Genomic DNA, 137,978 nt, shown 5'->3' on the forward strand with positions numbered 1-137,978 from the left:
AAACAATTTGGCAGTTGCTTTAAAAAAAAAAAAACTCAACACGCAACTACCATACGACCCAGCAATGCACCCTGGGAATTTATCCCCGAGAAATAGAAACTTATGTTCACACAAAAACTTGTACATGATAGTTCATAGCAGCTCTTTTGGTAACGGCCAAAACCTGGAAATCACCCAGATTCCCTTTGATAGGTGCAGACTCAAACAAACCGGGGTAATCCATAATCCATACTGTGCAATACTATAAGGGGGTAAAAAGGGAGCTGATTACCGATAAGCACAATCTGGATGGATCGCCATATAATTACGCTGAGTGAAAACCAATCCCAAAAGGCTTCATACCGTATAATTCCACTTACATAACATTCTTGAAATGACAAAACTATTGAAGAACAGTTTAGAGGTTGCCAGAGGTTAGGAAGGGGGTGGGGCAGGAGGAGCGTTGGTATGGGTATAAAAAGACAACATGAGGGACCCTTGTGACAATGGAGATGTGCTGTATCTTGACTGAACCAGTGACAACACCCTAGCTGTGTCATTGTACTAGTTTTGCAAAATGTTACCACTAGAGGAATCTAGAGAAATGATACCCAGGATCTGTCTTCTTCCTTTTTTTTTTTTTTAATATTTTATTTATTTATTTGAAAGAGAGACAGAGAAAGAGAGAGAGAACATGAGCAAGGTGAGGGGCAGAGGGAGAAGCAGACTCCCTGCTGAGCAGGGAGCCTAATGTGGGGCTCTATCCTGGGACTCCGGGATCATGACCTGAGCCGAAGGCAGATGCTTAACTGACTGAGCCACCCAGGAGTCCTGTCTTATTTCTTACAACTGCTTATGAATCTATAATGATCTCAAAATAAAAAGTTTAATATTAAAAAGTATATATAATAGCAAAGGGCTGAGAATAGCCAAGACTTTCTTAAAGAAAATAACAAATATAGGTGAAGATGCAGGAGTCCGTGACCTGAGGACAATCTTTGGAAAACAGTTCGGCTTAAAATCAAACGTACTTGGTTCTATACCTCAATACATCTACTCGATACATATCTTGGAAAAACTTCTCCCAGGTGCATCAGGAAGCACATAAAGAATGTTCATGGCAGCATTCGTAGTAGCACAAAGAAAACTCTGGGCATTTTCCAATGTTCATTTCCTGGTTTAGTAATGTATGATGGCAATGGAAGACGGTATCATTGTGAATCTAAAATTATTTTAAATTAAAAAAATTTTTTATCTGGACACATTTTACTAGAAATGATACAAAAACTGGAGCATACACTCCAATGTTCACAAAATAGCAGTGAAAACGAAAGAACTGCTACTATATGCATCAACAGACATACCTAAGAACATAATGTTAAGGAAAATGCAAGTCATAAGAGAGACTATACAGTTTGATACCTTACATAAAGTCAAAAGACACAAACAAAACAAAGTATTGTTGAAGGACACATCCAAATGCAATAAAACCCAAAGAAAAACCAGAGTTGTGCATCTCTGCCTTGAGGAGGGTGGAAGGGAAAAGGATGCAGGGGAAGGAAACAATCAGAGGCCTCAAAAGTATTGTAGCGTTTGGTTTCTCCAGCTGGGTGGAGGGTCAATGGGCATTCATAACGATATGTTTTCTTTACAACTTACATATACATCATACATATGCAATAAAAAGCTTTACCTAATTAAAAAGATAAAGGAACTATAAAGATGCTATGTGGAAGAAACTCATTCTGGTAGGGTTGCCCAACCGAGTGCCATAGTGGGCACATCCCACAATTTTTTATCACCTGGAGAAAGCCTGTCTCCTCTGGGGCAGGTTAAGGACAAGACCCCAAATAAGGGTAGATAAGCAATGACAAAAGATGGAGAAGGAGGACATGGAGCAGAGCAGACTTGGACTTGGACTTCCAAAGCACGATGACCATAATCTGGGAACAGCACTGGTATCAGCTCCAGGTACATGAGCCAATCTGTCTCGCTGTGCTTAAAGTAGGTGGAGCTGGGCTTCTGTCACTTGAATTGGAAGAATCCCGACAGAGTCCCATAGGCATCCTGGCCCATAGTCAGCCCAGCTGGGTCTGACTTTGAGGCTTCTAGGTGCGCAGAGGAGCCTATCCCTTCACTTCTGCTGTACCACCTTGTGTGTGGAGGACCAGGTGATGAGAGAAGGTATAGGATGCACCCAGGCTTACCTAAATGATGGTGCTTTTTCTGTCATATTTCAACGGCTTTGTCTTGACACTGACAATGTCCTCAGCACAGGATGAGAGGGTGCCGGAAGACAGCACCAGGTGGCAACTTGACTGTAACTCCTCTGGAATTTCAGTGGAGAGACCACTCAGAGGGAGGAAGAGGCAGCGTGGGAGTCTCCTCTCCTTCTAGAGCTTCCTTCAGCCCCATGCTGGATGCAGTCTCCCGAGAGAGCAAGAACCCCAGAGCAGAAGGAGAGTGGGAGTTTAGAGGGTGCCCCTGAGCCCGATGCCAGGCACAGTGGGGTAGATATCCCAGAGTGCTGGCCTACAATCCCTGGGGCTCCAAACCAAGGGTGACTCTGAGAAATAGAACAGTTGTTTTGATTTGCGTTCTAGACATTCACTCAAACATTCAACAGCTATTTCTTAAGTTCTCAGGTCCTTGAGATCCTGTAGCGGAGCTTCAACAACTGCTGTCATGGAACTCACTTTCTAATTTTCAAACAAACAATGAGAGAGGGACTGTAGGGAAACAAACCAGGAAGACAGACAGGGAGATACCCCATCGAGCCATGTAAGTCAGAAAGAGGATAGCCAATGTCCTTTGGTAATTTCTGGGGGTTGAGCTTGCTTCTCACTCTTCTCTGTCTCTCTGTGTATGCACACACACGTACACACACTGCTTATTCCCAAATAAATAAATGTTCTTTGAACCGCTGTAAAGGAAACAATGTGGCAGTAGGACAGTAAGAGGCCGCTTTGTGAAACCTCCCTTACCCGGAATGCCTTACCTTCGGGCTGTCCTGGGAGTGCTTCTAACACTTGGGCTCCTGGCTCTCACCCACTCACAACTTGTCCCATGTGCCTCAGTGGGCCAGGGGAATACAGAGGGGAATGGGAAGCAACCCCCTTGTCCTCTGGGAAATCATTGTCAAGATACAACTAATTGCCAAGGCAAGCAGTGGCCTTGTCAGCCTGGTGGCCCCAGAGTCAAGAACTCCAGAGCACTGTCCAGAGCCCGCCAGGCTGATATTCCGGTTTCATTGCTCCTTCTCTCCCATGGGACAGCAGAATTAGGGTTAAATTATCTGGAGGAGCGGTTGGCTTGAGATTGGTTCGACTCTTCTAGTCCTCCTTTCCTGCTGACCAGGTCTGAGGGGACATTTATGACCCCACAGAGGAGCCCAGAGGAGGGAACTGGACCTAGAGAAGAGAGGGTGGGCTAGAGGCCACAAGGGGTCACAGTCAATCCAGTCTACCCTCACATGGTTCACCACACCCTTGTTCTCCCCCAACCTCCCTTCCTCTCCGTCTTTTCAGAGGGCCATGCATCAGGCGTCGCGGGAGGTGGAGGAAGGGACTGGCATCTAGGTTTTAAAAGACCAGAAGCAAATGTCCCCTGACAATTTCGTGTCATTTTTCTGGATTCAAAGGAGGGGTAGAGTTAGAGTAGGGAAGACAGACGTAGAGGGGCAACGAGAGACGGCCCCATCCGGGGGTCTCTCGGAGGCCCGGCCACGCGGTTCTCTCCCGCCGAGTACGGGTTCCGGGGGCGCGGGCGAACGCCCCCAGCCCCGCAGCGGCGCGGGCCCCGCATGACATCAGAGGCTGGGGAGCGCGCAGAGCGCAGGCGCCGGCCGAGGAGGGAGACGGGAGGGGGCAGCGGCGCGCGGCTCGGGAGAGCGCTCCTCCGCCCCGCGCGCCGTCCCTGCGCCCCGCTCCGCCCGCGCCTCTGCGCGCCGCGCCTCGGGCGTCCAGAGCGCGCCCCTCGCGCCGCAGCGAGCGCCGCCCGCAGCAGCCCAGCCCCAACCTTCTCCTCCTCCTCCTCCGCCACCGCCGCCGGACACGCAGCCGCAGGCCGGGGCCGGGACGCAGCTGGGGAGTCAGGGACGCGCGCAGTCAGCCCTTCCCCCTCCGGCTCCCGCACCGCCGGCAGCCTCCCCTCGCCCTCCTCCTCCCTCCCTGCTCCCTCGCTTCTCCTCCTCCTCCTGCACCGCCCGGCTGCCAGCACCATGTCCGCAGGGGGAGATTTTGGGAACCCACTGAGAAAATTCAAGTTGGTGTTCCTGGGGGAACAGAGCGGTAAGTACCCCGCTTATTCTCTTGGCTTGGCGCCGAGTCGACCCCCGCCGCACATCATCCGCCCCGTTGGGGCCCCGGCCCCGGCTCGGAAAGGCCCCTCCAAACCCGGGCGGAGGGGAGGGACGGGGATGTGAGAGCCGGGGCCGGCTCGGGTGGAGCCCGGCCGGGGTGGGGCCCTGAGGAGGGATGGAGGGGGCGCTGGGCCCAAGGTGGGGGTGAGGGTGGGAGGTGGGGTGCGGGGCTAGAGCTGCGGGGCCGGCGCCGCGCGGCGGNGGCTCGCCGGCTCGCTCGCAATGCGGCACCGGCTGCGGGCGCCCGCGCAGGTGGCCAGGCGCCGGTGGGGGCCGGGGAAGGACGGGCGCCCCTCTTCGGAGAACGAGGCGGGGCCGGCGTCTGGCCGGAGGGCTCCCTGCGGACCCTGCCGGGACCCATGTTTAATGACGGGCACGTCCAGGCCCCGGAGCAGAGGACCGCGGGGGAAGGCCGACACCTGTCTCCTGTGGAAAGAGCGAGCGCAGGCTGTGGGGGAACGGGGCGCCTACCTCCCCTGGCCTATGTCCGACCGGGCCCGGAAGGTTCTCGACGCTGCGCTGTGCCAGCGTGTGTGAGCGTCCCTCGGGCTTAGGGTCTGGGCGAGGACCCCGAGGGTTCCCCGGTGCGGGGCAGATTTGGGGGTTGGTACAGGGCACCTCGCACCAAGAGGCGGCGAAGCCTGGCGCTGGGCAGAGAAAGGACCAGGCGACACGCCCTGCCTGGCTTCCCAGCACCCCTCCTGAGAGCGTTGACGGCAGAGGAGTCTTCCCACCCCCACCTCCCAGCTCACCACCGGTCTTGGGGGAGGGGAGGTCACCGTGGCAGCCGGCCAGGGGCGGGGGGAGGGGGAAACGAACGGCTTCCCTGCCGCCCAGCAGCCTCCATGGGGAAAGCATCTCTGAAACCCGGGTTGGCCCCAAGGTGGGAGGACCGGATTGAAGAGCTTGGACCCCTCTGACACCTGTAGGAAGGAGTGGTTCTCAGAGCATCCCTCCAGAAGCCACTCACCTGGGGCTGCAGAGAGACCAGCTGGGCCTTGCCCAGCTCACCTCAGGAGGAAGATGGGCGCTGGGGACAGAATCCCCAGCTCTAGCTCTGCAGACCAGTCCAGTTCACCTGGTTGGTGCCTGTTTGTACAAGGGGCCAAGACACAGGCAACCTTAGGAGGACCTCATAGGCTCAGGGCACAATGCTACCCTGGTGTGGGTACCATTGGGTTGTGAAGGTCACACGGCAGTCTCCTGTGTTGCTGCTCATTACCTGGGATGGACGGTTTAGAGAAGGATGTCAGGCTGGGCATTGCAGAACAAGATCAACTCAGCCAGACAGCCCTGTGTCCTGGACTCTGAGTTTCTGATCTTAATAGAGTCCACATTCAGAGCTCACTATTTCCCATGCCTGAAGGGATTTCAGGAGTCTTCACATCCCAGTGCTAATCTTACCTGGCCTGGAACCTTGGGCGAGGAGTCTGATCAGGCAGCCTGGGAGTTGAATTCCTACCTGTTTCCTTGAGCAGATTTCCAGACCTCTCTGAGCCTCAGTTTCTGTCTCTGTGAAATGGTTGCTTGAGGTTCTCTTACTCCTTCATGTTTCCGCAGTGCCTCTCAAAGGGCCTTGGCCCTGGGAGGTTCTCAAGAAACATTTGTTTATTCCAAGACTGAACATGCTTCAGTAAAGCACCAGGGCTTTGATGAGAATATCTCTTGTGAGTTTGAGTGAAAACTCTGGACTCCCTCAGAATCTTTAATGGGCTGAGGCCCCTGAGGAGCCGCGCCAACCCCCTTTGTTCCTCAGTCACAGAAATGAGAGCTTAAGGCCTCAAAGGTAGAGCTCCCATCCTGCATGTGTAGTTAGAAGTCTGAGCGCCAGGGATGGGGAGGACTTGTGGAGAGTTGCCAGCACTTCTGGGGCTGGAACCCACATCTCCTGTTCCCAATCGTTAACGTGTCATTGGGAATTAAGATGACCTTGAATCAGGGAAATGAAGAATTAGGGAGCCTTCCTGAGTTGAGGTGAGGATTGCCACTCTATGGGCAGACTTGTGGCTACATTGGGTGACCTGGTGGGAATGCTGGGCTATTTGGGTTGGGGGCAGGGTTTGTGGGCCCTTGGAACACAAGTCATCAGTGGGATTGGCTATTGGACACTCTGGTCCCTTTTGGCTGGGAGCCCTAGGGCCCTGAGAAGCCTCCTTCCACTTGAGTGTGTAGTGGGTTATATACCTTGTATTCTACATGGCTTTTGGTGTCCCCGAGCTGGGTGGGGGACATATGCATCCCTGAGCCTGGGGGGATGGGGGAACTGCCTTCGTAGACACTGCTTCTGTCTTGCCTGCACACAAATTTTGTGTGTGTTGGTCCTTTGCGTCACTGCAGTCTGTGCAGTGCAGGGAGCCCCTGAGGTCTGGCCCTCCCTCTATGCTGGCTCTCCCTCCCTATGTGACCTCGGAGGTCCCTCACCTTCTGTGCCTGGGACACTTGGGCCAGCTGAGCTTGACGGAGCCCTCTAGAGCGGCATGGGTCTGCCTATATGAGCTGACTCGCCTGGATAGAAGCCAGGGGAAGGGGCTGGAGGGATGTGGCTTCTCTTGTTTCCTGTGCCTGCTATAGTGGTGGCATCTCCCTAGGCCAGTGGGTGAAGACAGCTGATTCCAAAAAGGAGTACCTGACCTGGAGCCCAATGATAGGAACACCCTGAAACAGATAATCCCAGGAGGGCATCAAGCCTTCAAAGATACCAGGACCTGGTTTGTGTGCGAAGCCCTTAAGGAACCACTCTAGAGAGAACACCTCTAGCCTGTGAGAAGTTCCCCCTCCTGGCAGCAGAATGACTGCTGCCCCCGAGACCATGGAATACAGGCTGGCTATGTCAGTTTGGGAGGGGGTGGGATTATGGAGAGGACTGTGGGCCCAGAATGAGGGGACTCTTTACAATAGGAAATCTGTGCAGTCCTGCTGGTGTTCAGATGGCTCTCGCTGTGCCTGCTGGCCATGCTCTTGTGCTGATGGCAGTGGTGGGTGAGGCACACTGGTCCCAACGGCGACACTTGATGACATCCAGAGAAGACAGGCATGAGCTGGTGTCAGAGGAAGGAGAGGAGGACGCCTGGGGGACACACGCCTTCCTCTGAATTTCTGACGGTGGGGGGTTAGGCTTCCCTCAGTGCATCTGGGTGTGTCCTGGGGACTAGGGATGTGGATAGGCCTGTCAGGTGTTCGGGCCCCTTCTGATTTCCCTTCCCTGAGACTCCTCCAGCCAAATCAGGAAGATTGAGGGACCACCACAAGTTCCATCTGCTTTCCCAGGCTGAGACCACAGGACAGCATCTCCCTCTGTCCTGCGTCTTCTCTGTCCTGTCCCCGACAGTTGTGTTGCTGGAGGTGCCATCACAGTGCGCACAATGTGCATGGCGTCCCCAGAGTTGTGCAGCACAGTGACTCTGCGCACAGCTGCCTTTGGCCATTTCCTCATTTGTTCACTCATCCCTCTCTCCCTCCCTCACGTCCCTCTCTCCCTCCCTCCTTCCAGCATCCATTTATGCTTTTAGTCAGGTCTTTGAGTGTATCCCTGCCTCATAGGACTATGGTCCACTGGGGAGTTCAGACATTTGTGGCTCTAATTACGGTAAAGGTCTATGCACGCTACGACGAGAAGAGCTGCTGTGAAAGCACATAGCGGGGCGTCCCACCCACCTTCGTGGGCAGGTGTCAGAGATGGCTTCTAAGGCTTCAGAGCAGGAGATGCTTCTGTAGGCAGCTGGCTGGTACTCCTTTGGTGGGCTGAGTGCAGGGAGTAGGTCTTGCAAGGGGCCTACCCTCTCCAGGGAGCTTTGTCTGTTCTTTTCTCTGCTCTGGAGAAAAAAGGGGGGGGGGTGAGGAACAGGAGGATGAGGGTGTCTGTCTTGCTAGTGCTGAGAAGGGGTTTTCCCCCACTGTCATCTCATTCCTCCAGGTTAAGGAGTGGTCAGTCCCCCCCTCCCCACAGCCCAGAGGGCTCCCCGTGCCCCACCCAAGGCCTGGCCCGTCCTGGCGCAGCCTGACCGCTGCCATCCCACCACACACCACACATAACCCACCACAGGCCTTTGCTGGCCTGACCGTTGTACCTGAGGCCCACCCCAGAAATCTGCTCCCTCCCACCTCCCAGACCCGCTCTCTGGGAGCTGGGCTGGGCACTCATCATGGCATAGCCTTGGTTTCTTTCTGAGCATTTTTACAAAACTATCACATGCTGCCCCATGACCTCTGTGTTGTCTCAGTCACTCTGGATTTTTAAATAGCTTTTTCAGATACAAAACCTCTTAACTGAATTTTAAGCCCCCTGAGAGGACCAGGTCTTAGCTCCTTTCCCCTCTTCCCATCTGCAGGGGTTTGTGCTCATTAAATATCTGCATTTAAAAATGATGAGATTACCCTCGCTGTGTGATAGGTGCTGATAGTCGGTCAGTAGATTAAAAGTGAGGGGAGTCAAAGCAGCTTTGAAACAGGATTCTTCATCCTGACAACTGCTGCTTTCTGAAGCCTGGAGATCTTTACCAGCAACACTGAAGAATCTATCACTGAGGGTTGGAGCATTTAGCCTTGGTCGTGCCCCATCCACAGTTCATCTCACAAAAGCTGAACTTCTCAGGGTACCCCCATCCCCACCACCCTCTCTAAAGAAATAAGAGAGAGCAACAGGCCACCAGAGGTGGGAAGCAAGCAACGCACCCAAACCAGATGTCGCCAGAGCTCACTTGGAGATCTGGGGTAAATCACCAAGTTGTTCTGTGCCTTACCTTCTTGGTCCTGTCTTCTCTCCTTCCAATTTTTTCCCTCCCTTCCTCAGTGGCTGGAATGATGGGGGGAACCTTGGGTGTTGGGTATGGGCCCAGAATATTGGCTTTGTTTCTTGAGAGGGGTGTGCATGAGGTGAGAAAGAGTCAGATGATACCCCAAGATGAGAATTAACCTGTACTGGGCGTAAGACAAGCCTGGCACGATGCTGAGGGTCAGAGACAAGAGAACGAACCAAGAAAGAAAAATGAGACTGTTGGCATATGTTCTGCGTCTGCAGATGTAATAGTCCCACCCTGGGCACGATCTGATTATCCTTATCACTTGCAGCCCCCACATTAAAATGAATCCCATTAAAATACAGCAAAACAACCGCATCATCCTTTTGTTACTTATAACATCCCTAAAGTCAGCCCACAAATACTTACCCTTACAGGTGTTACCCTGACCTTGCAGACTCGCCTGGGGCAGACCTGAGAGTGGTACCATCTGTGTCTGTCCAGGCTACAGCGTCTCTTCGTCCTCTGCCCTCTGTGTCTGCCACTGTTGCTGAATGAATGAACCATTGAATGCGCAGGGCTGTTTGGTCTCAGTGTAAGTCACTTAGAGAAATTGTTGGGGAGAACCACTGATCAAGGTGAGAAAAGATTAGGGTGAACAGCAAAATCCATAGACATCCAGGGTGGACTGCTGGAAAAACTGTGGGGCATTTTCTCAACTGTTTGTCTGTCCTCCTTTTCCATAGCCAGGGTAGAGAAGATGGAGGAGGTTGCCAGGGAGGAGTACCAGACATACCCTGAGATGGGCAGCTTCGGTTAGAGCCAAATAGACAGGCACCAGGAAATGGGGACCCAGGCAGAGTCTCTGCTTCATGAGACAGGGAAGGAGAGGATAAAGATTCGTAACGCCTATGGACTCCTCGGAGAAGTTCCTTACTGTATCTCAGGGCTTGAAACTTCCAATTTTCCTTTTTATTTCCATAACTATTGCCCTAGACTAAGTGGGATCTCTTTAAAAAGTAAATGTTCACTGCTGTGAGTACTTTGTTGTTTTAGTGAAGTGATTTATTTTTAGTAAAAAAGCATATTTATCCTCGTCTCTTGGTAACAAAACCAGTGGGGACCCAGGTGACTCAGCCATGTGTCCTGGGCCAGGCATCACCTGTTCCCAGGTGGGGTCTACCCAAGGGATAGGCCAGGGTCCAGGAGAAAACAGATGATACCCTGCTCCTAAGGGCAGAAGAGAGCCTTAAAAGCCAAGGTTACTTCCAAGAAATGTACTGGAAGACTGGCAGCCTGATGCCCCAGCTGGTGCTGTGGGTAATGAGCCAGGGAGAGAGGAAGACTTGAGTTGTGTGCATTCTGTGCTAGAGACCACAGCTTTCTTCCAGGACCTGGATGGACAGTTGGCGAAGGGGCATGATGCCTTGGTGGGATTTCCCCAGAGAAAGGGGCTTCCCCAGAGTATTGGGTTAGCTAGGTCACCCAGTTTCCCCTGTGGCTGGAGATGAGGTGAGGGCAAGGCACAGAGACTGGGGACGAGCTGGGACTTTTTTCTGAGGAAGTGGGGAGCTGGTGGAGGGTCCTAAGCTGGGGAGTATCTCAGTCACATCTACACCTAGGAAGGATTCTTCATTCTATGGGCTTGGAGAGGATGATGGTTGGGGAGGTGTACAGAACAAGTCTGCCTTTCCTGTGAAATGGAGCTGACCCTCCCAGGTTTCTGTGTTCTTCCTCCAGTTAACCTCAGGTGGCATTTAGAAATACCTGCTATGCCCTAGGCTCCACAGGGCACTTTCTCCCTAGCATCTTGTGATAGATGTGAAATCCTCCCTGTTTTGCAGGTCATGAGACAGAGGCTCAGGGAGAGCTGGTCATGGCCACGGACTCACTAGTGTGAGTGCTAGTGCGAGTGCTAGTGTGAGTGCTAGTGTGGCAGCACTGAATTTGAACCCGGATCCCTATGAGAAACACATAGTGATCTGTTGGACCTCATGCTTAAAGGCAGGTTCAGACCCTTTTGTGGGGAAAAGAGGACAGAGGAACACGGAGGCCCTACAGACTCGAAGTCTGCTGTAAATGTCTGCTGGGGAATTATGTGCCAAGCTCCTTGCTGATGATGAGCCAGTGGGTCACAGCATGGGGGGGGGATGGGAAAAGGCCTTTGATTCCCCTGGGCTGGTGAGGGGACAGGGGGATTGCGCTAAGAAGCAAGCAGGGTCTCAGTGTGGGAGTCTACTGGAGCTGGATTGCATATCAAACACTCCATTATGCTCTGGGGTAACCCTTCTCCTGGTCTTATCCTCCCTTCAGGCCTGGAGATATCAGGGCCCTGGAGACCCTGATTCTGTTCGGGGTCAGCCGCCAGCAGCCTCTGTGGTTGGATAAGCTCCAGCCATTCTCTGGCTTTCTCGATATATCCTCGGAGGCTGCTGAGCTGGGTGAGCACTTAGGCCAGTGGAGCTCTAACTCTGGTCCTGTAGTTCAGCACCGGCTCAGGGTATGATGCCAAGCCAACAACACTCCCAGGCTGGAGATGACACTGCTGGCTAGAGAGGTCAGAGGGACTGCAGAGATGAAGGCATGCAATCAGGGCCTCTGCTGTCTCCCCCAGAACTTCCCTGGCCAGGCCCAGTGCAGGGTCCTCTCCAGCCTGCTCCCTCTCCTCCTGGGAGGCATTCTTGGCCCTCCTCCCTGGTGTGCCTCCAGGGCGCGCTGTGGCTCATCTCTTCTGATGATGTGTTTGACTCAGGTTGCCAGGCAGTGGGGATGGGGCTGTTCTGCCCTTCCTGGGGCATGCGGTTTTCTATACAGAGAGGACCTTTGATGGGGACAGCAGAACCGGGGACAGCTCCCAGGTTTTTCCGACTCCAGGACACTTCTTTCTGCAGCCAGGTGGGTGGGTGGTAAGCAGGGAGGGCTGGGAAAGGGCTAGCACCACGTGGGTATGCAGTATCCCCACCAGACCAGCCCCAGCTCCTGCTCCAGCCCCATCACTTACTCAGTGTTCCTGAGCCCTACACTTCCACCCCAGCCCTGCTCCTTACTCTCTGGGTGGTGCTGGGGTATAACAGGGCCACCCCAGCTCATTTTCCTCACCAGACAGCAGGGTAATCCTTACCTTGTTGGGGATGCATGAAGATCAAATACATCAATACATGATGCATGGTAAATGCTCAAGTGATTGGTAATTTTGTTCACGAAAGAGTGGCAGCAGTCCCCCCTTTTGTAGACGAATGAGGGAGGAAGAATTAGGGGTGGAGGTTTTGAGACTCACTGATGGATCATTTTCGTAGTGAGCTGCAGAGCCCACATTCTTGTGATCTGATGAGTGGAGCTGCATACCCATTTTATAGATGAAGAAAGTGTGTCTCTGGGAGGGGAAGGCTTTTGCACAGATTGCAGGACTCAGACCTGTTACTGCTGAGCTGGGGAGAACTCCCAGGCCTCAGACTCCCTAGTTGGCATTTTTCCACTGCCCATGCCGGCAGGAAGTGGGACAGATTCACCCAGCCTTGCTCTGCTGGGCCCCCACAGCTGCTCACAGGAAGAACACCTCATCCCCATAACTTCCTCAAGGACAAGGAGCACAGCCTGGGTAGACGACAGGGGCAGAGGATTTGCCATGTTGTGTTTACAACAGTAGTTGGTGAGGGAGGCAGGTGATAAATCTCAGCCAGTGGCAACATGACCATTAAGCACACAAACAAGGCTCTGGGCATGGTCTGCTGGGGGGCAGGGGGTTGTCAGGGAAGGCTTCCCAGAGGAGGTTTTGCACAGTGAACAGGAATTCATAGGCACACAAGGGAGGCATCTTGAGCAGAGGGCCCAACTATGCCAAGGCTAGGGGGCTGGGAGGGGCTTGGAGCTTCTAGGGAATTTGGCACAATTCAGGGTGGCTGGACTCTGGCATAGGTGTGGGGGGCGAGGTGGTGAGCATGGTTAGAAAAAGTATTGAGCCTGGGGAAGTGAGCAGGGTCAGGCCCCAGAGAACCTTGCTTCCACACACAGGGTCTGGGTCTTCCTGCAGGCAATGCAGACACACTGGGGAGGGGGGCTTGACCAAGGAGGGACATGTTCATGGATTAGAAGACAAAGGTGGAGTATGACCTGATTGGAGGCAAGAGATGCGGGCAGCCTGAACCAGGCCAAGCAGGGAATACTCAGAGAATGGAGTATAGAGGAGGGTGCGTGAACCTGTGCTTCCTTCCAGCTCTGAGATTTAGGCTTCTGGGCATATAGATTTTCCTGGTTCTTTATAGGGTGAGAACTCCAGGATAATGAAGGGTTGTAGGGGAGGGGCTCTTGTCCTTCTCTACAAGGCTACACTGTACTTGGATGTACCAAAACCAGCCACCTTGATCTCCCCTGTCCTTCCTGCCTCCACAATGCCCTGGGTCCCCTGAATGGCTTCTGTCCTGCCAAAGGGGTGCTCCAGGACTGCTAGCATCCCTTCCATACTCTTCCCCTCTGCCACCTGCTCAGGACAGGATGTACCACTTGGCGTGAAGTTGGTTATTAGATGTCTGCACCCCCAACCCCCTGATTATTGGGTGTGTGAGCTCCCTCTGCCCCCCAGTCATTGAGTATGTGAGCTCTCCTGGCTCTTTGGTCATTGGGTATGAAGCTCCCAGGCCCTCCAGTCACTGGGTGTGTGAGCTCCTTCTGCCCCCTGGTCATTGGGTTTGCGAGCTCCCCTGGCCCTTTATGTAGCCTTTTATTACTCCCTCCCTTGCTGGGCTCCTCTTCCAGCTGAGGCTTGACCCACCATCTTTGCTTTCTCCCATGGATTCCCTTGCTCTCCTTTGCTGAATTCTAGCTCCCCAACAAGCTTAGGGGTCCCTGAGAACTTGAGGGAGGTCAGCATTGTATAAGGGAGAGCCCCACTCCCTGGCATGGAGACAAAAACCCAATCTCAAGCTGTCTGGCTACACAAAAAGTGAAGGGCAAGAACCAGGGAGCCAGAGTAGAGGCAGGGGACTAACCAGAGAGCGTGGCCTGTTCGGGTCAATTGGTGCAGTCCCCTGCCCATGATGCAGCTCATGGTCTATTCTCAAGGACTGAAGCCTCACCCTGCAAAGCCCTGGTGACCTCTGCTCCCTGTCCTTCTTGTCTTCTGCCCAGGGAGTGCCCGTGGAAGTTACTAAGCACCACCTGGGTATGCCTTTGTGAGTGTGGCTGGTGAGTGAAGAATATCCTAATTATTAGTAATCAAGCACGTTTCAGTCACTGCCCGTGGCCTCTGGGAGCCGTGGCAGATTAATTGCCTATGAGGTCAGGATGGGTAAGGAGACCTGTTCACTTGCGTGGTGCTCGGCAGAGGTGTCTCCCCTGCCTGGAGTTGCTGGCCTGGAGATAAATGGGCCCAGAAGCTAGCCACAAGCAGCTCAATGCACCTCTGACCATTTGAACCCCCTCTGTTCCCTCCTCATTGCCCCAACCCCTGGGGCAGAGGCAGGACCAAGAGACCTATCCCACGTTCAGGACTGGAGAGCTACAGCTGTGCCCTTTGCATGAGAGACAGGTCCCTCTGGGGATGGTGTGTTAATTCAGAGAGACATGGAGAAAATGTTCTGTTCTGACCCTGTGGATCAGCAGGGAGTAAACACTCTGCAGACTGAAGAGAGTAGAGCGAAGCATTTCGAACAAGAGTTTCTTGTTTGTTTCCCCATCCAATGAAGGGAGAAGGCTAGGAGGAAAGAATGGAGAAGGGAGAGCCATGGAAGCATTGAGACGGAGGAGGGAGGCACTCCCCCAGACATAGACCGACCTAGGTGTGCCAGTCACGGCTCCTGGAGCAGCACTGAGGCCTTGGGAGAACCAGGGTGGTTTGCTGTTCTAGGTGGTGGTGCCCTCCATCCCAGGTTCTGTCCAAACAGAATGAAAGGCTAGAGGTTCCCACGGAGGTATTGATGTGTACTGGGCACAGGAGTGAGGGGACCTGTTCTGTGTTTGGGTCGAGGACGAGGTGAGGAGCGGGGACTGCTGCTGTGGAGTGCTGATGACTCGAGTGAGGCGGAGCAGGGGTAGAGAGAAGGGCTCTTACCTTGTCCTGGAGGGTGAGAGAGGATGTTCAACAGCAGCCCTACCCCGGTGCTGGGCTTTGAGCAGCACACTCAGCTTTGCCCTTCCCTCTCTGAGGGGGTCGGCTCTGCCCCACTGGGACCCTGCAGTTCCCAGATTGGGCAGCTGTGAGCAGGGTCAAGTCTTGGGACCAGGAGATCTTTGTTTAGTTCTGCACTTCTCTGCTCTCGGAGGAGAGCATCTCTGAGAACGGTTCCTTTTTAGGGAGAAAAAAAGCCCCCCCCCCACCAAATTAGCCAGATTTTTAGAATATTAACAGATCCTACCTGTAGCACCAGGATCCAGAAGTTCTCTGATTCCAATTCATTAAGACCCCCTTCCCTCTTCCACAACCAGCCAAAGTGCCACCAGCTGCTGTCCAGATCAGAGTCAGAAATGCAGGCCTGAAAAAGGGACCAGCTGACCACCCACCTTGATTCTCTCCCAGCTACATCAGAAGAGGACAGAATCCCACGTTTGGGGTCAGAACCCAGCTCCCTCCTGCCTCCATCGTGCAGCAGAAGGGCTACTCTGAGCCACCATTCTGGTCTGGATAGCGTCGGCTCGTCCATCCACCTTGGCTTGGGAGAGCTGGATGTGGTGTGTGAGAACCATGCAGAGCAGTGTGCAAATGCACGGTGCAGTGGCCACAACAGGGGTCCAGCCTTCCTCCTCCCCCCACCAAGCCTCTGTCCAGGCTGGCTGCTAGCTTCTGTCTGAAGGCAGAGAGGCCGGTGGGGTTCTGTTGCAGGCGACCAGCTACGTCTCTGCTGTGGGAGAGGAAGCAGAGGCTGAGTGAGGAGTAGACGTGGTGTCTCTTAGGAACTTGTGAACGTGCGATAGTGTGTCGCAGGCGACCTCAGGTGACCCCAAGTGAGTCATGCCCTTGCATAGCCCCTCTCCTCGAGTGCGCATGGAAACTGAGGCTTGCTTCTACCCAGTATGGAGTGGCAGAGGTGATGGGGGTCCCTCCCATGGTTGTTCCTATAGAAGATTCCTCTTGCTGGCCTTGAAGAAGCAAGCTGCCATGTGTGAGAGGGCCTGTGAGGGGTCATGTGGCGTGGAACTGTGGGTGGGTCTCTAGGAGATAAGAGCAGCCTCTGGCCGGCAACCCCAACAAAATGGGGGCCTCAGCCCTCTAGCCACAAGGAACTGAGTTCTGTCAACAATCACAGGACCTTGGAAGAGCTTGGACCCGAAGCCCTAGAAAAGTGTTGATACTATGCTGATACCATGATTGCAGCTTTGTAAGACCCTGAGCAGAGGACCCACAGAAGCCATGCCCAGACTCCTGTCCACAGAAACTATGAGATAATCAGTGGGTATTGTTTTAAGACACTAAGGTTGTGGTGTTTGTTACCCAACAACCAATAACTAATACAGATGGGGTGAAGACTGTCCAGGAAGAAAAGAGTTTAGAGATGCCCTTGTTTTGCAGACAAGGATTTGGAGCATCCAGGGTGGGACCAGGGCCTGCTCCAGGTTCAGCAGCTGGCTGGGACCACCCACAGCAGGAGTGAGGGAGGCCCCTGGGAGTGGGGCCCTGGTTCTTGCTCTGCCGTTGCTTGCTTCTTGCAGCCTGGAACAAACCGTCCTGCTCCCTGGACCTCCGGTTTCCCCATCGCATGCTGGGTCATGTCACGTGTCAGGGCTGGATCAGACTTTCTCTAGCTGCCTTCTTGCCATGACTTGGTATTTTGCAGCCACTCTGATCTGTAAGCCTTCTGAGAGCCAGGCTTTAGCACCTTAGAGCAGTTTACTCTCTGCTGCTCCTTGGCACTTCCTTTGTTGCATGTGTCCACTGGGACTTCAGAGGGCAGGATCTCCTTGTCCTGAGCGTACTTCTGCAAGCCCTACGGGCTCAGAGAAACCTTGGAAGTGGAGATCTGGCTGTGAACCAGGAGAGATACCGTGTGATTCTGGGCAAGTGGCCCCTCTTCTCTGACCTCACATCTCAGTTCAGTGAGGGGCTTGGGCAAGATTAACTCTAGAGTCCTCGATGGCTCATGGCACTTCTGGTACAGCTTTTGAGAGGGCTTCTTCGGGAACCAGAGCTTGTAGGATGGGAACTGGATGACCCTGGCTACCATCTCCTTTGTCCTGGTACCCAGGCATCCAAGTCCACAGGGCAAACCTCCGTTTTGACTCAGCTCACTCCCTCCAGCCTGGCCCTCGGGTCACCCCCGTGCCCGGTCAGCAGTTGTCCCTAGTTCACAAGCGCTGGAGACACAGTGTTCCTCCCTCGCTACTGGGTGGTCCTGTGCCCACACCCAGGCCCAGGGTTCTGGAGATTAGAGCACCTTCTCTACCCCATCTCTCAACTTCACCAGGAAGGCCATCCCTGCTCTCCGAGTGAACCCTGAGCAGGTGACCTTGAGTCCCTCACGAAAGCTTCTTTCTGTTGACTGAGGGGGGAGATCTGCATATCCATTCTTCCCTCCCCAGCTGGCTCTAGGGTGCAGGGGCTGGGATTGTGCCCGTTCCCTCCTTGTCAAAGCAGCAAGGTGAGCAGCAGTGAGCGGCTGGGTGAGGGTGTACACAGGAGAGGAGGAGGAGCTGGGCCAGGAGGAGTGCCAAGAACAGTTCCCTGTGCTGGTGGAGACCTCAGAGACAGCAACCATGGATGTCAGCTCAGAGTCCTCTGAGGGGGTTGGGCATCTGGGAAGGTGCCCTGCCTACATTAGCCTGCAATCTGGACACCACCTTCCATCTCCTGAGCGAGCTTGCTCTCTTGGCCAGACCATGGCAGTGCCCCCATGGATGCGGGCTGTGGGTCCTGTGTCTGACTGGACCTCAGCTAACAACCTGGAAAACATAAGCCATGCCTCTCAGCTCTGCCTGCTCGTTCTCACTGCCCCACTCTTCTCTCCCTGTTAGTGGGGCTTTTACCGTCGGTGGCACCAGCCGTTTGCTCCGGGAGGAAGGGATAAACATGAGCACAAAGACGACTTTGCCAAACTCTGTGCTGTGGTTGGGCCACGAGTTCCTATCAGTTCAATAAACTATCAAATTGCATTAACGCCAGCCTCGTCAGAAGATCAGCTGGTGTGGGAATTTAGCATGTGCTCCCTCCTTCTCTCAGACAAACATACATATCTTTGCTATGAATTAATTTTTCACAGCACCCATGCAGCTACTCAGGCATGTGGACATGACTGGCCTGTGTACGGTCTGAATGGAGTTGAACCGAGCCTCGGACCATTCTGCCCACCTTAGTCTTGCTACCCAGGGAAGCCATGCCAGAGGGTAGCTGTGTGTGCTGTGGGTGGGGGCTCCTGTTCTGAGTAGGGAGTAGAGGGTGGCTAGTCCTCAAAGCTAGCAGGTGCTGGTGCTGGTGCTGCTGTTGGGACCTGGAGGGGAGAATCTGCACCCTTTTTGAAGCTGACAGGAGTGTTTGAGATGACTCCGTGAGGCAGAGAAGGTCTAGACAGTAGGAGCACCAGTTGTGGTTGGGACGAGCTCTGCAGTCCACACAAGCTGTGTGGTCAGGTCTCAAGTGGTTGTCAAGAAAGTCCTGCAGGTGCTGTCTTGACCCGATTCTTAGTTTCACAGCTAAGACACCAGGAGGATCAGGGAGTTCCCACACACATTAGGGCTCTGGTGCCTGCTGGATTGAGCATGCGTGTGTGTGTGTGTGTGTGTGTGTGTGTGTGTGTGTGTGTGTGTGTCTGTGTGTGTATTTGCATGCATCTCCGTGCACGTGCACACATGGTGGCTACACATGGGCTCTGCCCACTGAGCTGATGTCTCCAGGCTTGCTCAGTCAGTCTCCTGGCCCATGATTAGAAGGGCTCATAGCAGCTTCCTGGTGCCGAAGTAGGTCCTGGTTTTCTGTAAAAGACTAAGTGATGCCAAGTACAGTTATATTCTGGTTTCTTAGGAAAACTTCATGTTGACCAGAATGTTTAACAAATCAGAACAAGCCATTTCCTGAATGTGCCAGGAATCTGAGAGACATGGATATGTGCACATATGTGCATAATTTTTAAAAATCACCATATTTCTTTTTTCATTTAACTTTTTATTTTGGCATAATTTTAGGTCTTTAGAAAAGTTGCAAGAATAGTACAAAGACTTCCCATGTGCTTTTCACCCAGAATGTTAAGTTTTCACTGCTCTCGTAGAATTTATAATATGAGAGATGAGGGTAGGCATTTCTACCTACATTGTACATATGAGGAAGCTGAGTCTCAGAGAGGTTAGTAACTAACCTAAGATCACACAGCAAATAAATGACAGAGCCAGGATTCAAATCCTGATCTGTCAGACTTCAAGTGCATGTACTATGTGGGATGTAAGCATGAGAGCAGGTGTCCTACTCCTCTGCCCAAAGAACTTAACTTTGTTGTGTTACAGGTCTGCTAGCAGAAATTGTTTTGGCGTTTGATTCCTTTTTCTCACCTTCATTTTAAAAAGATTTTTGCTGGGTATGGAATTCTGTGTTGATAATATTTTTCTTTCAGTACTTCAAAAATGTCGCTTCATTTTCTTCTGGTGTGTGGTTTTTGACAAGATAACAAAAATTTTTTTCTTCCATGTTTTCTTTAGGTCTGTGTTCAGCATATTGTTATTTTTGTTTACAAAGTCAGTGATCTTTTAAAGATTTTTATTTTTTAAAAGATTTTATTTTTAACTACTCTCTACACCCATCCTGGGGCTCAAACTCACAAATCTGAGATTAAAAGTCACATGCTCCACCAACAGAGCCTGCCAGGTGCCTCAAAGATTTTTAAATAATATGACAGAAATATTACATATTTAACTATATATTAACTATTCCTTGTGTTCGTCATTCTTTTGTGTAGACCCACATTTCCGTCTGGTGTCATTTGACTTTCTCCTGGAGGACTTCCTTTAACATTTCTCATTGTGAGGGCCTGTAGGTGATGAAATCTGTCAGTGTTTGAATGTTTGAAAAAAATCTTTATTTCATCTTTGGTTTTGACAGATGTTAGATAATATATATCTGAAAGTTACAGAGTTTTAATTTAATAGGTTTTTCTCTTTCAGTACTGTACAGATATTGCTCCATTGTCTTCCTGCTTGCATTGTTTCTGAGGAGAAATTGCTGTCTTCTTATCTTTTTTTCTATGTACATAATGTGTCTTTTTTCTCTCACTACCTTTATGATTTTCTCTTTATCACTGATTCTGTGCAAATGGGTTATGATGTGCCTTGATGTGGTTTCTTTTATGTTTCCTTTGCCTGGGATTCATTGAACTTTTTGGATCTGTGTGTTTATAGTTTTCCTCAAATTTCAAATATTTTCAGTATAATTATTTCTTCAAATATTTTTCTCTGTCACTACTCCCCCACAACCATTCCTTCGAGGACCTTAATTACATATATATTAGTCTACTTGACATCATTCCACAGCTCACTGGGATTCTAATCATTTATTTCTATCCTTTTTTGTCTTTGTTTCATTTTAGATATCACTGTGTCTTCAAATTCGTTGATCCGTTCTTCTGCACTTAATCTGGGATTAATCTCTTGTTAATCCCATCTAGTGTATTTTTAAATATCATTACCTCTAGAATTTTGATTTGTGTTTTTTTAATGTCTTCTACATGTCTGTTTAACTTTTGAACATAGGAAAATGGAGTTATAAAAATTTTCTAACGTTTTTGCTGATTCTAACATTTGTGTCAGATTGGGCCCGGTTTTGATTAATTGGTTTTTTCTTCCTCATTAGAGATCTATTTTATTGGTTCTTTGGATGCCTAGACATTTTTATTGGGTGTTAGACATTGTGAGTTTTGCCATGGTATGTACTGGATAGTTTTTGTATTCCTATAAGCATTCTCACAATTTGTTAGCTGGGACTGGAGTGGTGCTCAGTCTGAGACTAATTATCGCCCACTATTGAGGTATTCTTTGTTATGCCTGGTAATTTTTTATTGTTGGGTGTTAGACATTGTGTTTTGCCATGGTGTGTATTGGATAGTTTTTGTATTCTTATACATATTCCTAAGATTTGTTAGCTGGGACTGCAGTGGTTCATACCAGAGTGGGGCTAATTATTTCCCACTTCTGAGGCACAGCCCAGTGTCCTGTAAATGATGAGGCTTCCCACTCTGGCTGGTAGGAACAGGCACTATCCCCAGGGCTGCGTGGATGCCAGGCAATTTCCTTTAATCCATTTGGGTGGTTCTTTCCCCACCCTTGAGTAGTTTCCTTACACACATTTGCTGATCCATCCTCGGCTGAAGACTGAGGATGTTCTGGAATTCTCTTTCTCTGCATCTCCCTTCTCGCCAGCACTCTGTCCTGTTAACTCTAGTTGCCTTGTTTTCTCTGGACTCTCAGTGCTATCTCCTCTACTCAGGGAGTCTGCCTGGCTCCATCCTTCCTGTGCTATGGCATGAAATGTTCTCAGAGCAAAAATTTGAGGGCAGTTGTGGGGTTCACGTCATTTGTTTTGTGTCTCTCAGGTTTTACTGTCCTTCATTGCAGGGTCTTGGAAATCATTGTTTCATATATGTCATCTGTCTTTTTGTTGTTTCAAGTGAGAGGATAAATCTGGTCCCTGTTATTCCATCTTGACCAGAAGCTGAAGTCCTGAGCCCTTGGTTTTTCATTTAATCATTTATTTGTAGGAATCACTGGTTTGGACTCATGACTGTGAACAGTGACTTGGGCAGGTGGTGGTGTTGGGGCTGGTAGCGTCCTTGCTTTTCATCAGTGATGTTCATCCAGTTGATTATATTAACATGTAAATTTAACTGGCCACATGATTTCTGCCCTCCAGACTCTTTTCAAGAACTTTGTTGTCCAGATCTTATAAAAATCTTAGTATTAACAACTAGTTTGGTTTATCTCATGAATACTGTGAATCTTACAATTGGTCATGATTTTTGTTTGCTTTTGTCTTTTTGGTTTTGGAGATTTTCTTTTTTTTTTCTTCTTTCTTTTCTTTCTTTCTTTTCTTTTCTTTCTTCTCTTTCTTTTCTTTTCTTTTTCTTTTCTTTTCTTTTCTTTTCTTTTCTTTTTTTCTTTTCTTTTCTTTTCTTCTTTCTCTTTCTTTTTTTGTTTTGTTTGGCTTTGACTGCCAGGGAGCTCAGGTAATTTCTTAGTCTGATGTCTGGGGCTGGGTAAGATGTTATAAGATGTATTTCTGTAAACAAACTCTTTACTCCAGTCTTCTCTTTTTAGCTTACTTATCTTTTCCCTTATAACCCTCTCCAAATTCTCAATTGCAAGCAAGAGACATCTGCTCTTACTATCCAGCTGATTTGAGCAGAGCAGACAATGAATGTGAGAAGTGATTGGGAAGTTTGGAGTCTCTGGGAGGTTCAGAGAACCAGGCCTAGAGCAGCAGTCTGAATCACACCAGGACTGATCCAGGAGGAGGCACGATTCCTGTGCTGGGTACTGACAAGAGCGGATGCTGAAACCCACATCAGGGCTGCCTCTATATGCAGAACCCAGAAGGAGTCCCCCCGCCCCCGCCCCGGGGGATTCATGTTGGCCATTTCTGGTGGAGTCTCATGTGAGGCTCCAATGGGAGAGCAAAGTCATGTGCCTACAACATGGCTGCAAGAAAGGCTCCTATACTGGCTTTGTTCCTCCTCAAACATAAAAGGGGTATTCAAAAGGATCGGGAGGCTATTCAGTATTGTTTTTGATATGTAACTACTGTATCCTGATATTTTTTTAAGCAGTTATATTTTCAAAAGTAACCAATAACTCTTTTGGAGGAAAAAGGGGGAGGGAGGGGTTAAGCCAGGCTATCACGTAAGTGCAAGCACTTCTTGTACACGGCAGTCACATGCCTCTCTCTCCATGCCAGTGCCCCCTCCCCAGCTCCAGTGCCCCGCAGCCCTCTCTCCAGAGCAGACAGAGCCCACTTTCTCAGGGCTCCAGACCAGCTGGGGGCAGCATGGGGATAGGATGAAACATTTGAAGGTTGGCAGAACCCAAGGGTCAGAGGGAAAGGAGCCCATGTTGGTGCTTTCGTCAAGCTGTATTTCAGGCTTGGTAAGCATTTGTCACCAGCTCCAAGGTAGTAGCAGGCCTTTAAGACCATCTAGCCCAACCTCATTGGAATAATGACCTCTTAGCCTAGTGAATGGCAGAGCTGAGATGTATGTTGGTAGGGGGCCAAGGGAGGGGATGACACCCCATGCCCCTGACTCAGAGTAGGCTTTCCTAGGATCACTGGGCTTGTACAAAGGAGATAGGGATGGGTGGAGGACAGTGGGGAAGCGAGACGGTCAGGAATAGGTCAGGTTCCCAACTGGAGGAGGAGAAAGGGCCTCAGCCAAGCCAGCCCCAACCGCTGTCCTGCCGACCCCTCCCCTCTCACTCCCTTCTCCCTCCTCTGTTCTGTCTTCCCTTGGTCGTTCAGTGAGGCCCAGGTGGCTGAGCAGCCTCTGTCAGAGGGAATTAACACACTTAATTAAAGTGTCCAATGAAGAGCTTTGCATATTTTTTAATTACTGTCTGAGTCTGTTGGGGGATGGTTTGAAATGGGATTTTTCACATTTCCTCATTTAGCCTACAGTGAGCCAGCTGGCCCCTCAGGGCTCTTGTGGGAGCTGACAAAGCCCTGGTCTGGAGCTGCCTTTCTGAACATGGGGTGGTAGGGTGGGTGTGGAGTGGGGAGCCTGGCCCCTAGCCCTCCAGGCTTGTCAACCTTGCAGGGAGGTTACAGCAGGCTTTTCTGTTTTGTGAAAACAGCACAAAAGGAAATGAGGGTCAGACAGAAGTAGCTGGTATCTCACTGGTTCCTCTCATCACTGTAGGACCCAGGGGCTGTGCACCCCATGGTCAGGCCAGAAGGGGGGACTTTGTGGGCATGGGGGTGCCAGGGAACAGTGGAGTCCTCTCCCCAGGCCCCTGCAGAGTAGGAACACTGGCCCAGGATGGCCTGATCTCCTTCTGAGCTGCGGGGCAAGGACTGAGCCCTTTAGCAGGCAGGCCCTCCCCAGCACTCATACAGCTTTTCTCACTTGTGTTCTGGAAACTGAGCCGATGGAATACCTGAGTCACCTGGGCCCAACCTAGGAACGGATTATTGGCCTCAGCTGTGGGGAAGCAGATTCGCCTTTTCAGTCCCAAGGGCCGCCTTCTGACAGCTATAGACATTCTCTAACCTGGGCCTGGCTGTGGGCCAAGGATGCAGGGACCCTTTCCCTGGCATGTGGATTGCTCTCCTAAAAACACAGGTATCAAAGAGGTGGGCAGCCTGCCAGTGTGGCCTAGAAATGGCAGGTGGTTCTTCTAGGTCTTTCCTGCCTCCTACTCTGGGCCTAACTCTGTGGCCCCAAGGAAGACCAGACTGAACCCCACTGTCCAGCAGCATCCCATAGCTGATGTGGGTGGTAAATGTGAATGTGTGGCCTAGAAAAGATTATGGGCCAAGATTCTGGCTTAAGTCAGCGAGAGGGCTATGCTGTGGGCAGTTCATGCTCTGCTAGGTCTTGCCAGACCTTCCACAAAGTCTCCAGCTAATTTCTTGTGCTCTCCCTCATGTTCTGCCCCATTTCTGGCCCTCACAGAAATCTCCCCACCACACCCACACCTGCCATGGAGATGACAACAGGGTGGAGAGGGGTCCTTCATGGAGGGAGATAGTATTAGAGCAAGAGTCTGGGGGCTCAGGGCCCACTCAGCTGTCATCCTGTGGCCTGGGCACAAGCCAAGCCCAGGCGCCCTCGTAGCTACTGACCCCAAGGTCCTGGGAGGGTTTCGCTTCACGTGGCAGCCATGGAGAAGTGTGGGTGACAGCTGTATGCAGAGGATACCTCGTCCTCACATCACCAGCTCCATCCAGTCCCTCCCCTGGGGACACCGTTCCTCCTGATGTCCCGTCCCCACCAATTAAGACCCAGCCCAAATGGCCACCTTCTCAGGAGACCCCTGCAGTTCTCCAACCGAGTGGCCTTTTCTTCTGGTGGGCTCTCAACCGTCCCTCCCCAGTTGCTTGGCACTTTAGGAATCTGCACCTGAATAGCTCCCCCACTGAAGCAGGGCTGTGGGGGGGAGCAGAGGGGTACCTGCTTTCTCGCTGGGAATTCTGTGCCCAGCATGGGCCTGGCACAGAGTAAGCTGCCAGTGGGTGTTTGTTGAGTGGGTAGAGAGGCCTCTGCAGGCTACCTAGAAGCCACCCAAATGTACAAAAATCTACTTACTGGGACCTGGCCCTGAGATGGGGACTGGGGCCTATGGGAGGCTGGTGGAGTGAGGTCCAGGTGGGTGCTGGTAGCTGACTGTGAAGGGCTGGCATTCAGTCCACATTGCACTGGTGGAATTTCCAGGGTGTATGGGACTGAGCTCATCGGACAGGTTTACAAAACACGTGGGTCAGTAGCACACACTCGGGTAAGAAAATAACTATTTTATGATAATGACAATAATGAAAAATAAGCTTAGATTCTCAGCTCATGAGATTGAAAAATTATTACTAATCATTTTTTTAGTGGCTTTCTTTCTGAATTTAGTGCTGCCATTTGTGCTTTGGCCTGACAATTTTAAAAGCTTTTGTGGGTGACCTGAATTCAGGTGACTTTACTTACTTGGTGCTGGCTCCTCATCGAGTTTACTTAGGCATAAGGAATGGCTCCATCATCTGCTAGTCACAAAGCCGGGCGACAGGGAGGTGTCCTGGGCTCTCCTCCGCATCTGACCAGTCATGGAGTCCTGCTATCCCTAGCTCTGTTTCTCCCCAGCCCCACTCCCCCTGCTTCCACTGAGATCTGCTGTCTCTCCCTGGACTGCCTCCCCTAATCTGTAAGCCATTCTGCCCAAAGTGCTGTAAGTTTTCTTCCTAAAGCACAGATCTGTTGCTCTGGTTATGTCATGCATATCACAAACACCCCAAACAGTGGCATAGGACGATGTGAATATTTACTTTGCTCAGGAATCTGTATGGTTTGGGCAGATTCTGGCAGGGAAGGTGTGTTTCCGTGTCACTGGGCATCGGCTGATGGCTCCAAGGCTGGGGGCTGGAGTCATTGGAAGGCTGCCTTACCCACAGGTCGGCTGCTGGTGGGGGCCTCCATCTCTTGCCAGGTGGGTGTGTCTGTGTGGTCCTCCCTCACGTAGGCTGCCTTGGGCTTCCTCACAGCATGGCGGCTGGGTTGGAGGGGCAGCTTCCAGAGTATGAGGGAGCAGAAGCACTCCAGACAGAGGCTGTGCTGCCTTTCCTAACCCAGCCTTGAGAGTCACAGTGCCATTTCTGCCATAGTCACAGGCCCGCCCAGGTTCGCCCCTAGACAGAGTATCAGTGGCACTTTGTAAAAAGAGCATGGGGCTGGGGAATATTGGGTGGGCCATCATGTTATGATGAAGTTATGAATGGCCACACCTGTTCCCACCACCTCTCTACTTAAGACCCCTCAGAAGCTGCCGCCACCCTTGAGAGAGAATCCATGCTCCTTGGTGTATTCCCTGCCCTTCTGGCCTTGCTTCTCCTCTCTACCTTCCTTTCCTTCCTTCCCTCCACAACTGGCCCTGGAGATGGATTTTGGTCTAAATCAACCCACTGGCCACAAGGAGCTGCCTTGAGCAGTGTTTGTCACTTACACCTCTCTTTACACATTGGTCGGGCTTCATTTTCCCCGAGACAAAACTCAGATGTGGAGACCTCCCATTGTATCCTCCATGGTTCCTGGACACATTTCTGCACCCCCTGGCCTATCGCCTCCTGTCCCTTGTCACGAGCTTTGTGTCTCTGCCTCTGTGCCTTTCCTCACACTGTTCCCTCCACCTGGAACACCCATTCTCCCTCACCTTCACCCTCCCACAGTTCGGCGACTGCCCTGCCTCCTCCTTGTGGCCTTCACGGCTGCCCAGCCACCTGGGCCTCTGCCTTTTGTGATCTCTCACTTTGCTGCTGGTCAAGCCTTTCCATAAATGAGCACGACGGTGTGCATGGGGCATGGACAATGGCGTCAGATCTGGGTTTATACGCCAGCTCCAATGCCTACCAGCTCTGTGACCTTGCTGACAATAACTAACTCATTGGATCGTGATGACGATTCAATGAGGGAACCTAAGTTAAGCACCACCTTTCTTGTCTGGCACTGAGTAGAAGCCCGGTAAGAGAGTCCGTCTTCTTTGTAAAGACTCCTGGCAAATGCTCAGTAATGAATTTTCTCACCCTCATTTGGTTGAAAGAGGAAAAATGCATCTCCCTGCTTAATCATGCGGGACTAAACTACCAGAAGATACTGCTGAGCCGTGAGCAGAGAGAAGAGCTCAGTAACGATATGCCTGCTTATTGAATATAATCCTGCCAGCGGAGCTGAATCTTTGTCCTCAGAAACAGCTCTGCATTGCTGCAGTGGTGTCCGAGAGCTGCTGTTCCAAGGCATGTGGGACAGTGTGACCTTGAGCACAGAGCTGCAGGGGGAGGACGGCTCCCAGAGGCGGCAGGAGCTGGTCGAATGCACGATGCCGCTGCCCCTCTCGGGCCTCCCCCACTTTGGCGCAGTGGTAGTGCCCAGTCAGGTGATGGCTGCAGCTGTCCTGCCACCCTTCACGGTGAGCCTGAGAGAGCAGGATGCCGAGGAGGCGGGCGGTGCCAGCCCTCCGTTTGCGGGTTCCCAATCCTCCCACCCAGGGCAGTCGTAGAGGCTCTGAGCCACATTATCCTGGCAGCTGCTGACAGAGTATGGGTGGTTGGGGAAGCTCCAAGGCAGGGAAGAGGGTGGGCTTCTGCCCTGAGAAATGAGAAAGGCCCGGAGGAACAGTAAGAAATTATTCCCTTCTGCAGCAAATGAGTAATAAACCCATCATTCAGTCTAGGCTTCAGGTGGGGTGCTGGGCCCCAGGTGTTCAAGCCCACTCACCCTCACATGTTGAGCCCCCCCTTGTGCCTCTCACTTCCCAGTTTCTGACCTTCCAGATTGGGTCAAGCGTGGCCCCAGCGGGGAAAAGCCCCCTACCTCTGTCTGGTCCCAAGGAAATGGAGCCTTGTCTTGCTGGGGCCATTTCCAGAATCTATGACGTCCATAGTGGTGGTGGCAATGACCTGGCAGAATCCTGAGACCCAGGGTGATCCCAAGATGCTGAGGGGGAGAGGAGCTTGTGCACTGGCGAGGCCACCCCAGCCTGGCCCCACTCAGTCTGGCCCTGGGCAAAGAGCTGTCAACTCATTTCCCGTTGTATAAAATGAGGATAATGTGAGCACCTGCTTCAGAGTTGAGGCCTAAACCGTGTTAAGAACTTAGCGTGGGGTTGCTGCAAGCACAGAATTCTGACCAGCTTCCAGTGGGGAGGGGTCTCATGGCTTCTGCTCACTGCTGTCAGGTAAATCTCTGCCTGGCACCCCTGGCACATGCCCGGAGCACACTCTGTAAACACAGCAGTCACATGCTGCCCATCGTGGTTATTGTGGGAAGGCGCAGGAAATACTGGCAGGGCTCCACATCTGAAAGTTCCTTCTGCACAGCCCCAGTGAGCAGCTTGTTGTCTCAGGACCTTCCTCTACCTTGCAGTCACCCTGTGAGCCACCGCTCGCCCACTGCCAGTGGTGGTTGTCTCGAGATGGGGTGACTTGGCGTTCGAAGCCCTTGTGGGGATTTCTAAGTTCTCAGACACTCCACGGACCTCCTGCTTCTCTCGTTACTTTCTGTGATTCCACGGTCTCTCCTCCCTGCCTGCTCAGCTGCCCCAGGGAAGAACCCGGTGCAGGAAGAGAACTGGTGTCATCCTTCCTTCTCCCCGTCCTGCTCCTGATGCTCGCTCCCCTCCCCCAAGATCCGAGATGTGGTGTGTCACCACCTGGGGAAATTGCTAGTGGGCCCTGCGATCCCCCTCTTCCCGAGGAGATGGTAACTTTCCACTGTCTCTTAGAAAAGGAGGATGCTGTGTTCTCTTGATTTTTGTCTGCTTCTTGCTCCGGGTTGCACTCTGTGGTCCCCTTAGCACTTTGCAGCCAGGACTTTCCGTGCGGGGAAACCTCCATTCCTCACCCTCATGTGAAAGTTAAGGGGAGATTTAAAGCAATTGAAAAGCATTTGACAGATTAATACCTTTCGGTTTCCAACTTAGATTAGAAGAGATCATGGATATGTTACTGCTCATCCCAGAGATGTTCGGAATAGAAATGTGGCTCTTGTGACGCCAGCTGGTATATGACCCGGCACTACCACCCAGAGCTGGCATCAGACCCCCCCTTTAAGGGTGTGGCCCTGATGAGACTGCCCCCCACTTCAGATGCCATCTGCAAGTGGGCTCCCCAAGGACACTACACATCTGACCAACTGGCCGCAAATTCAGGGGTTCTCGTGACCCTCTTCAGGTTCTATAATTTACCAGAACATCTCAGAGAACTCCAGAAAGTGTTCTACTTATGATTATTGTTTGATTATAAAGAATGCAAATCAGAAACAGCCAAATGAAGAGACATATGATGGGCAAGGTCAAGCCAGTGGTCGTGGTAGTGGTTTTTTTAATCTGATATTCTGGAAATTGTCTCAGTATCTCAGTTACCTGCTGCCTCCTTCCACTTTTAAGCATTTCCTATGTACCTGGCACTTCTATTTAATTCTTACCACTGCTTTCTGAAGTCTTTGATGTTATTGTACCCATTTTAAAATGAGGAACTGAGGTCCAGAGGAGCGGTGGCCACCTCACAATGACACAGCTAAACACGACCCCAGCCAGGATTTGAATCCCGCGTATCACTTTTAGGTGAAAGCTGGGGCCATCTACATTTGCCGCAGTCTGTCAAATGTGCCTTCCGTCTAGAAGACAATTGCATTTCCCTTAGAAATGTTGGCTGTTGGAAGATGGTTGCATGTGTCTTATATGGTATATAAGGCTTCAAAATTGGCAAAAGACCCTTCCCAAAGGAGCCAAGTTGGGTTGCCCTGCTCAATCCAGGCAGTGACCAGCCACCACACCAGGCCCAGCCTGTGGACATCCCATCCAAGAATGAGGGAGAGGCAGGATGGAGAGCCTTCAGGTGCTGACTCTTGCTTTCCCTGCCAGCATTGTCTTTCTCCAGCAGCCCAGAGCAGGAGGGGGTCTGAGCCAAGCTCAGTTGGGCTAGTCCCCCTCCGAGCCTCCCAGGCCCATGACAGAGACTTGATGAAACAGTGTAGAGAAGCAGTCCATGCTGGGCCTGACTCAACAGATGTTCCTTTGTCACCCTTCCTCCCCTCCCAGATAATGAGAGGTGCTGGAGTAGGCATTTCCGCCAATGCCAAGCCCCAGGGGACCTGCACAGGGTTAGGTCAGAAGCCAGGTCTCGCAGTTTGGCAAATTAGCAGCAGTTGTGGAATTCCCAAGAGCCTACCTGGTTTCTCTCAGCCATGCCCGTAGTTCTTGTTTGGGGGTGTTATTGCCTCTTAGAGGGCATTGCAAATGTGGGAGGGGGGTCCTGAGTTGACTCAGGGCTCAGGGATCCTGCCAGCATTTACCTGGCAAGGTCCAAGGATGTTAAACATCCTGTGAGGAGCTGGACCATCAGGCCTACAGTACAAAAAATAGTTGTGCCCTTGGGAGACATTAGGGGATAGCTCATTTACTTCCACTACCCCCAGTTCCTTGGAAAGCCACCCTCCTTTCTAGTCCTCAGGCTGAGTGAATGGGGGAAAAAAAGAGCATGCCTCCATCCCAGCCTGTGGCCAATGGCAGGGACGTATTTCCAGGTGATCATGGGCCCAAGCGAGAGGAGCATCTCGTCTTGCACCAACTTGCTCTGATTCTTCATATATGGTCCTTGCCTTACTAGGGCTCTTGGGGGTCAAAGAAGACCTGGGTGTGGGTGGTGAGAATTCCTGGGACAGGGGAGGCCTCCTGCTTGGTGCTGGCAAGAACTCTCCTACAGCCCACCCAGTGGAGGCTTTGCCACCACACCTCGAGGTCCCTGTCCAGGGGTCTGCCTCCTGCTTCCGTTTCCGCATTTCATCTTTTCCTCTAGGCTTTTTTGGTTCCTTATCTGTTTGCTTCACATGATATGTGTTTAGAGGAGTCTAGTGTACCTGCCCCAGCTAAACGCCTCTCTTCTTGTTTTGCAGTCGGGAAGACGTCTCTGATCACACGATTCATGTACGACAGCTTCGACAACACGTACCAGGTGAGATCCTGGGTGCCCCTGCCTCCCCCACCAGCTGGGATGGCCACCTAGAGACCAGGCTGGCCTCTCCCCAGGGCTCGCTCATGCTGGACGAGAGCGCGATGGTCCTGGGGCCCCTGGGGGTCTGTTTTGCATCGGAAGAGCTTCCCATCTGTGCACTGGCCCCAGCCCAGTAAAGACTCAGGGCCCTTTTGAAAATCCAAACCTTGATAAAGGAAACACTTTCAAGAGGATAATTTGAAAAACAGAGGGAAGACACATTTCAGTCTCAGTTCTCTTGCTCCCCATGGGCAGGTCTAAACCATCATAGTGTTTGGTTACTTGGAGTGTCATCATGTAGAGGAGAATGGATAGGCAAGATGTAAAATGAGGCAGATGGAAACCAGAGCAGTAAGAGAACTCGCTACTCAAGCATGGTTATGTTTGCTGGACCCTAACACACAGGTGCATGCATGCACGTGAACGCGCACAGTTGCTGAAGCACTTCCTTCCCGGAGAGGCTGGTTGGTTGTCATGGGCTTGCAGTGCTGTGTGAGGACAGGAGGCTGGACAGAGTGCCCTTTGGCTCCTGGCTCTCAAAAGTGGTCTGGGGCCAACCAGTGGCCCACAGGTGGCTCCAGGAGGCCCAGAGACTGAGTTCCTGGGAGTCAGTAACATTGCACTCTCCTGGCATTACTGGTGAGTCAAGAGGATTGTGCAGATGAAGTGAATTTCCCTTGCAACTATAGCTTTTTGTGAAAGGTACCAAACTGAATCATTCCAACTATTTTTAAGAAAAAAGAGATACTTTCTTCCTTAACAAAGAGACAATCATTTTTCTAATCCAGTGTGTTCTGTAAGATACTGGTTCCAAGAGATGTTAGCTGGTGTTACTCGAGAAGAAAAGGTAGGGACGAAGGTTCAGTGCTTATACAGATTTAGGGAACACCGGTAAACAAAAGTCAATCGACTTTTCTATTGCAGGACTTCTCAAGGCTTTTACTACGTCAATACATAGTTTTGATTTGCTGAAGGAGGGATATAGTGTGCAGGATCTCCCAGATGTGTTTGATCATGGAATCCTTTTGTTTCCGAGTCCTCAGAGGACATGTATTTATAGCACAAACCAGGGTCTGCTGTGCTAAGAGGTCCCTCCACGTCCCTGGACATAGAGGATGCGGAGCACAGCTCAGTGCAGATTACAGTCCTGTGTCTGCTCTTTAGTCTGTCTCCCTCAGGACGTCATCTTTGCCTCAAATACACTCTGCCTCCTCGAATTCCCGGCTTTTCCTCTGCTGTGTCTGAAATACCAGATAACTAACAGCCTTGGGAAGAGTTGACTGAGGGTAAGAATGTGCGGCTCTGGGAGGGGCCCTGAGTTCTCTGCACAACCCTCGGCACTGGCTTTAGAATGCCCGTCTTGGCCACAGTTAGTCTTCATTGTGTTCTCTCCAGGCCAGGGCTTCCCAGAGGCCTCCCCATAAGGGAGTTCTGCCACATCAGTCTTCCTTTGAGATTACAGTTCTAACAGACTTCAGTTCTGAAGTCTGACTGGGTGTGCATTTATTTGTGTGTATGTGTGTTTATATGTGAATGACCTGGTAGATATTATTTTGATTATTGATTTTTAAAAACTACTAAGTTATTTATAATGCCTCTCGTTGGTATCCCATTGAAAACAATGGGACTCTTGGCTGGCTACTCTTTTTGGAGGTAGGTAGCAGCAGATATGGCCCCAGGGCCTTTGCAGTGACCAGTGATTCTCATTGGCATGGATCAAGGCCTCAACTCCCCCCCATGTCCTTTGAGTTTCCCAGAATCTCCTCCTACTTCCATCTCCAGTGTCCTCTCCTATTGCCTGCTGCTTGCCCTGCATCCTGTGGTCCTGCAGGCCTCTCCACTCACTGGTCCCCACACGGACGACAGTCATGCCTCCGCACTTTGGCTCATAGTGTCACCTCTCCTGGAATGACCTTCCCTCTCCACTTCTCTGCTGTGAAAAAATTCTTTTGACTCATGAAGAGTCAGAGCACTTGTTTGCTCTGCATGTGGGGCCCTCCCTCTTCTCTACTACGGCCCCCTCTGCCCTAGCATGTTGTCCTCGGGTCTCCTTTAGTCTCCCATTTCCATAGGAACTCCTGTGCGCTCGGCTCCTTGGATGGGCTCTGCGTTTGGCTGAGGCCAGGACCCCTCAGATCTGCCACTGTGTTCGTAGGCCCAGCACAGGGCCTAGCCGTCACTGGTGTCGAGTGCCTACTGGTACCAGAGTGGCTTGGAGAGGTACTCTCTGCCTTGGTTTTTGGACCCCAGCAGACCGAGAGGCCACAGGGGCCAGATGTCTTGGTGAGGAGAGAAAGCCCAAAGGGAAGCGCGACCTTCTCCACTCTGGGCTTTTTTGACTTTGTTATTGCAGCAGATAGAATTTCTTTCCCAATGTTCTTTAAAATGGTAATTAGGCTGGGAGGCCAGGGATCCAATTCTGTGCATACACAGGCCATTTTAATGAACTCTCTGGAGGAAGAGAGGGGGAAATGGTATTGTTTATTTTGTTTTTCTTAAGACAGTGGCAGAGACATTTGGGAAGTAGACAAGATCCCCAAGGGCTCTGGGGAGTCTTCCTGGTTGTTCTTGGTCACTCCCCACCAACCCCCTCAAAAATCCTCTCCATCAGCCAGGAGAGCCCCTCACTGCCCCATTAGCTGAGACACTCAGTTCCCAGGACAGAATCACCCCTCCCTCTCTCCTATCCTTTGTATGCCTCTGGCTCTGTCTCTCATCCCCCGTGTTCCTCAATCACTCGTTCTGACCACAGATGTTTGTCAGGTGCCTTCTCTGTGTCTGGAGGGACAGTGGGAGACAGTGACCTGGCTGCAGAATCTGGTGCTGCCCTCAGCCGGGGCATGGAGAGCAAGGGGGTTCAACCTCATCCTGGGTGGCAGTGCGTGAGCCCTTCCTCAGTCTGGGGCTGGACAAGCCCGAGGCCCTGAGGGGCTGGCATGAGGACTTGTGAGGCCCAGGGGCCTGCAAAGCTGGGTTTCCTTATCCCACCTCTCAGAGGGTTCTTGTCTGCCTGGCAGACCACTGGGAGCTGCCACCTTGTCAGCTGGCGGGCCTCAGGAGACCAGGTCCCCTGCCACCTTCTGACTGGCACGGCCCCTGCTCCACACACGTGCACCTTGTTCTCCTCTTGACACATTTGCTAACCAGCCTCTCACCACCCCTCCCGTCACCCCATCTAAACCACTCACCTGAAGAAGCCAAAAATCAAGAATTACAGCCTGGTGAGATTAACGTCTGCAATAATTCTCTTGTATAAAATCCTAACTAAAAAATTGCTTTCAAAAGTTCCTATAGAAGACACCTTCTGGTACCTGCACTGTGGTGAGACTTGACCCTCTGTGTGGGCTCAATGAAACACACCTGCAGGTCTGGGCCTTGGGCCACCGGTTGGAAACCTGCACTAGCGCCATGATGGGAGGTTCCATGCCTCTGCGGGTGGCCACTGGGAGGAGAGGCCAGGATTTGGAAGCAGCACTCTCCTGGGGTTTCTCATGGGTCCCTCAGGGACTCTCTGTCTTGGCTGTATATTAGCATCACCTACGGGGGCGATGGCCCGGAGATCCAGAGACTGTATCAGGCAGGAGCATTTCTTAAATCTCTGAGGTGATTGAGATGAATTTCTAGCCTAGGCCAGAGCCAGCGGCCCGTACATCTCCCACCACGGCACAAGTTAGGAGACCACTGACCTAAGAGGCGGCTCCCGGGCTAGGGCCCCGACCTGCTGGAGCTTACTCAGCTGCTCCAGGACCACAGGACCAGTTCTGAAGGACTGGGAGGCTTTGCCCGTGCTGGGTCACTCTGGGGATCCCATGGAGCCTCTGGGAAAGGAACAGAACAGCTGTGTCTGCTGTGCCTCCACAGGCTGAGGGGTGGGCTGAGGAGCTCTCAGCCCCTCAGCAATCTGCACTGTCATTGCCGGCCTCTCTGCCCCGAGGCTTTCCTCTCACCTCTGGGCTCTGGATTTGTTTCCCAGGGCTGCCATAGCAAATGACCACAAACTGAGTAGTTTTAAACAACAGAATTTAGTTTCTCACTGTTCTGGAGGCCAGAAGTCTAGAACCAAGGTGGGGCAGAGCCACACTCCCTCTGAAGGTTCTGGGAGAAAAATCCTTCCTTGCGCCTCCCCCCAGTGTCGGGCAGCTGCAGGCCTCAGCCCCTTGTTGTGAGGCTGCGAAGCTCCGGTCTCTGCCTCTGTCTTCACGTGGCCTTCTCCTTCTGGGCCTCTGTGTGTCCTCTCCTCTTAAAGGGACACCACTCACTAGATTTAGGGACCTACCCTAAATGCAGGATGATTTTTCATCTTGAGATTCTTAACTGATTACTGATTCTTAACTGATTCTTAACTGATCTGATCTTAACTGATCTACAAAGATTCCCACGTATTTCCAAATAAGGTCACATTCTGAGGTTCCAGGTGGACATGAATTTGGGGTGGGACATTCTTCAACCCACTACGGCAACTCCCAGTCTGATCCCCTTGGGGCCCAGACCTTCTGGCTTGGGCCTCAGCACCATCTGGAGCTTCAGACAAGGCAGGGATCAGTGGCTGTTCTAATGGGCACAGAAGGTTTCCGGGAGGGGAGCATGGGACAATTTCACTGTAGCTGTGCTGGAGGGAGGAATGATTACGTGCTGAAGGAGAAGGCTTTGTGGAAGTCCACAGTGTAATGATCCAGCACTGAGTGAGTGTGTGTGTGTGTGTGTGTGTGTGTGTGTGTGTGTGTGGTGGGGAGGGGAGGGGTCTGCCTATCGCAGTGGAGGGAAGAGTGGGGTCTTTGGATGGATTATTGGCAGGGTGCATGTTGGTGTTCATGGGACTTACACGCTTTTGATTTTATTGGTACTTCGCTCCTTTCTTCATTAAATATATATATATGAAATTATATTTTACAGCTGTTGTTAAAAGAACGTATAATCCAGACTAGATTATTTTACGTTTATTATTATGTTCATTTGTCTCTTGATTTTAAAAGAAATTAAAAGTTAAACAATATTTTTATGGTCCCCTAAAAGTACCCTGGGCCCTAGGCTCTAAGCGTGCCCTGCCTCATGAATATACGGGCCCAGATGGTTGGGACTGTGGAAGGTCCTAGAAGCTCAGAGGGGCTTGGGCTCGTGAGGCAGGAAACAGAGAGCTATTGAGGGTTCCTACTATGGGCACTGATGCAATCAAAGATTTCAGAGTTTGTAGGAGACAGATGTGGAGCACTGGGCTGGGACAGGGGAGACAATTGCAGGCGGGGGGTCACACAGACCTGGATGCAGCTATGTGGGACCGGGCGGGGCAGGGCAGGGTGGAGTGTGGCTGAGCAGTTATGCAGGGCCGAGTGGGAGGTGAGTGAGGGGCCTGGGCCAAAGACAGAGACACCACAGGGCAGTAAAAGGGATGAGTGACCAGAGAGGGTCTGTGGGATGCGGAAGAGGGAGGGGCCGGAGTGGGCCCTAGGTTTCTATCCAGACACTGTGGAAGACCATCTGTGCCATCAACACAAAGAAACAACGAAGAGTCGAGTGGGAAGGAATGATGGAACAGCCAAGGGAAGGTGTTTGAAAATGACTGGTATGTGGGGCGGGCCCTCGAGTGGTTGCACAGAAGCTGGATTCCCGAAGCCCTAAGAACTGATGAGTCCTGTGGGTTGGAGTGTAGAAAGGAGGGGGCGGACCAGACGGAGAGGCCTCTCTCCACAGAATCTAAGATGCCGCCCGTCCACATGTCGTGTTCAGGTACCTGCCTGGCACCTGGGGGAGACAGGGACAGTCTGCCCTGGTGGAGGTGGTCAGAGTGGGGTCACACACCAAGGACAAGGATGCAGCACGTTCCCTTTTACCTCAGCTCTTTCTTTCGCCTTAGAAATGATGCCGCATGCAGAGGAGGCCTGGGGCCAGATCCCAGGTCTGTCACTTAGCTCAGAGACCCTGGACCAGCATCCTGCTTTCTTAGTATTGCATTCTCTTTTAACTTAGAAATTATTTCAATAGGATTTAACCCCTATATCACCTAGACCAGTTGCCTCAAACTTTAGCAGTAAGAATGTGGTTAATTTGTATTTCGACCATAGCTCACATCGATCTTAAAGTCTAGATGATGGAAAATCATAGGCCAAAAATACCGTTGACATAGATGTGCGTTACACAATACAACATAGGAAAGTAGAACAGAACAAAAAATCGCAGACAGCAGGAGCAACTCTCCCTCCAGCTAGGTTGATAGGGACGAGATGCCTCTAACCAAGTGTCTGGCTAGGGGCTCAGGGGCCTCCCCACCATCCCTGTGTTCACACCGGGCAAAGGGTGCTGCTGTGCTTCTGGCAGAACGCGGACCTCGAGTCCTCACTGAACTCTAGCAACAGGACGATTTTATTATGTTCGTAGAGTGGAGTTCCAGCTTCACAAACATTAAGTTCTGTGGTCAAAATGTGAGGCGACAGTCTTATACAATAAAGTCTCCCTGAATGCCAGGCAGCTTGGCTAGATGACCCTGCTCTCAGAGACCCACTGGGGTCCCACCAGTCACCCACGTACTCCGTCTGGAAATGATGTGGTTCTGGACGGAGGGCTCACCTGCCCTTGCTCTGACATCTTGTCTTTCCCTCCCTCCTCTCCTCTGCCCTTTCTCTCTCTCTTTGGTTAAGCATATTACAGATTAGGAATGTACTAGGAGGTGACTCCTAGTACAGAAAGCTGACTCATGGTGGCAGGTACAAGCAGTCCTGGTGGGACTTGAGGTGGCACAGCTGCGCAATCATGCTGTCGGTCCCTGGGCTCTCACTCTCACTCTGTTCCTCCTTCTGGTGTGTGGGTTCTCGTCTGCATGCATGCAGGCTGGCTGTTGCTGCTCCAGATATCACCTCTGCACTCAGGGCAGAAAAAGAAAGCAAGAGCTTCCCTGGAATGCTCTCCCTCTCCACCAGACTGCAGCTTATGTCTTATTGGCCAGAATTGGGTCACCCGATCACCCTTAGCCTCTGGAGAGGCTGGGAAAGCAGAAGGTCACTTTGACCATCTTTAGGCAAGCAAGGGAGTAGGAGGTGGCCGGTGGGTATTGGGTGAGTCCACCAGTAGCAGCTGCTACGTTTTGTAAGTTAAAGGGACTCATGATGCAGTTCTCTGCCCCAGATGTCAGTAGTCTGTCCTGTTCACGTTGTAGGTGACCCTTAGATAGCTCTTAGACACCCTCCAAAGTCTACCACTTGGAGCATCTTTTCACCCTGTTAAGGAGAGGGCTTTTGTGCTTGGTCCGTTTCGTGGCCCTCTAGGAAGCCTCCGAGGGAGTGTCAGGCCACATATCCCTGTGCATCTGTGTGGCTTTTGAAGGGATTGACAGATTTTGATGAAATTGAATCCCTTATTTAAAGTCAGAAGGTACATACTGTTTGGTTTACCTTTCAGACCACAGGAGATAAAACAGCAATTGATTGAAGTACTTAAATTGGGTGGTGACGGGCACAAGCCACTTTCTAGTGAGAGGAAAGTGGCCCTGGGACTGCGTAGACTTGGAGGCTGAAATGGCTGAAGGAAGCCAGGTACCTGTGCCGTGGCCTCCCGAGTCAGCGTCCCCTCCCCCAGAGCACAGAGCTGAGCTGTTGGCAAGGACAGACCCTGCCCAGCGTGTTTTCCAGAGGCCGCCGCCTCCTTCCTCCACAGCGCCCACTTGCCAGTCTGAATCCTGAAGTTTTGCCAGCCTCGTTTGCATGCTAATTTGCATGGCTCTAACCTATACGTCATCTGCCAGTGCAGAGCACAAACAGCAGCTTCATTGTCGAGGGCTTGTCATGCCCAGCTGCTTTCTGCCACTCATGGATGCTTCCCCAGCCATGGGCCAGGGTCTGGCCACAGCTAGAAAAAGACACACATACACTCCTTTTCATGATTTCTCTTCCTGAGAAGAGTCTTGAGTCAATTTATGCAAATCACCATGCAGATTTCCACTGCAGACTGTATTACTGTGTCTTGTCAGAATGTGGATGCAAAATTACTTTTCGTAATAAATGCACATAGCAAAAAAGATTCCAACAAGTGCCTCAGGAAACCTGTCTTTTCTTGGGGATCCACTGGGCCGATGGCTGTCTTGTGCAGAGGGAGGCGTGTCATGGACCGTCATTCTGCGCTCTGTGTCTGAGCTCTTGTTGACACTGTATAATACCACCTTCAGAAGAAGGGGAATGTAGACATGGCTAGGAAGTTGGTGTTTGTTAAGATTTCTCATATTTTGTATAAAATGAAAAGCCTGCCATTTTTCATAAGCAGTGCCGTTTGTAAGCATGATATTAAAGAAATAAATAGTGGCGTGCAGAGTGCAGCCCAGCCTCCTGGGAGGGGCAGTGGGCAGCACAGCTGAGGAGTGGAGGGGAGGATCATGGGGATCTTGGACTGGCAGGAAAGCCTGCTGCTCCTGTGTCTTGATATCCCCTTTGCATTGCTGTGGCATAGTTACCAGCAAGACTAATTTATTTAGAAGAAGAAGTGAAGTACAGAGAATGAATACTTTGACTTGGATTCCATGACAAACTAGAAGAGGGATGTGGTTTCCTTTAGAACCCAGTCAGCTTTTCCTGAAGCCCTGGGAACACTAGTTTATTAATAAGGGATATTAACAGGGATTATAAGCACAAAGTTTCCTAGAGCAAGGAAGCTTGGGAAATGTTGGGTTCCATGTAATTTTTCGTGTTTCTTTGGTGCAGGACTTCTCAGAGCCTTTACTGCACCAATGTGTGTTATGGCTCTCCATTAGGAGCTAGAATATGCAGCCTTTCTCAGAAACACTTGATTACGGTTTACCTTTGTCCTGTAGGTCGCTGCATGGGCATGTATTTCCCATAGCCAGTCTGAGAAACGTGGGAGGGTCTTTTGTGCAGCGGGTTTCTCCATCTTCTCTCAGATACCCTCTAGTCAGTTGGTCAGTCCTCATTTTTGTATATGCAGAGTACCTATGTGTAGTCTAACTCATGTGATCTGCAGTCCTTGAAGGAGGCTGTGATTGTCCCCATTTTAGAGAGGAGAAGCTCCCAATGCAATGTTCTTCCAAGCCCCTCACAGAATACTCAGACCCTGCCAAAGCATTGGCCGAGGTCACTGAAAACAGCACATGATCCCGCCCAGGTCCGTTTGGTGAAGGTGGGGCACTCTGCAGCAGCATCTTCTGAAACTGGCCTTGGTCAGCCCAGGGAGGTGTTGAAGGAAGCCTACGGCTGCTGGCAGAGACCTGCCCTTTCCCTCTCTCCAAGAACCTATGAGGTCTCCTGGTCACCTCAGCCTCTGGGTCTCCTGGCAGCACCAAGGCTGTGGGCATATCATGGATCTCGGCTTTACCTTCACAGCAGAAGTGACTCTGCCCCCACACTCACCCACACAAGCATAACACACCCATTTCCTACCCACATACACATACTCGTACATGCAAATGAGTATGTAGTTGCATGCACACGTGTGTGTGTCCGCTTGCCCATGGGTCTACCCACACATACTCACACACATTCCCATCAACACACATGCACCCCTGTGTGAGGCGTGCTGGCCTTCAAGACCGAGTGTGGGTTGTGGCAGCTAAGAGGGAATCACTGAGGTTTCTGCCTGGCTGGCTAATTGTTCTTTTTGCTTGGTGTCCCCCTGTCATCCTGTCAGATAATTTCTGTTGATCTGTTTTCACATCTGCTGTTCCATCTCCCATGTGCTGTCAAGCTTATCAGTGATTTTAAAATTTCAGATATTTATTTTTCAGTTCTAAGTTTGTATTTGATTCTCTTTTATAGTTTCTCTGCTGAGATTTTTTTTTTAAATCTGTGCCTTGGTAATGAGCGTATTTCTCTATATATTTGAGCATTATCACATCAGCTACTTTAAACTACTTGCTACCTTCAGTACCTGGGTCACCTCAACGTTGGTCTCTGCCTATTCTCTTTTTTCTTGAATACGGTGTGCACTTCATATACTGAGTAAATCAAGATTTATCCTACACATCGTGATAAGACTGGGGTTTCTGTTTGTTCCTTTGGAAGAGTATTGGTTGGATCCAGCTTCTCCCTTCTCTTCCCTGTGGTAGGCAGCAAGGTAAAGTTTTATCAGACTTGTTTGCCTTGTTTTGTTTTCAGTTTTAGGTAGGCTGCTTCGGGTCTGCTTGGGTCGGTCAGAGATTTGAGCAGCTTTCAGATGCAGAATTTGGAGTGCCCTCTCTGGGGCTTTCTCATGTTCAAGATTTCCTGCGTTTTCTGGCTGTTGTGGTAGCTTTAGGATCTGACTTGTTTCTCAAATAGCAAGACTGTGGGTTTCTTGCCAAATTTTAGCAACCCCTGAGCTCCAGCCAGGGCTGCCCTTCAGTGAGCGAGCAATCATAAAAACAGGAACTTCGCCCAGGGCTGTTCCCTTTTTTTAAGTTGGCTCCCCTCCAGTTTCTACCTGCTTTTGGTCCCTTTGCAGTGCCTTCAGATAGTTGTTTGCTGTATTCTGGTCAGGGTTTATAATAGCAATCTGCAAGAGGGTTGGTCTGATAAGAGCTCTGCCGTGTGGGAAATCAGAACTCTCCCATTCCCTCCGTCTGGGCTTTACTCCCCACATTTCCCATCCTGCGCTACACCCCCATTTTCACCTGCTGGAAAGTTAGTATTCACTCGAGGACTTGCATAGTTCCCTCATCTTGCCTCAGGAAATCAGAAGCAGAGTCCCCCTTTTCTTAGAGTCCTTCTCACTACACTGGCCCTTTCCATCCATCAAGGACCACAATTCTGTGTGCTAATCTTAGCTCCTCTGCAAAGTTGGAAGTTCAAGGCTGAATTTGAAACTCCGAATAGGCATTAACCATGTGGAAGAGCATTCCAGGGGAGGAAACAGCTCCTCATGGGCCGGGATGAGGGCTCGTTCTGCTCTGGGACTAATACGTAGTAGGCATTTGAGGATGAGAAAGCGAGTGAGTATTACTTGCTGTGTTTGCCAGAAAGGAGCTGCCCAGGGCCTGAGAGAGACAGGCTCCAGCTGGCAGTGGTGTGGGGCCAACTGCTTGTGCCTTGTGTCTGGGAAAATAAATGATGCCAAGGAGCTAGAAATTTCCTGGTAACCAAGGCCCAGCCAAGGCCATCTTAAAAGTTCTTGTTTTTGCTCAGTCCTTTCAGAGCCGACTTTTGTTGTCCTTGTTAAAATGCAAATGAAGTTCCTCTTAAGTGGGCTCTGCTGAGCTATTATGGCTAATGACCAAAAGAGTCTGACACTAGGAAGCCAGACAGGATGTGACCCCCATGCAAACCCAATGACAGCTTCAGGGCACAGTGACAGCTTCAGAAATGAAGGGATTTCAGGAAGCAGGAGGAGTACAGCCAAGCAGTCAAAAGCAGAGGCTTTGCTGTAAGGGAGACCTATGTTCAAATTCTGCTTCTGCCACACAGGTCACCTGTGTGACATTGTTTCGGAGTGAGCCTTGGTTTCCTCATGAATAGTACCTTCCACATACATGGGCATCTCGCTCTGTCTCTCACCCCAGGTAGGGAATCTGCCCCGCCTTCTGGATCCTGCAGCCTCCTCAGGCTGATTACAGCACAAGCACAGAGTCTAGGCAGTTGTTTGCAAAACTTCACTGCACACGTGAATTATCTGTAGGCTTATCTGGAATTCTGGTTCCGGACTGACACCCCAGAGATTGTGCCTCTGTGTGTCTGGCTGGGACCTGGCATCTGCGTGCTTAGCAAGCTCCTGATGTGTCTCTGAAGCAGGTGGGCCATGAACTACATGTTGAGAATCGCTGAATCACTGGCCAGTAGGAGATACCAAGGCAGGAGATCTTCCCAGTTTCACACAGAAACTGTTAAATGAGGGGCCCTGAAGCCATCCTGAGGGCTCGGAAAATGACTTGCAGAACATGACTTGCAGAGGAGCTGAATCTGAATGGGTTTTAACCATGTGGAAGAACATTCTAAGGAGGGAACAGCATTAGACAAGGCACAGAAACACAAAGTGACTTGTATGGGGTGGGGGGGGTCTTGACCAGAGCATTATTACTACAGTTTAAAGTAAAAGCTGGACATGAGAGAAGTGAGACCAGAGGAAGTGAAGGGCAGGCCCTGAATGGTTTGTAGACCGAGTGAAGCGTTTAGGCTATTTCCTAGGCACAGTGGGGGAGTGAAATGATCAGATTTATGTTTTAGAAATGAGGCTGGATGAAAGGCTAGTTATAAGGGGAGAGCCTGAGGGCAGAGAGACCAGTCAGGAAGCTGTTGAGATTATTCAGATAAAAGAAGTTGGAGGTCTGAACAGGGGCGGTGCTGGTAGGGATGCTAAGAATGGAGGGGTGAAATGCCCCGGGGGCAAAGTCATCAGCTCAGTGATTCTCCTGATGTGAGGGAGTGGATGAGAGAGCAGGCAAAGAGCAGGGACTTGGGAGGGCTTCCAGAGGCTTGGGCACCTAGGGTGGTGGAGGTGCCATTCATGGAGGGAGGAAAATAGAGGCAGGTTTGGAGGGAGATGATAGGCTCTGTGTGAGATACACTGTGTCTAGTGAGATGTCTAGTAAACAGTCGGATACCTGGACCTGGGGTTCAGGACAGAGGTAAGGCCTGCAATGTAGATTGGACAGCCATCAGTATATCCTACTTGAAGCTGTGAGACTAATGAGGTCCCCTGACACAGGGCAGGGAACACCAAGCAACATTTTAGGAACAGAGAAAGGAAGACGTTCCTGTAAGAGATCAATGAGGAACAGCAGTTAGAGAGGCAGGTAAGCTGGAAACAAGTAGCGTCATGAAAAGCAAAGGAAGGAACGGTGTCCAGGAAGAGGATTGGTCATGAGGGTCAAGTGCACCAAGAAGAGCTTGGCCTAAGAGTGTTCTTACAGTTTGGAGATGAAATGCCTCCTGATGACCATAGCAAGAGCAGCTTCGGTGGGCAGAGGACAGAAACCAGACCACCCTAGTCAAGCAGCAGGTGGGAGGGGAGGAAGTGGAGACTGGGTTTGGGGTCCTTTTCCAGTAAGCATACCATTTGAAGAGAGGTGAGAGCTTGCCAGATATCTAGAGAGCCACTTAGTGACAGGGACATGAAAATACTGAGAATGATTCTTGGACAAAGGAAAGAGTGAGTGGAGCATGGAAGATTGAAAATATAGAAAGGAGATGGCTGACAGAGCATCATCTGGGAGGAGGGGGCCAGGAACAAGGGGACCTGCAGGGAGAGGCTTGCTTCCAGGAGGAGCAAACACTCAGAGGCTTGAGGGATGTGGGGATAAGGCTGGACACTTGTAGACAACCTTGAAAATACCCTTTTCAGTCTAGGCTCTGCCACTTCCAGCTGTTGACCATGGGCAAGTCACTTAGCACCTCTTACACTCGGGTTTCTTAGCAATGGCATACACATATTAAAGAACACAGCTCATAACAGAGGTTATCAGGAGTACATGAAGTAAGGCATGTCAAGCGCTCTGCACGATAGCAGGCAAAGGCTGAGTACTCGGATGTTTCATCATCATTACTGTGCTTACCCCTGTTGTTGTATTAGAGGTAAATGCAAGGAATTGAAGTGCTTTATACCTAATGTTGAAAAGTAAGATTTGAGGCCATCTTCTCAGAGGGAGCCACACTGAGGACCGAAGAACAGGGAAGAATGTTATGAACTGTTGCTGATATGGATGGAAGTTAGGAGGTGATCAAGGACAAGTCACATGTTTTTATATTTACCCATAGATTTGCCATTTGTGGTGCTCTTCTATTCCTTCTTTAAAGATGCGTATTTCCATATGTAACGTTTCCCTTTAGCCTAAAGCATTTCTTATAATTAGGGCCCACTGGTGACAGATTATCACAGCTTTCCCTTATCTGAAAATGTTTTGCCTTCATTTCTGAACAAAAGTTGCACTGGTTGTGAAATTCTAGGCTGACATGATGGTGGTGGTGATGCTGTTTCTTTTGGAACTTGAAAAATGCTTTTCCACTGTCTTCTGTCTTCCATTGTTTCTGATGAGAAATCAGCCATCATTCTTGTCATGATTCCCTTGTATATAATGTGTCTTTCTGTTTTCTGGAGGCTGTCAAGGTTTTCTCTGTATCTTTGGTTTCAGCAATGTGACTATGACATGCCCAGGTGTGGTTTTCTTTGTATTTATTGTGTTTTAGGTTCACTGAGCTTCTTGGTACCATGGGTTGATGTTTCTAAACAATTGGAAAATATTTTAGCTATTGTTTTTTCAAAAATCGCTTTGCTGATTCTGTCTACTCTCTTTACGAGACACCAGTTGCATGTCTAGTGATCACTTGATATTGTCCTTGCGGTTCTGGAGACTGTGTTCATTTTTATTGTATCTTTTTTCCTCTCTGTGTTCCAGTTTGAACAATTTATTTCAGCCTCTCTTCAAGTTCACTAACTTTTCTTCTGCAGTGTACTAGCTGCTGTTACATAAATCCTGTGCATTTTTATTTCAGGTATTGTATTTCGTAGTGTTGAGATTTTCAGTTTTTGTTTTCAGAATTTCCATGTATCTCTTGAAATTCATCATTCATCTTTTCCTTTGTATTTTTAACGTACATATAACAATTATTTTGAAGTCTTCCTCTGCTAACCCAGCATCTGGTTCATTTGGGGATCTGTTTCCTTGATTATGGCTTGAATTTTCTCCTCCTTCACATGTCTAAACCTTTTTTCTTTAATTGTGTAATGGACATTGTGAAAACAGGCATACCTTGGAGATACTGCAGCTTTGGTTCTAGACCATGGCAGTAAAGTTGCATATTGTGACAAAATGAAACAAATGAACTTTTTGGTTTCCCAGTGCATATAAAAGTTATGTTTATACCACATTATAGTCTACTAAGCATATAATAACATTATGACTAAAAAAATAATGTACATTCCTTAATTTAAAGAACTTTATTGTTATAAAATGCTAACCATCATCTGAGCTTTCAACAAGTTGTAATCATTTTGCTGGTGGAGGGTCTTGCCTCAATATTGGTGGCTGCTGACTGATCAGGATGGTGATCGCTGAAGGTTGGGGTGGCTCTTAAAATAACACAACATGAAGTTTGTCACAACAATCAACTCTTTCACAAACAATTTCTCTGTAGCATGTGATGCTGTTTGATAGCATTTTACCCGCAGTAGAACTTCTTTGAAAAATTGTATTCAGTGCTCTCCAACCCTGATGCTGCTTTATCAATAAGTTTATGTGATATTCTCATTGTCACTTCAACAATTTTCACAACATCTTCACCAAGAATAGATGCCATCTTAAGAAACCCCTTTCATTGCTCATCCATAAGAAGCAAACCCTCACCCATTTAAGTTTTATCATGAGATTGCAGCAAATCAGACCCATCTTCAGGCTTCACTTCTAGATCTCTTACTATTTCCACCACATCTGCAGTTAATTTCCTCCACTGAAGTCTAAAACCCTTCAGAGTCATCCATGAATGCTGTAATCAACTTCCAAACTCTTGTTAATGTTTATATTTTGACCTCTTCCCATGAATCACAAATGTTCTTAATAGCATCTAGAATGGTGAATACTTTCCAGAAGGTTTCAATTTATTTTGCCCAGATCCATCAGACGAATCACTATGGCAGCTATGCCCTTACAAAATGTATTTCTTAAATAATAAGACTTAAAAGTCAGAATTACAACTTGATCCATGGGCTGCAGGATGGATGTTATGTTAGCAAGCACAAAAACAACATTAATCTCATTGTGCATCTCTATCAGAGGTCTTGGATGACTGGGTGCATTGTTAACCAGCAATAATATTTTGAAAGGAATCCTTTTTGCTGAGCAGTAGGTCTCAACAGTGGGCCTAAAATATTCAGTAAACCATGTTGTGAATGGATGTGCTGTCTTCCAAGTCTTATTGTTCCATTTATAGAGCACAAGCAGAGTAGATTTAGCATAATTCTTTAGGACCCTAGGATTTTGGAATGGTAAATGAGCACTGGCTTCAACTTAAAGTGACTGTCTGCACTGGCCCCTAACAAGAGAGTCAGCCTGTCTTTTGGAGCTTTGAAGCCAGACATTGACTTATCCTCTCTAGCTATGAAAGTCCTAGGGCACCTAGGTGGCTTAGTGGGTTAAGCATCTGCCTTCATCTCAGGTCATGATTTCAGGGTCCTGGGATCAAGCCCCACATTGGGCTCCCTACTCAGTGGGGAGCCTGCTTCTCCCTCTCTGCCCCTCCCCACTGCTCATGCTTGCTCTCTCTCTTTCAAATGAATGAATGAATCTATCAATCAGTAGCTAGCTAGCTATGAAAGTCCTAGATGGCATCTTCTTCCAGTAGAAGGCTGTTTTCATCTACAATGAAAATCTGCTGTTTAGGGCAGCCACCTTCATTAGTTATCTTAGCTCCATCTTCTGGCTCACTTGCTGTGGCTTCTATGTCAGCACTCACTGCTTCACCTTGCCCTTTGATGTTATGGAGACGGCTTCTTCCCGTAAACCTCATGAGCCCACCTCTGCTGGCTTCAGACTCTTCTTCTGCAGCTTCCTCACCTCTCAGCCTTCATGGAATTGAAGAGAGTCAGGGCCTTGCTCTGGACTAGGCTATGGCTTAAGGGAATATTGTGGCTGGTTTGATCTCCTATTCAGAAACCACAATGCTTTCTCCATATCAGCAGTAAGCCTGTTTCATTTTCTTATTGCCCAGGTGTTCAGGGGAGCAGCACATTTAATTTCCTTCAAGAACTTTTCCTTTGTGTTCACAACTTGGCTAACCATGTGGTGCAAGAGGTCTACCTTTCAGCCTATCTTAGCTTTCGACATCCTTCCTCACTAAGCTTCGTCATTTCTAGTTTTTGATTTAAAGTGAGAGATGTGTAACTCTTCCTTTCACATGAACAGTTAGAGGCCATTTTGGGTTATTAATTGGCCTGATTTCCATATTGCTGTGTCTCAGGGAATAGGGAGGCCTGAGCAGAGGGAGAGATGGGAGAATGGCCAGTTGGCGGAATAGTCAGAATACACACAACATTTATCAGTTCACTGTCTTATATGGGTGCGGTTCATGGCACTCCAAAACAATAATAATAGTAACACCAAAGATCACCATAAAAAATAATAATAATGAAAATTTTGAAATATGAGAATTATCAAAATGTGACACAAAGACACAAAGTGAGCAAATGCTGTTGGAAAAATGGCCCCAACAGACTTGCTCTACACAGAGTTCCCACAGACCTTCAATTTGTGAGAAACAGTTATCTGCAAAGTACAATGAAGTGAAGCATGGTAAAATGAGCTGTGCCTGTAATAAGTTGTAGAGATTCTTGGATTCTGTTACCTTCCTCTGAAGAGTGTTGAATTTTATTTTAATAGGCAATTAAATTATGGACAGCTAATCTTTTTGGGGGGACAAGGGCAAGGATTACTTACCATGTTTAAATTTTGTTAAGATAGTTCACTTTGAGTTTTTCCCTCAATCTTCCGGTGTAACCCTCAGTCCTGAGATGATACCCTTCCTCTCAAAGCCAGCCCTTCTGGGTTTCCCGTGGAAAGCCTGGGGTGTTTACCAAGTCCTTATAACTTATAGGACTAGGAAGTTACCTCGGTAAAAAATTGGTTAAATGTCAGATCTCACTTCGTTCTCTTTCCTTCCTTCAGAGGTTGTAACCCCTCTATTTTCTGCTGGCTTTTGATCATTCTTCAGTGCTTAACAATTATTTCTTGTATTTTTCCATAGTTTATAATAGTTATCTGTAGGAGGGTTAGTTTGATTGAAACTACTCAGCCATTATTGGAAACTAAACATAGGAATATATTTTTGGGCAGAGCTGATGGTTCAGCCATTCCCAGGGACGATGCCTGTGCTGTGGCAAGAATCTGTACAGCCATGGGGAGGTCTGCTGTAGTTCAGTGGCCTAGCTTGGCGGGGACAGTATGGTCCAGTTAAGGAACCAGCTGTTTCTCTGATCTGGAAGGAAGCATGAAAGTGGGACTAAAGGTGGGAGAGAGCTGGAGAGGGGAGTAGGTTGGCCTCTTCCAGACTGTTTCCTCAGTACCACTCATGTGCTCAGGCTTTTGTGAGGAGCGATGGAGATAAAGTATGTGGGTGTCCGATAATGGCGTTTGTGATTGTCGAGGCTACTGAGTTGAGCTTTGCCAAGGCTTGATCCAAATGGCACAATTCTTGTCATGTCATCTGGTGACTTCTCAGTCCTCCGTGGAAGCAGAAGTGGCTTGTGCCCACGTGAGGTAGATCGGGGTTGTCGTCGTTACACTGTCATCAAGAATATTGTCATCACCATCCATGCTGCCTACCTTTGAGGGATATGTTTCTCCATGGTTCTTTGCTCTATTGGTTAGACTACGGTTAGTCTGTGTTAAACGAAACCCAGAATAACAGTAGCTTAAGCAAAATAGGAGTTCGTTCTCTCTCACCAAAGAGTCTGAGTATAAGCAGTCTAGGGTGTTGCGGTGGCTCCCCTGGGTCAGGGACTCAGGCTTCCTCCATCTGGTTGCTCTGTCATCACTTCTAAACCACCTTCGTCTGGATGGGCCAGTGTGACTCACCACCACCTGTCTTCATTCTAAGCCGCAGGAAAGGGAAAGAGGGCAGCTGTGAGCATGTCACCCCACCCCCAGCCCCATGAAGGACGCATCCCAGAAGATGCATACATCACCTTCACATCCCACTAACCAGAATTTAGCCACCTACCTACAAAGAAAGCTGGGAAATACCACCTTTGTTTGGGGCAGCCATTGATCCATCTACACATCTAGAATCCTATTACAGTAGAAAGGGAGCCTACATATGGGGGACAGCCAGCAGTCCCTGCCACCAGTCCTGACGTCACACACCCAGTTTTCAGCTCCAGGGTCACTTTACCGATGGAGCATGGCATTCCTTGGGGAGCCCATAGAGCACTGATGAAGTCAGAGACTTCCACCTGGTCTGCACATTTCCCCTTAAGGGTATCCGAAGATGAGGACTGTCATGCTTCATCCATTAGTGAATGTTGTGTGACTTAAGGAACAAGGCTGGGTCCACAAACCACTTGTCAATTCCAGACTTGTTCCCCAGTGGCTACTCCACATAGGAAAGGTACACCAAGCTGGGGTAGAAAGAACCCAAGTGATATAAAGCTTCCAGTGTCAACCCTTCTAGCTCTGCCCCGACTTTCAAAGGCACGCCAAGCATGCGCTTTAGCTTCCCTGGTCTTTCCTCTCCAAAGTAAGGGGTTGGATTGGGTTATATCTAAGGTGTGTGTCTAACACCCATGTTCTAGAATTGTGAGATTCCTCAGCACTCCACAACTTTGCATTAAAGCAGGCTTCCGGGGGGATAGAGCAACTTTAACTCCTTTGTGGAATGAGTTGGAGGTCCGAATGTACGTGAACATGCTTGCAGACAGCCTGGGACCAGGCGGACGTGGGTTTTTCTATTTCCTCGGGCTTCCCTGGGTAGTGATTTTTGTAATCAGAAGTCACTGCACAGTTTCCCGTACAATTAAGCTTATTTTTAATCTTATATTTTTGTTTCAAATATTCTATTTCTGCTTTTAGAACTATTATAAATTTATTCTAGAAAATAGAGGAAATTATAATGAAGGAAGCAAAAAAAATTTTGCCCAGAATGTCATTATTCACACGGTGTTGCTGAGGCTTTAGTGTATACCCTTCATTTTAGTATCTAAGAAAATTGAAAAATACTTCTCTCTACTTTGGTTCATCACATTGGGATCACACTATATGTGATGTTTGCAACCTGCTTCTTTTCAAAATCTTGATGACCATTTCCTCAAATCCTTAAATATTTTTCAAAAACATGATTTTAAATGGCTGCCAAGGATTCTAATCACATGGGTGTGCCACGCTGTACTTAACAGTGCCCTGGACATTCAGGCTCTGAGTTTTCATTATTATAAACTGCATAGCAGTGACTACTCCATTTCACACCAAGAGCATCTTAGCTCCTATCATAGATGCTGTGGGGCAGGCGAGCCCAGAGAGGTTAGGTGGCCTGTCCAAGGCCACACAGAGAGTGGTGGGTCCTGGCCGCCTGGCCACAAGGCTGACTGCACCCTGCCCAGCTGCCTCTCCCCAGTGCCAGGAAAGAGAGTGCACAGGTATGGCATAGGTGTGCTGGGGACAGCTGGCTCCTAATATGTTGGTTTGGGTAGAAAAGAGTCCATGTGCTTTCTCAGGAAGACGCTGCTCTGGCTGGTTTGTGATGGCCCTGAGGAAGGCCAGCTGCTCTCTGCTGCCCACCCAGCAGCAAGCGGCCCTGCTCCCCACTCTGCCCCTGCCTGCTGGGGGCAGAAGTGAACCCAAACCTGGGTACCCGAGTTCCAGGAGCCTCAAGGGGAGGCAGTGAGGGTGGGAGTGTGAGGCAGGTGAGGCAAGGCAGGCTTGGGCAGGGAGACCACTCAGTCCCTTGCTCCTCAAGGCCCTCATATGAGGAGGGCAGGAGAAACACCTGCCAGTGGCCTTGACCCTGGGGAAGTCTCCCCACCTGGCTTTCTTGTCCCCTTCACAAAGCACTTTCATTCCCTGAAAACCTGTCCTCATCCTCAGTTAGCTCCAACCTACTTCCTCTGAGAGACATGACTGGGTTCACTGTTGAGCCTGGGGGGCAGGCAGGGACAGCAGAGCAGGACCTGCCTCAGGCTTGGCATGGGTGTCCCCTCCCTGGCTGGCTATCACTGCCTGGATCACTGAGCTTTTGCACCCTGGCCTGAGAGCTTTCAATTTTAACCTTTCTGTGTTTTTCTCCAATAGGCGACCATTGGGATTGACTTCTTGTCAAAAACCATGTACTTGGAGGATCGTACGGTGAGTGTCTGACCTTAGAACCAAAAGGACAGGGAGGGCTCCTTTGGACTTACCACCTGGACCCTTTAGCCGGGCACCACTGAGAGCCCATGCCTACCACAGAGCTGGCAGTGCCAGCATCACAGAGCCAGGGCCCTCCCCCAGCCCCCACCCCCCATGAGGATTACACTGACCCCCCTGCCCTCCTTGTGACAGGTGCGGCTGCAGCTCTGGGACACAGCCGGCCAGGAGAGGTTCCGCAGCCTGATTCCCAGCTACATCCGGGACTCCACAGTGGCTGTGGTGGTGTACGACATCACAAGTGAGTGTGGGTCCTGGGTGCCAGAGAGACGGTGGCTTGTAGAGGCTCCAGGGCCTGTGTGTGTGTGCGCGCGTGGGCAGGCACGCACGCACATACACAAGTGCACATGCGCGTGTGTGCACACCTGTATGCTGTGTATGCTTGTCTTCTGACTGCAAGAAGATAGGTCCTTGGTGGTGGGGGGTGAGTTGCCTTTGAACACCAGCATGTTTTCCATCTTCCCCCACCCTTCTGTGATAGGCCGGGTAGTGTATGGGATTGAGTTGGCCCTGCCTAGAGCAGGGGGCTATGTGTAGAGGTGAGCAGAGGTGAGGCTGGTCCTGCTCCCACCCCTCTGTGCCCTCCTTGGCCCTGACGGCCAGAAGGACCGCTGTGGAGCAACTTCTGTGTGTATATGTGTCAGGATGGGAGAAGACACTGGTCTCTGGGCCAGCCTTGACCCAGGAGCTGGCATCCCAGCTCCTCAAAGGGTCTCCTGGGACGGGAGACCAAGCAGGTCTGGGAGAGCTGTGGGGGGGGCTGCACTTCCCGCACAGTGTAGCTCTTCTGGCCAGGGCAGCGGTTCTTGAGAGAACTGCACTGCCCTGAGGAAGACTCATGGCTGGGGAAGGGGTAGGGCCTGGTGCAGAGCCTCAGCGGCCCAGGCAGGGGTAACAGAACACACGGCTGGCCCTTGGGCTGTGATCACGCCTGTGGTGGGAGGACAGCCTGGGTGCTGTCCACAGCAGTGAAATCACATGGGGAAGCATGTGTGCCCCACTGCTTTGAGCCCACTGCCCCTGGCTCTGCCCGTCCCCTCTTTCCACCCCTCCTTCTGACCGAGGCCCCCCACACACATTGGGTACCGGTGGCAGCTGGGCCTTCAACCTGGGTCCATGCAGCCTGACGTGAGCAGGAGGGAGAGCAGGCTGGGGGAAACAGAGGCTTTCTGGGATAGGCTCCCTCTCCTCCCCTGCGGCATGTGGGCTGCTGAGTGGTGGGCATTGCCCTGCCACCACTCGCCAGGGTCTGTTACAGCTTCTGACTGAGGAGGGGCTGCCCTGAAATGGCATTACCTCTCGTGGCTGTTGCCTCTCCTGGGGCCACATTCCTCCTCCTCTTCCTTGCAGATCCTGAGGGTTCTTTTTGGAAACTCTGGCCTTTCCCGAGTGCCACCCCCTCAGTGGGAGGCCGCCGTGTAGGGCCCTCCTCCCCCCGGAGCTGCTCTGCTTTCCCACCAACACACACGCACACGTTTCCAAGCTCAGCCAAGTCCAGTGCACCCATTTTCACACTCTGCTCTGAGCCCCCAAAGTCAGGTCTGATTCTCAGGTGGGCCTCTAAAACCACCGGTCCATGTAGCAATTCATGACAGTGATCTTCCAGCGGGGTGACCGCCCCCCAACCAGGGGGTGGTTCAGCAACATAAGGGTCTCTCCAGGGCCCTGGGCAGCAACTCCACAGACACACGTGCTCCCTCCCCGCCCCTGCTAGAGGGCCCGGACTCACTGGTCTGGGTGTGAGGATGCACAGTCCCCTCCCTCCTGCTCCTGGTCTCATGCTCCCTCCCACCTTTGCCCTCTGCCTGCTCAGGCTGACTCTCACTCTGTTGTCGCCCCACTTTCCACTTCCAGATCTCAACTCCTTCCAACAGACCTCTAAGTGGATCGACGATGTCAGGACAGAGAGGGGCAGCGATGTTATCATCATGCTGGTGGGCAACAAGACGGACCTGGCTGACAAGAGGTAGGTGTGAGGCTGCGAGCTGCAGGGTGCTGGCGGGCCCAGCCCACCCTCCACTCCTCTGCAGCTCCTGCTGGAGAAGGAGTTCTGGGATATGGGAGTGGTGTGAGCCTGTGCTTCTGACCTGTCCCCATGCAGCTGAGAAAGGTCCCTGGGGTCACTGGAGGCTTTGAGAGCACTTGGCAGACCCTTGCCCTCAGTGGCTCAGCTCGGAAGCCCCACCTTCCACTGCCTGCAGGGGCACTGCTGTGTGAGAGGTCTGCATGGAGCCCCATGCGCCCAGCCCCGCACAGCGGCACGTGGGCTGGGGCCCAGCTGTGGCCACAGCACAGCTGCAGATGGCAGTCCCTCGGGCCCCCACTGGCTTCTGCTTCTGCTTTGTGTCTCTGCCCCCACGAAACACCTGTGCTGATGTGAGGGTTCTGACCCCGGGTGTGAACGTGCAGAATTGCCTGTCCATAGCTGTGCCTGCAGTGCGCAGAGAGGGCTGGCTCACGTGCTGCCTGCGTCCGTTCATCCGCTCATCTCATGGGACCTGGCTTTGTCCAATAGAGCAAAGGGTCCCGGACTGCTGGCCTCCTCAAGTGTAGTGTGACCTCCTACAGAGTTATCTGACCCAGAGCCCACTTCGTTAGGGGCCTGTCCTCGAAGTAAGAGAAATGGGACTCAAAGCCCAGTGCTATTGCTAAGTATCTCTCCGTACAACCTGGAGGCAGTCACTTTTAACCCAGCTGTCCTCCTGTGGAGAAGGGGACTGAGGACACCGCCCAAGAGGTGCTTTGTGGCTCGAAGTGCTTTCTAGACACAGGCGCACGCGACGGTTGACTGTTGGGAAGGTTCCCGCCTGCTGCAGGGCCTGCTCTTGAGCTGGGAGGTGCCATGGAAGGAACAGGGGGAGGCTTGTGTCCTGCTGTGGCCCTGTGCCCTTCATCCTGGATGGGGGCCCTGGATCCAAGCCCTGTCCTCAGGGCTGACTCGGGGGCTAGGCCCCCTCATCTCAGGCCGCTCCCTCTGCCTCTAGCAGGGGCTCATTCCCCCTCTCGTCACTCGCAGGCAGATAACCATCGAGGAGGGGGAGCAGCGCGCCAAAGAGCTGAGCGTCATGTTCATTGAGACCAGTGCAAAGACCGGCTACAACGTGAAGCAGGTAGGACACAGCTGGTGCTGATTCCGGCCAGCCTGGCCAAGGGGCCACGCGTGGCTTCCAGCCCGGTCAGTCGTGGGCCTGGCCCCAACTTGCCCTGAGGGGCTAGTGACCGGGTTGGAGCAAGCAACCAGAGCACCATGAACCCCACCTAATGGGAAACAAGCTAACCTCTAGAGCTGGGAAAGCACCAGTGAGGGTAAGAGCACTCACTCTCCAGGGGTGTCTGGAGCACGTCATCGTTAGCCACCACACAGCGACCGGTCACGTGGCCCCATAACGTGCTGGATGTCCAGCCACCAACTTCCAGGTGAGAGAAGCAGCGTCTCCCTGGCATCTTACCTCCCTTGGGATGGGGGTGTGGGAAATTCAACCCGAACAGCATTTGGGGGTTCATGCCTAGGGGTTGGCAAGTGCTCAAGGCTGTGCAGGGCCAGGCGGGCTTGGAGAAAGGAGCCCACCTGGTGTGGTTGGCGCTTGCAGGGGGAGAGGCCTGGGGAATCAGAGTGGTTAGAGAAGCTACAGTGGAGGTTACGGCCGAGCCTCGCAGCTGGGGGCTTCCCTGGGTCCACGGACCCCCCAAGGACGGGAGTCCGCGGGTCGGCAGACTTGGGTTGGAAAGAGCCACCCCTCCATCTTCACGCACCTCTGACGGCTCTTCAGCACCTCCCTCGGCCGTGAATGTGGGCGGTGGCACCTGTGGCTCGATGGCAGTACAGATCCCAGACGTTCTCTTGTCCCCTCACGGTGTTGCGGGTTGCTTGGCCTTTAGGTGCGTCACCGCTCCAGTTCGTAGGGGCGACCAGACCTGCTGCCAGAAGCACAAATGCTGCTGTATAACAACTGGTGTCTTTAAAGATTTTAGAAGTGTATTTCAATTCTGAACGGTTTCCTCTGTACTCCTGTCAGTGACTTCACACACTTACAAGGAGCCCATAGCTCAGCAGACTGCCAGAGAGGTCTCTGGTTCACAAAAGGTTAGGGGCCCCTGCCTTCACGGAAGAGAGGGCTTGAAGAGATGAGGAGGGAGGACGTTCCAGACAAGGGTAACGCGTGAGCAGAGGTGTGGCAAGAGGGGTGCTGTGGCATAGGGAGTGCAGAGTTGGTTCGGCGGGGCGCCAGCAGTGCCTGGGAGCACTACACAAGCTGCCCATCAGCTCTTGGCCGGGATACAGTGACGGTTCACCCGGTAGGGGCAGTGCCTGTGGCATTAGAGAAGGCGGCAGAGGAGCGGAGAGAGACAGAATGAGGGGCCCCATAGGCCCCAGGCCTTAGTGCCTTCCTCCCCAATTAGAGCCCCCTTAGCGTGGCTCTGCCCACGCCCATGCCCTCCCAATGCCGCTGCCCTCTTGGAGCAGGAGCTACCTGTCCCTGGAGGCACGTAGGAGGCACTGGGCTGCCGCTCGGTGTGGTCCTGATGGAAAGTCCCGGGAGGTGGGGAAGCAGTGGACAGCAGTCCATAAGGCAGGTAGCTTCTGCCCTACTGGTCCGGGGCAGGGAGACGCTGATGCCTCCCTTTTCAGAATGCTCTGGAACGCAGGTGATGGTCTAAGCAGGAATTAAATGTGGTCAGTTCAAACTGTGGTTCAGGGGGACAGTCTTCATGCAGTGCAGACTCCTGGACTCTAAGCCTGACTATATCTGCTCTCAGAGCCCCACAGGCGACCCGAGTTTCCTTCTAACTGGCAGTTTGGCCACTGGCAGAGGCTGTGACCATTTTGACAGACAGACAGGCAAAGCAGGGCTGCCTGGGGCAAGGCCACGAAGGAAAACTCAAGAGTAACCAGGCCCTTTGCACCCTGGCTCACTTCTTCCTGCCCCACTTCGGAACGCCCTCTACAGCCTGCCCACAGGGTCCCATACCCTTCCAGGCCCACCAGTGACTTCCCCACTCAGGCCCTCACCCCCTTGGCCCTGTCACTCAGCCTGGGTGCTCCGACAGAGCTGGGCTCTAGGGTGAGACCATGAACAAGGCGCACCCTCTTTAGAGAGCTCACCGAGTCCCCATAGTTGGAGTATTGAGGGGAGAGGGGGGGTGTTCAGTACTTGTGTTTTGTACTTGTCACCTCCGGGGTTCCATGTCTGCCCTGCCTGACATCCCCGCCTCCCCTGCCTCAGTGTGCGTGCACACACGTGCACACCCCCCCACAGTTCTCCCTGTGCACTCACACAGACTTACACAGAAACCCCACATGGGCACATGCCCTACACGCACTCCCCCCCAACTACACGCATTCACACACACATAGACACTGTACATCCACACGCATTTTCCACACAACGTACATGTCACACTAACACGCGTACCCGAACAAGCAGAGCATCGCATTCACGCTCCTGTATGCTTATTCTCTTGAAGTCTCTCTTTCCGACGTGACTGCGGCCGTGGCTCCCAGTACCTTGCTGCCTCAGTGCCTGTGGACTTGCACGCAGGACCCGCCTGAGGAGAGGGTCGTTTGTCTCAAGGGCAGGTCGAAATTTGGTTCCCCATACCTGGTCCCCACACAGGCAGTGGGACAGAAGTCTGCCTAAGGGCTTGTCTCCCAAGGCCTAGAGGATTTTCTACACTGGGGTTGGTCCCTTACAGTCCGCATGACCCGTGCACAACTGCTGGTGATCCGCAGTCAGCCTGCTAGGTGAGAGGCCTGTCAGGGCCCAGATCTGTGACAGGCACAAGGGGCAAGGGAGAGAGAAGTTTGGTGCAGCCCCTTCCCTCCAGGGCACAGTTAGCAGGACAGACAGAAGAACAAGGCCCCAGGTCAGGACGAGAAGAGTCAAGAAGGTGGAGACAGGGTGGGGGGCAGGAATGACGGGGCAGGGATCATCATGCTGCGTCTTCCCCTCTCTCCAGCTCTTCCGACGTGTGGCGTCAGCTCTGCCTGGAATGGAGAATGTCCAGGAGAAAAGCAAAGAAGGGAGTATCCTTTTCTTTTGATAAGTAAGTGAAAGATATGCTGGAGAATCTATTGACGTATTCACTGAGTACTTACGAACAGCGGGCGAGCCCACGCCTGGTCTCCAGCCCATCCTTCCCTACTGAGGAGTAAGGTGTGGGCCCTCCTCTGGACTGGAACAAGGCTGAACTCCAAGGGCTTTAAGACCTCCTCCAGTTCAAACGGTCTAAGCTTCTATTTCCAAAACAATGGCGGGGGGTGGGGGGAACCACATGGATGTGGAGCCAGCAGTGAGAAATGGTAACTGTGCCCGTGTTTGCAGGGAGCATCCCTTTGTATTTCATGGGTACAGGTAGACTGTCCACTGCATGGAAGGCTTCTGTACACCCAGAGCATGGTTCAGCCTAGTCTACGTGAGATAGTTTCCCCCATAGATACCTCATCCCATGTCCTGCCCGCTCCCGGCCCGGCCCCGCACAGCCCCGGAGCGCCCACCGCTCTGTGGGACAGGGTCGGCCCCCCACTCGCACAGTCCACTCCAAACCTCAGACCACACCCAGAAGTCGAAATGGAGGTTCAGAGGGGTAGTCCGATTGACGCAGTGGGAAGGAAGGCAGTTGTTTATTTATATTCTGCCACGTTACCAAAAAAATGTGTTCATGTGTATATACACAAGATACAAGTGTTGTTATTTGTGTAGGTGTGGGGAAAATAAAAATAGGGAAAGTCAGAGAGAAAGTCATACTCAAAATATGTGCCATGGCCAGAGAATGGCAAGGAGGGAAGACAGGATCTTTAGGAGAAGCATGGCTCTTTATAGTACTTAAGGCCAAAAGAATCTCTCCCATGGTCCTTTAACAGGGGCCCAAAATCATCCCTAGGACGCCCCGCAGCAGGTCCCACGGCAGCGCTTCCAACCCGTCCGCCCTGCCCGCCGGCCCGGTGCCATCCCACATCAGGTCCTTGGCGTGCTGAAGGCACAGGGACAGCCTCGCTGTGCATTTTGAACCCATTCACGGCGGGGGGGGGGGGGTCTGACAGATGGTCCCCCAGCGGAAAGGGCTGGAGGCCTTTCCCAGGGCTGTGGCTTCTCCCAGCAGCATCCGCAGAGTCTAAGTGACATACTCTGACTAGAGCTCGAGGGGCCACTGTGACTGTGACTGGCTAGGGCAAGGGCCACCGAGCCGTGTGCTGAGATGTGGGCTCCATGCCGAGCCAGCAGGCCGTCCACTTCCAGTGCACTTTAGGATGGGACTGACTGCTAACAAGGCCGAGGCACTGTTACCAGGAAGGCTTCCGAGGAAGGGCCTATCGTGCCCATGTTTACGTGGTCATCCCACAGCCCAAGACCGGCTTTGCTTCGGGTGGATGAAGGGGAGGCGTTGTGGAAAGGGGGTGGGAGCTGGTGACCCTGCATCCTTCCTCCCCAGGCCCAGCAGAGACCTGAGTCCCTAGGTATTTGGGGAAGGATGGAGGATCTGCACAGGGCCGCTGAGGGGTGCCCAGGGACGGGAGCGGGCGGGGGGGGGGGCGCTGCTTCTCCTCAGTCATCTTCCTTAGCCCAGCCCCCTGCAGTGATCGACATTAAGCTGGACAAACCCCAGGAGCCCCCAGCCAGTGAGGGCGGCTGCTCCTGCTAATGCAGCCTGACCTGCCAGCTCCCTTTGACACTACTCGCTTGTTGTGTTGCTTCCTATTGGTTAGCTTCCTAAGGGGGGGTGGGAAATGAGCTTATCAAGATGGGAGGATTTTTCTTTTCTCTCTGTCTCTAGGAGTAGGGTGGGGTGGGAGGGAGGCTGGGCATCAGGGATCACGTCACTCTTAACAGCTGTTACTTAAACAACTATTTTTTGGTTTGGTTGTAATATATTGTACTTTATTAAGATTGCCAAAAACTGTTAAAATTTAAAAAAAATTTAAATCATGTGTATACAACTTTTTGCCAGATAAAAATGTAGTCATTTTTATTTAAAAGATGTGTTTTGTTTTTGTATATTTGTAAACTTACAGAGAACCTTTTCCACACACCTCCTCCTTCCTGCCCTCTTTGAATGGTTCATCACCTCTGCCCTCCTTCCACCCCAGCCCGATAAATTACAGTTAACGGGGCAACTTAATTAGGCTCCAATCCCAAGCCCCACCACCAAACAGGCCCTACCTGGTTGAATCAAATACTGAACAAAATAGCCTCTGAAGAGGCAACTTTTAACTCTGTCCCTCTAACGTGGCCAGAGTGGGACATCAGCCATGGCCCTGAGCTGAAATTACAGCCTGTGGACGGCAGAGAGCCCAGCGGGAGGCCTCACTGGCGTTGCTCCTGCCTCTCCCTTCCCTTCCCTGACAAGCCTTGAAGGGGTGGAAGGCACTTGCCACAGGCAAGTGTGTCCTCTGTGGCCCACTCAGTGATTGGCAGAGCAAGAGGTCGTCGGAAGGACGGGGGTGCTGTTGGCAACTGTGGGCTTGTACACGTCGATCTGCGGCTCATAGCCTTGAGGCACCATGTGTGGTTCTGAAAATGTTCTAACCAACCCATCCCTGGGTTGAATCTAAGGGAAGGGCAAAAAGAAACTCAGTGTGTGCTGCCCTGAAGCCCTCGTCCTTGCACGTCAGGGAAGCCAGAGCCTGTATCACGCGGTGTTTGTCTATGACTGGGGAAGGGAGGGTCGACGGCAGTACCGCCGCCTTGAAGATGCATGCTCAGATCCTCGGTTGCTAATGCTGTTGAGTGCTGTTCTGGAAAAGCTGACTTGCCCCACTGGCGTCGTGCAGTTGTAATCATTGTACACGTACCTTTAAGGATATTGTAGCAGCGCTCTGGTTGCCTGAGGGTGCTGCTGACATGCGGTCTCCAGAAGGCTGCCCAGAGAGAGCCATCCTTGCCATTTTGACTCATTTCTGAGAAGGGCTTAGTCCTGAGGGCCTGTAAAATCTCCAAAGAGAATTCTAAGTGATGTAACCCATTTGGCCAGCATTCCAAATAGACTCAGACTTACTGAACCTGAGCCTGCATACAGCCAGGCAGTAGGCAGCAACTCTGGCTAAAAACAGTAAACCCTGCCCTCCAAGCTGGTATTGTCTCTGCCGCCAGGCTGCTGTTGGGCATGTCCTAGGTGAGCTCCATGGCCATCTGGGAGTGGGAGGGGGGAATTCCTCCACAAAACAGGACTCCAACAAGTTATTGCAATGAATTTTGGAACTTCTCAGAAACTAATCCAAAATGGCAGCCAATAAGTACAGGACTCACTGGTATTTGTCCAGGGGGCCTGTGACACTCTCTCAGCTCAAGGAGACTGGATGTCAGAGCTGATCTTTAGAGAGGAATTTATCTTCAGGTGAAGAAGAGAGGAAGCAGGATTCTCACTGAGCTCCTCTTCCAGAAGGCAAAGACTGATGTACGAACGTAATTCCAGTGTCATGTGTTTGGTTTTTCTATGTGTGTACATAATTATATATAGAGATAGACTTGTGTATACACCTTCCACACACACATTCTCACAGAGATACATGTGCTCAATGTATATTCTTGTTGTTCCTGCTCTCGAGTTGGAACTTGCATTGTGATAACAGTTTTGGAAATTCAAAAGTACTGCAATGTGTTGAAATAAGAAATACTTAATACTGTCAAAAAACTTGTGATTGTCTTGCCATCAATAAACTAATGCATAGATGTGTTCAACTACAGGCAAAAATAGCCATGGGAATATGCGCACCATTTCTCTCTATACTTATATGCAGAGGTGTGCATGCCCGTGTGGGCCAGTACCCGCCACGACTGCACCCCCCCAAGTGGTGCTTGTTGGAAGAGTGCTTACTTACCTCGTGAGAATTTATAGGAGTCCACGTTACAGCGTCCGGCCTGGCCGGCAGTGAGGCCCATTGCTTTTGGCCTCTGGGACGGCCCCATTTGCTGGGATCTGCATTGGGTCCCTGTGGATGAATGTATGGTGGATTTTAATTTCCTTGGTACTAAAGAGTAGCTTTTCTTAAACATTCCTGTACAAACAAAGCAGAAACTCTGTTCCCTTCTCATGTGCACACATAGTTAAGGTACCACGAACACTTTTTCCATCACAGCCTAGAAGCAGTACGAGATGCAGCAGATGTCACGTGGTTAGATGTGGCCTCGGTGAGCCCTGCCTTGCCAGCATGTACACAAGGTGCTCTCTCGAGTGCAGGCTCTCCCCAGCCCGGCGGGCTTCTGAGGTGAGGGCAGTTGTCTCCTCTGGCCCTACCACCTTAGTGGTGCCACGCCATTCCATGACCCCCCTTCGCGCAGGCCTGATTGCCACCCCTCACTCCCTGGTCTGTTGAGGCAGCCAGATCTCTTGCACAGAAGTGGGTTGGTTCCTTGGCTCTCATTTTGAGCAGGTGCCATCACTGTTCTCTTGCTTGTAGGGAGTATCTTGACTTGGAGTTAAGGTCCAGTCATAAGATGATCAGGTTCCCTTGAAGAAGAGGGGATGAAATTGCCTCCACATCCCCCGAGAGTGTTACATCCCCACTGAATCCAGATGGCCAGCCTGAGGCAAAGCCAATCATTCAGTCCCTCTCCCTAAGGACTAGCCTCACCTGGGAGATGGCCAGGGTCATCTTCAGGCCCTTTTTTTCCCCTTTGTGTGTGTGTGTGTGTTGGGGGAGGGGGGTCTCAAAAGCTGTCAGTAAAGCTCCTATTCCACAGGCATCTGAAAAACAGAACGTAAGATGCAGGAAGCAGATAGCATATTTATAAATGCACACACGTGCCAGAATGAAGATGTGATGCCAGCAGCTTAAGTGTGAGAACTGCAGCGTAGAGTCCACGGTTAGCAAGCTGGGCGGTTATGAGCAAGTCCCTCTTGGTCAGAGGCCTCTCTGCCATCACTGTCACCACCCTCTTCCATCAGCATCCTCAAACATTCTGGAATGCTCTCGGGTCTGAGGAGCAATGGCCAGGTCAGTTCAAGAGTCTCGCAACAGAAACAAGAATGAAAATGGCAGTAGCTAAGTGTACAGACTTATCTTGAGTGCAGCGTCTCTGGCCTCCGGATGGCAAGCCGGTGCTGGGAGCCCCCGCCCTCAAGTACCAGGTGTGACAAAATGGCACCGCTGGCTTCGGTGTCCTGCAGGCAGAGCAGCCTCATTCCTTCACACGGCAGAAGGCAGGTGAGGATGTCAGGATGTAAGAACAGGTAGCCAAGGACTGAGTCCCATCAGAGCCACATGAGGGGCAGCCAAACAGAAGTTTTTGTGCGTCAACCAAGCAGGGCTGTATGCTCACTGATTTCCAAACTACCTCTCCCCCGAGCACGTGAGGCGTCACCACCTAGCTACAGCAGCATGACGCGGAGGTCTCACAACCCTTCCTGTCTCACAGACAGGAAGACCGAGGCAGAGAAGACCCACTTGCTTCTGGTCACCCAGCAAGCCGGAATCGGTCAGAGCCAAGGTGTTTCCATTCTTCATCCATCGCCAACCTGTGTGTGCAGATGTGACCGTGCACTTGCACGTAAAGGGCTGCTGGGCACAGGTGCTCCTCAGGCCACCTCTACTCTGGTTAGGACTCTGGCCAGCGCAGCTGAGTGAGCTGGGAAAGAATGCACGTCCATTTCACGCCCCTCTATTGCCAAGAAGGGCAGTCCCCAACCACTCTGTCATGGGCACCCACAGACCAGGGCACCCTTTGAGTTTCTGTTTGAAATGAACTCTCTAGGTGTTCCAAAACCTTGGGCTCTTGTGTGTAAACTCTCCGGCGCCAGACCCCTGTGCGGCTGACACTCCCCACAGGGCATGGCTTATCCTTGCAATGGGGTTTGGAAGCTTCCTTCCAGCAGGAAGCCTCCAGACGTGGAAGGCCAGCCTGCATCGCATGGTGTGTCATCTTGTCCCCCCACTTTCCCACACCCATCCCCTGGAAAGTGACTGGCCATGAGGAGCACAGAGGGTGGCATTCCCATCTTTTACTGGCTCAGCAGGCATAAATGGCCACACTGACTTTACGTAAAACTGTGTAAAATGTGGAAGACTCAGCATGTTGATCAAACAATAAACTGTCCTGATTCTCAACACGAAACCTCTTGTCCAGTGTTTCTAAGTGGTGCAGTCATATATGGGGGGCAGGGGGAGGCACGCACAAAGACGGATTTCTTCAAACGCCTGCTCCACAAACCCTCATCTCACTTCTGGGGGCCAGGTCTACCACCCAAAGCCGTTTGCTTCTTCCTCCTCTTCACCTGGGCCCTCCACGTCCTCAGACACACTGATAAGGTGAAAGGCACACTCATTTCCGTCATCTCCACTCTGCCTAAAGGCTGATGGAAAGAGAACCCCGAGGCCGAACTGAGACTCAGGGCTGTGTGATAACTTCTATCATCCCTGGTCTCCACTTGCCACGACTGGGGGTTTTGAAGGGTGGGTGCAGGGACTGAATCTCTCTTCCTTCTGGTGATCTCCAGAAAGCCATTTAAAGAATTTAAGGTGAGGGGCGCCTGGGTGACACAGCGGTTAAGCGTCTGCCTTCGGCTCAGGGCGTAATCCCGGCATTATGGGATCGAGCCCCACATGAGGCTCCTCCGCTATGAGCCTGCTTCTTCCTCTCCTACTCCCCCTGCTTGTGTTCCCTCTCTCACTGGCTGTCTCTCTCTCTGTCGAATAAATAAATAAAATCTTTTTAAAAAAAAAAAATTTAAGGTGAACCATAATCATCCTCCCGGTGACACCAAGTAGCCACATACCATCTCCTGCTTCTCCCCACACTAGTTAGAGAACATCCGTGAGAGGCCCTTCAGGTGTCAGTCATCTCCAGACAAAAAGATGCCCTGAGGCCTAGACAACTGTGGGACCAATCCAGGGAGGACACAAAGGCCAAGATCAGGCCCAGAACTGCTCTGGCCTGAGAATGCTGGGAATCCTGGAGCTATGGAGTAAGCCAAATTCACCAGATCTCATTCTTCTTCAAGTTCAACTTCACTCCCTATCTTTCTCCTTCCAAGGTTCTAAAGTTTCTGGAACACCCTCCCATCTGCCACCTCGGAAACCACCTCTACATTAGGAGGGACAGGAAATAGATGCTCTGCCCACTGAGCCTAACTTTTCTGGCTGCCAGATGTAAGACGCGGTAGAGGAGGTCCAAGGGATGTTAAGGGCCACAGGCCTGACAGCCAACGTGCACACACTTGTACAGATCAGACTGAAGCCAGAGGCAAGCTATTCCAAGAAAGATTCCCGTGCTCAGGATGACAGGACTTGAGATAGCAAGGGGAGGGAATAATGTAGGACACAGCATTGACACACACAACCGTCCAGCAGCCCCGGCCCTTGCCAGAACGGAGCACCCTGGGATTCCCCAGACACAACCGTGAAGATGAGAGAGGGCTGCTGAATGACCTATCTGAAGTGCCCCGTGTGGCATTGAGGGATGCTGCTCAAGGTGGCTTTCCTTATCACTGTGGCTGCATTTGTGTTCAGTTAGCAAGAGTGGAGAAAGGAGCTTTGATAATCCTATGCTAACCTCAAATTGAGAAATGCCAGAGTGAGTATACCAGTATACAAATATACCAAAAATACCACAAAAAGAGAAACACACATTTCAGCTGAAACGCAATAATCTTAAGTCAACGGAACACTAAGTACCTCACACATAACGGGACCACAGGGGGACACTGGGATCCCAGGTGGTGCTGAGACAGAAGCCACAGGAAAAGGTAAGCAGCACTCCCCACTAACACCAGCTGTTGTTGACTCGGACCCCTGCGAACGGGCAAGTGCCTAGCAGTGGAGGGGCTACCAAGGCTCCAGGACCCTTGGAAAAGGTCTTGAAAAAAGAGCTGGAATGAACAGTATGGCCAGCACCCCGACCCCTCAGTCTGCACGCGTGCTCCATACCCTTTGGAAGACCCCATTCCAGAAGCAACGGCGTGCCCAGGGCATATTCATCGCAGCCACCCCCCTGCAATGGCACCTCCCCACGTCCTGCAGCTCTCCCTTAGCAAGGAATGGGGTCATTCGTATCAGGTGGCAGCTGGCCTGTGAGCGGGTGGCAGGCAGGGCCCATCCACACCCAGGGGCTCAGACGCTGCTATGTTCCTAAGAAGGAGCTGTTTCAGGCCACAACGGTCTCATCTACGACCCACAGCTGTGCCTAGTCTGCCAGTCCCCATGACTGACCTCTATTCTGGCCACACTTGCCTCCCACCTCATGAAGAAATGGGACTACTTTGGCTGAATGGCTTCAGGGCCACAAGAGAATACCAACAGACTAGAGAACACATGGGTCCTCTCAAAACCCCCTGCCAGCACCAAGGACTGGTCACCATGATCTCACCCCGGCCCAAATGCACAAGCACGGGATGACTGTAGCACAGGAGCAGGAAGCAGGAGGAGAGGCGCAGGAGGGACTCCCTAACCTGCTTGCTTTCCCTGCGAGAAAACCAAACAGGGCTTGTAGCCCGAAAGACTTAAAAATCAGGCCTACTGGGGGCGCCTGGGTGGCACAGCGGTTAAGCGTCTGCCTTCAGCTCAGGGCGTGATCCCGGCGTTGCGGGATCGAGCCCCACGTCAGGCTCCTCTGCTATGAGCCTGCTTCTTCCTCTCCCCCTCCCCCTGCTTGTGTTCCCTCTCTCGCTGGCTGTCTCTATCTCTGTCAAACAAATAAATAAAATCTTTAAAAAAAAAAAACAAAACAGGCCTACTGAAGGCACATGTGCTACTCCAGAGCAGGTGACTTTGGAGGGTGCTTCTACGAGCCCCATGTACCTGGCACAGGACACACTGGGCACGCAGACTCCCGAGCCCACACCACATCTGCCAGTGACCTGCATGTTTAGGAGCGGGGAACCCCAGGATGGCTGTCTGACGGCCATCACAGATCGTTCTGATGCACACCAGCGTCTGAGAACCACTGTTTGAGAGAGAACTTTACTTTTTTGGTGTATTGCTTCCTCCACGAAAGAACACCATTTATTAACCAGAAAAAAACAAAACAAAACAAAGCTGTGAGAACACATGCCTCTTAACATAAGTGTCAAGCCACTGATTTTTATTCACACGAGCACCTACTGTGATTATGTGAAGGTGTCACATTCATCGCATTCTCTGTTGATTTCTGGTTCATTATTCTTACCTATTTCCTTAAATTACTGTTGGTTAATAAGGAAAGGACAAAAACTAAGAATCTAAAGGATGGTAAGAACACGAGCAGCAATGAGGCTTTCGAATAAGAACTCTGCCAGGGTCAAGGCCCAAGGTCGTCTCCATTTCCGCCTGCACTTCCAACCACAGGCAAGCAGCAAGGCCTCTGATCCAGGGTTGGGGGCGGAGGGGAGCTGGAATGCTCTCGCGCAGAGCGAGGATGACCCACGGGAAGGGGGGAAGGCAGAGGCTTGGGCTGTAGTGCACACTCACGGGGACCACACGCCCTGCGATGTTTTTGGCTCCATGCTATTCTCTGACTCTCCCTGAGCCCCCAGGCGGGTGAGATGCCCATGCTCACGCCGGCAGAGCACCCTGCACCTCTCCCGTCATAGCTCTGACCACACTGTTCTGGGACTAGCTTCTTCCTCGCCCACAGCTACCTTTGTCTCCTCTGAAGCTTTAGTGGGGATTGTCCCTGAGTGTGTGCAAGCAGGGTCAGCAGTTTGTTCCCGGGCATGCTGCAGGCCCGGGAATCGTGGAACTCGGCCTGCGCCCTAACACATGCTCCCAGCTGTACTCACTCTACCATTCCATTTCATTGCTTTGAGCCAGACAGGTTGTTTTATTTACCAAGAAACGCATTAATAATTTATAAAAGCCATAAAAAAAGCCAACATTCAAGAAGACAACAAAGACCATCACTTTGAAAACGCTGACTTTTCTTTCAAACATCAGTGAATATGCACTTTAAAAAACTATGGAGAACTTTTTTCATTCACACGTGTTCCACAGCATTCTAGCTCTGAGTACAAAACGGGCTGGTCAAACAGCATAAGAACGCAGCCCAGAGTCCCACGGCCATCCAAAAAATCACAACAGCTTCTAAATCTTCATATACTCCTCAACTAAGGGAAACCACGAGAACACACTAGACCCTTGGCATGTGGGGATTTAGCATTTATAGTTCTATCACCTGGGAATGACTCCAAGGGTTCAGGGCATGTTTTTGCAACCTAAGTGCTAGGAGGCTGGAGTGTGGACAAGTCACCAAGCTGATGAAGAACAGACCTGCTGTCAACACAGCCTTGCTGTTTCCTACCTGTCTTCACATGTCAGGAGACCACACTGTAACTACACCCACACCTCTGAAATTCACAAAGGACTAGATGATGTACTGCCCGTGAACATCAAGGGCAAATGGAATCAGCTGGTTCCATACACAGGTTTGTTTTCAGGAAAAGGAACTAACACACAGAAGCAGAGGATAAGAAACTTTTCAGATGATAACCATACTCTCGTGATAATATCCTCTCTATGTGGATCCACTTGTTATGGTCACAAAGACCCTGACCCTAGGTCAAGCATACGCTAAAGGGATATGACATAAACCTTAACCAAGGGAAGACACACAGGCAGTTAAGTGACTAGAAAGCACTGAGGGAGAACTAAACTTAAAAACAAAAATTCCACGTTACTTTCAAAAATTTGTTTCCAGGACAAGAAAATGTTTCTAATTACACTTTGTACCCCTTCTTTATCAACTCCAAGTTACCACGCCCTTTTCCAAAACTGTCAGCCACACACATATACATTCACATCCTGAGCCTCGGCCCGGCCCCTCAGGCGATTTTAGCAAGCCATTTCTCCAGGTCCTGGATGTCGGCGGAGCCAGCGTCCCCTCTTCCGCCCTTGGCACTGCACTCCAGGAACTCCACTTTGAGGGGCAACTGTGAGAACTCAAATTCTTTGCCCTTCTTTCCCAGCTGAGCAGGAGCGGTGCTGGAACTGTCCAGTGTGCTGGGGGCAGCAGAACGGGTGACTCGTAAAGTGTTGCTGTGGGACAAAAGAAAAACAAGTCAGGAAGAAGAGACGAGTAACTTTTATATAGCAACTAAAGGCCTTTAAGAAGCCACACTCATTCCTAAACACTTCAGCACTCATTTAAATACCTGACATCAAACTGTCAATCATGCTATTAAGACTGTTGAATAATCCTTTGCATTCATAGACTGCTCTCAGACAGGAGAGATGGGGGTCTAGCCAGACTTGGCTTGATAAGAGCAGGTCAATAACGTGCCCATGTCACACCAACCTTCTCTCAGCCCAGGGCCCCCTTATCCCCTTCCACTAGGATCATCTGTATGATGCCATTTTTGAACATCCTTTTTAAATACATGCTATAAGTGTTAAAATAACTTAAGTCTCTGAAAGTTAAGTGTGGGAAAATACAGTATTTATATTTATCACAAGTCTATTTGGATACAGGGCTTCGTAACTCCACAAACTCCAGATTCTCATATCCAGTTTGGGCACAATTACTACTCTCCAACCTCTTTACCCATGAACACTGTCCCAATTTAAGTTGTCTTACTGCCACCTGCTGGCCCCAAAAAAGAGTGTACAGCAACGCTCGTGTGTTTACTTCCCCCACCCTTTCTGCTATCCAGATGCTGAGGAATACATGCTCCCAATGTGCTTCCTTACAAAATAAAGCATTTCTTGGAGCTGTAAGACTGCATGAAAATTCGTGAAGAATCTGCAGGGAAAACTAATACCTTGTTTAGAAAGAAACACGCATACATGGAAAAAGTATTTTAAAAAACAATACCAAATTCAAGATATTGGGGAGGAGCCCAATATCTTAGGGCCTTCTAAGCAAGGTGGTGGGTCCATGGGTATTCATTTTAATATTCTTTAAATTCAATATATGTGTCATATGTATCCCTTTATATGTAAGATATTTTACAATTAAAAAAACACTTAAAAAGGAGAAGAGGCCAAATATAACATGTACTCAGTTCTTGCCATAAGGCCAAGTGAATACAGTTAGCTTTGTTATTCATAAGACTATGAAATGCTTCTATGCTGATAGGGCATAATTCTCACAACAGGATTAATCTAAAATCAGACTCCCGGGGCACCTGGCTAGCTCAGTTGGAAGAGGGTGGGGCTCTTGATCTAGGGACCATGAGTTTGAGCCCCACACTGGGTGTAGAGATTACTAACAAAAACAAATAAACTTTTAAAAATAAAATAAAATAGAATCTGACTCCTAATTTAACTGATATTCATCTTCCCAACTATTAACATTTTACTTCACTACCTATAATACAGCATTTCCATCTGTATTGCTTTTCTATGGCTCTTTAGAGTGAAGAGCAAATGGACTAAGGAAAATACATGTTTTGAACACAGGAAGACTTGGACTGTACTGCTAAAAAGAAAAAACCAAAATGGATACACAAATACTATGATCACTTTTTCCCCCAATTCCCAACAACTGCAACAGTATTTCTAGAAAACCCAAATCATCTAATTGTTCTAATTTCTTTAGCCTAACAACAAGCAATTTATAGTCTCGAGAGTGACTGGAGTAAGAGAAAAATGATAAACATGCAATTTCAGAAGGAACAAAAACCACTGACATTGACATCAGCAAGATGGCAGAATGGGAGTTTCCAGCACAAGTCTTCTCACAGAACCATCAATTTGAATAACCACCTATGCATGAGAGAGAAGGAATCTAGGTCCAAGATTACAGCACCAGGGTGTTATACAGAAATAAGAAAGAATGCATTGAAAGAGGATAGGAAGGACAGTTTCACATTACCCACATTACTTTTCCTGCAAATATGGAGAGATATGCTTCACTTGGGGGAAGAACAGTGAAGTAAGCACTCACTATGCCACAGAATCCAGCACCAGGCTGGCCCCCATAGCCCCAGCCCACTCCTATGGGCCCAAGCTCCAGGATCACCCCAGTAGACCCAGGCACCTGGCCAGGCCACCCAAGTAGACCCTGGTGCCAGGCCCACTTCCATGAATCCAAGCAGTAGGCCCACACACCCATGGACCTAGGAGCCAGGCTAGTCTGCCCAAGCACTTGAGCAGCAAGCCTATCAAAGAAAAAAAATAAGGTACCAGTAACTGACCTTAAAGAAATGGAGAGCTATAAAATGCCTGACAAAGAATTCAAAATAATCACTTGAAAGTCCAATGAGCTATAAAAGAGAACAGACAACTCAGTGAAATGAGAAAAGTAATCTATGAATTAAAATGAGAAGTTTGGGGCACCTGGCTGGCTCAGTTGGTAGAGCATGAGACTCTTGATCTCAGGTTCCTGAGTTCAAGCCCAATATTGGGCATGGAGCCTACTTAAAAAAAAAAAAAAAATGAGAAGCTCAACAAAGAGAAGCCATAAAAAGTTTTTGATACTCTGGAACTAAAGAACACAATGACTGATGTGAAAAATTCAGAGATCTTTAACAACAGACTTGATCAAGCAGAAGAAAGAATCAGAGAGCCTGAAGGCAGGTAATTTGAAGTTACCCAATGAGAAGAACAAAACAAACAAACAAACAAAAGAGTAAAGAAAGACTACATAACTTAAAATTCATCATTAAAGGAATCAAGTACATGCATTATGGCAGTCCCAAAAGGAGCAGAGAAAGACAAACAGCAAGCTTATTTATAAAGAAATAATACAGAAAAACCCTAAATCTAGAAAGGGAAATGAACACCTAGATCCATTAAGCCCAAAGAAGCCCAAATAGATTAAACATAAAGAGAGCTTCACCAAGACACATTATAATCAAACTGACAAAAAGTCAAAGACAAAGAGAATTTTGAAAGCAGCAAGAGAAAAGCCAATGGTCACAAACAAGGGGAACCCCATAACACTAAATTTCTTAGTCTTGGCAGAAACTGTATGCCAGTACAGAGTGGAATGATATATTCAAAGTGCTGAAAGAAAAAAATATACCCAGCAAAACTGTCCATCAGACATGAAAGAAAAAATTTCCCAGACACACAAAATCTGAGGGAGTTCATAACCACTATACCTGCCTTGCAAGATATGCTAAAGGCAGTTCTTCAAGGTGAAACAAAAGGACATGAACAACATGAAAACATATGAAAATATAAAACTCACTATAACAATAAGAGTATATTCAAATTCAGAATACTCTAATACTGTTATGGTGACACATAAATCACTTAACTCTAGCATAAAAGCTAGAGACAAAAGTATTAAAGACAACTATGGCTACTATAATTTATTAATGGATATACAATATAAAAATGTGAATTGTGGAATCAATAGTATAAAATAAAGGGGAAGAAGTTAATGTATACAATTTTTGTATGCAGTGGAAGCTGTTATCAGCTTAAAATAAGATTACCAATACTATGTTTTATAAAAGTCTCATTGTAATCACAAAGAAAAAAAAACTATAGCAGATACACAAAATAAAGAGAAAGGAATCAGCATAACACCACAAACAAATCATTAAAGAAAGAGAAGAAAGGGACAAAGGAATTATAAAACAGAAGACAATCAACAAAACAGAATAAGTCCTTACCTATCAGTAATTACTTTAAACATAAATGGTTTAAATTCTCTAATCAAAACAAAGTGGATGAAATATTAAAAAAAAAACAGATTGAACTATATGCTGTCTCCAGGAGACACACTTTAGATTTAAGATTCTAAGTGAAGGGATAGAAAAAGATATTCCAAGCAAATGATCACCAAAAGGGCAGGGCTGGCTATACTTATTTCATCAAGACAGACTTTAAGTCAAAAATTGTCACAAGAGTCAAAGAAGGTCATTATGTAATAATAAAGGGGTCAATTCCTCAAGAGGATATAATAATTGTAACCACATATGCACCTAACATCAGAGAATCTAAATACATAAAGCAAATATTAATAGAACTAAAGGGAGAAATAGATATCAATACAATAATAGCAGGGGATTTCACACTTCCAACAATGAATAGATCATCCTGACAAAAAATCAGTATGAAAACAACATATTTGAAGTGTTCAGCAGACCAAATATACACCAAATATTCCTAACAGACAAATGCAGAACATTCCAACCAACAGCTGCAGAATGCATTCTTTTCAAGTGTACACAGAACAGTCTCCAGGATAGATAACATGTTAGGCTACAAAACAAGTTAACAAATTTAAGATGACTGAAATCACATCATGTATCTTTTCTGACCACAATGGTATAAAACTAGAAATCAATAACAGAAGGACTATTGAAAAATTCACAAATATTCGGGGAATAAATAACACATTTCTGAACAACTAATAGGTCAAGGAAGAATCCAAAGGCAAATAAAAAAATATTGAAACAAATGAAAATGGAAACCCAACACACCAAAACTTACAGGATGCAGCAAAAGGCAGTTCTGAGAGGGAAGTTTATAGCAATAAACATCTATTCTAAGAAGAAAGAAAGATCTCAGATAAACAACCCAACTTGATACCTCCAGGAACTAGAAAAAGAACAAACTAATCCTGAAGCTAGCGGAAGGAAGGAAAAAATAAACATCAGAGCAGAAACAAATGAAATACAGACTAGAAAACAATAGAAAATATCAATGAAACTAAGAGATGTTTTTTTGAAACATAAATAAAATTGACAAACCTTTAGCAAGGAGAAAGAGAGAAAACTAAAATTAATAAACTCAGGAATGAAAGGGATAACTTATACTGCAGAAATACAAAGGATAAGAGACTATTATTAACAAATTAGACAAACTAGAAGAAACGGATAAATTCTTAGAAACACACAACATACCAAAAACTGAATCATGAAAAAAATAGAAAATCTGAACAGGCCAATAATGAGGAAGGAGACTGAATCAGTAATCAAAAACCACCAGCAAAGAAAAACCCAGAACCAGATGGCTCACTGGTGAATTCTACTGAACATTTAAACAAGAATCAACACCAATTCTTCTCAAACTTCCAATTTAAAGAGGAGGTAACACTTCCAAACTCATTTTACAAGGCCAACATTACCCTGATATCCAAGCCAGACAAACATACTACAAGAAAAGTATAGGCCAATATACCTAATGAACATTGATACAAAAATCCTCAACAAAATACTGGCAAACCAAATTCAACAGTACATACAGTAAATGGATTGTGTACTATAACCCAATGGGATTTACTCAAGATGGGAAAGAGTTCAACATATATAAACCAACAGAGGTGATACACCACATTTAACAGGATGAAGGATAAAAATCATACGATCATCTCAATAAAGAAAAATCACTTGACAAAAATCAACATCCTCTCATGACTAAAACTCAACAAAATAGGCACAGAAGAATGTAGCTCAAAATAATAAGGGCCATATATGACAAGCCCACAGAAAATATCATATTCAACAGTGAAAAGCTGAAAGCTTTTCCTCTAAGATCAAAACAAGGATGCCCACTCTCACCACTTCTATTCAGCATAGCCCTGGAAGACCTAGACAGAACAATTAGGCAAAGAAAGAAAAAGCATGAAAATCCGAAAAGAAGTAAGATTATCTCTGTTCACAGAAGACTTAATCTTATGTATAAAAAATCCCTAAGACACCACCAAAGAAACCAGAACTACTAAATAAATTTGGTAAAGTTGCAGGATACAAAATCAACATAATCAGTTACGTTTCTATACACTACTAATGAACTATCAGAGAAATTAAGAATTGCCAATCCTATTTACAATAGCATCAAAATAAAATACTTAAGCATAAATGTAATGAAGTAAGCAAAAGATCTATACACTGAAAACTGTAAGACATACATGAAAGCAATTGAAGACATGAATAAAGGAAAAGATATCCCTTTTCCTGGATTGGAATAATTATTGTTAAACCGTCCATATGATGCAAAGCCCTCTACAGATTCAATGCAATACCTATCAATATTCCAATAGAATTTTTTGCAGAACTAGAAGAAACAATGATAGAATTCATATGGAACCACAAAAAGACTCATAATAGCCAAAGTAATCTTGAGTAAAAACAAAAAAGCCAGAGGCATCACACTTCCAGATTTCAAATTATATAACAAAGCTATATAGTAACCAAAACAGTAAGATACTGACATAATAAGACACACAGACCAATAAAATAAAGTAGAGGGGCCAGAAATAAACCCACACATACAATTAACCTTTGATAAAGATGACAAGAATACACAATGGGTAAAGGATAGTCTCTTCAATAACTGGTGCTAGGAAAACTGGTATCTACATGCAAGAGAATAAAATTAGACCTTTATCTTACACCATACACAAAAATCAACTCAAAATGGATTAAAGACTTACACATAAGATCTGAAGCCATAAAAAATCCAAGAAGAAAACAACAGGGGAAAAGCTGAGTGACCTTGGTTATGCCAATGAGTTTTTGGATATGACACCAAAGCACAGGCAACCAACAGAAACATAAATGTGATTGCTAAATTAAATAACTTCTGCAGAGCAAAGTAACAATCAGTAAAACAAAAAGATAACCTGGAACTGGAGAAATTAACTGCAAACCATTTATCTGATTAGGGATAATATCCAAAATATATAAAGAACTCCTACAATTCAGTAACAAAAAAACAAATAATCCAATTGAAAAATGGAGAAAGGACAGACATTTCTGAACAGACATTTCTCCAGAGAGGACACACAAATAGCCAATAAGTACATGAAAAGGTGCTCAACATAACTAATCATCAGGGAAATTCAAAACCACCATGAGATATCACTTCACACCTGAGATAACAACAAATATTAAAACAAAACAAAACAAACAAGCTAAGTTGTAGAGATGCAGACAAAAGGCAATCCTGGTACACTGTTGGTGGGAATGTAAATTGGTACAGCCACTATGGAAAACAGCATGAAGATTCCTCAAAAAATAACAAATAAAACTACTACCATATGACTGGGTATTTATCCAAAGGAATTAAAATCAGGATCTTGAAGAGGTTCTTGCACTCTCATGGTCATTGTAGAATTATTACAATGGCAATATATGGAAACAACCTAAATGTCCACAAAAAGATGAATGGATAAAGAAAATGTGGAACATACATGCAATGGAATATTATTCAGCCCTGAAAAAGAAGGAAAGCCTACTATTTACAACATGGATGAACCTACAGGACATTATGCTAAGTGACAGACACAGTAAGACAAATAATATATGATCACACTTACATGTGGAATCTAAAACAAACACATAGAAGCAGAGTAGAATGGTGGTTACTGGGGTGGGGGGAAGGAGAAATGGGAGCCTTTGACCATTAAGTCAAAGGCTATAAAGTTTTAGTTATACATGGGAGTCTGGGTGGCTCAATCGGTTAAGCGTCTGCCTTCAGCTAAGGTCATGATCCCAGCCCATGTCAGGGCTCCCTGCTCATGGAGGGAGGGGAGCCTGCTTCTCCCTCTCCCTCTGTCCCTCCCCTCAACTTGTGCTCACACACTTTCTCTCTCTCAAATAAATAAAATCTTTTTTTTTAAAGTTTCAGTTATGCAAATAAGTATGTGCTAGAGATCTACTCTACAGCGTAGTGTCTACAGCTAATACGACTGCATTGTATGCTTAAAATCTGCTAATACGGTAGATCTGAAGTATTCTCATGAAACATTTCCTCTCTTTCTTTCTCTCTCTCTCTCTCACACAAACACACACAAATAATAAAAGGAGCAGGAGGAAACTCTGGAAAGTAACGGATATTTTGATGGCCTCGATGGTGGTGATGGCTTCAAAGGTGGATACTTACCCCCAAATGCATGGAGTTGTACACATTAAATAGGCACGGTTTTTTACATATCAATTACCCCTCCATAAAGGGCTTTAAAAATCTCTTTTGATATTCAACTTGAAAGCATGAGGTCTTTGATAAATGTGATTGAACAGCTAACTTTACTCTATTCATATATTAAAAAGTTTAAAGCACATGGAATTAAATATATCATTCTCAATTAAAAGAAAAAAGAAAAGAAACCACAGAAAATGACAGACCAGCCCTGGTAAAAATTTTTCTGTTAAGAGCCATAAATTAAAAATTTTGGGCTTATGGGTGATGTTTAGTTTCTGTCACATATTTTTCTACTTTTCTTATTTTTTTACCTGCCCTTTGAAAATGTAAAACTATTTCTTGTTTGCACACCCTGAGCAGGAGTCTGTCAACCCTAAGCCCCTGAGTACAGGAACCACATCACATTTCCCTCTATAGCCACATTCTGAATGCAGGGCTTGCCATGAACTGTATGAACTATAGGTACTTATGAAATATATAAAGGAGTAAGTAAATCCTAATGAGGAAAAAATGTGCTTGAAGTTGAATTATTTAAGATTTTATTTCTTTTTTTGAGAAAGAGAGCACGAGCAGGGGGCAGGGCAGAGGGAGAAGCAGACTCCCCACTGAGCAGGGAGCCCGATGTGAGACTCCATCCAAGGACCCTGGGATCATGACCTGAGCCGAAGGCAGACACTTAACTGACTACACCCAGGTGCCCCTCAAAGTTGAATTTATACAATTTTTCCTCATCAGATTCTTTTCTTTAATATTAACAATAAAAGTCTACACAACAGCAACAAGAAAACACAATTTGCTTCATTATAATGTTGATGGTAGCTCCTGGGTAAGCAAGTTTTAGCTAGCTCTTACAAACTGGCAGAATACAGACAAGCTAGATTTCTTAAAATTCAAAAGGTTATATAGCTCACTTTATAAATTTTTAAACACTAAAATCAAGCTAAATAATATTGCAATGTAGCTGGAAAATAATAAAATAAGCTATAAAATAGTATAATAGGTTTTTAAATTCTTCTAAAGCATTCCTTTCTTTTTCTGTCAATGAAAATTTCCATGGCTTTCAAATTTTTTTAGTTTCTAAAATCTTTCATATATCTACTATAAATGAACTAGAAACAGTGGGAAAATAAATTGAGCTGATGGTCTCAATAAACCTGAGATCTTTTTTTTTTTTTTTAAGATTTTATTTATTTGACAGAGAGAGACAGCCAGCGAGAGAGGGAACACAAGCAGGGGGAGTGGGAGAAGAAGAAGCAGGCTCATAGCGGAGGAGCCTGATGTGGGGCTCGATCCCAGATCGCCGGGATCACGCCCTGAGCCAAAGGCAGACGCTTAACGACTGAGCCACCCAGGCGCCCCAAACCTGAGATCTTCTTTCCACAAATTTTTAAAATATCCATAAACATCTCACTGATGCTTTTTAGAATTCTATTATTTTGTCAATTATTTAACAAATATATTTCACACTATTCTTTGGGCTATGATAATCATATACAACCAAAGACCTTAAGCAGTATATTTGTATTTCCTAAGTGTTAAGATATACATTAATCAATATGACTTATTCATACTCACAGTTCTTTCTCAAGCTGCTGCTGAATTAACTTTGCGGATTTTGCCATTGTAATATCTGTAAAGAAATAAAGACACTGTTATAGTTTAAACCAGAAAGGGTCTCTTCCCAAGACTTCTTACACATATGGAAAATTCCAATTTAAACCAGTAAGTTTCTTTTCTGTTCCTTTATGTTTTTTCCTGAAGAGCTTTTTATCATTAGTAGCTTAACTACCAAAGTAAGCTTTATAATTTTCATGTATAGGTTTTCCTACAATAATGCTTACAAATATATTAAGCTTATATCCCTAAAATTGATTAGCTCTTTCATGAAAGTTTTCTACATCTTACAGATCTCTTAAATCAATATATATATAAGTCTAGCCAGTGTAACAGAAAGAAAACCTACCAGATTTTTTATTGTAACAAGAGTCTTCACTCCAACACAAATATCCTACTTGTCATATAAAAGTAAACTACACACATTTCCAGCTGATACTAAGATGGTAAGTCACTTAGGTAAGTCCTTATACCAAAGAGAATAAAAAGAGAAGCCAGGTAATGATCCTAACACCAATTCCCGATTAAGCACTAATAGGGTTATTCTAATCTGAAAGAAGACTGTAAAATCAACTAGTTTATCTTATGTTAGAGGTAATGAAATGGAAGCCTAGTTTTACTGGGTGTAACAGAAAAAGTTTAATGGTTATGAGGTTAAAGAAAACACAACTTGTGCAAACTCCCCTTGACAAAATGTGCTGGAAGGTAAATTTGTTTGAAAGGAGAGACTCCCCTCTGGCCCTCCACAATTGTGTGATGAGACATACTGTCAATCTGACAAACTTAACTTGGTAAATAAAGTAAAATGATTTATAATTTTGTGAAATGCAAAACACCGTATCAAAGAAAAACTGGTGTAGTCACTCCTTCGAACAGCCTGGTAAAACTAATGAAAATGCAGTTATATAAATAATTTTAAGATTTAAAATCCTTCATAGTTCCTTAACAATCATCTCTCATCCTCAATAATAACAACTGTAGGTAACTACATTAGCTCTTAGTAGCAATCCCAGAAAAATCTCCATTATTATTGCTGGAAAACATGATGGCACCTTGCTTATTGCAGGCGATTAAGAATGACGGTGTGTTCTTCAGACTCATACTGTCAATGAGGACTTGATAGAGAAACTCTGCCACATCTTTCACCTCTCGCTGGAAGGCTGCACTGTCCACAACAAACACAACAGCCCTGGAGGGAAAGAAAGAAAAACCAGCATGTAAGCATGCAGTAGTACAGCATTATATTGAAAAGTTATACCCTTAATTTCATCCGGTTCAATCCTACTGAATAACACACAGCAGACTCACGTGCAAGTGTGCACACATGTAATCACACCATACAAATACTCACTTAACAAAGGACCACTGAGGAGATGCCAAGTGAAGTGTGTGCATTTTTGGTAACTGTGTACTTCTGGTGACGGTAAAGTTTGAAATACTATTTTTTATCAAGTTTTATAAAAATGCAAAAACAACAAAAAAAAACAAAGGACTACTGAGCGTTTACTGTTATCAGTGACTGATCCAAAAAGACAAAAGGAAACCATGCCTGCCCTCAAAGACCAGGAAATCATCATATACAAAACAGTGTGATAAAACGCTAAAACAGACCTATGTACCTGCTATAACAGGAGCAAAGAGGAAGACCATTTACATGAGAACAGGTCAAGATGACTTAACTGAGGGTATCAACAACTAGGCTGAATTTTAGCCAGACAAAAAACTGGGACACAGACTGTCTGGAAAGCAGTATGTGCAGAGCACCAAGGAGTGGAAAAGCATGGCCTAGAGAACTCAAGGTAGGCTGGTACACAGGGAGGAAACCAGGTCAGGCAGCAAAGGGGAATAACACACTGACCTATACAGAGTTTGTGCTTTTCTGTTACAAAGAATACTGGTGCTTAATGGAAGACAGATAAATCTAAGAGCATAGCCAAAGCAGAAGCAGAGTGACCTGGTAGGGCCCAACCTAAGGCAGCAACAGTGAGAATCCTCATGTGCCAGAAACAAAGAGGTATCAAAGCTAAAGCCAAGCAGTCCAGGAAAGAGCAGAAAACAGACTGTAGCGACCAGGGTTTGAATGCTCAGGAGTAACTGAAAACGAGCAATGGCCAACATGCAGTTGGGGAGCTGGAACGTTTGAACCCCCTGCACAAAGCCTACAACTTAAAAGCTATCTAGTGTGGGGAGGGGTAGGAAAATAATCCAAGAGGAACTGAAATACCCGGCCTCCAGTGCCGCACAGATGAGGGGGTTATGAATTTAAACTCTTTCGTGGTGTAAGATGCAGAAAGATTTATATAAAAACAGGGCCAGTTTCAATGAACTCCGAGGGCCCCCAACAGAAGGAAATATGAACCCACTCTGGAGAGAGGCTTTCATATCCTACAGCAATAAAAAACAGCAACCACAACAACAAAATATTAAAAACACAATACCATTTATATTATCATCCCCCCCAAAATGAAACTTTGGTATAAATCTAATAAAATATGTACAAGATCCTTATGAGGAAAACTACAAAACTGATCAACAGAATCAAAGCAGAACTAGATAAACAGAGATATTCTACAATCAGGGATAGGAAGACTAAACAGTTTCAAAATGTCAGTTCTTCCCAACTTGATCTATAGATTCCAATGAAATCCAATCAAAACCTCAGTAACTTATTCTGTGGCTGTTGACAAACTGATTCTGCAGTTTATACGGAGAGGCAAAGGACCCAGAATAGCCAACACAATACTGAAGAGCAAAGCTGGAGGACTGACACTGCTCAACTTACTATGAAGCTTCAGTAATCAAGACAGCATGGTCCTGATGAAAAGAGATCAGTAGAATGGAATAATGTTCAGAAAGAGACCCCTATTTATATAGTCAAGTGATAAGTGATCTTTGACAAAGGAGGAAAGACAATACAGATGGCCCCCGACTTACAATAGTTCAACTTACAACTTTTTTACTTTATAGTGGTGCAAAAGCAATACACATTCGATAGAAACCACACTTCAGATTTTGAATTTTAATCTTTTCCTGGGCTAGCAATATGCAGTACAATCTCTTATGATACTGGGTAGCAGCAGTGAGCCACCACTCCCAGGCAGGCACTGGATGAAGAGGGTAAACAACTAATACACAGAACCATTCTGGTTTTTACTTTTAGTACAGTATTCAACAAATTACACTGAGATATTCAACACTTTATTATAAAGTAGACTTTGTGGTTAGATGATTTTGCCCAACCGTAGGCCAACTAAGTATTCTGAACACATTTAAGGTAGGCTAGGCTAGGCTATGACATTCAGTAGATGTATTAAATGCATTTTCAACTTGAGATATTTTCAACTTACTTTAGGCTTATCAGAATGTAACCTCATTGTTGAGTAAGATCTGTACAACAGAACAAAGATAATCTTTTCAAATGATGCTGGGACAGCTAAACATCCACATGGAAAAAAATGAATACATACAATGAATAGATACAGGCCATATCCTTTTCACAAAAATTAATTCAAAATGGACCACATACCTAAATGTAAACCACAAAATCATAAAACTCCTGAGAGAGAACACAGGAGAAAATCTAGATATCTTGGATCTGGCAATGATTTTTTAGATCCAACACTAACAGCATAACCCATGGGGGAAAAAAAAAATCAATAAACTGGACTTTATTAAAGATAAAAATTTCTGCTCTACAAAAGTCACCATCAAAAGAATAAGAAGATGAACCAAAGACAGGGAGGAAATTTTTGCAAAGATATATCTGATAAAGAACTGTTATCCAAAATATATAAAGAACTCTTAAAACTCAACAATAGACAAACCCAATTAAAAAATGGGTCAAAGATCTTTATAGACACCTCACCAAACAAGATCTATAGACAGCAAATGAGTATATGAAGAGATGATCCATATCTTATCAATGTCATCAGGGAAATGCAACTTACAGCAGTTAGATATCACTGTGTATCTACCAGAACAGCTGAAATCAAGAACGCTGACAACACTAAATTCTGGTGAGGACGCGGAGCAACAGCAACTCTCATACGTTGCTGGTGGGAATGCAAAATGGTACAGCCACTCTGGAAGACAGTTTGGCAATTTCTCACAAAACTAAACATACTCTTACCATATGATTCCTCAATTGCAGTCCTTGATATTCACCCAAACACATGTCCACACAAAAACCTGCACACGGATGTTTACAGCAGCTTTATTCAGAATTGCCAAACTTGGAAGCAACCAAGAAGTCCTTAAGTAGGTGAATGGATAAATTAACTGTGGTACATCCAGACAAGGACATATTATCCAGCACTAAAAAGAAATGAGCTATCGAACAATGAAAAAACATGGGAGTAACTTGAATGCATATTAGTAAGTAAAAGAAGCCAGTCTGAAAGGCTACCTACTGTATGATTCCAACTATATGACATTCTGAAAAAGGTACAATATGTGGACTATGAAAAGATGAGCAGCTGTCAGGGGTTAGGGGACAGAGGGATGAATTACCAGAACACCGAGGATTTTTAGGGCAGTGAAAATATTCTGTATGAAACTATAAATGGTGAATACATGTCATTATACATTTGTTCAAATCCGTAGAAATGTACAACATCAAGAGTGAATCCTAATGTAAAACACAGACACAGAATGATTATGATGTGTCAGTGCAGGGGTTCATCAGTTATAATGAACTAACCACTCTGGTGAAGGATGCTTATAACAGGGAAGGCTATGCCCATGTGTGGAGTGGGGAGTAATACAGGAAATCTTTGGACCTGTTGCTCAATTTTGCTGTGAACCTAAAACTGCTCTAAAAAAGTCTTTTTTTTTTTTTTTTAATTCACACAACAGATAGATTGCTCATCATCACCATCTTGCGGGCAAGGAAGCAACAACAAAATAAAAGTCAAGACATCTTCAAAAATAAGGAAAGAAACAACTGCCTCATTCCATCAAACCTAAGATTCCATCAATTAAAAGAGACATTATTTCAAGTACAACTAAGCGAAAATACTGCCAATTAAACTATGACACAAACAACTATAACTAGCATTCTAATTTCATAGATATTAAAATATCTTAAAATCGATGAAATGTGGTATAAAAAAATCAATGAAATGTGGTATATTGATTTTCCTCAAGTTCTTATCAGTGTTAGAGACAAAACAAGAATCAAGCATCTTCAACTGTAGCACAAGAATTTTAAGAAGAGTAACATTAGGACAACAGTAAGAAATATGAAAACATTGTTCTGTACTTTGGAGGAACTAAATTTAGATAATTTAAAAACAGAAATATACAATGTTGGATTTAAATAACTTCTAGGATTTCACCTAGCTTTCAAATTCCTTTTTCGGATTTTAATAGTTCTACAAAGTATTAAAATTTGTCCTCAAAGTAAATGAAAAATTTACTAACATAGTGAGGGTTAACACTTTCTGAACACTCCTGAGAAACACTTTCAAACATTATCTCATATAATCCTCATAAAATCCTAGTAAAGGTAGGCTTGCAACCCAGAAATAGTTGACCCCAGGGTCCATGCTCTTTCCCCCATAGGGGAAGATACCACCAGAGCAAGTATGGGTTGCACTGATACACAGATTCAGGCAAGTTCACTCCAAATCTTACTTACCTGGCTGAAGCCTTAAAACGTTCTAAGAACTGAAGTCTCAAGCTCTCATGGCCAGGGAGATCAATCAAGGTCAGGCTAGTGGCCTAAGGATGGCAGCAATAACATTAAATGAATGTTTTGGTCCTGATTCACATTCACAACATAAACTTATCATATGAGATTTCAGGTACCAGAAAAGTGTCCATTTTATTAATGAATCAAAAAAAGTGTTCACCATAATTAATTAATGAATCAAACAAATATTCACAAAGCGTCTTCTATTTATAAATCATTAGTAGAGGCTCCAGGGATTTAACAGTGAGCAAAAACAGACATAATCCCTTTTCCAACAGGGTTTATAATATAATCAGAAAGCTCAACACAATGTAAAATCACAAATATATGTAAAATTACAAATTTGATAAATGTTCTGAGGGTACATGAGAAACTGACCCTTTTGGGGGAGTCAGGGAAGTGTAGTCCACCTGAGGCTGGGGAAATATATTAGTATGAATAAAAACAAAAACATGAAAATAGTAGTAAATATTCACAAACTAAATAACGTAACAGGAGACCTACACTTTATCATATAGCATGTTACCATTACGGGGATCCCTGATCTTTGTAACCAAAAAACATTCCTTTACATGTCCACTGTAATTTAATTTTTGCATATTTGTCGACTAGACACACCGTTTATTTGTTCCAAATGTCAATATTTTGTGTCAATCACTGAAACGGGAGGCGTTCTGCTTGTACTGGAGCAGACTCATTAAGCACCCACTTAAGGGCTATTCATTCCAGGCCTTCCTTCTTGAGCTCAGGTTCAGAGTGGATGTGGCTATGCTCAGTAAGACTCTGGTATAATCCTGGTACACTTACCAGGCCCATGAACATTTCTCAGATGTTCTACCTTATCCAGAGCCAGTCTTAACCACTGTTCAGCAGGAGGGCGTCAGTATCATGCATAGATCTGACACAATTACAGCTGGATCCATTATGGCCTGTCACTTAGTTTGTGCAGTCTTTCATGGATAAAAATATGATGTATGCTAGCTTTAAAAAAAAAATACTGGTAAGAGTCTAGGGATCTCAGGTTAGGACCCATTATCACATTTCATAATCAGCACTATACCACTATAAGCAATTCAGAAAGACACATTACTAGACACATTACTAACATGAGAGAGGGACTACATCTAAAACAAATGGGGGGAGGGGTAAAAAAAAAAAAGGGAAGAATGTTCTACATTTTCTTTTTCTTTTTTTTTTTTTTTTAGAGAGAGAGCACGCATGAGGAGGCAGGGTGTGGGGGCAGAGGGAAAGGTAGAGAGAATCTCAAAAGCAGGCTCCACGCCTAGCACGGAGCGCTATGTAGAGCTTGATCTCATAACCCTGAAATCACGACCTGAGCCAAAATCAAGAGCCAGGTACTTAAATGACTGAGCCACCCAGGCACCCCTACATTTTCAATAAAAATATGCAAGTCTCATATATAATGTTAAGTTTTCCAAAAGCCATATTAAAAAAGTAAAAAGATATAAAGTTAATTCAATAATATATATTATTTAACCCAACATATCTAAAATATCTTTTTAACAAGTAAAAAAAAAAAAATCAAGAAATTGTTGATATTTTACTTTTCATTCCAAGTTCAAGATCTGGTGTATACTTTACATTTACAGCACCCCTCAATTTGAACTAGTTACATTTCAGGTGCTCAATAATCACATATAGCCAATGGCTATTCCATCAGAAAGTACGGGTCTAAAGTATACCCTGGAATATCCCATTTAAAAAATCTGGCACAAGTCCCCCAAGAATTAAAGATCTCCCAAACCTGAACTTTCAAAATCAAAAATCTTGGGACTTTAAAAAGGACTGGGCTAGAAAGAGTGCCATTATTGAAAAAAAGCAAAAAATATCTATAAGACATTTAGAAGAATGTCTCTTTATCTTCGTTTACAATGTTTAATTCTGGAGGCACCAGAAAAGGGGGCAAGGGACAAAGAGAAGGAGAAAAGTTCTCTCAAACATTTTCATTCATCCATCTATACATCTACCCCTCCAACCAGCCCCAGCCTCTCTTCCACTCACCAAAAACTTATTATTCATTACAATCAACTGGGCAGTCACTATCCACATGCTGGAGCTACACAGGTACACAAAAAGTTCTTCTCATGATCCCTTACTGGTATTTTTGAAATATACTCATGTATACTCTTTAAGATGTCCACTACAACACTGTAAAAACAAAAGATAACAACTAAATGTTAATAGAGCTCTTATTAAATAATAACTTAATTGAATGGTACAGCCACCTCATGGAATACTGTGTAGCTCACGAATCAGCCAGCTGGTACCATGTGTACAAATGAGGGAGAAAAACAGAACAACCCAACTGTACCAGTCATATTGTTGAAAAAAAAAAAACCAAATAGAACATGGTGCACCTGGGTGGCTCAGTGGACTGAGCACCCAACTCTTGGTTTTAGCTCAGTTCCTGATCTCAGGGTCGTGGGATCCAGCCCCAGGTCAGGCTCCATGCTCAGCAAGAAGTCTGCTGGAGATTCTCTCCCCTTTTCACTCTTCCCCTCGCCTGGCCTGTCCATGGGTGCTCTCTCTCTCTAAAATAAATAAATAAATCTTTAAACAAACAAACAAACAAACAAAAAACAGTGGGCAGAACAAAGTGTTAAAAAAGAAAATAACTGGGGTGCCTGGCTGGTTCACCTGGTGGAGCATGCAACTCTTGATCTCGGGGTTGTGGGATCAAGCCCCATGTTGAGTGAAGAGATTACTTACAAAAAAAAATCTTAAAAAAAAAATTAACAGATACACAGATATGTTTGCATATGCACAGACCATCTGAAGGGTCCACAAGAAAATGATAAGTTACCACCCCTAAGGAGAAGACCTAGTAGGGACAGGAAAGGCAAAATTACTTTTCACAGAATATTCTTTTTAACCTTTTGAATTTTTGTCCCATATACATATATTACCTATTCAAAATATAAAGGAAAAGGTTTAATGCTCACCCTCTAGAACTCACAGTAAAGTTGGAAAGAAGACATAGAAACAAAAACTAGTAAAATGTGATATAACATCAGTGTACATGAAGTACAAGAAAACAGGAGATGGCATGATCTAAACCATGGTTTGGATGGCTGAAGGCAGAATTGGTCACATGGATTCTACTTATCCATAAAAATAAACTTTGAATGGTACCTACACCCTCAGACTAATTCATCCTACGAATGTCCTTTTCTGACACACCAAAGTCAAGTAAAATTGTCAGACTCTCAACATTCTACGAACCCCTTACCCTGGTATTGTTGACTCTGTACACAGCAGAGCTGTCGGTGATAGAAGTCTGAGTGTCTCTGTAAAGGCCAGTTAACAACTGTAAAAAAACAATTTGAAGGAGATCATAGTAAATATATAAATAGCAAACCTAAAGAGAATAATTTTGTTCTAACTCTCCAATGGGCCAGGTCAAATAAATGAATGTTGTTTGCAACAACTGAAAAGGACTATATTGATTTTTCCTTGTAGAAAAATCTAATTCATTGCGTCTTCATTCCCCTCTCCACAGTGAAAACAAAAACAAAAAACCTCATTTCAAATGGTTAGTGGCCAAATTCACCAAACTTCCATAAACATCTTTAATCATCACAAATGATTATAAATTATATTTCTTAGTGGAAAGGAAATAATTGATCCTCTCAAAAGGAAGAATAATAAGAAAATCTCTGCTACTCTCCATAACAAAAAATCGTTTAAAATACTAAACAGATTAAATATTAGTGAAAAGATGGCTAAGTAGGGGCGCCTGGGTGGCACAGCGGTTAAGCGTCTGCCTTCGGCTCAGGGCGTTCTGGGATCGAGCCCCACATCAGGCTCCTCCGCTATGAGCCTGCTTCTTCCTCTCCCACTCCCCCTGCTTGTGTTCCCTCTCTCGCTGGCTGTCTCTATCTCTGTCGAATAAATAAATGAAATCTTANAATCTTAAAAAAAAAAAAAAGATGGCTAAGTAGCCCAATATGTCAAAGAATCAGCCTTTTAAAGAACTTCTTTGACAAGTTCTTAGAAGAGTTTGTTACACAAGAATTATACACCCTATACAGATCACTGTCTTCTATGTCTTTCGCTGTTCTGGCATCCTTGGCTACCACATGAAAGTAGTTACATAAAACCCTTAAATGGGTAAGGACTAAATGTCTGTATCTGGCAAGTTCAAGAAAATAGAAATGGTCAAGAAATTCCAGTTTATGAATTTTTCAAGTTTTTCAATTCTTTCCAATAATGGGATGACCTAACATTTCCTATCAACTTTAGAAGAGGTATAAATCTAAGTATTTACTCTGACAAAGAGCAATGTTTTCCCAGAGTCACACAGGCCAACAAGAAGAACAGCTCTTTGACTGCTCCTTCTGCTCCGGATGAACTTCCAGAACACTGTAGAATAGAGAAAAACAACCAAAATTATGCCTTGATCATCAATAGTATGCCTCTATGGTTGGGGTAGGGAAATTAACAGAAGTCTATCACAGAACACCTCATTCAGCTAGAACTTAACTTTTATTCTTTTTACCATCATTATAATCATTACTGTTGCTGTTAGTGTTACCGGTGGGAGAGTCTGCGCTGAGTGAATGGAGGTCTGGGTTCTTGGATTCCCCATAAATGTGTGACGTTGTGCCCCCAGGCTTCTAATGTGTAACCTATTTATCAACGTCCTTGCCTCCCGCTCATGCCTAACTGCCTACTCTATCATTAAGGACTCCACTGAGTGCCAACCACTATCAACTGTCAAACCTTTCTGTGTCTGCTCATTGCGGACGTCTCAAGTACAATCTTGTCTTACTGTGTATCCGCAGCGCCCAGGACACAAAGTTGGGAGTAAAGGCCGCGTGAGTTTCAGTAGTAACAGCAAAGAAGGGCGGGGGGCGCGGAGAGGACCGCGCGCTCAGGCGTAAAAGGGGCCGATGAAGGAAGAGTAATCCGCGCTCCCAAGCACCAGGACGTCAGTCCAAGGGTCGCAGGGGATCCTCTCTAACGCAGCGCTACTCCCGCTGCTTCAGGCAGCAAGGCCGATTGGTATAGGAGGTGAGTCTCCCTCTCTAGATGTCTCCCAGGTGCCTTCGCCGCCCCGCGTCCGCGGTCCGCACAAGCCCAGTCCAAGCCCGGAACCCCCGCAGCCGTACACCCGCCAAAACCACCCGCCGCCTCTTTACCCAACGTCAGCAGCACCGCGAGAAGCGCCACGACGGCTGACAGCAGTGTCGGGTCCCTCTGCTGCAGCTCCTGCCGCAAGGAGTCTAGGTGTGGCTGGAAGGCTCCCCCGACACTGCCACCATTCGCCATTCTCCGGGAGTCCGCGGAAGCCATAGCTGAGATGCGTGGTCTCCAGCGCCGGGAAAGCGACGTGGCCCTGAACTTTGCGCAGGCGTCCGAAGCGGAGCATCACGGGAGTGGTAGTTCCCAAGTTATATTTCTTTCTTCAGAGTGGCCGGGATCCCGAAGGTCCTGATGGGAGTTGCAGTTCTCTTGCATCTGTTTCCACCGAACGAGCGGCGTTTCGCCGTTATTTCGCGAGTGACACTCTTATTCTTTTTTTTTTTTTTCCTCACATGGTCTTTTTTTTTTTTTTAATGATTTTTTATTATATTATGTTAGTCACCATACAGTACATCCCCGGATTCCGATGTAAAGTTCGATGCTTCATTAGTTGTGTATAACACCCAGTGCACCATGCAATACGTGCCCTCCTTACTACCCATCACCGGTCTGTCCCAATCCCCCACCCCCCTCCCCTCTGANCCTCCCCTCTGAGGCCCTCAGTTTGTTTCTCATAGTCCATAGTCTCTCATGTTTCATTCCCCCTTCTGATTACCCCCCCCTTTCTTTATGACACTCTTATTCTTAAGATATGAGTTAAATATCGCCGCCCTCTTCATGGATGTCGACGGAATGATGGATGAATAAAATGAATGGCTTAAGAATCCTCAGTCGCTCCCTTCGCGAGGTGAGTCTTGTGAGGAACTCAAGCATCTCACAAACTTTTCATCTGAGTATAAAATGGCATGGGATGTGACAGAGGGTGTACGGGGCGATATGGGAATACAGAAAGGGACTCCTAGTCCTTCACTGGTTCAGAGAAAAGATCCTGGAGGGAAGTGCCGGAAACTGAGCCGTGAGGGATGGCAGCCTCTGCAGGTGTAAAAGGGGAAAGAGTGTTCTGTGTAGAAGAAAACGAGCAATTACAGTACAGTCCCTATACTGTAAATCTAGGGCTGCATCTGAGTGGGAAGCAGCTAGGAAAATCAGTGCGTGGGGTGAAGCTGTTGAAAACTGCAGCTGTCATTCCTGCCCAGAGTGGACAGCCTCTACTCTGCCAGGCAGGTATGTGGGACCAAAGTGGCCTGTTCTTCCAGTTTTTCCAGAGAAGCCAGAAAGGGAAATGTTCCACTTTTCAAATTCCAGAAAGTAATGGAAAACATTAAAAAAAAAAAAAAAAGCAAAACTTGTAGCCCAAATAAAACACCTTAGGGGGCCGGAAGTGGCCCACCTAGAGGCTGCCAGTTTGCAGTCTGTCACTAAACTGATGTCATTTCAGCAGAAGTGGCAGGAGGCGAAGCAGGAAAGGTTGGCAGGAACGACCTGAAGGGATTGTGTGCTATGCTGAGGAACTTAGACTTTATCCAGAATGGGATAAGAAGTTTCAGTTGCAGGTAACATAGATGACTGGCAGAAAAAATGGAGAATGGTGATTTGAGAGAGGAAAGACTGAGGCAGGGAGACGAGCTGGGAGCTGTTGCAGTGTTTTGGCAAAAGATGCACAGAGTCTGAACCAGGAACAGAGGTAGCTGCGGAAAGGAGGCCACAGATTTGAAAGATGTGTAGAGGGAAAATATATAGGATGTGGTGATTAATTGGGTATGCTGAGTTAAGATGGAGAGTTACCAAGACTGCATTGGAAGCAGTTGGTGTGGGGTACTGAAAAGATCAGAGTGCATAAAGTGAATTAGAGAGGGACTTTGGGGCTGAGGGCATTACCAGAATGAAAATTGCCTCTCTTTTCTATATATTGAGTTTCAGGTGCCTCTGGGAGTTCTAAAATCTTATATTAAGCAGGTGATAGAATAAACAGAAGTAAAGTTTCAGCAATAGGTGCTATATTTTCATCTGAGTTTCAGGCATAAATAAGCAGTCATTAAAATCAGGGACAGAATGAAAAGTGAGGAGAAAGGAACCCACAAAGATGCCTAAGAAGGAAGAGTCAGTGACACAGGAGTCAGACATGTCCTAGAAGTGGTCAGCAGCATCTCTTGTAACAGAGGGGCCCTGTGATGAGGGCTTGCATGAAAAATGGACTCAGAGGGAACAGTGAGGTGAGGGTGTGGGTAGAGGAATGGGTATGGAAGCAAGACTGGTACATGGAGAAGGGGGTGGGTGATGACAATAATTGCTAACATTAATGAGTGCTTGCTAGTGCTAGGCACTGTTTTAAATCATTTTAATTTATTAATTTGCTTAATCCTCACAGCAACCCATTATTCCAATTTTACAGAGGCAAATGAGACAGAGGTTAAGTAACTTATCCATTAAGCCCAGGCAGTGGGCTCCTTTATGCTTAACTGTATGCTCAAACATAGTACAATTCATTTTCCAGGCATTTCATTGATAAGTGTAGGCAAATAGGGACTCCAGATTAAGAAAGGATGTTTAGGATGTGAGGTTAAAGAAAGTAAACCAACTACTTTATTTTAAATTAGCATTATCAATTAAAACTATCAGAAATGACAGTAATTTTACCATTTTTTTTTCTTTCTTATGGTCCTGGCCACTGCTCTGTATCCACCACCCACCATGTGCGTGCACACAGACAGACAGACAGACACACACACACACACACACACACACACACAGCTCCTTTATAATAACCATTGGTTCCTCGGCTAGGAGCTAAAAGTGCAGGGAAGGAGGAAGGGCCAAACAGGAGAATACCTACCATTACTGTCCCAACTATGTAAGAATTTTTAGTCAGAGCTATGTGAATGAGAAAGTTCTGCCTTGGTGGTAGAAGTTTGGGAATGATGAAAGAAAGAAGGTTTTAACGAGGCACAGACTTTTTTTTTTTTTCAGTACATTTCCTAGGTAAAGGCAGAAGAAATGTGCACACCTTCCACACTCAAGTGGGAAGGTGGTGCCATTCTCAGGAATGAGAGCAGGAGAGGATCAGCTGCTTCCTGTCCTCTCACATCTGCACCAACACACGCTCCCAGGAGGCGTGTGGAGATGACCCCAGAGGAAGGACAGGCAGGTACTGACTGCTGCTTGCTGAAAGTGTTGTGCTTCTTCATTCAAATAGCAAATGGAGAGTTACAATGAAATAAACGTAGTGACGCAATTTTCCCCCTTTCTTCCATGAATTAAAATGTCTCATTCACCAGACACATTTTTCCCTCTTCTATTCCCGGTAGCTCTAAAGGATGGTGGAAATGATCTCAGACTCAGGGATACCAGTCATGTGATTGGTGAGTGGCCAGCCGTATCAAGTGCAGTTAACAGACTCAGGATTGAAAGAATTAAAATTGGTTTTCACAGTTGGCAGATGGGCAGTGACCTTGGCCAGGGTAGCTGCAGGGAAGTGAGTGCAGCAGAAGACTGGTTCCTGTTCGACCGTTAATAAGTGAGGCGTGGAAAGAGTGAGGAGACAGGGTAGTGATTACTGTGGGAATCAGGGTCAAGCGATAATTTTCAGATGTTCCAGTGGCTCACTTTTCCGACCTGCTAGAATCAGGACCTGCTTCGAGTATACCTGATGAAATTCATTTAAAATATTTTTAGAATACACGTCTTCTGTATTGTTTTTCTGTACTCCCTTGAACACTCCATCTCAATAACTCACTCAGCATCCTCCTTCCTGCCCCTTCCGTAGCAACACGTGCACGCGCGCGCGCGCACACACACACACACACACACACACAGCTGCATACACTTGATTCTATTATAATAACCATGCAGACCCCTTTCAGAAAGAATTTACTTGAACTGTACCCAGGAGGTGTGGCTGTGGCACCACAACCAAAGCTGTGGAAGGGGTCAGATGAACATTGAGCTCTGAAGGAAGAGCTCAGTTGCACATAGTATTTAGTATTGCAGATGGTATTTTAAAAAAATCCTTCCAGGCCAAACATTTAGAAAACAATGGAGTTTTTAAAAGACAACACCAATAATAATTTTTATTTTATGTTCTACAGAGGTACCACCGCCGAACTGTGAAACCAAACAAACCACTCAGGCCAGTGAAACCCAGAGGGAAGCTTATGGGTCACGAGAGCTCCCATCTCCATTTGGTGTGGCTCCACCTTTTGAATTTTAAAGTCTGTGGAAAGTGCAGGCCTCCAGGAGTTCTGCGGGGCAGAGAAGAGAAGTAGGACAGTTAAAAATCTACCTATATTTTTCTGTTGAGTGAATGAATAGTTAAGCCTGATATAAAACCTCTCAGACCCATTGGGTTCTGATGGGTGGATTGGGCCATTCTCCCAGTGGCCTTCTCCACTTGCCTGCACAGCTCCTGTGTCTTTCTGGGAAGTACCATGCACCAAGGATGGTAACATGGTTTCCCTGCCCTGTGTCATCCCCCACCTTGTGCCTCGTGGGCAGGGCTCCCACACCTAAATCCATGTAGTTGGGAGAAGCCTGGTAGGACTGCCCTCTCTGATCTCCTTAGAAAGGTGAGGAACTAATACAACAAGCACCTAGGACATGCCAATTTCCATGCTAGGGGCTGGAGAAGGAGCAGAGAATAGCAGAGCCAGACTTTCTCCCCTTATGGAGGATATAGGGTAGGTGAATATAAGCTAGGTGCTCACAGCAGTAAGCTGTGGGTAAGCACGTTCCTTACATTGGAATTATGAGACCCTGGCACAAACTTGCTGAATCAGTATCCCCAGGGCCCGGGGATCAGTATTTTAAGGACCACAGCTCACTTATATGCACACAAAAGTTATAGCACAACCTCCCTCCATCCACATGTTCTTCTCCCACATCTTCGAAATGACTTCAAGTGATTAAATGGTGTCCAACATAGTTATAGTGCAAAGGTGTGTTTTACTGTATTGTATTGTGTTATACTGTATTAGAAAACCAGTGTTCTAGATGAGTAGTATGTATGGCAACTTTATGGTTATAAAAGTTGTCATTATTCAAGCTTACAAGAGTAGCACTGTGTAAAAGAACTTTCTGCAATGATGGAAATGTTCTCTTTGCTCACCTATCTGAGCTGCGTGTAGCTATTGAAATACTTAAATTGTGGCTGGTGTGGCTGAGGAACTAAATTTTTAATTTTGTTTAATTTTCATTAATTTAAATTTAAATTGCCATAGGTAATTAGAGGCTCTTGTATTTGTTGGATGATGCAGCTCTGCATGAAAAGGAGTTTACTGCAGAGCAATGGGCATGGGCACATACAACCTCTTTCTTATCTTAGTAATAACATGGAATTCTTCATGTCCGGGCAGTTCATTACCTTAGTGCCCTGAGCCTGCATCCGCCTTACCATCTGCCCAAGTAGCCTTTCACATGTGCTGAGATTACAGTGTTCTCTCATCATCTCATCTTGCCCATTTCCATTGTTCATCCCCAGACGGCCATGGCCCACTCCTCCTTATCTACCCACCATCCAGAATGCTCCCCACACCCCTCTCCCCCCACCCCCCGCGTTTGCTTGGCAGCTTCCCCCATGCTGTTCCTCCTACTCACTCGAGGTGGAGCATTGTCTCAGGTTAGAAACAGCCCTGACATAATCTGCTCCTAAGTAAGATTCATAAGTTGTGCCGTCTGGAAGTTTGGCCAAACATTTTGTGTCATCCCTGAACAGAAGGTCCTTGGTTTCTGAGTGGAACAAGCAAAACTTGCCCGAGCAGTCATTTCCACTTCCTCCAAACAAAAGCTGTCAAATGGATGAAGAATGCATGAGGACCTGTGGCAGCCAGCAGCTGAGAATACAAGGAGGGGGTTGAGGGGGATACATGCTGGGAACCAGCCCCGGGAAGAAAGGGAGCTGCAGAGGATGCCTCAGGATGTTTCCATATCCTTCACCTGGCATTCACCCACTTTTGGCCCCAGCTTCATGCTTTCTTGAGGCCCCAACATCCTCTATAGGGTCCATCCTGGTCTCACCTCCTCTGGGAAGACCCTCCCACCCACTCAGTCACTCCTTCCCCATTTCAATGGCTATGGCCTTGGGGACTGCTTCCAGGAAATGAGAGGACAGAAAGTATTTTCCAAGTATTCCAAGTATTACTGTCAAAAAAGATATTAAATGTGAGCCCCCCCAATGAGGGGTGGTACAGGTAGTTGTTAAATTTCATGTTTGATCCTATCTTGGGCAAGAGGCTTAACTCTAGGCCTGGTAGGATTATAAGTGAAATGATGATTATGGAAAGTTTAACATTCCATCTAGCATCTAAGAAGTGTTCATTAAATGTTAATTATTATTATCATTTACCTTAGGAGAACTCACAAAGATATGCTATCTTAATTTAAAAAAAGAAAGAAAGAAAGAAAGAAAACTAATGGCAGGCAGGAAGCTGTCCTTGAGGGGAAGTGGTGTTTGTGGGTAGAGGACTCTTAAAATTAGAATATTCGGGCAGCCTCCCTGCCCCCCTCCCTCTCCAACAAAGTTGGTCCTGGGTTGATTGTTCCCCCCAGAGGACAAGCTCCCTGAGGATAGGAATCCTGTGTTTTTCTGGCTGTTGGAATGGTTCTCAGTCTCTCTAAATAAGAGAAATATAGTCCATTTTTCATGACTTATATCATGGAGAGGGCTGGCACACAGGATCACTCTCTTTCATTTTCAAAAACGACAGAGGTGGAGAAAATGAGGGACCACAGAGCAAGGTCAGGGGTGAGCAGGAAGGCAGATGTGTGGACCCAGAAGCAGGTGGATCGCATGGGAAATAATCTCCAGTGACCTGAAGATATAAGAAGAGCTGGGCCTAAGAAATCCAGTTCCACAATCCACGGCCTCCCAATTCTAGTTGCCAGAAAGAGAATGCTGGGGTATGGGCAGCACTTAACACTGAACTCCCCCAGATAATTCATACCCACCCAGGAGGAAAGAATGGGAGGCCCTGGCTGGTCCATACCTGCTGCTCCAGTAACAGTTTGCTAACACAAGATGCCTTATCTTTCCGTGAGACCACAGCATGATTTGGGGCCTGGGCTAGGAAGCAGTTCTTAGCCTCGCTCACAGGCTTTCTTTGGCCATCAGGGCACAGTAGCCGAAAGTTTTCTTCCTTCAGATTCTTAGCCCAATCTTCAGTGTTCCTTCCTGGGGACGGAGAAGGTGCGTCAGTCACAGCTTACAGCTTTGGTCAAGGTGCCTTCACTGAGGGGATGTGACCAATCCACTGACTTGTGAAAGACCTAGGGCCATTGGCCAGCAGAAGTACACACATTGGGGTCACAGTGATGTGGAGAGGAAGAGACACTCACATGTACATAGGTCAGATTCAACTCACACTCACCAGAAATTCCTAGCAACCACCCCTTCCAAACTGCCCCACCCAACCAGGAAAAAGTGAGCTATATTCTTGGCCAGTGTTCAAAAACATCTTCATTTCTACTAAATTCCAAGGCATCTGGACTTATTACTCTAGCATACGAAGAATGTGACCCTCTAAGCAGGCTGATAATCTCTGTGCAATACCATCTGGCATTAGCAAGCAAAAGAACTTTCCCAGGGGCGCCTGGGTGGCTCAGTCATTAAGCGTCTGCCTTCGGCTGAGGGCGTGATCCTGGCATTCTGGGATCGAGCCCCACATCAGGCTCCTCCGCTGGGAGCCTGCTTCTTCCTCTCCCACTCCCCCTGCTTGTGTTCCCTCTCTCGCTGGCTGTCTCTCTCTCTGTCAAATGAATAAATAAAATCTTAAAAAAAAAAAAAAGAACTTTCCCAGAGGCCCTTTTGCAAGCTGGACGAGTGTTCTAAATCTGACGCTTTCATACCGGTTCTACCTGAAAATGTGCACATGCCTCTGTGCATACGGATCCATATCCTGTTCTTAGCCCCTAGCTTCATCATTTCTGTATTCTCTCTGAAAAAAAGAAAATCTCACCCATTTTTAGGGTTTCAGCTCCTTCATCCTGAGGCAATTCTCAAATATGTTTTCCCAATTTTTAGTTCTTATCTAAAAGGCAGGATTGCAAATCTTTTTTTCATTTAATTTTCATTTAACTTTTTTATCTAATTGAACAAATAATAGTGACTCTACTATCATAAAATTGTATATTATATATAAAATAAAAATACCTCTTTGCCTACTCTCCCCAAATATATACTTACAGTTTTAATAGAAAACTCCAAATTGCTTGTGTCTCTCCCACAAGTAACTACACACATCTTTGCTCACCTTCTAATATTTCTCTTTGCCTTTCTTACCAGTCCCTCCAACTCAGCTCCTTCCAAATGAAACCCACCATCATTCTCCCCAAACCAATTCTGTTCCACTTCATAATGTAAGAATTTACTCAACACTGTGTTGCTTGCCCTCTGCAAGCCACGGTCTTATTGGAGGGGGAAAATAGCACACATACCAAAAAAACCAATTCTGGATACAGATAATAATAACATTTTATATTTCTTAGAGTGCCCTCTAAACGCTGTGTGAGCTGAACCAGCTTGGTGACAACATATTCATTAGGGAGAGCTGGCTGGAAGAGGCATGGTTTTAGGCGTGTAATGTGTGTTACACATATTGACCACCGTACTGACCACCAAGAGACTAATCTAGGCCCGACTGGCAGGGCATATGATAAAGTCCTCAATAGGAACAGAGGCCCTGAGAAGAGGAGTGGATTTTGAGAGGAATATGAGGAGTTTGGACTTACAGAGTTTGAGGTTGCAGTGCCAGTGAGCTTTGTATATAAAAATGACCACATGGCAAATAGAGGCTCTGGGATGTTATTTAGGTGGGAAGTTAGGCCTCTGCTCTACATTCCCATCAGGGGGTAAGGCTCTTAGAGTCATTGCAGGGTAGAGAGATGAGGCCAAGAGAGAGAAGCCCTATTCAGGGGAGTACCAAAAAAAAAAAAATCAAGGGATAACAAAGAACCAATCTTAAGGTAACACTCAGGTAGTAGGAAAAGGACAGCCTTTAAAGGAAAAAGCAAAAAATAATAGGAGAGAAGAAAGAAAAATTAGCCAACACAGTATTCCTTCAAGTAAGTACTTAGCAGTTTCTGTGTGCCACTTACTAGAGTTAGTGTTAGGATATAAGAGGAGGAAAAAAGAGCTCAAAAGAGTTTCTGTGGCTACGATTTATTACAGAATGAGATGAACTCAATTATACTAGCTACAGGGACAGAAGATTCTATTGTGGGATGGGGGCATGCCATCTGAGAAAGCTTCTCAGAAGAGTCAATGTTAAGCGTGCTCACTCTAGATGAGTTGCTGGGAAGAGCTGAGTTTGGGTGAAGGGACATGAGAAAGGACGTGAGGTAACATCTGGCTGGCCTGCAGCAGGTTCTCTAAGCAGTTAGTGATGCAGAGGGGTAGGTAGAGTGCTCATTCTTACCAACTTAAAAAAAATTTTTGTTTGGTTTTTCAGTGTCACAGCATCTAATATTCACCCACTAGTTTTAGTACCCATCGATGCTTCTTGCTTGAAACAATTATTACTATATTATTTGCCAAATGATAGTTTTTTTTAACTTTACAATTATTTCTATATTTATTCATATTCTACAATAAGGAATATCTTTCCCTTCACCTTCATTTGTTTAATCAGGGTAGACTCATGTATTCCTATTTTATTCCTACTTTATTCTTACTACCGTTATTATTTCTTTTGGTGCTCAAAATGTCCCAGATTTGGCCAGTAGGAGGGCTTTAAAAATGGCTCCTGTATATTTTGACATATCCCAACATCTTCAGCATGATGTTCTAGGTTCACCTTATATTTTGCCTGCCCAGCCCTAGAATCAGCTTTTTTCCAAGGGGCCCTGGCTCATTCTATCAGAGAACGGTTCTAGAAGCCAAGATCTTGGTGTTTATTCCCACTGATGTACTATTGTCTCTAAGTGTTTTCAGTGGACCTAGAATGTATTTGGAATATATATACTGGACCCAGAAATATAGGAAATAGTTAAAAAGGACCTTTTGGGAATAATTCACCAAATCTGAATATGGATTGTGAACACAGTGAGTATTAAATCCATGTTAGTATACATTTCCTGATCTTGGTAATCACATTGTAGGTATGTAAGAGAGTGTCTTCATTCTTAGGAAATGTGCTCTGGAGTATTTAGGGGAAAGGCAATGTTTGCACCTATGGGAAGGCTCCTGGGAGAGAATTTAGAACCTTACGGCCCTCACCGTTCGGCCTACCCAGGTAAACACTCCTCTACTGAACAAAGAGGTTGAGAATCAGAGCTCTGGAGCCTAACGGAGTCCATAACACGTCCACAGACGCATCCTGAGCATAAGTGAGCCCAGCAACCCCAATTTGTGGGGACAGAGGAGCATGTGAATGTACCTTCAGTGTTCTGCATGACAGTCTGGTCTTTCACAAAGGCCACGTCTCCCTTCTCCACCAGACACCTGCCAAGTGCCAGAGAGGGAGAAAGAAGAGAGGAAGTCAGAAACACATGTGTCATTCAGGAGGGTCAGCTGTAGACCCAGGGCTAACAATCTGATATCAGCAATTGTGGCTCCCATTCTATCAACTCATCTTACATATTACTCATATAAGTAACAAAGACAAGAAAAAACCTCCAATTGGCTTTGTGGTTATGCAATCTCAGTTCCCACACACTGAATGCTGAATTCTGGCACAGATTCTCCAATGCAGTTACATCATTTCCCTGGCACCAATAGAGATATTAGAGGGGCAGTGTCCCATTAAGGTGATTCCTTACTCACATTCTACTGTGTAAAAATTGGGAACTTGTGGACTGTGAACTATATTTGCACAAACTCACAAGGTGGGTCTAATTGGAGAATTAGGATAACCTTTGTTTTCTCCTTCACTACTGAGAAGCTCGTTACAATCCACCACCATTCTGCAGTTGATGGACTCATGAACTACTAACACAAGCCTGAATCAGAAAAGACAGTTAAAAAGTAATAAGGTCGGGGTGCCTGGATGGCTCAGTCAGTTAAGCGTCTGCCTTTGGCTCAAGTCATGATCCCAGGGTCCTGGGATCGAGCCCCACAATGGGCTCCCTGCTCAGTGGGGACCCTGCTTCTCCCTCTCTCTGCAGCTCCTTCTGCTTGTTCTTTCCTTCCCATTCTCTCTCTCTCTCCCTGTCAAATAAATAAATAAATAAAATCTTAAAAAAAAATAAGGTCATAAGGTGCACAAGTGTCTTTATAAAAGTAATAAACATCCCATGAAATAGAATTGCAATTGGGAATGTAGAAATCGTGTTCTTTACTTTTGTGAATTTCCAGGTGAGTATGGCTAGCTCCAGGTTCCCCAAAGGTGCATGGAAGAGCATGAGCCAGACTCCTGACTCCTGTATTTGACTATGGCAGGGTTTCCTCACCTTGGCAATAGTAACATTTTGAGCCAGGTAATTCTTTATTGTTGGATGCTGTCCTATACATATAAGATGTTTAGCAGCCTCTACCAATTAGATACCAGTAGCACCCAACCTCATTTGATAATCAAAAACATCTTGAGCCACTGCCAAAATTCCCCCTGAGGGGGAAGTCGCCCCCTGTTGAGAACTTCTAATCTGCACTGTACTGTCAGTCTGGAGAGGGTGTCTTGGATGCTCCTTCACACAGCGTTCTTCAGATGGTTGCTAACGGTGGCACCCTAACACATGTAAGACTAACAGACCAGGAACATAAGAATCTCACCTTAGTTCCTAAAAAGAAATCTTGTCAGGGCTGGGTTTATTATTATATTTGGGTCAGGGTTAAAAGACTCACCTGAAAGCCCCAGTGTAGCCATAGTATCTCTCATGGTTATTGGGAACACACTCCTTTCCTGGAACATTTGCTGAGCCAATACACAGAGCACAGAGACTGGAATTTCGCATAGATCCAGGGGCGCAGCCTTCCTCGAAAAATTTATCTGTACAGAAGGACAAGAGGAAGTCAGCTCCTCCTAACTGAGTCAGTATGAGTAGGCTTCATTTAACACATAACAGGTGCATATGGCCCAGGATAGGTGGAACATATTCAGTGACTGGCCACCAACTCAGGACCTGCGAGGCTGTAGGCTTTAAAAGGAAACTTAATCGAGGCCAGGAATAGAAGTTAGTAGACCATTACAATTCAGGTAGAGAGGGTTCCATGGACACCCTATAGTGTCACCATTTATCTAAAGAGAGAAGAGAGGGAAATTACATAAAAATTGACATAAAAGGGATAAAATGGGAGGTCTCAATCCCCAAGCTTGTGCTACCTAATTCCAGAATTTCCCTTCCCTTGCTATTTTTTAGAAGCGACTTTAATAGAACTTAAAACTCCAAATTCAATTAAAGGCTGGGGGATTTTACTCACAGCTTGGCTGATCTCCCATGGCTGTGAAATTGCCAGGTGGCTCAGAAAAGCAGAGGTAGTGACCTTGCTGGTGGGGAGCCAGAGCTTTCTGGATATCACCCCAGCCACATTTTGCTTCCTCTCATGTCAGACAAGCCCCAGTGTGGAAACGGGGTCTCATCTCCAAGTCCCCACACACAGGACTTGTCTGGTTCATAACTGTCTTTAGAGACTTCTCAAGAGTTGCACATATTTGGAGGTGGCAAGGAGGAAGCTAATGTAAATAACCATTAGAAACCATTAGAAAACATTTGTCTGGGGTATCTGGGTGGCTCAGCTTGTTAAGCATCTGCCTTCAGCTTAGGTCATGATCCCGGAGTCCTGGAGTCCCAGGATCGAGCCCCCGCATCAAGGTCCCTGCTCAGTGGGGGAGCCTGCTTCTCCCTCTGCCCCTCCCCCTGCTCATACGCTCTCTCTTTCTCTCTCTTGCTTGCTCACTTTCTCTCTCAAATAAATAAATAAAATCTTTTAGAAAAAAGAAAGAAAGAAAATATTTGTTTGTGGTTAACTTACACGTAGAATTCTCATATCTGAAGATATTCAGAGGACACAGAAAATAAACTGATTCCCATCCCTTTGAAGGGGCTTACCTGCTGGGAAGTCCCCTCGGTGAGACTGCCAAGACCTTAAAGAGATCCAAGGATCCCACACACTCACATTACCTAGAAAGTCTGTCGGAGGGATTGTCCACCCAACGGCCATTTGGAACCCCTTGTTTCTTAGTAACAAAGACTTAGTTGTTTTATTCTTTTTTTTCTCCATTATTTTTTTATTGAGATATAACTGACATATAACATTATATTACTTTCAGGTGTTCAACATGATTTGATGTTGCAATATATTGCAAAATGGTCCCCACCATAAGTCTAGTTAACATCTACCACCATACATCATTACAAAATATTTTTCTTGTGATGAGAACTTTTAAGATCTACTTTCTTAGCAACTTTAAAATATGCGATATGGTATTATTAACTGTAGTCACCATGTTGTACATTACATCCCCAGGACTTATTTAGTTTATAACTGGAAGTTTGTACCTTTTGCCCCTTCACATATTTTGCCCACTCCCCCACCCTCCACCTTTGGCAACTGTTAGTCTGTGCTCTGTATCTTTGAGCTTGGGGTTTTTTAAGATTCCACATGTAAGTGAGATTATACAATATTTGTCTTTCTCTGACTGATATATTTCACTTAGCATAATAACCTGAATGGCCATCCCTGTTGTCACGATGGCAAGATTTCTTCCCTTTTTTTTTGGCTGAATAAAAGTCTATTTTGTTACATATATATATATATATATATATATATATATAATTTTATTTACGCATTCATTCATCAACGGACACTCAGGCTGTTTCCATATCTTGGCTATAGTAAATACTGCTGCAATGAACATGGGGATGCATATACCTTTTTCAGTTAGTGCTTTCATTTCCTTTGGATAAATACCCAGAAGTGAAATTGCTGAATCATATGGTCGTTCTAGTTTTAATTTTTGAACAAAGATCTAGTTTTATTTGGGACAGAGACATGCCCAAATAAAAGATGACATTCCTGAGCCTCTTTGACAACCAAGTGTGACTATGGGCCTGAGTTCTGAGCAATGAAAAGTTACTTGAAGTAACTGATTTAGATTTCCCGGGTATCTTCTTTAATAAAGTGACCGCAGATAACATATACTTCAAGTTGCCCTTATTCCTTGCTCCTTGAGGCTGCCTGGATCATGGATATGATGGCAACCATGGTTGACCTTGAAGACAGAGGCCCCATGCTCAGAAGAGTGGAGCAGATAGAAGGAGCCTGGGCTTCTAATGACCGTATCAGCGATGGACTGCTCACTTGGTCCTTTTCATGAGAGATGAAAGTAAACATATATTTACTGAAGCCATATATGCAGCCAAAAAGAACCATTCTGATTCAGCTCCCCAACTTTACCATCTCTTCTTGATATCTCCTTGAGGTTCATTTTAACCAAATTTTACTACTGTAGAACCAGGGCCACAGCATTTTGTACCGTACTACTCTTTTCTGAGAACACCTCTTTGACCCTGGTCCTGATCACAGCGTCCTTCCAGGATTCACTTACCAAATTCACAGTTGTTGATCCTGCTGTAGAGCAGGCCCATGGGGATGTTCCAGCCCGCGGTTCTATCTACTGCGGTATGGCAGGACTTCCTGCCTCGCAGATTGTTCCAGGTGAGGGTATCATCTGCTGATGCCTTAACTACGGCCACAGCACGATACCCTACAAGAAAAACACCAAAAAAGAAAGTATTAACACCCCTGAGCCCTCAGAGTATGTGTCTGCAATCAAAGCCTGCTATCTCCCTGTGAAGCAAAATTATCCTGAATCATTCCTTCTGTCTTTGAAAGGGTCTTCCCAAAAACTGATTGAGATGAAGTACCAGTCACTCTGTCAGATGGAGATTATTCTGAACATTAAAAACAAAATAGCAAGCCAACATCATCGTCAGAGCAATGGCTGGTATATAGCCCTTCCCTAAATGCATAAAGCTATGAAAGTTATAAACCAGCAACTCACCCTCCACTGTGGAATATCAGAGGAATGGATTCTGAAGAGCACGTGACTCCCCACATTTTTATACAGTAAAAATTAGGAAAGAGTAGTAAATGATCAATAAACTACAGGGAATATTCTGGCCGTGTATTTTGGGATACGGAGAATACAAGTTTGCACCAAAATAAGTGAAGTAGAAATTCAAAATCAAAATCAGCTGCCAAAGAGCAGAAAATACATGCTGTTCCTTAAAAGTGCAAATAGAAGATCAACCCATGATTTCAACTTTTTAAATTAGTTAATTCAGTCAACTATTTATAGCAGAATATAGAGAAGCCTTACCCTTGGAGGAAGAACAAGTCTTTCTATTTTTAGCTAAAGAGCCTGGGTTCTAGAATGAGGGGGAGGGGCTGAGAGTTGTAATAGGGGAAGTCACAAGGTCAGACTTGCACACTAATGGCTGGAAAACAACCACAGAGGTCTGAGCCCTGAGGCACTGACCCAGTGATCACCTTGGCAAGATTTCCTGTCTTGCTCCTGTCCCATCCTTCCAGATCCACCACCTCCCTCCCAGAGCACTAGTTGAGAGCCAGATTGGCCTGAGTTCCTGGGCCCAGCCGTGCCTGGGAGGCTGGGTAATTTCATGCTCCTAGATATCTGCCTGTGTGAGTCTCTCTGCTCATCCCTGCCAGGGACATGTAAGCAAGACTCCTTGGCTGGTGTAACTCTCATCTAAAACTGGGCAGGCCTGATGTAATGTGAAGCCTCTGGGAGTGGTGAGGAGGGTGTGAACTTGCGTGTTGGATATAGGAACCCTGACAACTTGTAACCCCTGTGTGCTGTTGGTCCTCTTAGGCATTCTTAAAGGATGACAGTACCCACTTATAGGATTAAGTGAGAAATCCTGTGTGCAAGTCATGGCAAGTGTAAAAGAGAGCCATCATTATCAATTATCATCCTTCTATGGTTCTTTTGAATTCTATAAATTGTTTTCTTCCATTGCCTTACCTACTTTGGATTTGAATTCAAACCTACCTTACCCTTTCCCAAAAGCAATAAGAATTAAACTGATGAGGTTACCAATCCCAACTCACCTTCCTCTGCTGTGTTGCTACAGTCAGGGCCCTCAGTTTCTGGAGGAGAGAATGAAGAAGTCATTAAACATGTATTCATCGGAAGTCCTGCCATTCCCATGTGCAATTTAGAATAAAAAGAAGCAGGAAAACAATCTACATTTCACCAATTCCCAAACAGTCCAGGCTGTCTGGATTATACGAATTCACTTTTGCTCACTGGCCTCTGGAATTTAGCCCAAAATTGTGAATTTCAAGTTTCCTGCTCTGTTTGACCAGTGGCCACAGTGGTCCCTGCCAACTATACTTGAATCCCTGTACCAGGACAACAGAAGTGTAAGTTTGGGAAGCAAGAGGACCTGCCAGGAATCCCAGCTGAGAATCCCAGCTGTCATCTGCAGTGAGTCACTTTTAGCTGGAACCTCCCAGTGCAAAGCCTCCAATCCCCCTGGTGGAAGGTATGATATAAGATTCTGTCCTTTAAGATGACTGTGGGGATTAGATATGAGGGACCCCAGAGCCTAGGAAGTAAGAGGGGCTCAGTAAGTAAGAGCTTTCTGGCCAATGTGGTGTAAATCAGGCTATGATTTTCCCATCTCTTCTCTCCCTGACCCAGAGGAAATAGAACACAGAGAGGCACCCCTCTACTTACTGTAGTTCTCTGCCAGGACTGGCACCAGACCGCACTTGCCCGCTATGTAAATGAAGCCTCCATCCAAGCTCATGGCATCAGCCTCTCCTTTCTGCAAAGACACAGCACATTACAGCAGGTGAAAACAGGCCATCTCCTGTCCTACCTGCTCTTCCAGACATTTCTTTGAGGCAGCCTTCCCAGCACAGGACATGAAGGCCCCAGGAGACAGCAGGTGCTGTACCAGATCCCCAAGGATCTATCAGTCAGGAATACACAGCAGAGAAAATAAAATGTGCTCTCATTTTCACCCAAACCATGATGAACTAAGGATTAATTTGGGGTGCCTTGCTTAGTTTCTTCAGAAGCAAAGACCCACAGTTAGTCCTCTTGTCCTCTCATAGGATACACTGTCCCAGAGACATTCCACAAGAACTTTTTGACACCAAAGTTCTTATTTGTAAGACAGATGAGTGGAGTCAGGGACACAAGGCTATGTCTGTGGCATAGAACACCTCCTGACGGAGCTCTAGCCCAGAATCATGGCCATGTGGCTGAGTACTATTTCAGTGCTTGGTGTAGAAAGAGTGTTAACGAATGAGTAAAATATTCTTGAATGACCTATTTCTCAGGTTTATAAGCCCTGAATTATAGAGATACTTAAATTCCACAAGATTGCCAAGTTTTCCATTGGGCCTAGAAATCTACTTTCTAGGAATACACCCTAAAATGTAATCAAATATGTGGGAAACTATTTGGATAAAAAGTACAAGTGCAAGTGTGATTCATACAATGTAAAACATGCAAGTATAATTCATTACAGCAAAAAAGACAGAAACAGACTAAATGATGTTGTAGATAACATGGATAAATGGCTAAATAGTTTGCATCACATCCACACTATGAAATAAATTACAACATTAAAAGATCATGTTTTTGGGGTGCCTGGGTGGCTCAGTCGGCCTTCAGTTCAGGTCATGATTCCAGGGTCCTAGGATGGAGTCCCATGTCAGGCTACCTGCTCAGTGGGGAATCTGCTTCTCCCTCTCCATCTCCCTCTGCCCCTCCCCCGACTCGTGCTCACTCTCTCTCTCTCTCTTTCAAATAAATTAACAAAAAATAAATAAAAGACCATGTTTTCAAAAAATGATTTGTAACATAGGAAAAGATAACAAGATATCAGGTGGAAAAAGTATAGCAAATTGTGTATATGATACAATCCCATTTAACAGGATTTTCTCTGAGTTAGAAGATTACAAGTACTTCTCTTTTCTTTTTTATATCATTCAGGATTTTCAAAATTCTAAAAGCAAACATGGAATGCTCTTGTGATCAACAAAGCTAAACTTCTACCTGCGTGCACAATCAGCGCAGCCCTGTCACACCTGTCATGGCACACCATGGGTCTCAGGCACACCCACACCATGGTCCAGCCTCCCGTAAGCAGACACAGCTCAGAGTGCCCTCTACCATGTGCTAATACCGGGAGGAAACAGAGCCTTAAGGAGCCCTTCAGATCCATAAATTTAAAAGTACTGAAGCTCCCGTGGGGCTGGGCTCCCACATGAGGGCAAGGTTCCTGGGAACCCAGGTTTTTATATCATTCCTAAGAACACTCACTCAGCCTTAGGGACAGGCAGGCAGGGACAGAAATGCTGCCCTACAGAGGCAGGAATGACATACCGCGATCTTGGCAATACAGTCTTCAGTGGACTCTGCTGATTCACACTCTATTTTCCCTTCGCTGTTTACACTCCACTCATCACACTTGACCCTCTCATGGTGACCTATTGCACACCACTTCACCTTCTTGCATTCATCCCTTGGGGTATCCGGGCCTAGGGCATAAGAAAGAGAGCCAGATTTCAGATGAGGCCCCAGGAGTTCCTGCTGGTCGTGAATGCTACTAACTGTCTTTATGAAAATGCTGGGATTTGCCAGCAATATATAAACAGGTCCCATTCCAAGAATTCATCATCTTAGGAAACAAAGCCAGTAACAATCTCTTTGTTGGCTTCTTATCATTTAGATATGGCTTAAAATAATCTCTTCCACAAAGCCAACTTTCCTCCCAACCTCTATCACTTCAGGCTGTTTTGGGGAGTTTTTTGCTGCTTCTTTTTGAAATAGCATTTAACCACCTGAGTTGTTTTATTTATTTTTTCATTGTTTTTTGTCTGTTCCCTGCAAGAGAACATAAGCTCAGCCAGGGCAAGCTTATTCTTATGCCGTGTCTTATTCTCCACAGCACCCTCATTGTTCAAAGGCAGTGCCTGGCTTGTGGTCAGTGCAATTAATGTCCGCTGAGTAAAAGGGCATCTATTCAACTGTCAGGCTCAGTTCAAGTCACTTCCTTAAGGAAGCCTGACCACAGCTCCAGGATCTATTTTTCTTTGTTTTCATGGTCTCATCAGACCATGATATTTTTGTTCTGTTGTGTTTGTTTTCCCTTCTTCTGAGCAAATCTCTCATTTTTAATCAGTCATTCAATAGAGTGACTATTCATTGAACATTTGTCTTCTCCACTGGTGAGAAAGTTCCATGACAGCAGAAGCTAATATACATTTGTCTCACCATTGCACGCCCAGCACCTAGCACAGTTTATGGCTAGATGATCAACAAATGTCTGTTGAATGAATGAATAATCAAGCAAACATCCAATGACCCAAGGAAATTCAGGAGCAGGATCAAGCTCTCCAGGGCTCCACTTCACTATGGCACAAGCTGATCATAACACTGGCAGCAGATGTACAAGTCTGTAGCTATTTTATTCTATTTCGCTTACTTTGTGCCAGGCTACTTGGCTTCACAAAGTGGGTGCGGTGGCCTGATTTACACAAGGGAAATAATGCTAGTATCAATCCAAGTCATTTCAAGCATGAATTGCCTTTTAGTGATGTCCAGGCCCGTCTCATTATGACTGATGCCATTTAGCACCAGTCTGACCCTGGGCAGCAAGGCAGGGCAGATAAAGAAATGTCAAGGTGGGCTTTCAGTACCTGGAAAGTCTATTGCTGGTCGTTGCCCCCACCAGATTTCTCCAAAAGATCACATGATCCTTCCCCAATACTTACGCACATCTTCCCTTAGATTCCGAAGAGCAGTGACATAGTCATATCCCAGGTACAGCCAGGTGTCCATTTTAGGGGGAATCTTCAAAAACCCTTGGGCAGAGTCCTTAAACAGCAGGTCCTTCCCCAAAGTTGAGCTGAAGAGCTGGAAGACTTTAGATTTGTCTTTGCCATAATGTTCCTGTGTATAGTAAAACACAATAGTGATTGGCTACAGCAGCAAGGAAGGCCGCGAAAGGGGACCGAGGAAAAACAAAAACCCCAGAAAATGAAATTAAAACCATGAAATTTTCAAGATTTCAGGAGAGAGGGCAGTCAGACCTGCTCTTTCCCACCCAGCACCATCCCCACTCCCAGTCTTCTTGCAGCCATGCAGCAACTTTATTTCGCAGGGTATGTTACTGTGCCCGTCTCCCTGGTTAGGTTGACAGCTTACTGAGTCTAAGAAATGCAATCTCCTTCAGAAGCTGACACTGTGTGGTTACCACTTAAACCCTTGATTGACAGATGGGAGGACTGGATGAGAGGAAGTGGGCCCAGTGTTGGCTTTCTGCTGCTCTAGGGAAGTAAAGTTGGCTGTGTGCGTGGCTTCCTTGCAGTCAGGCTGAGGGACATTAGGAAAGGGATCATTTCCTTCTGCGGAGGTCATGGAAGGCCTCATGGGGGAGGGAGTATTTACCCTTGGCCTAGAAGTCCTGGTTTAGATGGAAAGAAATAGAATTAAGCAATAAAGAGCATCTTCATGTCACTAGGCCAAAATGTAAGGGTCTGACAGGCAATAATGCAGGACTAGGTTCTGTGCAACTCTGAATCCCCACTGGGCACTGCTAGACAAGTGGATGAATGTGGCACAGTTCTCACTATGTCCTAAAAACAAGGTATTCCGGGGCACCTGGGTGGCTCAGTCATTAAGTGTCTGCCTTCGGCTCAGGGCGTGATCCTGGCATTATGGGATCAAGCCCCACATCAGGCTCCTCTGCTGAGAGCCTGCTTCTTCCTCTCCCACTCCCCCTGCTTGTGTTCCCTGTCTCTCTGGCTGTCTCTCTCTCTGTCAAATAAATAAATAAAATCTTTAAAAAAAAAAAACCAAGGTATTCCATAGTGGCAAGAAGGTAATATATGAAAATGCCCCAAATCCAAGCAGGGACCTCTAACCAGGAGGGAGGACGGTGAATTCAGTACCTGGGCCTGGTTGAGAAGCTCCCAGATCAAGTCTTCCTTGCCCCCCACACTTCGGGCCACAACAGCATGGGAAGGGACACTGGCCAGGTGGCAGTCCTTATATTTATCTACTGGCATCCTATGCAAGTTGTCTGGGCAGAGCAGCCTATAGTTGTCCCAGTCAGCTTCATTTGGCAGGTTCTCTGGGGGAAGAAAGCCTGAATGAGCCAACTGCAGACAGGACAGAGTCATGAGCTGTAGTCCCTCTCCCCATCCCTTGCAATCCCAATGAATCATAACATGTGTGAGCTGAGATACATAGAGCAAACACTGAGGGCCAGAGCACATAGGGAACTGAATTGCTCAAGATCCCACAACCAGTTACAGGCAAGAAAGCTTCTGATGCCTGGTACAGGGGTGACTGCCCATACGCCACAACAGTTCTCATCTCAGCAGACCAGCTTTAGGCCAAGTTCAGCCAGAAATGCCCCCAATCCCTTGCTGTCGCAACATTCACCAGGAAGAAGAATCCCCATGTCCAAGAGGTTGAATGATAGAAAGAGGCCCAGGAGTCCAGGTGGGTACCCCACAGGCACAAAACTCTGCACAGGTAGAAACCCAAGAAATGATAAAGGAAGAATACAGTATGCTCGTATCTGACCACTTTCCATGAAAAGGGGTACGGGAAAAAAAAAAAAAGAAAGCCCACTGCCTGGAGGGAATGTATAGATTCTCCTGCCACTTACCGAACACTGTTGAATGCTTAACAAAGGCCACTTCCCCAGCATCATCCATCAGACACCTGTGGGAAAGAAATACATTAAGAGGATTCCTGTAGGGCAGGCCCTTCACCTCAGGCTTGAGGGTCTGTCTGATCACACCATCCAGCCCTGGGACAAGGGCAGAGACTGACGGAGGCCTCTATGCCAACCCACAGCTGAGGAAGCACTATGGGCCACTGATACACCACTAAGATCGGGGGGATGAGCTCATGGGAACTAGAAATCCCTTATCATGTGCCTCAAAGTAGCAAAAAAATCACTGAAGATATTTTAATACAGAAAAGAGTTTTCAAATTTCTGAAATGGAAGATAAAGACATAGAGTCTCCTGAGAGAGGAAATGTCCCTTGGCTGGCTATCAAACTTTAGGATATAACCAAGGTAAAAGAGGGAGTGAAAAATCAGCCACACGAGCTGTCTGCACAGGGGCAATGAGGGAAGGTAGGAGAGAGGCCAGTGCATTGAACAGCAGACACTGCTACAGTGGAAAGCAGGGGGTCAGTCACTGAAGAATGGTCCAGACACCAAGGATGTGCCTGTTCCCTTAGGCTCTGCCAAGGCCAGCAAAAGAACACACTGGGCAGGTTCAAGGGCTCTGGGGAGATAGAAAAGATCTCCACGAAAGGGGCTCCCTTGTCAAATGTCACGTGAAAGGCATATGCACTGGCTTGGCCCGGAGAGTCCCAGCTGGATCACTGAGTCACTGTGAGGGGATTAGGCCTCCTGGACACCTCTCTGTAGGCTGGGCTCTGCTGTGGGCCAGGTAGGGTCTCCCAGCCTGAGCACATTGGACACTTTGGCCACCATGGAACAGCAGGTGGTCTCACTCACTTGAAGGCACCCGAGTAGCCGAAGTATGGTTCATGGTTAGAGCAGGCACACTTCTCTGTCCCTTTCCCCAGACACAGTTGACACAGTTTGGGGAAGGTTGTCCGATCTGCACAGGGAACACAGCTGCCCGCGAAGAAATTGGACGCTGCTGCTCAACATAAGACATGTAGCACAGGTCATGAGCCGCCCTGGCCGCAAGCAGCCAGGTCCCAGGCTAGGCTCTTTAGGGAACAAAGAGTGACTAAAGGAAAACCAGCGCACCCAGTCTCAGCACACCCTTATGTATGTTCACTGATCAAGATCAAGGTTTTCCAAGAAGGGACGAATTAACCTTTGTCCTCCCACCCCCCCCTCACCAAGAACCAGGCCTGTGCCTGCCATTGACCCAGGCCTGTCTCAGGTTGTTGTCAGACTGGAACAGCTCAAAGAGTCATATCTGAGAGTCATATCTGGGAGTCATATCTGAGAGATGGGAGACCCACATAAAGAAGTACAGGCCAAGTTCATGGCCAGCAGATAGCCACCAGAAAAGCTCCAACAGAATGGAAACACATCAGCCACAGACAGGAAAGAACCCCAGGAAAGTTATCAGTAGGGCCCAGCAAACTGGCCCTGACTGAAGCCCTCTGTTGGGCTTGATGGCCTTCCCCCCACTCCTAAGGATAGCCTTTGGTATGGGTGTTAGGAGCTCAGAAAAAAAACCCTCAGCTGACACTTCCCAAGGGCCGCTAGAATGGCAGAACTGACCAGTTTAAAGCCGGTGTACGTCCTGCCCCCACCCACCCAGACTCATCACACATGATCGCTTGATCATGTCTGAGTAACCCCGGTGCGTCCTGTGCAGGCCTGCCTGACAGCACTCACCCTCTTGCCTACTTACCCTTCTGAAGAGATTCACGTGGCTCAGGCAGCTTCCAATAAAGTGAGCCCATGGGGATGTTCCACCCAGCAGACCTGCCAAGACCCGTGTGGCAGGATCTCTTGCCTTGGAGCTCGTTCAGTTTGAAGTCGCTGTTCTTCTTCACCACAGCCACAGCATAATAGTGGGTTTGTTTATCTGCAAAGAGACAGTGTGAATGAAAGACCCTCAACCTGGGCCGCAGGGAACCATTGCTCGTCACTACAGGGCCCTGAGTAGAAAAAGGGAATGCACAGGGCACATTTATTTTGGGTTGGGTCACAAAGAGAGAGAGATCAGGAATACCTGCCTAGACTTGCAGGGGGAAAAAAGGACCACAGAGAGAACATTTGTAAAAACAATCCAAGCAAACACAGGGGCAAGAAGGCCACATGAACACGTGGTCCAAATGTTTTCTTCCTACCGTGGCCCTATAGGGTGTCTGCCTCACCTGCCAACCCAAGCCCGCCAGGAAATTGGAGTTGTAGCACAGAGACCACATTCATTCTAAGTATTTCCTGTTCCCTGACATAGGCCCAGGGACAGTTGGGGAAGAGATGCAAGGCTCTTGGGGCTCCAAGTATGTACTCTTGTGTGGTCTCTCCCATGTGTGTGGCACCTATCGTTCTTGGAGGGCTCCTCCATGCAGCTCCTAACTCTAGTGATTCGGGTCAGGTTGCACACAGTCTGCTCTGTTTCTCCAGGAAGCACATTTCTTGGCCCAGAAGGTCAGTGTTAGGAGCACCAGTCCTCAACCATCCCAAAGCCCTAAAGGCTTTGAGTTGTGCCTATGGCAGCTGACAGAGCCTCTCATTCCCTTCCCCACTGACACCCAATGGGGAATGCTCATCAGGATTTAATTTCCATTACCTGCCTGGACAAGACAAACTCAGCATCTACTGGGAGAGAACAAGAGCCACAAACTCTCCCCTGGGTCCCCAGGAAGAACTTACCCTTTTCTGACCCATAGAACTCTGCCACTACAGGCTTTAGGTTGTAGGGATTCAGGCCCGCCTCAAACACCAAGCCTGCATCCAGTGTCACGGCATCTGCTTCATTTAACTGAAAGGAAACAGACCAGACCCTGATGAAGTCCACTGAAACCCAGGCAAGTGAAGGTGACTGGCAGGGCTTCTTGGACCCTCATCTTGGCCCAACCACACACCTCACCAAGGGCTTCAGTTGACTCCACCTTCCTGGTGAGGGGATTTGGCCACCATATTCTTATTCCTCCCACACAGAGAAAGGAATGGATTTTGTTTCTCTTTTCCCTGGTGAGGAGTCTGTTTCTTGGCCCAGAAACCTACGTGTGATCTTTCAAGATGAACATGAATTAGAGAAGCTTTACCTAGCGGACCTCACGGGGGAAAACTGCCCTCCCAACCCTAGACTGGGTACACTGCCCAAGCACAACAGACACTGAAGGAAGTTGCAACCATGCTCTTACACATATTTATACTGCAAGCCCGGTTGCTTTTGTTTGGTAACCTCTGTATCTTGGGCCTTCTGCTGAGCTCTTCCTCAGGTACTTTGTGAAGCCCTCCTTGGGGGAGGGGAGCCTTGATGACACTTGTCTCCACTCTGATTCAGTACTCGATACTTTTCCTTTCTGGCCGGGGACCCCATAACTACAAGAGTCTTGTTCAAGGATTTGGTACTTTTCTTTGGGCCTTACCTCTCACTTATACTATGAATTAAGGGTTACATGCTGATTATTATTTCTATTATGGCTCATTGTTTGTTTAATGGACTACTCAGATATGTTGCAGGTCACCACTGTTCAAATCAGCTCCATTTTAGAGATGAAAAAACAAAGGCATGGAAAGTTTGTCACTTCCCCAGGTTACATAGTTAGTTAAGTCATGGAGTTGGGATTTAAATTCAGGTCGTCTGGGTTTATTTCTTCCATTACAGTTACTTGCTGGTTATTTAGTTAGTTAGTTAATCTTGGGGCAACTTTTGAGTGTTGGGATTCTTTTTGTCGTTTTACTATAATATAAATAAGATAAAATTTACTGTTTAACCTTTTTTAAGTGTACATTTCAGTGCCATTAGATACATTCACATTGGTGAAGGACGGCCCTATTCCACAACTAAACACCAAATATGAAACAATCTTTGTGGCCTCCTTAGTATCAAAAAAGGTAAGTATAACCTCTGGCGTCTCCCCACCCACCCCACACACCACAGAATACAAATGAATAAGCAGACAAACAACTCTTCCCAGAGCAGTGAGATTAGGGCTTTGTGGCCAAGACACCGGGATGCTGATCAGGAATCACTGGAGCCTCAGCGGCAAAGGAACCAAGGAGCCAAGGCTTAACTCATGGGATCCACTAGAGCAACAGGGATTCCAAGGGGAATCTGAACCAGCAAGGAGGAGGATTATAATCAAGTATGACCTCCCAGGTGCAGATAACCACACTCAGAAGAATACAAGCCACAATGCATGAGCAGCAACAGGAACAACAGACTTGGGCCCTCAAGGGAAGGTGAAGCCGTCTGATGCAGTTGAGAAGAGCTGCCTATGAGGTTTACTTTTCTGTACAAATTGAAGGCTGAAATCAGAGATAAAGCATAGAAAAGGAAAAGATTAGAAATAAAAAAGAAAAATTATTTGAACTGGTGCTTCTAGAAACGGAAAATATAATTGTTGAAACCGAAAAGTGATGAATGGGCAATAAGTTGATTAGACAGGTTTAAAGTAAGAATTAGTGAACTGGAAACTATATCTGAAAAATGTATCCTGGATGCTGCCAAAAAGAGGTATAGACGATGGAAATTGTAAAAGAAGGATTAAAAGGTTAAATTAAAGAAGATCCAACATGTGTCATCTTGGAATCCTAGAATAAAAAAAAAAATGAAGAGACTAAAAAAAAAAGCCAGTATTTAAAGAGATATTGCTGCAAATTTTTCCGATTTGATGAAAAACATAATTCCACAGATCCAATATACCCTAAGCAGGATAGGTACCAAGATTTTCACAAATGCAAATATCGCAGTGAATCTATAGGACATTACAGGCCAAGGAAATGAAACCTCAAAATTATTCAGAGATGATTGAAGGAATAACAGGATAATACCACATTGCTCCACAACTACAATGGAAGTCAGGAGACAGTGGAATAATATTTTAAAACAGGGTAAAAAGTCAGACAAGAATTATACATTCAGCAAAATTACCATTCCAGAGATTAAAGCATTTGCAGAGAAAACAAGCAAGCAACTGAAAGAGTTTAACACCTAGAGATTGGCTCTAAATGATCACCAAAAGAGCATATTTCAAGGAGGAGACATATCCCAGAAGGATAGTCTAAAAATGAGAAGGAACGGAACACAGACTAAATGGCAAAAATGCAGATAAATCTAAATATTCTCTCTCTCTTTCTAAATTTTTGGGTGTGTGTACATACACACATAGACATAGACACACAAACACACCACATATATTTATATATAGTGTATACAAATACATGAAGTAATTACATTGTGGGTTTTAAAAAGATAGACATAAAATATTAAATGGTAATATTTAAAAAGGGAAGAGGGAAGTCTGAGCTACTGTTTCCCAGCCCTTTTATTGTTTGGGAAGGAGGGCCAGGATTATTTTACTATAATACATTTGTAAGCTAAAAGTATGTAGTAAAAATTTAAGGAACTCATTAAGGAATATAAATAAAGTGCTTAAATTCATTACCAGTAGTAAGGGAAGTGGAACAAAGGGAAAGCAATGCAAATGAACACACACATGGGCAAACTCAATTTTTAAAAATCAGAAAAGGAAAAATCAGAAAACAGGGAAAGGCTGGACTAAAAGAAATCAAAAGTAATATGGCAGAAATAAACCCAAATTCACCAGTAATAATAATAAAATAAATGAGATTTCACACAAAATAAATAAATCTGATTGTCAGATTTCATTAATAAAATCCAGCAATAAACAGTTTTTAAAAGATGCACCTGAGCAGAAGCACACAGAAAATGGAAAATAAAGGAATGAAAAAAGGCACAGGAGAAGACTACTAAGCAAAGAAAGTTGATATAGGATGTTAATACCAGAAAAATAGAGTTTAGTCAAAAAGCACTGCCAGATAATTTCATAATGATACAATACCAAATTCACCAAGAATGATATGGATTGTTCTCTCATACGCTGGTGGTAGGAGTAGAAATTGAAATAATCACATTAATTGTCAACTACATTCCAAAAAAAAAAAAGAGGAAAGACTCCAAATGCCCATCGACATGAATGGATAAAGAAGATGTGGTGTGTGTATGCGCACAAACACACACACAGGAATATTACTCAGCCATCAAAAAGAATGAAATCTTGCCATTTGCCATGACATGGATGGAACTAGAGGGCATTATGCTAAGCATAATAAGTCAATCAGAGAAAGATAAATACAATATGATTTCACTCATATGTGGAATTTAAGAAGCAAAACAGATGAACATAGGGGAAGGGAAGGAAAAATAAAATAAGAGGAAAACAGAGGGGGAGGTAAACCACAAGAGACTCTTAACTATAGGGAACAAACTAAGTGTTGCTAGAGGGGTGGTGGGTGGAGGGATGGGGTAATTGGATGATGGGTATTAAGGAGGCACTTGATGTAATGAACACTGGGTGTTACATGCAGCTGATGAATCACTAAACTCTACCTCTGAAGCTAATAATACACTATACATTAATTCATTAATTTTTTTTAAAAATCAAGTATATTTGGCATTGTTTTAAAAGGCAAATACATATCCCATGGCACAGCAAGTCTGCTCCTACATATACATATTCAAGAGAAACTATTAATACTTGCATCCCAGGAGATTTGTATAAAACTATTTGTCAAGCTCTGATTAGAATAACAAAACCTGGAAATAGCCCAAATGCCTAATGAGCAGAAAAGAAAAAATAAATGGTATTATACTAACATAATGGACTATTGTAGAGCTCTGAAAATGAATGAACAATAGCTATATTCAATAATGTGGGTGAATCTTAGCATAACATTGAGGAGGGAAAAACAAGGAGAAGACGACATGTAGTAAGGCCATGTTGATGAAACTTTTTACGACTCAAAACCGTGCAGTCATTCACACATACCTATATACATCTTAAAACTAAAATAAAAGGCAAGAAAGTTGTAGGATTCAGTTTGCTCAGGATGGAGAAACACATTGGTAGTTGTAAGTAGGGCCAGTGGGTTACACCACGCTACGTGGTTGCCATTCCTAGAAAATCCAGGGCTGCCACGCGGCAGCCCTAGAAATAAGCTATTGGCACTGATGAAGTTTTGAGAACCTGTGTTAGGTTCATGGATAGTATTATTTTATATTATCAACATTTAAAAATAGGGGCATGCATGGACTAAAACTGAACAAGTGTCGTAACTCAAAGGTTATAATTTAAAGCATGATCATAACAGAGATCCAATTAAAAAACACACACAGGCCAGTTGTTTTTACCAAATCACTGATTCCTTCAGTCAAGCATGCTCCATCTGGCTGAGTCTACCTCTCCCATCTGATTACTCCTTCCAGTCTCCTGCTTGCTCTGCTCCTGTCCCCATGACTTCCCTGCGGCAACTTCAGAAAGCCCAACTCTGCTGTCTCAGGCCCTTTGCGCAAACTGTTCTTCACTGCCTGGCATATTCTACCCATGGCACCTGGCAGGCTTACCCATGCTCATCCTTGGGGTCTTAGTTTCGTTGGGTCCCTGTCAGGGAGATTGTGCCGGACACCCAGGCCAAAGCAAGTTTCTTCTGAAAGTCACTATCAGAGCATTCTACTCTTTCCCTTCATTGTACATCACACAATTGGAAATTTACAATTTATTTGTTTGCATGTTTTTCTTCTCTCCTGACTAGACTGTAAGCTCCTCAAGAGTAAGGACCATATGTGTTTAAATTCACCACTGCAGCCCCGTTGCTCAGCACAGGGTCTGACCCACATTCAGATGTGCAGGGACAACAATGAAGGAGTGAAATGTTTTTGGAAAATCTAGAAAACAAAGAGATCAGCAGCCATCTGCAGTTGGCACTGTATTCCTCTTCCCTGTGAGCATCATTCACAAGTTCTTGTACCAAGAACTTCCAAAACAATGTCATATGGTAATTTTGATAGTAAACACTGTTGTTTTTTCCCTGGATTCAGAGAACTTTGTGCCTCAAAATAGTCCCCTTTTCAGAGCATGTTGGATTTTGTTTTAAGACTCCTTAAAGATAACCACTCCAATTTTCCTTCCTGAAGTGCTTTTCTTAGCACTGAGGGTTGACTGTCCCACACACCAGCCTCCTACCTGTGAGTAAAGAGTTGTTCCAAAATGACAGAAGAAAAAGTATGGATTTTATTCTGCTCTCTTTTAGGCAACAGTGACTTACCCAAATGGCCTTGATGCACTCAAGGTAAGAGGTTTTCTTCACACAGCTGACAAAAGGACCATTTTCAAGGACAGTTTTCATATTTTCCATGAAACTGGAACACTTACTGGCCTCATGATTTGAGACAGTGCACCATCTCACGGTTTTCTCAGGGGAGACAGCCAGACACAGCCCTAGGAGAAAGAGGCCAGAGGTTGTGTTAGTGGGAGAGACAGCGCACCCTCTGAAGGCTCTTGAAGTCTCCATCCCCTCCACCCTGTCTTCCTCCCACTCCTCCCATTAACACCACAGAAAACAGATTCTGTTGCCTTCTGAGACTGGGAACAAGAGAAGGGAACCCTAATGGCCTCCTAGTTACCTCCTAACCACCCTGTGCTAGCCAGAAGGAAGCTGGCTTGACCATCAGCTCTCAACTGGAGACCACAATAATCTCCTTTACTCTGTTTTTCCCTGCCTCCTTATCTCACCATCATGGGACTGCCATGGGACAGAAGCCTCATCAGTGTGACAGGACATTTTCAGCCACTTGAAGGTGTTGGCTCGATATGACAACTTGCGGAAGCTAGCAAGGTAGGAATTACCATCTTTTAAAGATGTTAGAACTGGGTTCAAGGAATGATGGTTTACCCAAAGTCACTCAGCCTGTTAGTGGCCAAGACTGGCCTAGAAACCAGGTCTCCACACTTTGGTCTCTGCCCAGGGAACAAAAGAAGATGACATTCTGAGTTATTCTCCATCTGCTTGGCCAGTAGGTAGGGGTAAATGATTGATGAAATAATGAATTTGACTGTGATACTCATCTATCATCCTCTGTTCCAAGAATCACTAGAACTCCACATATTCGGTGGTTCTTTCTGTTTCCAGTGACCCCTCCCTTAACTTTCATCAGTCTTTTAGGCTGCCATTAGGAGAAACTAAAGCCAGCCATGTCTGTAGCTATTAAAATCATGTGGTTGCCCTGCTCCCAAAGACCTCTGTCATCTCCACTTTCTGTGGATAACAGCACAGGGCTGACTCAGGGAAGCCGATGAATATCCACAACGCACAGAGCAGGAAAGAGGAAGGGCAACAGCTCTCGAGGATGCATAAGGAAGGGCCACAGGGAAATTACTGCCCCAATCACCCTTTATCCCACCTCTGCCCATGAGAAGTCATGGGAGACATCAGGATTCAGTGGCAGACCCTCCCTAAACTGCCCCTCCTGAGGTCTCATGGGTAGGAATTTGTCCTGAGTCTTGCATTTACCCTGCACAGCCCTATGAGGTGCTTTGAGGGTGGGAGGAGACCAGGGGCAAAGGCAAGTAATGCAGGGCCAACTCCCAAGGGTAAACTTTTCCAGGAGACACAAATAACTAAACACAAGGCTCCAAAGGTATAACAAACACACCAGGAGAGGCAGGCAAAAGTTCAAGGACAAAGGGAGCCAAACAATCTCAGGAGGTGATGGGCGTGGCAGAGGCCATCCAGTCACAGACCCCACGACTCAGATTTGCGCAACAAACTCCACTCCACTGGTGCCTGGATCCATGGCCTCATTTACCCTCACATGACCCTCACAGCCCCAGCCTTCTCACTGGTGAGGACCCAAGAAGCCTGGATTCAAGTATGCTTTGAACCCCCAGCGGCCCTGCTTCTTAGCAGAACATCTTCAGCTCCAGGGGCACCCATGGGACATTAGACTAATAAGGGTGGGGGCGCGGTCAGATCTGGGAGGTCTTGGATGCCCTGCTCAGCTGTTCAGACTCGACTCAGGCGGCCTCATAGAAGGGGTCTGATAAACCATGATAGAGGTGTTCTTATTGTATTCTAATACTACAAGATTTACTGGACAAGGAGGAGGAGAGGAAGCAAAGAAGCATGGAGGGCACCAAAGGCGGCAAGGGCACTAGCGGGACCAGCAGCAGCGCGCACGCGCGGAGCGGAGCCTAAGGCCGTGCTGAACCAGGTGCGGGGTTGCGGCGGGGAAAAGCGAAGGAAGTGTTCCGGGCTTCCAGCCCAAGAGTGGAACCCAGGAGCCTGTGTGGCCGAGTGGAGGGTGCAGAGGCTACCGAGCTGGCGACTCCGCGGGCCTTCCCCGCGCCGGCACTCACCCAGGACCGCGCAGGCCAGCAGGGCGCGGACGGCGAGCCTCATCTTCCTGGGTCTGCGGCTAGGAGCCGGGAGCACAGACCTGTGGGCTTCTGCGCCGCCTCGCCGGTCCGGTGCCCCTTTATCTCCGGCCCAGCGGGCCAAGCAGGATCTTTGACCTCCTGTGTTTGCGCAGCCTGCTTGCCCAATCACCCCTCATCCCTCCCCCTTCATTCCTTCCCCAGGCTGATCACCCCATTTCCTGAGCTCTGGAAAGACCCACGGATGGAATCCAGCACAAAAATGCTGATTGTAAGGGAATTAAAGAAAAACCTCTGCTCCTGAATCTCAGGATGCCAGAGCGGGTGCTGCACCAGTCCTATGTATTCATTCCACGGATAAAAGAGGGAAGAAACGACCCTAGATCCATACTAGAAACGCATAGTGACAGGCAAAGACCTTCCTGAGAGAGGGTGTCAGAGAAGAATAAAGCTGGCTTCAAATCAAAGACAAGTTCAACACTCTTCACTTGTTCTCAGGTGTCCCCCGAAACCCTGCTGCTGGGCTCTCAAAGGCCTTCCTAACTGAAGAATTGTTCTCTCCCTATATGCCCCACTGATCTAAAACTTGTGGACTGAAAACCTTCCTTCCCTCCATGCAGGCTGCTGGACACCTTGGTCTAGGGACAGAGTCATAGGGGAGACAAATTCTCTCCCACAAGAAGCTACCCAGGAATGTGACAAAGAGTCTGGAGACTCAGAACAAAGTGACACACCAGCACAAAGCAAGGCGCCCAAGGGAGGATGTAGCCTAGTCTCAATGCCTCAGTCATCCATGGCTCCCTCCAGCTAAGTGGTTTCCAGTTGGCTTTGATTGCACATCCTTATCAGGAAAAATAGTGTGTACATACTTTTTAAACCCATATATTGTGTACATTTCAACCACGTGAAGAATAGAAATTTAGAAAGCTATAAAACAAAGATGAAACATTCTTTTTAAAATGTCCCTTTGTTCATTTTGCCTTGTATACACTGAATAATAATATCTCAAGGCAAAATAATGCACTTAGGGAAAGGGCAAATGTCCTGATAGTAGATAAAAATCAATACTCCAGAAAGTCATCAAAATAATTTTAGTTTTCTCAAAAAGTTACTTTTTATCCAGTCTGATCAGATGATTGTGGTTTGGGGCTCTTTCTCTACACTAATCTAACCAGGCCTAGAAGATGTCAGTATTGTCATTTTATTTTTGTTCACTTGTGTTTGCATTATCAGAATCATCTTCTAATTCTAGTTTCTTTGCACAAATATTTTTAAGACACTTGTGTATTTTATGAGGTTTGGTGAGTTAAACCACATCACCTAATCTGTATATCCAATTTCCTGAGCACATGAAAACCACAAAATGTGCAACCACAAAAGCCAAAAGCAAAGGACAGGTCAGAGTGTCACAACCATCCAGCACCCCCTTTCCCACCCCTCCCCTTTTGAGGTGTTCCCCATCTTCCCTCCAGACACTTCAGAGGCCCTACGAGACCTGTGTCGGTCTGGCCTACAGACCAGTGGGAGACAGTGCCAACGCTCATTCAAAATAGTAGTGAATGTTCATTTGTTAATCTTCTGCATTAAGAATAAATATAACTGGAAGTTAGGTTATCTTCTCCCATACCCCGGTAGATTATCTCATATACAAGGGGTTACACACACCCCACTTTAGAGAGCATTGTTTTAGTGGGGACTTTCTGTTTACAGTAGAGACATGAGACAAGCCTAGCCAGCCTGCCTCACCAATGAGGAAGAGTAGCTGTTGCTGCCCTCCTTCCGTCCCTGCCCCTCATGGGCCCTCCTGCTAAGCCATGGGAAACCCAGAATCATGGCAGGAAGGGCATATTCCTACTCCCCCTGCAGCAGGCCTATTAGCGGGTGATCTGGCGTCCTGTGGGAGACCTTGAGGTACAGAGATGAAGATGGAGGGAGAAAGTGAGGGGAAGGGCTGGCTGGGAGGAGTCTCCTGTGGAGCTGATGTCTCCTTAGGCCGTGCCGTGAGTTTGCAGGGTCTGCCCAGAAGTAGGAAGGAGAGTTGCCCGATGTTGAATAACCCACAATCTCAGGGAGGCTAAGGGCATGGAAGGCAGATGGACCATGATTCTTGCCCCTGGCCCCCTACTGCACTTACTCTTGTAAGTGAGCCAGAGGGGTCAGTGAGCCTTCCCTGAGGCAGCTCCTCCAGGGACAGGCCCACAGCCAAGCTTGAGCCCCTTAAAGGGAGCACCTTCTAGCCAGTGTACTAGAATTCCCACTGAAAGATGAGATAAGGAAACTGAGGCCCTGAAGGTTAATAACTTGTCCAAAATCAACTGGTGAGTCATATGCAAAATCAAGTAGTCTAGTTCCAAAATGCATGTACACATCCACCAGGGACACTGCCTCTCCCAAGAAGTTGGGACATACAGAGACCAAGGGACACTTCTGGGATCACACTGAGAGGGACAGACAGGGCACTCCGAGCCCTGACACTTCTTCACAGGCACACCACCCAATATTTCAGTTTGCAGAAGGGCTTGTCCCTCTGGGAGTGGTCTGAGTGCCCCAACCGCAGAACCTCAGGCATGCACCAATTTATTATGCTCAGATGGAAGGAAAGTATCACATTTTCCATCCTTCCATTGCCAAGCACTATTCTGGGGCAAGAGCTGTGTGATCTTGACAAACTATCTTGAGAGATGAGATCAGTTTCCCTTTTTTCATATGTGGACATTACACTAAAATGACAGGTCCTCCTTCACAGAGCTCTGGGACCTGAACTCAAATCTCCTAAGTCCCAGCCTTCTATAGACCTCAGCTGCCTTCTGGATATTCATCTTCTCTTTCTTTATCCAGAAATGGAAGGGAGCAATGAAGGGAAGAAGGGAAGGAAGGAGATAAGGGGGGCTGGGGGGAATGAAGAGAGCTTCCAGTTATAGACCAAGCCAAGTCACGACCCAAATCTTCCACCATAAACTGAATAAAACTCTTAAATTTCAGTGGGATTGGGTCTCTTGTAGAAAGAGCTGAACTTGTGTGTACGTGCAAGGGGTGAGGGGTGGGTTGCTGACCTAAAGGGATGGGCAGGAATGCATTGGCTCTCTGAACCAATATTTGTTGTTTCCAAATGTTGCCTCATTTACAAAGAAGCAGAGCAAACAAAGAACTTCTGTCTGGTTGAACCAGTCCCTCTCCCCCTTCCCCCTCATTGCTTTCTGCCCAAAACCAAGGCTTCTCCTCTGAAAGACCAGAGTCTGGGTCTTTGGGAAGGTGGGATCAGGTAGCCTGAGAACTGATGCTCATAAAACCACTGTCCCACAGACCTACAGCTCAGGAAGAGTGTGGTGAGAGAGGTGAGAACGTAGGGCACTGCCCTTTTAGAAAAATGTCAGGCCATTGAAAGGTCACACACCACCAGCTCTCTCTGTCTCAATCCTAGCCCCTCAGAAGTCCCTGGATGAGGGAAGATTCTCAGGCTTCCATTCTTTTCCCAGAGGAGTCCATAAAAATATCCTTTTCACAAATAGTCCAGGGCCAGACAGCTTCACCAATGAATTCTACCAAACATTTAAGAAGAATTATAACAATCTTACACATACTTTCCCAGGTAATAGAGAAAGACGGAGCACTCCCTGACTAATTTTTGAGGCTGGTAAGTATAGTTTGAAAGCAAAAACCATCAAGGACTTCATGAGAAAGATTAAAAAAATAAATAACTTTTATGAACATAGATGCAAAAATCCCAAGCAAAATATTAGCAAATTGAACCCAGAAATATTTAAAAAGGATACTAAATCATTAGCAAGTTGGATTTATTCCAGGAATGCAAGTCATCTTTTGAAAAATCAATCAGTGTAATTGATCACATTAACAGAACAAAGGAGAAAAATTATATGACCATATCAGTCAGTACAGGAACAGCATTTGGTAAAATTCAGCAACCATTCTTTTTAAAACCTCTTAGCAAACTTATCCTAGGAAACATATTTAATCAGATTGCATATGTGTGTAATATATATAAATACATAAAAGAAATGTTTTATATATATATAATGTATATATGAAATCAAATATATATGAAACATATATATGAAATCAAATATATATATATACATATATATATATATATATGAAATCTTCGTACTCAGTGGTGGAATGGTGAATGAAAGCTTTCCCTTTGAGATCAAGAAAAAGCTCTACTATTATCATTTCTATTCAACATTTTGCTTGTGGACCTTGCCAATCTAGTCAAGAACAAAAAAGATATAATTTGTGAAAGAATTGAAAAGGAAAAAAATGAAACTGTCATTTTTCTTCTCAGGTTATTGCATTAGAAGGAGCACAACTAATGAATCATCGAGCTTTACATTGGACGCCGGGGTTGTACTGATGGTGACTAACATAATATAATAAAAAATCATTAAAAAAAAAAAAGAAGGAGCACAAAAGTGATTTGTCTCATCATCAATTCTGTTAACTTTGTTTGCTTGGTTAAGGTGGTGTCTGACAGATTTTACACTGCAAATTTCCTTCTTTATTAATGAGTAGTTCGTGGGAAGATATGTTGCGGCTATTTAATATTTTATTCCTCATCAGACGTGCACCGCCTAGTTTTAGCATCCATTGATGTTTCTTGCCTAGATCAAATATTACTATAGTAATATAGTAATTGCCAAATAGTGATTTTCTGATTATATCATTCTTTGTACATTTATCAAGTGGCATTCTAAAGTAAACAAGTGCTTCCTGTTCTCCAATTATTTATTTATTTCCTTTTATTTATCAGCACGGACTCAGGGGTTCTGTCTTTCTCAGTGGGTTGAAATCCTTTACTCTCATTTTTTTTTCAGTTTTTTATTGTGGTAAAATACACATTACATGAAATTTATCATATTAACCATTTTTAAGTGTACAGTTCATTCATATTGTGTGACTGTGACGATCCGCTTCCAGAACTTCATTTATCTTTAAAAACCGAAACTCTATACCCAGTGAACAAAAATTCCTCATTTCCCTCTACCTGGGAACCACAGTATTTTCTGTCTCTATGATTTTGACCACTCGAAGTGCCTCATTTAAGTGGAGTCATACAGTATTTGTCTATTTGTGATAAGCTTTATTTACCGTAATGGCCACAGTTCATACATGTTGCAGCATATGTCAATAATTTCCTTCTTTTTTAAGGCTGTATAATGTTTCATTCTATATATTTACATATTTATTTATTTATTCATCTATCAGTGAATACTTGGGGTGCTTCCACATTTTAGCTATTGCAAATAGTATGTCTATAAACATGGGTGTATAAATATCACTTCAAGACCTTGCTTTCAATTCTTTTGGGTGTATACTCAGAAGTGGAATTTCTGGATCATGTGGCAATTCTTTTTTTTTACGTTTTAATTTAAATTTCAGTTAGTTAACATACAGTGTAATGTTAGTTTCATGTGTACAATATAGTGATTCAACACTTCCATGCAACACCTGGCACTCATCATAAGGACACTGTTTAATCCCCATTACCTATTTTACCCATCCCCCCACCCACCTCCAATCTAGTAACCATCAGTTTTTTCTCCGTAGTTAAGAGTCTGTTTCTTGGTTTGTCTCTCTCTCTCTTTTCCCCCACCTTGCTCATTTGTTTTGTTTCTTAAATTCCACATGTGATTGAGATCATATGGTATTTATCTTTCTCTGACTAATTTCGCTTAGCATTATACTCTCTAGTTCCATCCATGTTATTGCAAATGGCAAGATTTCATTCTTTTTAATGGTTGAGTAATATTCCATTGTATATATACACCACACCTTCTTTATCCGTTGATCAGTCAATGGACAAGGGCTGTTTCCATACTTCGGCTATTGTAGATAATGTTGCTGTAAACATCAGGGTGCTGTATCCCTTTGAATTAGTATTTTTTTTATTCTTTGGGTCAATACCTAGTAGTGCAATTGCTGGGTTATAAGATAGTTTTATTTTTAACTTTTGGAGGAAATTCCATACTGGTTTCCACAGTGGCTGTAGCAGTTTGCATTCCCACCAACAGTGCAAGGGGATTCCCCTTTCTCCACATCCTCACCAACACCTGTTGTTTCTTGTTTTTTATTTTAGCCATTTTTACAGGTGTGAGAGGATATCTTACTGCAGTTTTTATTTGTATTTCCATGATGATGGGTGATGTTGAGCATCTTTTCATGTGTCTGTTGGCCATCTGGATGACTTCTTTGGAGGAATGTCTATTCATGTCTTCTGCCCATTTTTAAACTGGATTATTTGGTTTTTTGGGTGTTGAGCTTTATAAGTTCTTTATGTATTTGGATACTAACCCTTTATCAGATATGTCATTTGCAAATACCTTCTCCCATTCTATAAGTTGCCTTTTAGTTTTGTTGTTTCCTTCTCTGTGCAGAAGCTTTTTATTTTGATGTAACCCCAATAGTTTATTTTTGCTTGTTTCCCTTATCTCAGAAGACATATCTAGAAAGAAGTTGCTATGGCTGATGTCAAACTAGTTACTGCCTTGTTCTCTTCTAGGATTTTTATGGTTTCAGGTCTCACATTTAGGTCTTTAATCCATTTGGAATTTATTTTTGTGTATGGTATAAGAAAGTGTTCCATTTTCATTCTTCTGCATATTGCTGTCCAGTTTTCCCAACCCCTTGTTGATATGGTAATTCTATGTTTCATTTTATGAGGAATCTCCATACTGTTTTCTACAGTAGCTGTACCATTTTACATTCCCACAAAGAGTGCGCAGGGTTCTAATTTCTCCACATCCTCACCAACATTTACTACTTTCTGGGTATTTTTTTTTTAAATAATAGCCATCCCAATGGGTATGAGATAGTATCTCATTATAGATTTGATTTGCATTTCCCTAATGATTAGTGATATTGAACATCTTTTCATGTGCCTATTGACCATTTGTATAATTTCTTTTCAGGAAAGTCTATTCAAGTCCTTCACCCACTTTTGAATTGGTTATTTGTTTTCTGTTGTTGAGTTTTAGGAGTTCTCTATATATTTTGGATATTAATCCTTTATCAGTTACCAAATATACAAATATGTTTTTTATCCTGTGTGTTGCCTTTCACTCTGCTCATAGTGTCTTTTGTTGCACAAAAGTTTTAATTCTCATTAAGTACAATTTGTCTATTTTTGCTTTTGTTTCCTGTGTCTTGATGTCATATCCAAGAAATCATTGCCAAATCCAATGTCATAAAGCTTCTGCCCTATGTTTTCTTCTAAGATTTTTTTTTTTTACTTTTAGGCCTTAAATTTGGGTCATTAAATAATTTTTAGTTAATTTTTGTGTATTCTTTTATGTCTTTATATCCAGTTTTCCTGGCCCAGTTTGTTGAAAAGACTATCTTTTTAACCCATTGAATATCCTTAGCCCCTTTGTGGAAAATAATTAAACCATATATGCAAGTGTTTATTTCTGGGTTCTCTATTCTATTCCATTGGTCTATGCATCTGTCTTCATGCCAGTACCATACTCTCAATATCTGTAACATACGGTAAGTCTTGAAATCAGGAAGTATGAGTCCTCCACTTCTGTTCTGTCAAGAGATTTTAACTGTTCAGGATCACTTGAGGATTTAGGATTTTTTTCTATTTATGAAAAAAAAGTTGTTGGGATTTTGATAGCATTTAATCTGTAGATTGTTTGGGGTAGTATTTACATCACAACAATATTAAGTCTTCTATTCCATAAACAAGGCATATCTTCACATTTATTTATGTCCTCAATTTCTTTCAGCAATGTTTTGTAGTTGTCATTGTACAAGTCTTTCACCTCTTTGGTTAAGATAATTCCTAAGCATCTTTGTGATACTATCATGAATGGAATTGTTTTTCTTAAATTCCTTTTTGGACTGTTCATTGTTAGTGTATAGAAGAGGAACTGACTTTTGTTTGTTGATTTTGTATCCTACTATTTTGCTGAATTTGTTAATTAGTTCTAACAAAAAAAATTTTGGGGAGAGTCATTAGGGTTTTCTACATATAAGATCATACCATCTGCTAACAGAGATAATTTTACTTTTTTCAGTTTGGATGCCTTTATTTCTTGCCTAATTGCTCTGGATAGAACTTCCAGTACTGTGTTGAACAGAAGAGGTGAGAGTGAACTTCCTTGCCTTGCTCCTAACCATAGAGGAAAAGCTTTCAGTCTCTCACCATTGAATATGATTTCTGCTTTGGGTTTTTATATATGGCTTTTACTATGTTAAGGTAATTCCCTTCTACTCCTAGTTTGGTGAGTGATTTTTTTTTTGTCATGAAAGACTGTTGGATTTTATCAAATGCCTTTTCTGTGTCAATTTAGATGATCATGTGGGGTTTTGCCTCCATTCTGTTAATATGTATTACATTAATTTTTTTCATATGTAGAACCATCTTTGCATTCCAGAAATAAATCCCACTTGGTCATGGTGTATCATATGCTGCTGAATTCAGTTTGCTAGTATTTTGCTGAGGATTTCTGTATCAATGTTCATAGGGATATTGGTCTATAATTTTCTTGCAGCGTCCTTGTCTGGCTTTAGTATCATAGAATAAGTATAATATAATATAATAAGCCTCAGAGTAAGTTAGAAAGTGTTCTTTCCTTTTAAATTTTTTGGAAAAGCTTAAGAATGATTGGTGTTGGTTCTTTAAATGTTTGGTAGAATTTACCAGTCAATACATCATATCTGGGGCTTTTTGATGTTGGGAGATTTTTAAATACTGACTCAATCTCCTTACTAAAAAAAAGTCTATTCAGATGTTCTATTTCTTCATGATATAGTCTTGAGAGTTCTGTGTTTCTTGGAATTTGTCCATCTCATCTAGATTATCCAATTTGTTGACATGCTATTATTCATAGTAATCTCATAATCATTTTTATTTCTGTAAAATCAGTAATGTCCCTGCTTTCATTTCTGATTTCAGTAATTTGAGCCTTCTTCCTGTTTTTCTTAGGCAGCCAAGTTAAAGGTTTACAATTTTGTGGATCTTTTCAAGAACAAACTTTAGGATTCATTGATTTTCTCTAGTTTTTCTATTCTATTCTATTCTCTATTTCATTCATTTCTACTACAGTCTTCAGTATTTCCTTTTACCAGCTGAGTTTAGTTTGTTATTCTTTTTTCTAGTTCCGTAAGTTGTGAAACTAGGCTGTTGATTTGAGATCTTTTCATCTTTTTAAATGTGTTTATAGCTATAAATTTCCCCCTTAGGACTGCTTTTGCTGTGTCCCATAAGTTGTGTTATGTTTTCATTTCATTAGTATCTAAGTATTTTCCAATTTCACTTGCGATTTTTTCTTTGATCAATTGGTTGTTTACCAATGTATTGTTTAACTTCCACAAATTTGTGAATTTTCCAGTTTTTCTCTTGCTATTGGTTTCTGACTTCATCCTATTATGGTCAGAGCAGAATCCTGGTATCATATTTATCTTTTAAAATCAATTGAGACCTAATGTATGGCTTAATATGTGGTCTGGCCTGGAAAATGTCCCATGCACACTTGAGAAAAATTTGTATTCTGTTGTTATTGCATAGAGTGTTCTGTGCATGTCCCTTGGGTTTAATGAGTTGTTCAGGTCCTCTATTTTCACACTTATTTTCTGCCTGGTTGTTCCGTCCATTATTGAGAGTGTGGATTGATGTCTCCAACTATTATTTTAGATCTGTCTATTTCTGAAGTGCCTGGGGGGCTGACTCTGGATTTCAGCTCAGGTCATGATCTTGGGGTCTTGGGATTGAACCCAGGCTGCATGCTCAGTAAGGAGTTTGCATGAGGATTCTCTCTCCCTCTCTCTCTGCCCCTTCCCTCACTCTCTCTCTTTCAAATAAATAAATAAATATTTTAAAAAATAAAAATTAATAAAAATTAAGAAAAAGAACTGCCTATTTCTCCCTTCTATTCCTTTAATTTTTACTTCATATATTTCGATGGTCTGTTATTAGGTGTATAAATGTTTATAATTGTTATGTATTCTTGCAGTATTGAACTTTTTATTAATATATAATGTCCTTCTTTGCTTCTTGTAAATGTTTTTGATTTAAAATCTATTTTACCTGATATTATAACCAATGCTGCTCTCTTTTGAAATATCTTTTCCATCCTTTAATTTTCAGTCTGTTTGTGTCTTTGGATCAAAGTAAGTCTCTTGTCCAGTGCATAGTTGGATAGTGTGGGGTTTTTTAAAAATATTTTATTTTTTATTTGACAGAGGGAGAGAGACAGCCAGCGAGAGAGGGAACACAAGCAGGGGGAGTGGAAGAGGAAGAAGCAGGCTCCCAGCAGAGGAGCCTGATGTGGGGCTTGATCCCAGGACTCTGGGATCACGCCCAGAGCTGAAGGCAGACGCTTAACGACTGAGCCACCCAGGCGCCCCGGATAGTGTGTTTTTACCATTCTGCTAAGTTCTGTTTTTTGAATGAAGAGTTTAATTCATTTGCATTTAAAGTAATTACTGTGATAAGGAGGGACTTACTTCTGTCATCATATTATTTGTTTTCTACATGCCTTATAGCTTTTTTATTCCTCTTTTCCTGCATTACTATCTTCATTTGTGTGTAGATGATTTTTTTTTTTTTTTGGTAGTGAAACATTTCAATTCCCTTCTCATTTCCTTTTGGATATATTCTATACTATTTTCCTTATAGTTACCATGGAGATTACATTTAACATCCTGAAGTTATAACACTTGTTTGAATTTATGTAATCTTAACTTCAAAAACTGCTTTTTTACAGCTTTATTGCCCACACCTTTCAATTGTTGATGTCATAAAATTACATCTTTACACATTGTGTGTCTAGAAACAAATGGGCACCTGGGTGGCTCAGTCAGATAAGCAGCTGGCTCTTGATTTCTGCTCAGGTCAAGTTCTCAGGGTCCTGGGATTGAGCCTGCATTAGCTCAGCCAGAAGTCTGCTTAAAGATTCTCTGTCCTCTGTCCCTCCCTCGACTCATGTGCATGTACTCTCTCTCTCTCTAAAATAAATAAATGGATCTTTAAAATAAATAAAATAAAAATAAATGAATAATTGTTTTGTAATGCATTAATTTCATGTGTGTGTGTATATATATATATAAAACAAAATAAAAAGTTACAAATTGTTGTTACAATATTAACTTTTATAATAGCCCATTTATTTTCCTCTACTGTGATCTTTATTTATGCATAAGATTTCAGGATATCAGGCACCTGGGTGGCTCAGTCAGTTAAGCAGCTGCCTTCAGCTCAGGTCATGATCCCCGTGTCCTGGGATCGAGTCCCGCATGGGACTTCCTGCTCAGGGGGAATCTGCTTCTTCCTCTATCCCTCTCTCCTGCTCATGATCTCTCTCTCTCTCTCAAATAAATAAAATCTTAAAAAAAACACACACAAAGATTTCAGATTATCATCTAGTGTCCTTTGATCTCAACCTGCAGGACTCTTTTTTAGCATTTCTTACACGTCTAGTAGTAACAAACTTCCCCAGCTTTTGTTTATCTGGGACATCTTAATTTCTCCCTCATTTTTGAAAAACAGTTTTGCTTTGGATATAAGATTCTTAGTTGACACTTTTTTTTTTCTTTTAGCACTTTAAATATATCAGCCCATTGCTTTCTGGTTTACAAAGTTTTTGAAGATGAATGTGCTATTAATCTTATCAAAGGTCCCTTATATGTGATAAGTCAGTTATCTCTTGCTGTGTTCAAGATTCTCTTTTTATCCTTGGCTTTTAGCAGTTTGATTATTATATGTCTTGGTAGGGATCCCTACTTGTTGTTCATTGAGCTTCTTGGATATTTATATTTATGTATTTCATCAAATTTGGGACGTTTTTGCCCATTACTTCTTCCAATACTTTTTCTACTCCTTTCTTCTTCTCTTCTGTGACTCCCACAATGCATATGTTGTTCTGCATTTGATGTCCTACAAGTCCCTTAGGCTCTGTTCACTTTTCTTCCATCTTTTTTCTTTCTGTTCCTCGGACTCTATAACTTCAATTGTCCTTTCAGTTCACTGATTCTTTCTTCTGCCTGTTCAAATGTCTTTGAATCCCTCTAGTGAATTTATTTTTATGTTCAAATTATTGTAAATTTGGCCACTGGGTGGCCCTTCAAGCTTGATCGTTTGTATATTTCACAAGCCCCATTATTTTTTAAGCACTTCACATTCTGGCAGAATAAGACATTCAGGCCTATCTTGTAGTTCCACACCAGCTTGGAATCTCTGTTTATGGAATCTCATCTCTCTAAGAAACTTTATCCTTTTAGTATAGAATGGTATTTAGGAACCAAAATCTGGGTGCTAGATGTGGTAACTGCTTTGGAAAGAAACTGATACTAGGATCTTTCAACAGACAGCTAGGAATACACACACAAAAAAAAAACATAACGTGCACCTACATCTATTTCCCTCCTTCTCTCTTTCTCCAACCATGATTTCATATTGATTCTTCCAATTACAATTGAACACCACAGCAAATCTTCTAGTTTTCTTCCTCTCCATATTTGCAACTTCCTTCTCTGACAGAGAGAAACCTGGATCCCAATATTCTCAATATTTTTAGCTCTTTGCTCACTTCCTCTGTACATAATCAATCTCCTGACCTCCAGCTGCCTCTTTGCCCCAGACTCTCAGGTTCCACTGCCCCTGGCCACCGCAAGGACAGGAAAGGGTGGAGAACAATACATATTTTTTAACTGGAAAGAAGAACAAAAAAGGAAGGGAAGAGAGAAAGGCAGGAAAAAGGAAGAGTAAAAGGGGAGCTTTTTTATGTGTCTCCATAGTCACATGGTATACTGTGAGGGGCAGATAGCGGGATGTTGTTCAGACTGAGGAGTAACAGCAAAGGTGGTCAGCATCGTCCAATGTTACAAAGCTCTGAGCTTCTTCTTCTCAATTCAGTCATTCTTCTATAGTAGGGAAAGACTGCAGACTGTCCTCATTTGAAAATCTAGAGATATCCATTCTGCAAGCAAAAGAACTTGCTAAGAAAACCCTTTCCTTGTCAGTGTAATGTTCAACCTAACCCAGTTGTACCTGAACTCTTGGCCAGCAGGTGCAGAGGCCACTGACCCTGGAGCTGAGTAGACTCTGGAAACTTTCATGTGTAAAGGAACAAAAGTCACTGGTCAAAGGTAGGCATTTGGGGAAAGCTGGTTTTCTCTAGCATGCCATTTGCAGGACACCTGGACAGGCTTGGCAAAGATGGGAACAGGGTTAGAGGTCAGGGCCAGGGGCATAGTTTAGAGCTCCATGGCAGGGCCGGGTTCAGGCAAAATTGTGAAACAGGTAACATGTCACAGAAGCTGCTTTAGTCCCTACTCCAGGGGCCCCACTGACAATTGGCTTCTCCCTGACCATAAAGTGGGATACTAGGGAGGGGAGAGAAAGGGTGGGGAATTTTGAAAGCATGGACCAGAATGTCAAGGAGTCTGGATTTTAAAATAAGGGAAGGACCTCAGGTATAAGAATCTGTTCCCAGAAGTGGAGATTATTTCCAGATTTGTATTTGGAAATCATCTACCCAGTGCAAAGCAGGAATGTAGTGGTGATAAAAGTAGCATTAGATAGTGATGAAAGTAAGCATGAGAAATGATTACAACTGCAAAGATTAGGACAAGAAAAGAACATGGCCCTTGTTCTCCCTGACTGGAAACACCACCAAAGCTAGTGAGGTTTGGTCATTTACTTTATACATTCATTTCTATAGAATAAAACTTTCAGTTATTCCGTGAATTAGGCAAGTTATTTAACTCTCAGTGCCTCAGTTTCTCATCTAGAAAATGGGAATAATAATACCTACTTCATAGGCTTGTTATGAGAACTTAATTAACAATTACAGTAAATAAATCACCTAGTACAGTACCCAGTACATTATTCTCCTTCTTATTTTTATTTGTGTCATGATCAATATCTTTCCCCTTTAAGTCCTGTGTACACAGCACTGTGAGCCCAGCCCCTCAGGTCACATCACATCAGCGAATCCTACAAGCATGCTGACCCCTAGATCCTAGACAATGTATCATAGACAATACACCAGGCAGAGCCTGGCAGCATTATTTTGTCTATAAAACTGGTATACAGACAAAGTAATGCTGTGTGTTCCTTTTATTCACCATCTTGAGGGCAGGTACTAAGTATTATCATGTGTGGTCTGTGGAATAAAATGGATATGAAATTGGAGTCAGAGATTCCTGGGTTTAAATCATAGACCACTTAGAACTTACATGATGTTGGACAAGTTACTGATCTTTTCCTAGACTTTGTTTTCTCATTAGTAATAAGAATATGAGGGACACCTGGGTGGCTCAGTAGGTTAAGTGTCTGCCTTTGGCTCATGTCATGATCCCAGGGTTTTGGGATCGAGTCCCGCACTGGGCCCCTTGCTCAATGGGGAGCCTGCTTCTCCCTCTGCCTGCTGCACAATCCCTGCTTGTGCTCTCTCTTTCTCTCTCTGACAAATAAATAAATTAAAATGTTTTTGGGGGGTGCCTGGGTGGCTCAGTCCTTAAGCATCTGCCTTCGGCTCAGGTCATGATCCCTGAGTCCTGGGATTGAGCCCCATATCGGGCTCCCTGCTCCGCTGGGAGCCTGCTTCTCCCTCTCCCACTCCCCCTGCTTGTGTTCCCTCTCTCGCTGTGTCTCTCTCTGTCAAATAAATAAAATCTTTTTAAAAATCAATTAATTAATTAATTAAAACATTTTTTAAAAAAAGAATATGAATACCTATCTTCTAGGGCCATTTTGAAGATTACTCACAGTGCTATTAAAGTGCTGTCCCTGCCAGTAGATGGCAATGACTATCATTATTACAAAATAACTAGTATGGACTAAGTACTAACAACAGCTTCAGTGACTTAATGAAGTGACCCCACATAATTTTTTTAATGGTTTTGTCTATTGCTGGTAGGCCTTTCGGCAAAACATACCCTGTGAGACCATTTAGTACAATGACTTCATTTTACAGAAGGATCGGCCAGAGGACATAACTTGTAGGGTGCCCAGCAGGGCAGGCAAAGCTGGAACCTATTTTGCACTCAACATCCTGAGCTATCCTCATCATCCTTGTAACCCACTGTCCTGGAGGGTCATTCATATTTCCTTCGAAGGTTATTTAGGTATTTCATTTCTCATTGCTTTTTCACCAGGAGAAGCCCACTACTGAGATCTTCAGGTGCACCCATGAAAAGTGGCTGGTTAAGCTGAGCATAGTCTAACTTGTGGAGCAAAACAAACAGATCACTGATCCCTCTGCTGCCCTACTGCAAACGCAACTGTTTGATGTCCCTGCTCTCCATGGGAATAGAAGAGCAAAGTCCACCTGGTTTCTCAGCTGTTCCAAAGTAAACCTCTGGCCTATACAGATCTGTAGACAATTGGTGTCAGCTGCTGGATTCTACAATTGAATGATTTTACCTTTTTAATTGTTCTAAATGTTCCCACAGATAAGCCTTATACATTAATATGTACAACTTGTCTCTATATATAGTTTAGTAAGACTTATTAGCCCTATCAGGTGGCATCTGCCCAAAAACAGGTTAACTAGCCTCTATCCTCACTCCTTCACCCCAGAGTAAAATGGTATGAGGTCACAGAAAAATCACTGGACTGGAGCTATAAATACACAAATATTGTAGGTCAAGTAGTGTGTGTGTTACTAAGGTTAGAGTCCCGGATTTTATTACATTTGAAACAGGTCCAGTGGTATCCACAATATGATGAAATGTAAAACATTAATTATCTGCTCTGGTCTTCTTTCCAAGTTCTTAAAATTCAGATAAAGTAGATATAGGGTTATGTGACAACTCTTCCCCAGTGCCAGTGAAAGTTCTCGGTTGGACCAGGATCTTTGGGCGCTTGCCTTAGGGTTATACCACTGAAGATTACTCAGAGGTTTGGCTCTCCTGGTGGGGAAAATTAGCAGCACAAATTCCAGCCCCTCAGAGGCAACAGTCTCTGAGGCTTTGGGCAAGAGAGTTCGAGGACTTTGTAGCAGGTGAAACTCTAGGAGTCTTCCTGGAAGCACCAACATAAAAGATGAGCATGCACTGGCTTCCTGGGGGCAGCCTGCAAGGAGATGACCTAGGAGTAGATGTGAAAATCCCAAGAAGGACCAAAGGATCTGGAGCAATCTGGATCTAGAAGTGGAATCAAGATTGCACAGAAAAGCGATAACAAGGATGAAGGAACAAACAAGGTCTAGACCAAAGTAGAGAAGGGAATAAAACCAAGAAACCCTAGAAAGCAAGCTACTGTGTTTTTAAATAATGCACAAAATGACAGAAGAGGGAGCTCTGTGAAGTAAGAAACACTTTCCTAAAAATAGCCTTATTCTCAAAGTCCAGGGAAACAAATTTCGCCTAAAATTGAACAGAAAGTATCATGGTCAAATACCATACAAAGTTAGTACAAGAAAAAATAACATGTCTACAGACAATGAAATTTTGCCAGAAAGATTTGCCTACAAAATACCTAAAGTCTGCAATTTACACAAAGGTATGAAGAGAGCTGGAAACAATAAAGATGTGGGTAGATAGTAAAGATTTCTTTTCATCATTTAAAAATTTCATTAAGATATAATTGATGCTTGATATAAAAATAATAAAAATTATTTTCAAGTTTCTTATGTATGGAGGGGTAAAATATATGATAGTAAGAGCACACAAATAAAAGAGGGAAATTAGTGGGGGAGTACATCAGCTTGTGTTGGCTTGCAAAAGCTGATTGTATATATCTCTTCTAAACTCTGAATTCATTGACATCACTTTGGTAGCTTGAAATCATCCATGGTAAAAGTATTTACTTTATGAAATTGGTTAATGATACAAATCAGGGCCTTTTTTTTTTTAACTTTGAAGACCTGGTTGTTAAAAGTTTATCCAGAAAATACTGATGAAAGTGGAACTGTAATATTACAGGATCTTACATTATACACAAAGTGATACAACATTATTTTAAATTTATTTTTTATTGAAGTATAATTAACATACAGTGTTATGTTAGTTTTGGGTGTATAATATAATGATTCAATAATT

The 137,978-nt window shown here is 45.9% G+C and overlaps 2 protein-coding genes and 1 long non-coding RNA gene across 5 annotated transcripts; 1 reads left to right on the top strand and 2 right to left on the bottom strand.

The window, feature by feature from the left end:
• The first annotated feature begins 3,840 nt into the window (after positions 1-3,840).
• RAB6B (RAB6B, member RAS oncogene family) lies at positions 3,841-64,049 on the top strand. Of its 3 annotated transcripts, XR_004625999.1 has the most exons (9): positions 3,841-4,268; positions 31,113-31,171; positions 51,885-51,938; positions 52,134-52,239; positions 53,853-53,964; positions 55,015-55,108; positions 55,326-55,415; positions 57,957-58,023; positions 59,575-59,617. XR_004625999.1 is itself a non-coding variant. In XM_002924068.3 (8 exons), the coding sequence occupies exons 1-8, from the start codon at positions 4,199-4,201 to the stop codon at positions 59,637-59,639; spliced, it is 627 nt and encodes a 208-aa protein (XP_002924114.1). In that variant the 5' UTR covers positions 3,854-4,198; the 3' UTR covers positions 59,640-64,049. The 3 variants fall into 3 exon arrangements, 2 of the variants coding, with proteins under 2 accessions (XP_034517868.1, XP_002924114.1); XM_002924068.3 differs by lacking the exon at positions 55,326-55,415 and having other exon boundaries at positions 3,854-4,268; positions 59,575-64,049; XM_034661977.1 differs by lacking the exons at positions 55,326-55,415; positions 57,957-58,023; positions 59,575-59,617 and adding an exon at positions 57,465-57,926 and having other exon boundaries at positions 3,844-4,268.
• On the bottom strand, positions 47,416-56,380 carry LOC117802629. The gene is made up of 3 exons (XR_004626000.1): positions 55,752-56,380; positions 49,545-49,693; positions 47,416-49,383 (listed from the first exon to the last, which is right to left on the bottom strand). It is a non-coding gene; the product is annotated as an uncharacterized LOC117802629 (long non-coding RNA).
• Positions 64,050-67,700: 3,651 nt separating the features above from the next.
• Positions 67,701-121,107, bottom strand: LOC100467350 (serotransferrin-like). Its single transcript, XM_011230832.3, is given in 24 exon segments — positions 67,701-68,940; positions 78,301-78,355; positions 79,392-79,528; positions 83,978-84,060; positions 87,282-87,359; positions 88,320-88,414; positions 89,194-89,365; positions 89,368-89,453; positions 94,727-94,916; positions 96,115-96,299; positions 99,502-99,566; positions 100,905-101,049; positions 103,609-103,767; positions 105,135-105,173; positions 105,766-105,856; positions 107,428-107,582; positions 108,819-108,996; positions 109,998-110,179; positions 110,723-110,778; positions 111,589-111,736; positions 112,469-112,645; positions 113,440-113,548; positions 118,864-119,036; positions 120,954-121,107. Coding segments are annotated over 24 exon segments (3,015 nt in total). The 5' UTR covers positions 120,997-121,107; the 3' UTR covers positions 67,701-68,726.
• Positions 121,108-137,978: the final 16,871 nt, after the last annotated feature.

This window comes from Ailuropoda melanoleuca, chromosome 6, assembly GCF_002007445.2.
Source record: "Ailuropoda melanoleuca isolate Jingjing chromosome 6, ASM200744v2, whole genome shotgun sequence".
NCBI classification, from domain to species: domain Eukaryota; kingdom Metazoa; phylum Chordata; class Mammalia; order Carnivora; family Ursidae; genus Ailuropoda; species Ailuropoda melanoleuca.

Bases quoted from the DNA above. Each gene is read 5' to 3' on its own strand.
- RAB6B (XM_002924068.3), top strand. From the start codon at position 4,199: ATGTCCGCAGGGGGAGATTTTGGGAACCCACTGAGAAAATTCAAGTTG. The intron at 51,939-52,133 runs GTGAGTGTCTGA...TCCTTGTGACAG, and splicing joins TGTACTTGGAGGATCGTACG to GTGCGGCTGCAGCTCTGGGA. The intron at 55,109-57,956 runs GTAGGACACAGC...CCCTCTCTCCAG, and splicing joins CCGGCTACAACGTGAAGCAG to CTCTTCCGACGTGTGGCGTC.